This window comes from Boleophthalmus pectinirostris, unplaced genomic scaffold (assembly GCF_026225935.1).
Source record: "Boleophthalmus pectinirostris isolate CB_2022bp ecotype Guang Dong unplaced genomic scaffold, ASM2622593v1 HiC_scaffold_17, whole genome shotgun sequence".
In the NCBI taxonomy this organism is placed as follows: domain Eukaryota; kingdom Metazoa; phylum Chordata; class Actinopteri; order Gobiiformes; family Gobiidae; genus Boleophthalmus; species Boleophthalmus pectinirostris.
Window position 1 is genome coordinate 20,379,188 of NW_026571115.1, and position 140,828 is coordinate 20,520,015.

At 39.3% G+C, this 140,828-nt stretch overlaps 12 protein-coding genes and 1 non-coding gene across 17 annotated transcripts; 10 read left to right on the forward strand and 3 right to left on the reverse strand.

The window, feature by feature from the left end:
* The first annotated feature begins 15,616 nt into the window (after positions 1 to 15,616).
* baiap2l1b (BAR/IMD domain containing adaptor protein 2 like 1b) lies at positions 15,617 to 31,341 on the forward strand. The gene is made up of 14 exons (XM_020937468.2): positions 15,617 to 15,904; positions 17,710 to 17,785; positions 18,161 to 18,247; positions 22,235 to 22,296; positions 22,991 to 23,062; positions 23,974 to 24,108; positions 25,104 to 25,256; positions 25,336 to 25,491; positions 25,560 to 25,644; positions 25,718 to 25,940; positions 26,893 to 26,955; positions 28,133 to 28,361; positions 30,760 to 30,809; positions 30,885 to 31,341. The coding sequence occupies exons 1-14, from the start codon at positions 15,851 to 15,853 to the stop codon at positions 30,955 to 30,957; spliced, it is 1,518 nt and encodes a 505-aa protein (XP_020793127.1). The 5' UTR covers positions 15,617 to 15,850; the 3' UTR covers positions 30,958 to 31,341.
* A 2,386-nt stretch (positions 31,342 to 33,727) lies between these two features.
* bri3 (brain protein I3) lies at positions 33,728 to 37,666 on the reverse strand. Its single transcript, XM_020937487.2, has 3 exons — positions 37,138 to 37,666; positions 36,318 to 36,426; positions 33,728 to 34,777 (listed from the first exon to the last, which is right to left on the reverse strand). Exons 1-3 carry the CDS (start codon positions 37,286 to 37,288, stop codon positions 34,645 to 34,647), a joined length of 393 nt encoding a protein of 130 aa, XP_020793146.2. The 5' UTR covers positions 37,289 to 37,666; the 3' UTR covers positions 33,728 to 34,644.
* Positions 37,667 to 37,768: 102 nt separating this feature from the next.
* Positions 37,769 to 48,520, forward strand: tecpr1b (tectonin beta-propeller repeat containing 1b). Its single transcript, XM_020937686.2, has 26 exons — positions 37,769 to 38,618; positions 38,767 to 38,871; positions 39,469 to 39,701; positions 39,775 to 39,957; positions 40,042 to 40,164; positions 40,240 to 40,362; positions 40,578 to 40,752; positions 40,901 to 41,001; positions 41,078 to 41,179; positions 41,894 to 42,021; positions 42,917 to 43,473; positions 43,979 to 44,085; positions 44,160 to 44,315; positions 44,415 to 44,564; positions 44,644 to 44,801; positions 45,157 to 45,263; positions 45,702 to 45,795; positions 45,872 to 45,968; positions 46,047 to 46,126; positions 46,193 to 46,249; positions 46,320 to 46,494; positions 46,584 to 46,719; positions 46,801 to 46,893; positions 46,965 to 47,071; positions 47,151 to 47,270; positions 47,695 to 48,520. The coding sequence occupies exons 3-26, from the start codon at positions 39,477 to 39,479 to the stop codon at positions 47,830 to 47,832; spliced, it is 3,492 nt and encodes a 1,163-aa protein (XP_020793345.2). The 5' UTR covers positions 37,769 to 38,618; positions 38,767 to 38,871; positions 39,469 to 39,476; the 3' UTR covers positions 47,833 to 48,520.
* A 505-nt stretch (positions 48,521 to 49,025) lies between these two features.
* lmtk2 (lemur tyrosine kinase 2) lies at positions 49,026 to 65,229 on the reverse strand. 2 transcript variants are annotated; one of them, XM_020937902.2, is made up of 13 exons: positions 64,718 to 65,229; positions 62,200 to 62,333; positions 61,697 to 61,850; positions 61,437 to 61,513; positions 61,236 to 61,354; positions 60,818 to 60,905; positions 57,838 to 57,968; positions 56,456 to 56,540; positions 56,226 to 56,347; positions 55,662 to 55,811; positions 52,274 to 55,145; positions 50,956 to 51,284; positions 49,026 to 50,668 (listed from the first exon to the last, which is right to left on the reverse strand). In XM_020937902.2, exons 1-13 carry the CDS (start codon positions 64,809 to 64,811, stop codon positions 50,644 to 50,646), a joined length of 4,380 nt encoding a protein of 1,459 aa, XP_020793561.2. In that variant the 5' UTR covers positions 64,812 to 65,229; the 3' UTR covers positions 49,026 to 50,643. The 2 variants fall into 2 exon arrangements, with proteins under 2 accessions (XP_020793561.2, XP_055008885.1); XM_055152910.1 differs by having other exon boundaries at positions 49,026 to 50,672; positions 50,960 to 51,284; positions 64,718 to 65,228.
* Positions 65,230 to 65,980: 751 nt separating this feature from the next.
* On the forward strand, positions 65,981 to 67,703 carry pvalb5 (parvalbumin 5). 2 transcript variants are annotated; one of them, XM_055152872.1, is made up of 5 exons: positions 65,981 to 66,177; positions 66,432 to 66,508; positions 67,068 to 67,200; positions 67,403 to 67,512; positions 67,589 to 67,703. In XM_055152872.1, the coding sequence occupies exons 2-5, from the start codon at positions 66,448 to 66,450 to the stop codon at positions 67,609 to 67,611; spliced, it is 327 nt and encodes a 108-aa protein (XP_055008847.1). In that variant the 5' UTR covers positions 65,981 to 66,177; positions 66,432 to 66,447; the 3' UTR covers positions 67,612 to 67,703. The 2 variants fall into 2 exon arrangements, with proteins under 2 accessions (XP_055008847.1, XP_020794383.1); XM_020938724.2 differs by having other exon boundaries at positions 66,436 to 66,508.
* Positions 67,704 to 69,207: 1,504 nt separating this feature from the next.
* On the forward strand, positions 69,208 to 71,123 carry LOC110172775 (parvalbumin beta). The gene is made up of 5 exons (XM_020938713.2): positions 69,208 to 69,364; positions 69,966 to 70,034; positions 70,286 to 70,418; positions 70,593 to 70,702; positions 70,986 to 71,123. The coding sequence occupies exons 2-5, from the start codon at positions 69,974 to 69,976 to the stop codon at positions 71,009 to 71,011; spliced, it is 330 nt and encodes a 109-aa protein (XP_020794372.1). The 5' UTR covers positions 69,208 to 69,364; positions 69,966 to 69,973; the 3' UTR covers positions 71,012 to 71,123.
* A 1,375-nt stretch (positions 71,124 to 72,498) lies between these two features.
* LOC110172871 (parvalbumin beta-like) lies at positions 72,499 to 74,068 on the forward strand. Its single transcript, XM_020938826.2, has 5 exons — positions 72,499 to 72,584; positions 72,917 to 72,983; positions 73,114 to 73,246; positions 73,602 to 73,711; positions 73,796 to 74,068. Exons 2-5 carry the CDS (start codon positions 72,923 to 72,925, stop codon positions 73,819 to 73,821), a joined length of 330 nt encoding a protein of 109 aa, XP_020794485.1. The 5' UTR covers positions 72,499 to 72,584; positions 72,917 to 72,922; the 3' UTR covers positions 73,822 to 74,068.
* A 1,712-nt stretch (positions 74,069 to 75,780) lies between these two features.
* Positions 75,781 to 75,852, forward strand: trnaq-cug (transfer RNA glutamine (anticodon CUG)). Its single transcript has one exon. It is a non-coding gene; the product is annotated as a tRNA-Gln (tRNA).
* An 836-nt stretch (positions 75,853 to 76,688) lies between these two features.
* On the forward strand, positions 76,689 to 78,611 carry pvalb8 (parvalbumin 8). Its single transcript, XM_020936627.1, has 5 exons — positions 76,689 to 77,014; positions 77,389 to 77,453; positions 77,754 to 77,886; positions 78,148 to 78,257; positions 78,398 to 78,611. Exons 2-5 carry the CDS (start codon positions 77,393 to 77,395, stop codon positions 78,421 to 78,423), a joined length of 330 nt encoding a protein of 109 aa, XP_020792286.1. The 5' UTR covers positions 76,689 to 77,014; positions 77,389 to 77,392; the 3' UTR covers positions 78,424 to 78,611.
* Positions 78,612 to 89,587: 10,976 nt separating this feature from the next.
* aimp2 (aminoacyl tRNA synthetase complex interacting multifunctional protein 2) lies at positions 89,588 to 92,795 on the forward strand. 3 transcript variants are annotated; one of them, XM_055153009.1, is made up of 5 exons: positions 89,588 to 89,718; positions 89,797 to 89,832; positions 91,063 to 91,281; positions 91,449 to 91,683; positions 92,026 to 92,795. In XM_055153009.1, the coding sequence occupies exons 1-5, from the start codon at positions 89,704 to 89,706 to the stop codon at positions 92,409 to 92,411; spliced, it is 891 nt and encodes a 296-aa protein (XP_055008984.1). In that variant the 5' UTR covers positions 89,588 to 89,703; the 3' UTR covers positions 92,412 to 92,795. The 3 variants fall into 3 exon arrangements, with proteins under 3 accessions (XP_055008984.1, XP_055008985.1, XP_020793689.2); XM_055153010.1 differs by lacking the exon at positions 89,797 to 89,832 and having other exon boundaries at positions 89,594 to 89,718; XM_020938030.2 differs by having other exon boundaries at positions 89,595 to 89,832.
* Positions 92,796 to 93,026: 231 nt separating this feature from the next.
* Positions 93,027 to 95,653, reverse strand: LOC110172457 (uncharacterized). The gene is made up of 2 exons (XM_020938332.2): positions 95,320 to 95,653; positions 93,027 to 95,059 (listed from the first exon to the last, which is right to left on the reverse strand). The coding sequence occupies exons 1-2, from the start codon at positions 95,509 to 95,511 to the stop codon at positions 93,368 to 93,370; spliced, it is 1,884 nt and encodes a 627-aa protein (XP_020793991.1). The 5' UTR covers positions 95,512 to 95,653; the 3' UTR covers positions 93,027 to 93,367.
* Positions 95,654 to 97,143: 1,490 nt separating this feature from the next.
* Positions 97,144 to 107,497, forward strand: cacng4b (calcium channel, voltage-dependent, gamma subunit 4b). Its single transcript, XM_020938586.2, has 4 exons — positions 97,144 to 97,621; positions 105,047 to 105,130; positions 105,709 to 105,849; positions 106,603 to 107,497. Exons 1-4 carry the CDS (start codon positions 97,399 to 97,401, stop codon positions 107,127 to 107,129), a joined length of 975 nt encoding a protein of 324 aa, XP_020794245.2. The 5' UTR covers positions 97,144 to 97,398; the 3' UTR covers positions 107,130 to 107,497.
* A 4,757-nt stretch (positions 107,498 to 112,254) lies between these two features.
* Positions 112,255 to 127,665, forward strand: cacng1b (calcium channel, voltage-dependent, gamma subunit 1b). The gene is made up of 4 exons (XM_020938813.2): positions 112,255 to 112,495; positions 123,655 to 123,729; positions 125,600 to 125,737; positions 126,397 to 127,665. Exons 1-4 carry the CDS (start codon positions 112,255 to 112,257, stop codon positions 126,627 to 126,629), a joined length of 687 nt encoding a protein of 228 aa, XP_020794472.1. The 3' UTR covers positions 126,630 to 127,665.
* Positions 127,666 to 140,828: the final 13,163 nt, after the last annotated feature.

The window sequence follows — 140,828 nt, forward strand, 5'->3', positions numbered from 1 at the left end:
AGGGATTAACAAATGGGCAAAGAAGATGATTAAAATGGAAAAAAAAAAAACAGGGATAGTTAATGTTGGTTTGATATTTTTGCCTTACTTTACTATAACTATTTGTCAGCAGGAAGAGACATGATTTTACATATAAACTGAAAAAAGTGATTTTGTAATGTACCAAGTGAAAACTTTAATAAAAACTTGAATTATAAGAAAAAGATTACGTTGAATCTCTAAGAAATGCATGTGCTCATTACCTAAAACTTATGTTCTTCACTTAAATTTCACACTGCTTTTTTCAAACCTGAAAACAAAAACAATGATTATTCTCTTACTGTTGCATTAGTAAATTCATCAACTATAATATCTGAACATCTGTAATTTGTAGAAACATTTCAAGATCACATTTTTACAGTCTAAATTTGCCACAGGAAAAGCTTTTTACTGTCGCCAGTCTAATTACCAGAGAATAAATATGATGGTGTTTTAAGTTGAATTTCTAGGGGCAAAACAAACAAACAAACAAAAAAAAAACAATAAGCAGAAGGTAGCAGGTGCCACTGTGTTGTTTTTTTTATGAGAGAAATTGGCACTGTGGATAAATGCTTGTGAAAGACTGTTAAAACAATACAACTGCTATGAATGAATTTCGACTGTAGAGAATAGAAGGTGGGTGGATAACTTTGGCTTGTCATTGTCGTTATGTGAAAATACAACCTGTCACTTCCATCACTCCAGTGAAATCATTTTGACGTTTTAATGTTTATTTATGTGCAGGTACCAATATTTAAAGTTTCTATATTATGCAAATTTAAGTTTTGTGAATTTTAAGACATTTTAGATCCCATCAATAACTTACCTGGCGTTGTGTTTTCTTTCATTCACACATATTTATTACTAGGCTGTCTAAGTAAGTTTTTAGTTATATAGCATTTTTCACAGATATATGTCACAAAGATGCTTTACAGAGCATTATCCATTCACTCCATACCCAGTGGTGGTAAGCTACTATTGTAGCCACAGCTGCCCTGGGGCAGACTTACGGAAGCAAGGCTACCAACCTGCACTATCGGCCCCTCTAACCACACCATCACCCACCACGCACCACTTTCACAGCCTGAAGACACAACAACCGTTTTTTGATTTTACAGCGGCCTCCCATCCAAGTACTCACCAGGCCCGGCTTTGCTTAGCTTCAGAGGTCTGACAGCATCAGACTTTGACAAGCTGCTATGGCCACACACTACATCTTTTGTCTACATCTCCAACTAACTCACCTTTTGGTGGAACACAAGGTGGAACCTAAATATACAGGATTTGTCTGTTAAACATATGTGAATGTAAAACAAAACACCAGTTCAAGTATGTTTGTGACGAGGAAGCAACATTATAACATAAATCAGAAGAAAAAACATAATATGACCCCTTTAATATTTACTTCCTGGCACTCAAGTGACAGATAGTGGGCCATAGAAACCACAGTCTTAAAGGGATAGTTCGGATTTTTTGACATCAATCTGTATGGCATCCCCGTCATCAGTGTTGTGCATCCACACCAACTTACTCCCCGAAAGCGTCCGGTGAGCCGAGATACTGGCCGGTTTTGGTGCTGAGGAAAGTAGTTCGGCAAGTTGTGTGGGGACTGTATACTAAAGCGTTTTTCTTCTCAAAGCAATATGTGTTCAAAAGAGTGATACATTTGCATCACAAAACCATCGTCCTCTAAAAAGTCAGCCCTCATAATCACTTGGCGCTATTTTCTCTTCGTACGTACCACTGCGCGCGGCCGCCAGGTGACAGTCGCCACGGATCCATCTGTTTCTTCAGTTGTTGTAAGTTAGTATTTCCACAACAAGAATGTCAAAATACTGCTGGTTGTATTTAAGAAAGCGCACTCTGAATCCAAACTACCATGTCTTTGTTGAGAGACCCGACCTGCAGGGTGACGAGGAGGACAGCAGAGCATGAATGAGCAGCGTGATTGGTCCTACACCCGTCCACTACAGGACGGAGCTTTGTCTCTGATCCGCTGACTCCGAAGACCCCAAAGATCACCCACGGCAACAAGAAGCTGTAGCGGACAAATAACCAGGCCTGTGCGCGGAAACAGTGTCTTGAATGCTTATGAAACGATAAGAGATCAGCAGATTCACAGCCAAGGTCAGCACTGTAGCCATATGCTCCCCCCGTGCACTCCCCATGTGCCCAAGTGCATGCTGGGTAAGGCTGAACCAGATGCAAATGCGGTCTTGGCATGAGCTTAACTATTCAAAAGTGGACCTCTTACCATGGAAATGTAAGGGCAGCTGACTGGGCTCATGCAAATCCCACTTCTTTTGGACTGGAAAAAATATCTGGTTAGAAATAAGGCGTAGGAGTTGTATTTTACTGTGGCATTCAAGGTAACAAAAAATAAATTATTAAAGTTGTCACAGTCCAATCATATAATGTATAATAAGTCTCCCTCTAAAAACATTTCTGGTATATGTCCAGGAAGCTTCTTTGTGTTTCTAAAGCCCATACAGTTGTACTTCATTTCAGTGCTCATACTAGTATTGCATTCACTAAGCAGATGAAATGTTTATTATTGTTTTTGGCTTCATACAAACTACAGAGCAGAGAAAGTCCCAGGGGCCTCTGCGGGTGTTTTGCATAGACAGCTGCCATGACAATTTACAAAATTACAAAAACAAAAAAGAAATGTCGATGCTATTTAAATGTCACTTTTATCTATCTAATTATTTTTACGTTGATCCAAAGAAGAAAAAAAATCTATTCAAAACCTATACATTAATTTAACATTAAATAGCTCAGTGCAGGTGGAAGATGTGGCAATATATTTTAATAGGATTGACATTTCATTTGTTGAGTGTAGGTTTTGAGGCATTACCAAGACACAAAGATTATTTCAATTATTGTTCCACAGAAAATACCAAGACATGTGTTCAGTGTTGTTGTTGTCAAAAGGGCTTAAAGGTGCGCAGCGCAACTTTTCTGGTGGAGGGTCCTCTACCTGCTTGTCTCTATGGAGATATTATAGTTTTCCCTGCAATGTTCCATGGTGTGACTTTAAACATTTCCAGCCAACATTTATTCATTATGGGTGTGTCTATTGCTCAAAAATACAATAATTTCTTGTGTGAACAGGGGCAACTTAGCCTGATTCATCAGCCGGTCTCATTTCGTGAAAACCATCTGATCTCGCAGCATTAGAATTTGTTCACACGATGTTGGGCCGGTACTTTTTTTATTTAACCAGTCGCTGCTATTTGGTTGTGACGTATGTAATGCACAGGAACACTCAGTGGTGTCTAAGTAATTGCCGACTTCACAGCAAGCAAAGCAGAGAGTGAGCATGTCTGTCAATGATCATTGTCATTTCTGCAAGAGGAACTTACAAATTAAAGGGACAATAAAAAATGTTAAGTTTAATTTGACAAAGGAAGTCCAAAAGAGGATAGCGTATGCAGTCTGCTATCTCAACTCGGGTTTGTTCAGCTCTTCGATGATTGGCCGATGTGTGGTCTACAACTTCCAGGGTTCTTGAAAACCATCTAGGGCAGGGGTGTCAAACTCATATTTACAGAGGGACAAAATACAAAAATGGGACTAAATTATGGCCAAACTAAATATTTACTGACAGATTTCACCAACATGTGCATTTTTCCTCTACTTTTAAGATATGTAATATTAAACCTTTTTTTTATTCAAGTAAATGTTTAATAACAATTTTGCTTAAACAGTGAATCAACAAAATTTTAAATAAATAATGTCTCTATAGCCTCAGCTGTAGCCGGCGGGCCAGCTCTAATATATATTTAATATGATCTCGCAGGCCAAATGCAATTATTATTATTACCCCAGGCTTGAGTTTGACATGTCTGGTCTAGTGTATTCTGATTCCTGAACTAGTCGCTGGAGAGAAATTAAATTGAGTGGAGGCACTAGGTGGCACCAGCCTGGCTAGGTACGACTCTCCACAGATCTGAATTGTAATGCGTAGTGCCGTAATGTGCTTGTCATCTCCCACGTGATGTGGGAACATTCTAAACAAAGCAATGACATTTCCACAAGCAAATTTATTTATAAAGCACATTTAAAATTGGTTGACCAAAGTACAGTACAGGTAATAAAGTAAAGAAAATACAAACATTTAAATCACAGCATTACAACGTGGTAAAAGAAAACAAAAGAAACTCTAAACTGTGTTAAAAGCCAAAGCAAATAAATGGGTTTTTAACTTAACTTTAAACTGGTTCACAATGTTATGCAGTGCACCATAACATAAATAAGGCCCTTTAACACTGAGTTTTCTAGGTGCTTTAAAACGCTGTGGTATATCAGCAGTGTTTTGTTCCGAGTGGGGATGGTGATGTTCTATTGATATGCACAGTCAGGAGAATAGAGCTTTTCTTGGTGCAGGCTCGTTCGGTGCCAAGAGCCTGGTGCCACCTGAGCTACAGTGGCCATGATTGATCGCGAAAAGGAGAGGAGGCAGGCTCATGATGCCAAAGTCCCCCATAAGTTTCAAGGTCGACCGCATTAAGCACAATAAATTTAGCATAAGTGAAAACAGGCTTCGCAAGACAAGCAATTTCTCACCGCGCAAGGTGCATCGCCGCTGTGAAGAAAAGTGGAGTGGACAGGTGTGGATGATGTACACAAAAAAGGCCCTGCAATTGTGTTATTTGGTTTCTTTGCAGGGTAATAAAACAACTTTTGTAAAATGTATTTCTAAAATGTGTCACTATCCAATCTAGTGTTCATTTAAAGGGGATGTAACTGATTAAAGTAAGATTTCTTTTGGCCCAGTATTGTACAAGCAGTTCTTGGGTCAAAACGAGACCAATCTGTGCTTTTATCACTTGCAAACCAGAAAAAAATAACATAACACCAGCTATATTTTTATGAGGAACCAAATTATAACGTGGCACATAGATGAAAAAAAAAAAAGCATATTATGAATTTACAGGTGAGTCGAAAATGGCATTGATGATTTTATGTGTTTTTCTTTCACTACCCAGTTGATCACAGAGGATTTGTTGCCATGGTTATGGATGATTCAATAGCACACAACCATTGTACTTGTGATAGCAGCACAAGGCCATTGCATTGTTTTACCACCGTTAAAGAGATATATTTTCAAGACTGTCTGAACATGTTTTAAAAAGTGTAGCCTACTGACTCACACATAAGGTTAGATAATTAACAACCATCTGTCTCTCATATAACACATATGCAGACCTTGGGAGAGGGAATAGAAAATGAATGCAGCTTTAAACAGGTCTCAGGTGGAGGGGACATTAAGGGCCACTACTTCGACCTGTCTCATTATGATCGAGCCTAAAGAGATGGAATGGACCACAATGCAACAATCTGGCTCCTGAACACAGCCCATGTTTGCAAAGATCTTACTGCAGTCAATTAATTTTACAATGTCAGTTATGTTTTCTTACCTGGTCAGCAACATGACTTTTGGAGATATTTGTTCACTAACTCCCAAGAATCAATCTCAGGAGAAAAATGGTCTCCCTCTGTTGTGATTACCAGGTTAACAAGAACACATTGTTTTGACCAGCAGGGGGAGGCCAGAGAACCCAGACAGGATAGTGTATTTATCACAGGTTCAAATAAACTATTGTAAGGGTGAACAGAGTGGCCGATAATGATAAAATTATGGATAAAATAAAACAGAAGCGGGAGCTAAAATGGTGTAACCAGTAAAAAACAAAAATATAGTTAAAATGATATAAATGTATTACAATAAAAAATAATAAAATAAAACATTAAAACAACCTCTTACGAAATAAAAACTATATTAAAACTGAAAAAAAGTTAAACTTAAATTGACAGACATAAAAAGCAGGCTAAAACTGGTGCTGAAGCCAAGTGTAGAGAGGACAGCAGTAACTTTGTCAGGGCAACCTATAAGATACAAAGCAGAAGCCAGCAACAATGGACTTAAAGGTGGACTGAGTAACTTTCTGGTTGAGGTTACACCATTGTTTCCCAAAGACTGGGTCGCAACTCTCAGGTGGGTCACAAGAGATTTTTTGGGGAGGTCGGCGATTTGCATGTAGGTCTGCAAAATACAGTTCAGACTAGGGCTGGGTATCATTAAGAAAACATACCACAATACATAGGCCACGATATGATACATATCATGATACAGTGCAGTTTCAATTCAATACGATATATTTCAAATCAATTCAATACCGTTCAATAAAAATAAATTCTAAATCATGGCTCTGACACTAAAACTCTTTGTTAAATGTGCAAAGTTAATGTTAAAGTTAATGTGCAAAGTTAATATGAAACACACACATTTTAATCATTCAAAAAAAAAAAAAAAAAAAATGAACAATGAACAAGCAACAACTGATGCACTGTAACAAAATAATTGAGTAAAATATACCAAAAATATTCTTGGCCTTTATATCAATACAGCAGCTCATGATATCAATACTGTATCATCACATTAAGCGATACAATATATATATATATTTCATTATTTTTGGACACCCCTAGTTCTGACACATGTTGAAATGTTAACACATGTTTTGTATAAATTCTAATGTTTTTGTAATTATTTTATTGACTATTTTGTTCCAGTATTGCTGGTTCAATTGAATGTTGAAAAGAAAAAGAAATGGGCTACATTTAATGTCCAAATAGACTTTTTATGGAACCCTTTTATTGTTGGTTCAAGTACTGTTTTTCATTGTTTAAAACCTGAGTAAATGCTAATTATTCAGAGAGATACAATCACTCAGTCAGCAATAAAATATCCTCATTAATGTTCAATAATGGTCAAATCCACCTTTATTTTGTTATTTACATAATAATGTCTTGGGTCGCAAAGGTTTGTGAAGTTTAAAATATGGGTCCCCAGAATAAGTTTGAGAAACACTAGGTAACAATACTGCATGTTTTTACTGTGCCTGGGTTAGGGCATTAAACTTTTCTATCAAATATTTATTTAATTACATGTGTTTTTATTGCTCAAAATACACTGAAAAAGGGCAGGCTGGTCTTTTCACAGATCTGACTCATCTTGGACTGGTGGCATTCTTGTTTCCATGGAGATATAAAAGTTGAATGCTGTGGAACATTCAGACAAAGCAATGAAATACTTATTATGAAGACACACATACAATACACCTTTAAACGTTAAGATTTTGCACCATGGACTGGTGCGCTACTTACCTGCCAGCAGGAATTGGCTACAAAAAGTCAACTGGATCCTCCTAACAGCAGTGGACGAGCTTCACGTTCATTCATTCATAAATAAAAGTCAACGCATGCAGAGATTAAAAACACACAAACGCAAATATGAAAATTAAAACTGTTTAAAACTCCATCCCTCCACCAAATGACATCTGGTTTGCCCAAAGCTATCCATCAAACAAAGAGAATAATTGTGTTATATGAAAGTGGCAATTCAGGGATCAGGGCTAAGTACCACAGCACCAGTCTCCTACTAAACAAACTAAGATGGATTTTGCAAGTTTTAATAAACTATTGCAAAAATATACAAACTAAAGAATTTATGAAAGGAATCATGATGACAAAGAATGCAATTAGTGCATGTGTGAGTGTAACTGTTTGAGAGAAGCATCAGACACTCGACTCCCTGAGCACGGAGCTTTGTGGAAGACAATGACACCTCTTCAAGACAACAAGCGTGGGCGAGCTCTCTAAACGCTGCATATGAGCTTTTACACATTCTCAAATGTTTGGTGTGATCAAAAACGTCTGGAATCCACGAGAAGCGGGTGTCAACATGATGACTGTGAGATCAGGTTTGGAGTTAGTGCTGCCATCAGGTATCGCCGTGTGTCTTTAAATAGGAAATGTTTACTGATTAGCCTGCATGCTGCTCCGGGCTAAAACAGTGTACACGCTGTATGAACATTTTGTTTTAAATTAACTTTGATAAATGAGATGGGTCTTTTGTTCTCTTTTGTAAAACATTTACAGTCTGCAGTGGCCACTGTCTCATAAAAGTATTTCAAGGAAGAAGCAGTGTGTTCTTAATATTGCAATAGAGAGTTGTAAAGAGAGGCTGGAGGCTCTGGATGTCTACTGCAAGAGAAATATATTTACCAAAGGCACGGGACCTGGAAATATGAACAACACATTGTGATAGTATTGTCCAGTCCAATCTGGACATGCTTCCATTGGAGAGAGAATTACAATGGGCGGAAGTAGATCAGTTGGTAAGAGCTTTTGTCCACTGATCTGAAGGTTGGTGGTTTGAATCCTGTTCTCAACATAAACATCATTGGTGAGCGGTCTGATCCACTGACACACAGGTTGGCTGGTACGATTCCAGCTCCCATAATGCTGTTGTTGTGTCCTTAGGCAACCCACCTCGCCCTCATTGTCTGCGTACACTGGTGTGTGAATGTGTGTTGTAAAGTGCTTTGAGTGCCTTGAAGTTGCAAAAGCGATTTATATAAAATGTGACCATTTAATAGCATATTTCAGAACAAAATGTCAACAAGGTTAGCCAAGACCAAGCACTTTTACATTACTTTACAAACACTGGGAATGAAAGTCTACCCAATTTCAGGATGTTATTGACAGGCAGATTAATTAATCAACAAGCGGAGCACTAAACCCTGTAAATCTGAGGTCAAAGGAGTAATAGATTTTATTTAGAATGAGTCGAGAATATTCGACAGGTGATGTCTTACGCATTTGAAAGACACATGCTTTAAATTCACAAGCAATTAGTTTGAAGAGAAAGTAGGATGGTCTGACTCGGAACCAAGCTTCAGGTACAGCAATTTCCCCATCAATCCAGTTTTATAGTCTCTAATCTAAACCAGTTTGACATACACTGTTTTAAAGAGCCCATATTAGGATATTTTACGATCCCTGTTATAATGTTGTTGCCTCATCACAAACATACCTGGAGCTGACTTTTGTTTAATGCACACATGTTTAACACATAAACCTTGCATATTTAGACTGAGTTGTTCTCTCAGACCACCTTGTGATGTCATGTGGTAATAAATGAAGTGCTCCACTGTGTTTTTAAAGTCTATACACCTTCACTACGGTCATTTTGGATCTTTTCAGCACAGGGATCTCCCACCTCTACTGAACTAAAGTAGTTAACCTGAAGACTACAGCTTGATGGCATCGTAAGGTTGAACAGCGCATTTTGAGCTTTGGGTTACTCAAGCGTGTATGAATAAAACAAAACCCAACTGCAGGTATGTTTTTGATGAGGAAACAATGCTCACAAGAATTGATTTTTGTGTAATATAGGAAGCTTCAACACCACAGGGGACACACATTTTACAGACATACAATATACAACTTCCCAATAATATTACTCCAGGATTTGACTCCCAGGGTCCAGAAGCACAGTGGAGCACGTTGACTGGCTCCCTGCAGTGGGATTATGACTGCTCTGCCTTCTGTTGGTAAATGTTTGCGTTTCCAGTGAGGCATGCTGGGCCTTTACATGGCAGGGACCTGTTTTTACCCCCCACAACGCCAATGCTCCACTGATCCAGGGAGAGGTGCCACTTGACATCCAGAGTGTTATTAAATTTTCACACACTGCTGACCACAATATCAACAGGAGCACGCATCCAAGTGGAGCACCCTCAGGCACGTGTGTGGAGAGTCTGAATAATTCTGTTTGGGAAATGCAGTCATCACCACGCAAGAGATGATAGGAAAAAGAGAGGCAACGTTTATCTTTCTATTCATACTCCACTGGAAATATTTGGGATTTTTGTGTAGTTCTGCCTTTTGCAATTTAATGTTGTGAGTGAAGTTGTGGTTTTATTTTAGTTCTTTATTGTAAGGTATATATTAGTACATCTCAAAAAATTAGAATATCATGAAAAAGTTCAATATTTTTTGCTACTTATTTCAGAAAGTCAAACCCATATATTATATTTTTTGAAATATACTACAAGACCTTGTGTGGTGTTAGTGTAGTATGTGTAGTATGAATTTTTGCTTGTTTAGTCCATGAAATATGTTATTTTAGATCTGAAAATTATTAGTTGCTGTGAAATAAATGTTAACCCTGTGTCAGTCTCTATTTAATACGTCAATCTCACTGTTTCTCCTCACTGATCTCTTGAATGCAGCTGAGATACATTTCTAATCCTATAATTCTATAAATTATTTTCATTTGTGTGTATACATTTATATAATTATGCCTTATGACAACAGTCTCTTGCTATTTTTCCTACTTAGTTTGAATTCATTATTACCATTTACATTTTTGCTCTTTGATGTTATAATAAATATATTTCGATGTGTGAGGTACTGTGTCCAAATAATTTCCCTTGTGGTTCAATAAAGTTTGTCTAAATCCTGTTCATTTTAACTATAATTACAGAAATCATTGATACACATTTGCTTTTTCTGACAGAATATTGCTAACTCTTGCTGTATTGAACTTTCTGCATGCTCCCAATAATGAATGAGCATATGAAAAAATGGATTTGCAACATCTGACAGTTTTATCTCTAAATCCATAACATAAACTGAGATTAAATAAAAGCGAATGTGGTTATTGATTTGGGTTTGATGTGTCATGTTTATTGGCTTATAACACAATAGGCTTTTCAATGCTTTACTACTATCCCCTCACACCCAGAGAAGCTTTATACAACACCATCACACGGCGTAATAGCTGCAGAATCAATAGAAGTGATTCAACATCAGTGGAAAACAGAATGTGGAGTGTAATGTGGCTATATAAGAACTCATTACTCTACCAAGCATGCTATACATCATATTAGGCTGTCTTTCTGGGCTTAATGCTGTGGGCGTGAACAGGTGACTCAGCACTTTTAACAATGAGCCAGCACATTCTTCTCTACGCAAAAATTACTAGATTTGTGTGAGGTAAAGGTTGGCAGACTGTCAGTTATGATTTACGTTTAATTTGGATTTTAATGGTTTGATATCAGCTGGGAGACACTCCAGATGTGTCAGTGTAAAATGTAAGATGAAGACATTCTTAAAATTTTATCAAAATATAGGCGAGTAACTTTTCTGGTGGTGGGTATACCCTGCCTGATTCATTAGTCAGTTTCAGCATTCGAAACCGTCTGACCTCCCAGCATTAGGATTCGTTCGCTCGATGGTAGGTAGGTACTTTTTTTATTTAACCATTTGCTGCTATTTTGTTGTGACGTATGTAATGCTCCAAATCCCGTAGAGAGAAGGGCAACAACGTCTTGTTTCAAATGGTTGACAAGTATATTAGCCAGTCAAGGGCATGCATGGTCTGTCCATGTTGGAAAAATAAAGGAAAAAAAATATCACAGGGGACTGAAAAACATGGTAGATTTCTGCCAGAAATAGATTTTATTTGTAAATGATATGTGCTCTTCATTTCACATGCGTCATTGAAAAAAAAAAAAAAAAGTCTGATTGCGATCACGTCTGACTGGACTTGAGATTCGGCAGAGGATGTGAGGACCAGACTGATATTGATCAGTATTTTTTAAAAATACAGAGAGATGTCATTCTGGGTTTCCAGGCAAGCTGCAGGCAAGATGTTATTGCTAATGTTTCACAGTAGAGCAGAGAGAATAAACTTATCTATCCAGCATTCATTCAGCTATGGGGTTTTAATGACTCAAAAATACCTTAAAACCATGTATTACTATGAGTGAGCCTTCCTCTCTGCAGCTCTGAAGTGAGTTACCCTCGTGAAATATATTTCATGCCCTTCTGTGGAACATTCTGTACGGGAGGTGGATGCTCAATCAGCAATGTTACAAAGTGCATCTTTAAAAACTAAAAACAATGGCATGTCTAATTCCATAAAATTATGTATGTTCTATTTAGCTCAGCACTGCTGACAGATACTTTTAATTCATATTTGAACAAGTCAGCTACTTTGAGCCAGGCTGTTCTTTCAAAACATGCATTTGCTTTTCAGCTTAAGGTCTTCAAAATCACCAGCCAAATGTGTTATTCATGTTTAGTTGGAAAATAATGAGCAGCATCCCGGGCGTCAGAAACAGCACAGTGCTAATGGCAAAAATGAATTGAGAATGACTTGTAGATTTGTTGCATCCTTGGTGTGTTATTATGGCAGTGATGGAAAACAATGACGGAAGCACAGCCTTACCTGTTTAACCATCGTTTTGACTTATCAGACTTGCAAAACGATCTAGTCTGCTGTGTATGCGCACGGCTAGAAATCTGTCTGAAAGGGAGATGGCCTTGCTGGAGTATCTTAAGGAGGCTCTACTGAATACGTCAGCAGCAGCCCACAGAGCTGTTCACAGGCTGTCCTTGGAGAGTTTGTACATCAGAAACAATGAATGAGAGGTCACGTGGAGACATGCCAGCTCTGGCATCGTCACAATATACGCAGCTATACAGAAATAAGAATGCAATATTTTGTCTTGCAATTTTACCAGTAATGAACGCTCAAGGATATGTTTTATTATTTGTTTGATTAGCAGACTGATAAAAGGTCAGATTAAATTACTGCTGATGGAACTATCACCAGAACAACTCAGAATAATACACTGGATACACAGGGGTACAAAATGTGCGGGACTAGACTGATAGTGAACGTTTTCAATGCAACATATTTTCACTCACTTGGTTCAAATAGTGTTATCAGTAAAAAATAAATATAATGTAAAGCAGTGTTATGGAACAAATTGTCCACGGGTATGCCCACCATCACAGACTTTGGCCTGTTTAAATCCAGGCTCATAACTTAGCTATTCAAAGTGGTTTTTAACAGTCACAGCAATGCAGTGACACTTGGCATGTTTTTATTTTTTCATTGTTTAATGTTTTTGCATGTTTTATATTGTGTTGATTTTAATGGAAAGCACTTTGGTCAACTGAGTAGCCTAATTCATCAGCCGGTTTCACTTCGTGGAAACCATCTGATCATGCAGCGTTAGAATTCTTTCGCTCGACGGTAGGCGGGTACTTTTTTTATTTAACCAATCGCTGCTATTTGGTAGTGATATATGTAACGCACCACTCACGGGGCTAACCAGTATATTAAGCTTTTCCCAAATACTGTAGGAAGAAGGGCAATAATGTCTTTGACCTTGATAAAATTCAGCAAACATTCTCTTTGTTCCGGCTTTAAATCCTTGATCTTGGGAATAGTTGCCAACACAGAATGTATGGCTTTTCGCTAATTGGCTGGTGCGAGAACTTGCACTTCCGGGGTTTCTTGGAATCGTCTAGTGTATTCCGATTCCTGACCTAGTTGCTAGAGAGAAATGAAACTGAGCAGAGGCACTAGGTGATGCCAGCCTGGCTAGTTGTATAGGGCTTTATAAATTTAAAAGATTGATTGATTGATGGTGTCCACTAAGATGCACACTGCTTTCAATGTATATTGTTTAACAAGAAACTAAATGCTAATACTTAAGATCATGAAAACAACTCAAAATACTGTCATGTATTGCAACACTGTTTTGATTTTTCTTTCATTTTTTTCTTTTTTGAGAGGGCATTATTTTAACTGAATGCCCTGTGGGTCACTAGGCAGGAGGTTGTCATGAATGCCAAGACAGAAAGATAAAACTATCACAAAGACTTGGATTTCACAGTAATTAGATTGTATGTGCCATTCTATAATACTCTGCCATTTCACAGCCCAAGGCCAACATCACATTTTATATCAAGCTTCCTTTGTTGACTGCAGGGAGCTATCCACCAGTTCGCCATCCAATGACATTACAAAGGACATATTTGGCCTAACACATTGACAGTCGTTAAAGGCGTAAAAGAAGATATTTTATACTTTTTTGAATTAAACTATGACATATATAGATCATTATTTTACATTTTGTCCAATTATTATCTGAAACTGGTGTGGCTGTTTGATTTACTTGTTGAAAATTGTGACATTTTTATCCTCTTTATGACCCAGACACTTTTTTTTTTTTTAATAATCACAAGTGCAGAGAAGTGGGTGAACATGGGGGGGTAGTTGAAAACTGAAATTTTGTGAGCACTCAATCCTCAAATGCATGACAATACAGGATTAACATCAAACATGCATGAGTTAACTGAAATACCTTATCTTATCTTGAAGCTTTTGGTGCCAGTCAAGTCACATATGTAACGAAGACCCTTATGGGGAGACCGTTACGTAATGAATAACCCTATGTCCTGTCAATAATTATATCATTGTTACACTGTCTTCCTATGACTTCTTGTATAAAGCTGTGATTTTATATTTTATTACTTATCTTTCTATTTTATTTTGACTTGTACATAGACATTTTATAATTATGTCTTATTTGACACCTGTCTCTTGCTATTGTTTTTGCTACTTTAATTTAATTTGCTATCACCATTTGTATTTTATCTCTTTGTTATTATAGTATATTTTGATGTGTGAGCTACTGTCTCCAAATAATTTCCCTTGTGGATCAATAAAGTTTGTCTGAGTCTAAGTCTAAGTCTAATAAGGTCATCACAATTGGATTCCAGTCCTCTATTGTCTGGAAAGAAAGTGAGTTCAGTTTCTATAACATTTTCTTTGTATGTTGATGGGTTGTTGCCCCTTCACACAAACCCCAACCCTGAGGATCAGGATCTGACCTTCATCTGCCCCCCCCACCCCCCACCCCCACCCAGCCCAAACACACAAGAACATCCACCACTACAAGGTGTCAAATCATAGATGACTGTGAGTACACAATTGAAGAGGAACCTTGAATAAAACCTTGAAAGCTCATAAAAGTTTATTTTCCACAATACTTCCCCTTTAAAACTATATGCACCACCTGGACTACAGCCTACTTTAAAGGAGAGAGAGATATGTCTCCTAAAGGGGAGAAAGATATGTCTCCTTTAAAGTACTGCATACTAAACACCAAGTGATTAGTGAAGAACAAAATCTGAACAGTCCTAGTTTATTTATTTGTTTGTTTGTTTTCCCACTGACTATTAACATAACATAAGCCACCACTTGACAGCTAAATTTGTTTTGCTAAGAAAGGGCGTATTTATTGCTTAAACGAGGGGGACATCTAGTGGTCAATCATATATTACTCACTTACTTATTGTATACTTTTATTTGAGGATATTGAGAAAACAAATAACAGAGCTAAAAACAAAATAAAACGTGCTATAAAAGATTCAGTGAAAAAATATTTTTTTTAATCGACTAAATAAAAAGAAACTGGCAGCTTCTTTAAACGTTGTGGCAAAAGTTAGATTTTGTGTTTCCAACGTAAACACTAATGTAAACTACCAAAGCACAGTGTACATGAGTGCACCGTGTTGGCCTCCAGGGCGCGCCAGTCTCAATGTTCAGTCCGTGCGTCCACCTTTTTACCTGGCGCACGCGTTTATGAGTCAAGCACACATTACCAGAACCGAGCCCCCATATTTCAGTCTAAAATAACTTCATACTAATCTTTTCACATCACTCCCTATCGGCTAGCGTCATCCTTTGTGTGTATTATGATTAACCCGTAATTGAACTGAGTTGGTTTTGTGCGCCGAGTCCGATTATTTACACAGGGGCGTAGCGCGAAACCTTTACCGGAAACACGTACCTTTATACTGGGTGCAACTTGACGCACCCATCTTTCGCTACCTCCACAGGTCCCTCCTCCCCCGACGAGTTTGACAGCTTCGGAGCTCATTTGCCAGGACTGCGGCAACAGGCTGACGCACTCTCACTCACTTTTAGTCACCTGTTATTTACTGGATACATGCTGGTTTTGCGTCTTCTCCTGGCTATGGGGAACTGTCGGAATCCACTATTGTAATCTCTTTCCTGCTGGTTGAAAATTGGAGTTTCTAGTTTTGTTTGTTTCTTTTTTTTTTTTTTTTTGTACAACTTTTACCAGTGGAAGTCGCGGATAAAAGCGTCAAGATGTCAAAAAGCGCCACGGAGGAGGTGAACAAGCTCACAGAAAGTACATACAAGGTGAGCACATTGTAACCTGTGGGATATAAGGATAGAACATGGGATCCACCTGAAATTGGACGTGCCCCGTGAGAGCGCACACCTTTAGCACGAGTTCACGGCTGTTTTGAGTTACGATATGGGAATTGCTAATTGGGCTACTTTTACCCAGAAACAGGCCTTCCCCAAATCAGCTAATTTAACTAAAAACTCTGAGGAATGGGCCTTTTGGGAAACTTTTTACAATAACTTGTTTTGTTTTAGAAAAAAATCTCCAAATATTCCTAAAGCCTATCTTGAGGTTTCCTTAGAGATTGCCCCTGTAATGGAATGGCAGTTGCCGTGCTGAATCACTGGTTTGAGGAGGATAGCCCCACCCTAGGAGTGCCCTGTGCATTATTTTGAGTTACCAACCTGCCTGACCGCCCTGTGTTACACTGCGGGGTGATGGCATGTGTCTCTTTGACTTGGAGGTAAAGCCTCATTGAGATGGAAACCTCTGTGCATTGTGGCCTAGTGTTGCACATATTGTATGATTCCAATGCAGCACAAGTATAAGTTTAAGTTGCTTTTTTTTTTTTTTTTTTTTTCTTTGCTTTTTCTTAATGTTTAATCTCTGGAAAGAATAGTCTGTGCTCCTAACGCAGTCAATGAGGAAGCAAAGATAAAATGATCAAAAATATTCCAAAGCTATTTGCCTATTGTTTGTGAAGTACGTCAAGTCATAGTTTTAATTACTTACTGATTTTATTGATGGAAATAAGTTATTGGTTAATAAAAGTAAATCCACCCTGCGGTCAGACTTGTCTTCTCTGCTGTTCATAACTTTGCTTTAAGATGACTTCTCTGCGTAATACCTGGCCCGTTTATGTTGAATGTTTGTGCCAGTCAATTCTTTTCATTTATTTTCTACTGAAAGGGGTAAACTGGCACCATGTACCTGTTTTAATTACATCTGCACCTCCACCTGCTTGTCTCCATGGTGATGTTATATCTTTGCCTAAAATGTTCCACAGTATTGCATAAAATGTGTAATTAACTGATCCTTATCTCAATGGAGACAAGAGGGTGATACAGTCAGACCAATATCAGTACAAGTAGCAAGATCTGCGGAGAGGCAAGCCCACTCGGAGTACTGTACAGTAACTTATATATCCCACTTGTAAGTCTAGTGTATTTTGTTTTGCAATAAAACATGTTTTAACTAAAATGCTGCATCAATAACTATAATGCCATACTGTGGAACATTTCAGGCACAGCAGTAACCTTTCCATGGAAGTGAACAGGTGATCAGCCTTCCACCAGAAAAGTTCCATTGTGCACCTTTTAACTGGTTGTGTGTTTTGGGTCATTCATTGTTCAAATCCTGTACATGATTCATTTGGCAGTAAATGTGTACTACTAACCAACAGGAGTAGCTTAGCCTTCACGGCACACCTAGCCAGTATAAATGTAGAACTATTTCTGTCTTCTTAGCAGTCCTGTGTGAGATGGTGACAGCTCCTTGGTATGATGAAAAGCAGCTAAAAGACTTGAGGATTAATAATTCAGTTGCTTGTGTGTGTTGTGGGGTAAGATTATACAGCAAGCTTTCGGTGGCCATCACAAGCCTTTATGATGCACTGCCTTATGAGTGGTCTGTGAGTCACTCACTGCTCAGAACCCAAGGAAGATCTATGTTGTGATCTGGGATGGTCTGGGATCCTTTCCTCAAAGAATCCTCTACATTTATCCAGGCTTTGCAATGTCCCAAAGACTGGACACTTCAACAACAAAACCTTATTGAAGTAAAAGTAACTTTTGTGGCATTATGTTTCCATCAACAGAATGTCATGGAACAGTTCAACCCAGGGCTGAGGAATCTGATCAACCTGGGCAAAAACTATGAAAAAGCTGTGGCTGGTAAGAGGTTCATTTTTCTATTGGTGATTTGGATGGTGGCCAGTAGATCTGAGAAATATAATAGAAGTTGCATTAGCATTGCAATTGCAATATTTAAATACACTTTGTCTCTACATAGTAGTATGAAGTATTTTACAAATATTTTCTTTATAGAAAATCAGAATTCAATGATGATGAAGGCATGATGCGTCAGCTACAATAAAAAAGTTGCATTCTCCAACTCTATTAAAAAACATAATGGGTAGACTTAAATGTAATGGTCAGAATCCTATGAATCCAATAATGCCCAAGGTCACAATGTCGTATAGAATCTTTAACAAAAACTCAAATATATTTTAGTCATTGTTACTATAACCAAAGTACATTTCTTTTCAGCCATGATTCTGGCAGGGAAGTTGTATTTTGATGCCGTGTCAAAGATTGGAGAGAATGCTGCAACATCCCCAGTCTCCAGAGAACTGGGTAAGTTTTCATGTTGTTTACTGCACACTTAAACATAAGATGATGAAAAGCAATTTGTATGATGGGAAACGGTTATTGAGAGATTAATAGGACTCATTCCTTTCGAAGTTACAAAGTATTACAACTGTTGGACCAATAGTATACACACTATTTGTTTCAGATTTACAGAAAAATTTACTTATTAATCATGTTTGCTGTTACCAGGTTGATTTGTGTTTTATTTTCCAAATAAAACACAGGGAGACGTAGCAGTACACAGTATAAAAAAAAAAAAGAAGGAATCAAATGAATTCTAAAATATATTTTCTCTGGGGCCTGTGGCAGTGGCTGGGGGACCAAATCTCAGTTTTTTTTAGATTACTTCTGTGGCTCTCTAGTTTTTCATGATGTGTGCACCATAATGAGTTAAGTGAAGCATTGAGGTGTGCAGACTTTCATTTCTCTTCTCATTCCCCTATGTGGTGGAACATTACAGCATTTCTGGTGTGTTATATTTCCAATTTTGAGTTTTTTACAAATATGTTTGAGCTCTTAATCAGTGCTGTACAATGACTGCATGTCTGTGTGACATTCATTTAGTTACTATCTAAAACAAAAGAGAAACAAGTCTCCTTAGGGACCATTACAGGTTACTGTTTAGGATACACATAACCAGCAAATGGTTAGAGATATCTTTATGCAGCAGTCCTGTTTGGCATGTTTAGTCACTGCCACCAGAGTCCTGTTTGATGTAACCATAGTTTGTTTGTTGATTGACAAAAACTGTTAATTAATTTTAGCATCAGTGGGACGTGCCACCTGGCACTGCGGTGTCTGTGTCCTGGCTGTGCAGTTCAGAGGAGGGCATGTTTGTTTCTCAAGACAGTTATGTGGGTAGAATAAACTCATTGCTTTCGAAGCAATGAGTTTCTCCTTTGCCATAGAACAAATGCATTAACCATGTACAGTGGGGGAAATAAGTATTTGATCCCTTGCTGATTTTGTAGGTTTGCCCACTGACAAAGAAATGAACAGTCTGTCATTTTAATAGTAGGTTTTTGCATTGAGAGATGGAATATCAAAAAGAAAATCCACAAAATCACATTACAGAAAATATATAAATTTCATTTCATTGAGTGAAATAAGTACCAACCATTAAGAGTTCTGGCTCAAACAGACCAGGTAGACACTCCTAAGCAACTCTTCACCTGAATTAGACCCCTGTCCACTGAATCAGTCAATTAATCAGACTCCAAACTCTCCAACATAGAAAAAACCAAAGAGCTGTCAAAGGATGTCAGGGGAAAGATTGTAGACCTGCACAAGGCTGGAATGTGCTACAAAATCATAAGCAAGAAGCTGGGTGTTAAGGAGACAACTGTTGCTGCAATTGTTCAAAAATTTTAAAAATACAAAATCACCATCAGTCGACCTCAGACTGGGGCTCCACACAAGATCTCACCTCATGGGATTTCAATGATCATGAGAACATTGAGAAATCAGCCTTGATCTGTACAGGAGGAGCTAATCAATGATCTCAACTCAAGAAAGCTGGGACCACAGTCACCAAGAAAACTATTGGTAACACTTTACGCCGGAATGGATTAAAATCCTGCAGGGCTCGCAAGGTCCCCCTGCTTAAGAAGGCACATGTGCAGGCCACCTGATGTTTACCAATGAACACCTGAATGATTTAGAGAGTGATTGGGAGAAGGTGCAGTGGTCAGATGAGACCAAAATGGAACTCTTTGGCATCAGCTCAACTCACCGTGTTTTGACGAAGAGAAATGGCGCCTATGACCCCAAGAACACCATCCCCACTGTCAACTTAGAGGTGGAAACATTATGCTTTGGGGGTGTTTTTCTGCCAAGGGCACAGGACAACTTCACCATGTCAACTGGAGGATGGACAGAGGCCATGTACTGTTAAAATCTTGAGTGACAATCTCCTTCCCTTCGCCAGGAAACTGAAAATGGGTCAATAGGTCTTCCAACACGATAATGACCCAAAACATACAGCCGAGGCAACGAAGGAGTGGCTCAAGAAGAGGCACATTAAGGTCATGGAGTGGTCCAGCCAGTCTTAGAACTTAACCTACGGAGGGAGATGAAGCTCCAAGTTGCCAAGTGACAGTCACAAAACCTTAATGATTTAGAGATGATCTGCAAAGAAGAGTGAACCAAAATTCCTTCTGATGTGTGCACAAACCTGGTCATCAACTATAAGAAATGTCTGACCTCTGTGCCACCAAACAAGGGTTTTGCCACCAAGCATTCAATCTTTTTCGACCAGAGGGTTCAAAAACTTACTCCAGTGAAATGGAAATCACTTTATATACTTTCTTTTTGATCTTCTGTCTCTTAATGTCAAAATAAACCTACCATTAAAATTATAGACCGTTCATTTCTTTGTCAGTGGACAAACCTACAAAATCAGCAAGGGATTAAATACTTATTTCCTCCACTGTATTCCTAAATAAAGATCTATAATAAACCTATTATTCTATAGTGTCAAGACAAATCATCTGGTCACTCAGGTCACACACACTGATGATGAATGCAAAGTAAATATAAAAGCACGTTGACTCTATAGCAGTGCAGTGTGTGGATTAGGACATAAATGGTGTAGTTTAAGTCTGTAGCTGAATGAATGTGACTTGGGTTGATGACTGAGACAGCTTCTGGATGTAGTGAGGCAGATCTGGTGAAACCTGAGCTGCGCTGACGCGTAGCCAGCTCGAAACCAGACCCTCAGAGTCAGTGGAGGATGGTGCTCTTCTCCTCCTTTTCCTCTGCCTCCCCCTGCTCTTGTGTCTCAGTTCAGATGTCAGCAGGGTTTTCATTCTGCGCCTCGGAATCATGACACTCTCATACAGTGAGCAGCAAAAACGCTGATGAATCAGGATTTAACCCAGTCAGAGAACAGTCAATGGAGCAGTTTTCAAAAAGACTTGGTTGTAGAATGTGTTGGTCATATGGAGCTTAAGTGTTAGCAGAGCCCTTTTACATAATTCACGTGCATGTTTGCATGCTGTGAGGTGTGCGTGTGTCCCAGACCACAGGGACTGTGGGCCCACAGAGACACACCTTTTATGCAGGGAGGAAAACCACAGTTTTATTCTAGATGTGTGTAATCATTTCTCTGAAACCAAAAGAGCAGTTCTGTTACATTTTCAATAGTTGTCCAGTTGTTTTCTATGATAAAATACAGCCGTTATGCTCCGTGATCTCTCAGTCTTTACTGAAGTGTTTTCAGGTATGATCTCAGCAGGGTGAGCCTGGTCAAACAAACCTGTGGCCAACCTGCCACTTTTATCAAGGTTCACTTTGTTGAATATTGGCAGTGGCTTCTGAGGTTGTCCACAGTGTGACACACTCTCGCGCCTCCACATTACCTGACCTAGTACAACTGTTGCTCGGCAACTGCCATCACAATAAACATAATGGAATAAGATTATCAGATTATAAGATTCAACTCAGTTGGTTTTGGTGTTACAGGTTGTATTCAGTATGACTCAGATACAGTTCACTAAAGTACGTGAACTTTCCAAAGTTTTGGTGTCATCTTTTATAATGATCCATTTTTACAGGAATGTGGTCTGGAGAGATTATCAAGATTATTATGAATCATATTTTGAAACAAAGTTCTTGCTCCTGTTTCTCTGTTAGTTATAAATACAGCTATGACAAAGGACATGTCAAATTTTTGAGATCTTCCAGATCATGACATTTGCTTATATGTATGAAAATGCAAAGAAAATGAACACATCAACATTAGGCTTTACTAAAACAAGCTGTGCTGGTCTCTGAGCGACCAAACCAGAAACAGAACATGATAAGCAGACAGTCAGCTGGGAGGCCATGTGGTCTGCATGGACTGTGTCCACAAGAATCAGTCATGACATTTATGTTTATCCAAGTACAGTAGCAGTTCTGACACAAAATGAAAGCACTTTGTTTTAGTTCTTCTCTCTCATCTGATCTAATCTCTCTTGTTTTATGTGGTAGGTGTGGTTTTGATGGAAATCTCAGAGGTTCATCGTAAAGTTCATTATGAGCTGGAGGAAAATGTAAGTTCAGTTCTCTTTATGCAGCATCCCTCTCCCTCCACTGGATACAGTGCACCAGACACACCTGCTGCTTTATTTCCACTGTGTGGACAGGCCTGAACATGCCTCAGAGCACAGCTGGGGCTCAGACACTATGCACAGCTCACTGCTAAACAATGTAGAGAAATGTCTGTGTTTCTATTGTTCTGCTTTTATATTAGGAAGTTTCTGTGTATGAGAGACAAAAATGTCACAGGATAAAGGCAACATTCCCAGTAAAAGTTTGTGGCTTCTTGGTTAATTATAGCACAAATTCAAAGTATAATATAAACACTTAGATGATGATGATGTTTGTAGAGAGAAAGCATGTCCGTGCTCCACGTGGGTCTAATGTACGGCACACGTCTCTGGTGATGGAGTCTCACCACACTCACACTCACTTTCACACTGACACTTATAACAGTAGCACAAGGCTGTGGGCTTTCCCACGCTCCAGCACTGACTCATGCAGACATTCACCTTGGACTTAGCTCTCACCCCCACACACACATACTCCATACTTTTTCAATATCACCCTCCTTCTCACTGTTAAAGTGTTTTTTTTTCTTTCTGTGAGCTTCTGGAGACAGAACAGCTGACAAACGGTGGCCCATCCTCTCTATTGTTTTGTGCTCACCTCTGTGTCTTTGTGTCTTTGTTTCTTTCTCACCTGAAGTTTAAAAGGTTTCACCGGGAGATAGTCGCTGAGCTGGAGAAAAAAACAGACATGGATGTCAAATACATGACAGTGAGTAGACCTGTTCTTCCTGAGTCAGCACTTTGCTCTCCCCACTGCCTACACAATCCTCTATCATAAAGTTTGTATTGTATATTGGTTATTGTATAATGTATATACAAGACATATGTATGGTATACTGTGTAGTGAACTGTGTTTGGAAGAATACATTGAAAATGTATTTAGAATACTACATACCTAAATTAAAATGTATTTTGTGACATATTGCATTCTGTTAAATGGTTCTAATACCAATACTGTCACATTTAATTTAGAGACCGATATGGGGTTTTTCATGGCCAATATGTGGGGCCCATTTAGATTGTTTCCCAAAAATTATGTCATTTAAATTTAATATGAACTTCTCTCAAGCCCTATTTTATTGCAAACATTTAAGAGAGCAGTGTAGTCAGGTTTTGTGCAGTTATATCCTTGAAATAGCCGATAGACTAGCCGATACACTAATATCGGGCCAATATTTGCACTTTATCAGCCTATCTCTACTTTAGTTGCATTATAAAACATGACATGACATAGGATTGAAAACAGCTCTGTTTGTTTCAGCATTTGTTGTGCTCTTATCGCTAATTAGAGAAGGAAAAAAAACACATGCACTCACCACAAGAGCTCAATTTTTCTCTCCAATACTGTGCAGTTTGAAGCCTACATTGCGTTATCAAGTACTGCAATGTATTCCTTTGATTTTTGTAAACAAACTGTATTCTGAAAAACAGCCAATGAGAGAGTAACTAACCAGCATACGATTACTCTGCTAAAATGACTATTCTGAACTCATATTTTGGTCCGTGTATTTAGTTAGTTCCCAACACTGGTAGTATATAAGCAATACAAAATATTATGGGTCAATTTTATGACTGACAGAATCCAACCCAGTGCACTGATATTACAACTGATTTTTCCAGGCCACCTACAAGAGGTATCAAATGGAGCACAAGATGAAGCAGGATTCTGTGGAGAAGTCACAGTCAGACTTGAAGAAACTAAGAAGAAAAAGCCAAGGCAAGAATGCCAACAAGTACGAAAACAAAGAGAGTGAGGTGAGGCGAAAGCATATGTTTATACACTATTCAGAGATCTCATACTTCAATGACATTTGATAGATTAGCAGTTTATAGATTTGCATAATATGGGTGCAGGCTAATCCAGAGAGTAGGCCGTGTTGTGTTGACTGAAATGGCATCTCAATCACACATCATCTCTGTCTTTATTGTATGTTAATTATACAGTTAAAACTCACTCCTGTCAACAGCAAGGCCTTTTGGGTGTGCCAGAAAGTCTGTCATAATGCTGACAAGGAATGAGTTTTGAAACTGAAGGAAGAAGGAACTGGTTTTAAATTGTTTTTGCTTTGAGATGTCTTTATTAGAACAGCTGAAAAAGTGTACTGTGTTTGGAGTAAAGTAGACACATGCCTTAAATATGTTTTTTGCAGTAAACAATTATTTTCTATTGAGTTGTTACTGAAACATTGTAAGGTACTGTACTGTGTTGAAGTAAGGGTAAAGGATTCAAATTGTGTTCTATCACTGTGAAGTATGCATCGAGACAATTACTTTAGGATGCAGAAATGAATAAGGAAACTGGAGATGCATTTAGATCTATTTCAGATAAAATACATATTTTGCTGATATTTGTATGAATCAATCTGTAAAAAATCTTGTTCAGTAACTGCACTCTGTATGAATTGCTGCTTATCTTTTTACTCTTTGTGTACCTCACAGTTCTAAAAGTATCTGCTATGTAAATTATCCTGACACAACCTGTCCGAGCTGATAAGGCAGTCTCCCTTTGCTTTAGTGCTAACCTATATTTTATAATGGCTGCCCATTGGTGATTAAGCCTTTTAGAGGGAATTCATCACCTTTGTTGCTCTTCATGCTTTGTGTAGCTTTTGTATTGTCAACAAAGGAACGCACACTGATGCTAACCATGTGGCTAACAAGATAAGCAAAGTTGATTTAATGAATCAGGTTTAATCATTGCATGTGATATTATTTAAATATTAACTTGGTTCTCTCCCTTGTACATACAGGTCCTGGAGACCTTGACGACACGTCAGATGGACATGCAGTTGTTCATTGCTGATGGCTGCAAAGAGGCCTTACTGGAGGAGAAAAGGCGCTTTTGTTTTCTAGTGGACAAACACTGCATGCTCTCCTACCAAACTGCTGCTTTTCATGACAAGGTGGATACAACCCTCCAATACACTTCAGAGTTTTTACCTATGTGTGCTAAATCTTCGTGTTTTCTAATGTTGTCAAAAGGCCAAGGATATTCTCAAATCAAAGATCAGCTCCTGGCAGGATCAGTGCAATGATGCGACGGACGTGCCAGACAGTGTGCTGACCATGATCGAATCTCTGCGTGCTCCAGTGTCCATCACGCCAATGCCCTCGCCCTCCCCCTCCCGCCACAGTGTGGTATGTCTCACTTTTCACATTCAAACCTACATGAGGGACATCTCTAAACATTCATTTTACTCTGTCAGAACATATCGGATCCACCTGCTCCCATGAAAAAGGCTCACACTAGTCCACTTGCAAATCTGTTTGAACAAGGAAGTCAGGAACCAGGTACATTTTCAGTTTTATTTTTTCACGTTCACTTGTTTAGTAATTTCAAAGAATGTGTTCCATTTGTTGTTAGTTTCAGATTATGGTAACGGTGATGATGCAGGCCTCTCCAGGTCTGTGTCTGTAGCCACCGGTCTGAACAATGTGGTGAAACGGCCTCGAGTCCGGACCATCTTCCCACACAGTGCCGGCAACAACAGCACCCTGATCAGCTTTGACGAGGGAGACGTTATAGTTCTGCTGATCCCTGAAGAGAGAGACGGATGGATGTACGGAGAGCTGGAGAAAAATGGAAAGTTAGTCAGACACGATCACACACCTGATCTTTAGCTTGTTGTTTGAGTTACAGGTCTTTTCACCACTTCAAACCTGCTGTCTGCTTAGGAACTCCTCTATAGGTCACTAGGTGATTTCTGTGGTTGGAACGGCATTGTCCTGGGAGCCAAATGGTCTCTAGTCTGATTGTTATGCAAGCCTTGTACATAAAGCATACAGCTATACTGATAAGGAAATCAAAGGAAAGTGCCTGAGGCTGCAGTGCAGGTTTCTGGAGTGAGGCACAGAGCACCACCTGCTCCACACTGCTCAGATTTGACTCTTTATTATCTTACTCATTATTATGGTGCAACACACTGCGCTCTCTGAAATATCTCCATTGTGGGACAAATAAACACTCTTATCTTATTTTGCTTTTAAGTTATTACTCTTGGTGCCAGTATAGTATGTTTAGGCATCTCAGGTGTTGTACATGAAAACATGTTTTAGTTTACAGAGTCTCATCCCAAAATATAAGGGCTTTTTCAGTTGTGTGAAAGTTGTGTTGTTAACCCTCGTTTTACATTTCATCTTTTTGTGACATTTAATTTATATTTTTGGGCATTTATGAAAATAGAAGACACACCACATAATAATAAAGACAAGACAAAAAAAATATTTTGATCACACCATTATGTCATTATTATGTCAAGTGTATTTTTGAACATGTGTAGGCAGAAACAAATGGCTCTATATTTCCCTTTAGACAAATCACATGTTGTAGAGCGTAGGTGCTTTGGAGACTTGAAACACATAACCCTAATCAGAATAGCCATTCTCTACAAAATCTAAAATAAAATTGTCGAATAGATTGATTGCAGATATGAGCAATAATCATTTAGTGAACTGCTTTACATCACCTGTGAATCTGTGTGTTTAGTCTGTGTAACTCTTTTGACTTCACTGGTCCGTGTATGTTCTGTGTTTCCTCAGGAGGGGCTGGTTCCCTTCGTCCTACTGCCGAGCACTCACAGAGCCTCTGGTGAACAACAACAGGTAAAGAAACGTGTCCAGTGTCCGGGGCTCACGTTTCACCCGACTGTATTGTTGGCAGGACTTCCTCCAGTTACTCCCGTTAGACTGATAACCTTTGTAATCCAGGGCAGGACTCTCCTCATCCCAAACCGCAGATTCCTATTGCCAGGTTTCGGATGACATCACAACACTCTATAGGCCAATAAAATTTAATGCCGATGGGGGCAGATATATTTAAAGGGGTTCCCAGCACCCCCCTGTTTCTATGGAGATGTCATTGCTCTACCTGGAATGTTCCACAGTATGACATTAAATAGCTTTACCTTACATTTATTCAGTTGCAGGTGGTGTTATAGCTCAAAAATACATAGAAAAACAGGCATTCTGACTGTGAGCGGGGTTGCCTCTCTGCAGATTTGACCTGTAACTTTGTCTGGTTTGGTCTTCATGAGAAAGAAAAGTTTACTACTACTATTAAAAACTCCAGACAAAGCAATAACATTCTCATGGAAAAAAGTATTTAACGGACCCTCCACCAGAAAAGTCACACAGTGCAATTTTTAATTCTGTTAAAATGCCGATTTTGTTGTAGGGTCTAGTCCAGGGGTTGGCAAACTACAGCTCGGGGGCCCTTTTAATCTTTTTAATTCAGCCTGCCGAATTTGAATAATGATAATAATAATGATAATTTCCAGTGTTTTAAAAGTAATTTCAAGAAATGGTAAATACCGTGGGACTTGAAAGACAGATATTTTGTTGTAATACTTTGTAATGATTTTCAATGATGGGATATTTCAATAACATGAGATATGTTTTCTACATATCCCAGGCTATTTTTTTCTCTTATGAGGTGGATTACCAAAACACTCAATCTGCTCCTGGACCGGCCCTTCTGTCAAATTTTAGAACCCTTTGTGACCTATGAGTCTAAAAGTTTGCCCACCTCTGGTCTGATCACTAATGGAAATGATCAAGTTTAACATTTCTAAAGTGACCTTTTCAGATGTTTTTATGATAATACAATGTAAATCAATAGGGAAAACTGGGAAAACTCTCTTGCTCCGCCCGTCTGGTAGTCTGACATCACCATGTCCTAATTAATGAAACAGTAATGTGTAATATTATGCCGGTGTTATATAAAATGTAAGGTGTTCAGACTGATGAGGGAGGTAATCACTTATGTCTTTCTTCTCTGTAGTGTCTCAGCAGCCCCATACCGAAGCAGAAGTGTTGTCAACCTTCATCATCAAGACACAGAGACAGATGAGGCGACCATGGTGCTGCCCCCAGCCGACTATTCTGCTGTGTCGTATCAAAACCTGGTCAAAAGTAGTATGACGTCATCTGTCTACACAGTCTCTAATGATCACCACCAGCCCTCACCCACGCCCTCTGCCGCCTCATCCTCCTCATCTGACCCCAATACGGTTAGTCCTTTACCTCATTTTGGTTTTGAGGGATTTTCAGTTTGATAGAATTTTAATCTGAAAGCAACTAGAAACAACTGAACTAAAGTACGTTATGGGTGCATTAACACTAGTCTGTTAGTCCTTTGATTGGTCCTGCTCGTAGTCCTTGTTTAGCTCTGGTCTTCTTAAGGCTTCGTTCTGGGTTTAGTCCCTGTGTGTGCGTGTGTGCGTGGGGGTGTGTTCCTGTCTTTTGCCAGTGTGGTGTGTATTCAGTGTGATCATGTTTGTCCTTCCTGGTCATTTGTCATGTGACTTCAGGGACAGGGCAGAGATGTGTCCCTGGGCTCCTGCTGTTAGTGAAGGCACTTGAGTGTAGATTGGCGGGTTGTATAAGTTTCAATGTCTTGGAAACTTGAGCCCTCTGTGATACAGTCTTGTGTCACCCCGACAAACCCAGTCATGGTACGTGTTTGAAAAATGACAGTTTTTTTGTTTACTCCGCACCTAGAACTTATTATGAGTTGATGAGTCATTCTTAAAGAGAACAGATTTTTTTAAAATTAAATAAAAAATTATTTCTGTGGATGGATATTTTGTCTAAGATACTGCCATTGGAATTACTGTAACTATGAGGCGTTATTTACATCATATGCAAAGAAGCAGCAAAACCTGTGGTTTTATATTTCAGATGTTTTAAATAAATGTAAATACTGAAAAACACTTTTTATGTTTGCTCCATCAGCGGTGCAGAAAACACTGGCTTCATTTTTATAGAAGTGGTGGGTTGTTGCTGGTATTTCTGTTTCTCTGCCACTGTGGGCTGTTTGTGTAATAACAGCCTTTATGTTTATGCATGGACCCATTAATGTAGGCATTAAAAGTGCAGTATGAATCACACCGATGTATGCTTTTGTTCTGTGCTTTAGCTCTATACACTAAATGTGGACTGACTTTTGATGATAACCTTAGGCCTGTATCTTTGGTGCTTCAGCACATTGTCATATTATAATCCACTGATGACAGACTTCAGCCATGTTAATACTGTGCTTTTAAAACTCTCTCAAATGGGGTTAAGGGTGGACTAGTACAGGAGTTTCAACATTTTACCACATTAGGGGTTAATGACAAGTACATTTTCTTTTAATGTATCCAAATATGCACAATACCAAATATATGGAAATGGCTTGGCAGGAAATGTCATTGACTCATACAAACTGAAGTTTGCAAGTTTGCCAGAAATTCCCAAGTAGAGTTCTATTTTAAGACTTGAGTTGGTTCCTCTTAAAAACTCAACATAATAATCACTTTTCCACATTCTCTTTATTTGATCACATATCTCCACATCACCACACCTCTTCATGCATACCTTTCATTTTCACCACACATTTCTGTATCAAGACCAAAGGTTGTTTCCACTTGATCTTAGCTTCCACTTTGTTTGCGATGACTCAAGAGTTTGTGTAGAAAAGCAAACAAATCTCAGAATAGAGCTGCCTGTGAGAAAAGGGCTGCTGGGCTTCCTTACTCTGGCTCGTGTTCAGCACAGTGGACAGCAGAGGGGGCGTGTGCCTGTGGATTTCTTTGGTAGTTGGCAACTTAAATCTGCATATTTATTTTCCAAAATTGTTTGAGTGTATGTAACTTTGGATAGATTTTACTCTGTGTACAAAGTGCACTGAAAAGAGAGACTGAACAGAGTTGCATTTCATTTTACTTTTGAGGAAGTGTGGCATTATTAAATAATGTGTGTGTGAAGCCATTTTCCGCCCCAGCAGGTTGGTCCAGAGAGCGAAAGGTGAGAGGTGGCAGATTGGGGAGGTGGGGTTACCCAGGAATGCACTGTTACTACAAGGAAAAAATGCTCCCTCTCTGGTTTGGCCTTTTGTGCTGAAGAAGAGGAAGAAGAGTGTTTCAGGGATGGGTTAAAGATATGAGTGTGGCTTAAGACACAACACCATCTTGTTTGACACTTTTGGCAAGCCACAAGCCTATTATATAGCAAATTACATAGCCGACTGATGACTTCATGGGGAAATACCAAACAGGAAGTGTAATAAATGAAGACTGTATCAATAAATAAATGTAACTAAGCTTCCCTGCCCTGATTTAACTACCACATGACAATTTTACAAAAATAAAGAAAGCACGTTCTCCTCTGGGACATAATGGTCAACAGAGACATTTTGGTGCATGCATTTCCATCTGCACTCACAGTTGCTATCAGTTATCGACATCTAGTGGTAGCTATCATAAATTACAGGTTGAAAAGCAAAGCTTGCCACTGCATGAATAGAAAAAAAAAACTTGACATCATGTCAAACATTGGGGTCTTTGTAACAAATGGAATCTGGATTTATAATAATTTTTAGATTTTTATTTTTTTTTAATGCCATATTCTATGTTGTGTTTTTTACAGCCAGCACAGCCAAATGGCACCTCCAGACCTGCACCTGCTCCTTATCTAGCGTAAGTTATCAGTGATTTTTTTCTAAGTACCCTTTTCCTGTCCATTTGTCCATTTATTGTGATTTGTATTTTCAGAGGAGGAAACCCTTTTGCCACAGTCCGGCTACGTCCCACTGTCACCAATGACCGCTCTGCACCAGTTATTTGATGAGGCTCCACTTTTGTGTCTCCCACTCGCTTGTTAATCCAAACTGCTGGAATCAGGCTTTGTGGTTCAGAAACATTTGGTCTGGATTAAACTGAACTTTTCCAGCACTGACTTGAAAAATGCCATTGGATTATAGGATATCCTTGTGACTGCAAACTCTCAAAACCATTTTATTATGATACCCTTATATTTAAGCTGTATTTTATATCTATGTTCAGTCTTTTGTTTGTGGTGGTGATGACGACATGGAAGTGACCACATTTGTACCTGCACTTGACAAGTTTAATAAATATGGTCATAAAATATTTGTGTTGCATTGCATAGAGAATGTTACAGATTGTTATTGTTGCCATAGGACAGTAGATTAATGTACTGTTGAACACTATATTTAGGCCCGAGCCCCGACAGGGCGTAGGGCCTATTGCTTCCGCTCAGCGGAGCGAATGGGGAGCGACGTGCGCATGTCCGAATGCGACAAGACGACATGCAACTATGTCCACGGTCGCCCCCGGCACGAACAGCAGTATCCCAGTAACCCACGCCCAAGGCCTGGCTCATATTTACTACTGCTAAAATGAATGGAAGTCAATGGAAGGCGATGGGTGACCTCGACGAGATGGCGAATGACGAGCGCCTCAGTGCCCGTCACTCACCAATGACCCCACGGTGACGTGGGGAAGGTCGAGAGCTTTCAAAAAACGTATAATATGTTGTTCTAAAGTTTTCGGATATATTGTTTTTGCTCGAATTATTATTATTATTATTATTTTATTATTATTATTCTTCTGCTCTTTGAGCTCTAATTTGACCCTCTAAACACGTTCAAAAACTCACCAAACTTGGCACACTATTCAGAAGTGGCGAAAAATTCGATAAAATATAGGTTTCGTGCACGGGCATAAAAAAATGGCGACACAGCGCCACCTGGAAAACTCAAAATTTTGGCGTCTATGGGAGATGTCCCGGTCAACTTTGTCGTAGAGCCACGAAATTCGGTACACACATTCATCATGTCAAGACAAACAAAAAATATTATTATGGCCACGCCCCCTGACACACCAGAAGGCGGCCATCTTGGATTGAAATTTGAGTCCGCGTTTTCGCTGACGTTGCGTTTGAACGAACTCCTCTGAAGACGCTTCACCCACAGGGCTGAAAATCACCGTACATCATCTAGACAAGTGGAACATCTAAAGTTAGCTGATTTTTTTTGATAACTGTCACGGTTTACGTGCGACGAAGCCGCAAATTTCGGTAAAAATTTTGCCGAATTTCAAGGTGACATTATTTGTTCCTGTTCGCACAGACTTAGTCCGATCGTGTTGAAATTTGAATCACTAATGTGTGATCTCAGTCTGAATATAATACACTATAAAACATATGAAAAGTGAACACTATAGCGCCCCCTACCATAGACATGAAACGTCAACATAGTCAGATCTGCACCAAATTTGGGAATTAAATTCTATGCATGATTATGAGCAAAAAATTATATTATGGACATGATACCATTTTCACTGTTGGCCAGCAGGGGCGCAAAGACTCAAAAATTTCCCTCCTATGGGATACGTCCCGGTCAACTTTGTCATAGAGCCATGAAATTCGCTACATACATTTGTCATGTCAAGACAAACAAAAAATTTAATTATGGCCACGCCCCCTGACAAACCAGAAGGCGGCCATCTTGGATTGAAGATTCAGTCCGCATTTTCGTTCACATTGCGTTTGAACGAACTCCTCTGAAGGCGCTTCACCCACAGGGCTGAAAATCACCGTACATCATCTAGACAAGTGGAACATCTAAAGTTAGCTGATTTTTTTTGATAACTGTCACGGTTTACGTGCGGCGAAGCTGCAAAATTTGGTCAAAGTTTTGGCGAATTTCAAGGTGACATTATTTGCTCCTGTTCGCACAGACTTAGTCCGATCGTGTTGAAATTTGAATCACTAATGTGTGATCTCAGTCTGAATATAATACACTATAAAACATATGAAAAAACACTATAGCGCCCCCTACCATAGACATGAAACATCAACATTGTCGGATTTGCACCAAATTTGGGAATTAAATTCTATTAATGACTAGAAGAAAAAATATATATTGCTGACATGGGAATTTGTTCAAGGTTGGCCAGTAGGGGGTGCAAAGAACATCTAAAGGTGCACTATGTCATTTTGCCATTTGCAGGCACAGAGTTTGCGGACACGGCGTTTACGGTATGGTGTTGGCGGGGCACACTATTTGCGGGCACGGCGTTCGCAGGCGCGGCGTTCGCGGGCGCGGCAGGCGAGGGCCGTTCGACGCCGCTTGCGGCTTTAATTTATATTTAAGTCCCTTGATTATGTCATAACCGTCTACTGCACAATGAACTGCATTTTATTCAATGTGATGCACAGAGGCACAGAGGGTGATCTCCATCCCTAAGTGTCTTATACTTGTATGACAAAAGCTTGGTTTTTGCCATCAAAGATTTTTTTGGAGATTGTTATCACTTTGCCTTAAAAACAGTCAACTCCTAAATATTTCCTGTATATTTAAATATGATTGTGGACAAATATAGTGCAATTACTTTAACTTTAATTATTACACATTGTGTTTTATTACCAGGACATGCACCTTTCGGGTCCAAGCCCAATATTGCATATAAAAATAAAGATTTATTTCTGCATTGTCTCCTCCACTTTGTATATATGTATGAAATTATGATGTAACTGGTGGAAATTCACTTTCACACAACTACTGTTTTATTCTAAAATAGGACCAACATAATTTGAGCAGCAATCTTTAATTACAGTGAGTTGTATATAAAAGAATTTTGAACAGCATGTGCAGTGCTCTAAGTTACAATTCTTGCCCTCATTTCTAGACAGCTTCATAATATTTAATAATGATGGAAGACATTAACTACAGAAAAAAAATGCAAACACAGGGACAGACTCAGTTGATTGTCTGATCAGAAAAAAGTTCACATAATTCACGTGCAGTGATTCTCCTCCACGCCTCAGATGAGGAGGCTGCTTTTAGAAATGAAGTTCTTCAGAAAAAGTCCAACAGTGATTGGCTGTAGAAGTTGAGAGCTTGTCAGATTGTATGTTCCTGAGGTCTGCATTGGCCCTGGAAAAGCACAATCTAGCAGATTATTTGTCAAATGATCAGTGCAAATATGGCCCCCTAGAACAATAAAAATATACAAATATTTACACATAAATGGTATTCCTGTAAATCCTATCATTTAGGAAAGTTCCTATACAAAGATAATCTTCTGCTATATGACTAATATTTGTGTTAGCCTTCTGAAAATAATCCAATGGCAAAATGTATGCAATTAAGACAAAACTCCATACAATAAAGACAGCACAAACGGAAATCAACATTTACCAAAATATTAGGTATATGATATACAACAAGTGCAATCTGTTCATCCTAAACTCAACTAAACCTACAAACCAACTGGCAACAAGTGGAATTTCTGATAATCTGCATGATATGAAGGCACTAACATTGGCTATTGCTAGATATAATCTCTAGCAAATGATGATACCATAACATGCTCAAAAATTTTATAATTCAATATAGTATGTTGTAAATAACAATGGCAGCTAAGTACAGAGATTACAAAATGAAGACACGTATAACTGTGTGGATTGAAACATGAGCAAAAGCGTGTTAGAAATTATTTGGTCCTTCTAACCAAAAGTGGCCCCACAGTTGGGGCACCTTCTCTGGCGCAGTGCAAAACAGAACAGGATGCCCAGGGGAAAGAAGAAGATGGCGCACAGGATGCCCAGGCATGTGAAGTCATCTTCCAGTACGCCCACTCTGCAACAAACATGGACAGGTCATCAGCACTATTACACTCACTGCAATCAGACTCTCTAAAAGCTAAACTCTTCCTAGTCAAAGGGGGAAAATATATATACACATGTAAAAAGAATTTACATGAGGCCTAAGACTCAGTTTGAGGCTATTACAGCAGCTTTAATTCTTACTGTGAATAAGCACAAAACATGGTCCCATGACTACAACAAGCTACAAAATCAGCTGGAGGCATTTGGAAGTGTGTCCCTTTGTAACCAATTGTAACTTGAGGACTGAAGAGTGTGGAAAACCATTGGTTTCACTGTTTAGAAATAAGATTACAAATTATCAGGGCTGATAGGCAAGTATTGTAGTATTAGACACACACAAAGAAGTAATGTATGTATGTATGTATGTATGTAACAGGTTTGGGATATAAATGGTTTAACTGTTGTTTATAGAATCCTAAAAAGGCAAATAACTTCCTCCTGAAAGAGTGTGAATAATGCAGTAATATGTTAGCATTTGATGACTCCTGACTCTTTGCATACTAGTGACTTATACAACCTTCTTTGTACTCTAGGCTAAAGACTCTCCCTTATGTTTTTTAGTGATCAAGTTTATCATGTAACTTTTTAGAAAAAAAAAATTGTAAAGAAAATCTCTTTCATTTTGAATGTTTTCAAAGTACTAAAAACATGTGTCCTTACTCTGAGCAGGCTTGCATCTCCACAAACCTGAATTGGTCTTAATGGGCCTACACCTGCTTGAAATGCTGTTCCTTTAGCTATAATACAACACAGCATGGCATAAAACGTAAATATCTTCATGGAGAAAATATGTTTTTAACTTTCTATTTCCATGGTATCAAGTAGGTGACGTGCCACCTCCAAAAAGGTATGCGGTGTTACTAAGATCTCTGGATGTCCATATTTAGAATGCCATCATACTGGTATGGCTTCTTTTGAAACAAAAACTTGGACTATATTTTCTCTCATACAAAGATGAAAACTATAATTTTGTTAAACCAGTTTAAATTCTTCTAAGATAACATATACAAATAATTCTATACAGCTTACATTTTGCCTAAATAAGAACAAAGTCAACAACATCAACTTTATGACCTATTGCTACCCTCTCGTCACATGTCTACAGATAACATCAGCTGACAGAAAGTTGACTCAACTTTTTAATACTGTGAAAGTCCATTTTAAACAAAATTGTACTTTAAATCACAGTAGCCCATTTTTTCCTTGGTGAACCAAAATGAACATACAAAGGGCCAAACACAATTATATAGCAATGAGATTGTCTGATAAATATAACTGAAATTTATTTAAAAAGTTAACTGAACTTTAAGATGTTTGGTATAACTGTAGGTAAACACTATTTAGTGCTCTATTGTATCAAAGTGGAGACTAGGGGTCATGTTAAAGTGAACATAAGTCAAATTGTAGCGCTAGTTTTAAGTCAACCCTATCTCTGAAAAACAGTAACAACAGTAACAGTATCATATGACAAAATGACACAACCTAATATGAAGGTGTGTGTGTGTGTTCACCTGCAGGCCGGACAGCCGCCTACCACCACCACAGAGGGCTGAATAATGGCGTACGTTCCGGTGTAGGGCTGCTGAGACACAGCAGGGGCCGCCTGGGCCGAGGGGTATCCTGAAATAATTTTTTAAAAAAGTAATTAGAATACATTTTATTTAAGCTACTTCTCACGTATATAGCCTATATCATATGTCTATAACCCTTAATTCCTCAAAAAAAATAAATAAATAAATAAATAAATAATAATAAAATAATAATAATAATGAATATACTTTTTTCATCATGGTGAAAGGCCACCTATAGGCCTAAAAACCTTCAGAAAAGAATATGCTGTTCAAATACAAGCTGTAATTCTAAAACTTAAAAATATTTAATTGTGGATCATGTGACTGTGAACCTTGAACCCTTTATCTGTAAATGTTTGGCCATGACACATGTACTGATAAACAATAAGGGACATAGTTCTCACATGATGTTGGCTACAGAAAGTGTAAACTAACTGCAGTCCACATAGGGCAGACCACATTTACAGGAAAACCCGCAGAACTTCCGTGATACAAACATGTGTATCTCTAAGGAGTGACAAGACAACAAACCAAAACAGCCAAAGACTGCCAAAGGTCACTACCCCATGTCACATAAAGTAGCCAGTGGCCTACACAATCTGACAATAGACTACATTTTGGTCACGGACACGTGGGCACGTTTAAAGATGGACTGGAAACACGGTAGTTTGTCTAAACGAAAGTGAGATCTGTCTGAACTTGTACCGCAGACTCAGCAGACGGTACAAGCAGATCACGAGAGCTCCAGTAGGTCACTTGCCTTGGCTCCCCTCGGGGTACTGGTACGGTGGAGGGATGGCGGCAGGAATGGCCCCGTAGCTCTGCTGTGGCGGTGGGCCATACTCGTAGACCCCTGGGACAGCGTTATAGGCGGGGGGTCTGTCCTGGAGCAGAGGTTTACTGTCCACCATCTCAGCTGCGCGATGTAATGCCTCAAGTTGTCCCTTAATCCAAACAGCACTTAACTAGAGATATTAACGAACTGACTAGAACACGATGTGAAATTTGGTCTTTGATGCAACAAGTAACACAGAGACGACAGGAACAAACAACAAACGCAACGAAAATGGAAAACTTCGTCTCTTTCCATGCGCCAACTTTGTCTGTTGCTGCGACGGAAAGAAAAGAACAATCTTCTTCAAATGTTCACTTTCAAGGCCGGAATGCAGTTAGTGAGTATGGTAATAGTTAACTTAGCTCCATTTCGCTCCCCACAGTTGGTCCTTTGGCATTAGAAACACAATTTAGATGCATCACGACGCCCAGAAACTACGCTGAACTCTGGCTTTTCCTTTCTGTCTGGCTTGTCACAAGAGAAGAATCATGTGACGCTCTGCTGTTGCGCCTCTGCGCAACTAAATGCCTCTTAAAGCGACAGTCCACGGGAACAGAGCTGTGCAGCTGCTCTATGCAGCACAGGTTACTGCAGACACGTGGATGTAGCGTAAAGAATACAACATACCGTGTGTGGAGCGAATGTAGGAGCATAGGCTGTACACGCAGAAACAGTAGAGAGGCTGGATTAGTTTCACACAGACCTATTGAAGGGCCTTGTGTGTGCCAGTGCTCCACTTATTTATAGCTTACATAAGCCTTCTCGTTTCATAATAACAGTTCTGGTCTACATTATTCCCTGATAATTAAACTTAAGAACAGTCGAATATTTTAATCTTTCTGAATTAGGCAATTGCCCTATTATTTTAGGTCGCCTACACATGGAAACTTTATTATTTCTCTTTATGTCTTGTGGTAATAGTAGTAGTAGGCTGGTGGCAGTAGTATTAGGGGTGGTGGGCCTACGCCTCCTGCAAACTGTCAGTAAAAAGAGGTGTTGCGCAGGTAAAGCGCGTGCACTATCCAGGGTGCTGAATGCCGTATGAATCGTTGTTGTAGACAACCTGCTGATTGAAAAGCCCAAACTGTAACTGAACAGGTGAAGACAATCTTGCATTTCAATAATTCATCTGATACTGAATAAATTATTGAAATATGCGCGTCAATCAGCGGAGTCGAACGGAAAATTATTCCGGGTGTCCAGGGTTGGACCAATGGGATCAGTGCGTCCCACGCTCCTTGTTGCATTTGGACCAATCAGAGAGACACTTCCACCATTTCCTGTTGTGGAGTCGGAGTTAAACCGAGCATTCCTCTGCTTCAGAGTTAACATCATTGTGGCAATGTCTCAATTCTGCACTTTTTTCCCTAGAGGATTATATTCTCGTAAGTGAGAAGGAATCTCATGTAAGTCATTTATTATGCTGCTCTGTTTCTCTTCAATAGTCATTTCTCTAGTGATGTAAACAGCTTAAAGCTGTCTGTATTTATGCTAGCTCAAGTCAGTCAATACACGTTTTGATGGGTTGTCTGTGTGTTTGTGTGTTTTTAATAGGATGTCTTGGCATGGTTCTCAAAGGTAATGCACGTAGCTGCTGCACCTGTATCATGTCGCGTCTGCTTCTCCCTTGACAACCGCGGCTCGGATATCCTCAGCCAGGTACACCGCATTTTACTTTAACCTGCTCTGTTTATCAGCGCTTAGGCTTCTTCAGCTGTGTATTACAGCAAAGATAAAGTCGGACAAAATTAAAATTGCTTACGGGTGTGAACAAAACCTAGCTACTACAACCCAGGCCTACTGCTTTACTTGGTTTGGCCACAGTCATTTTTCAGGTCAAAAAAAGACTGTGGTCTTGAGATCAATAGTGAAGCTTCTTTGGGACTGTAGAGGATTAGTACAGTATCAGTATCAGGTGCCTAGTGGAAATCTAACAACAGGACGGAATACTACTTCCGGTCAATTTCAAGTTAAAAGCAGCAGAGGCTCATCGTGCAGGATACGAAGCTCTTGTGACACTGCTGTTAATGTATTTGATACTGGAGCACACGTGGTAGGTCTAAATTAACTGTTAGAGGTTTTAATGCAGCAAATGCACTTTTGATCCAATTGCAATATTTTTTTTCAAACCAAATCAAAGGACAACATGGTAATGTTTGCACCTGCATGAGTGTATTATCTATGTTGATTGAATAATATACAATGAAATAGTCAAATAGTGGTGAATAGGTTATGAGAAAAGTTTTTTTTATCCAGGGGTCACCATGCCTATCACTCTGCTCTGGGCGGTGGATGTGTACGGCAGGGTGTACAGCCTGTCCACAGCCAGTGAGCGCTGGGAGCGAGCTGATGACATGCTGCTGGAGCTGAAGAGAGTGTCTGCAGGAAAAGGCCGATGTTGGGGCATAGGATGTGACCACCATGTTTACCTCAATATAATGCCCAGCGAAACTCCCATTCGCTACAGAGAGGAGACATACGAAAACCAGGTTTAGAAAATCACCATCACGCACGCATAAACTGTGTATTAATATCAAAACGCCTGATACCCCTGTCTTTTAGAGGTGGAACCCTGTGGATGGCTTCACTGATGTGCTGTTGCCAACTGACCGCTGGCCTTGGAGTGATGTAACAGGCTTGAACCAGCAACCTCTTCACAGCTTCCAGCTTCCGTCCCGTAGCTGGGAATGGGAGGGGGACTGGTATGTGGATCAGAGCTGCAGTGGAGAACCCAGTGAAACAGGGGTAAGAACAATACAGTAATATGCATTTAATTGCAAAGTATATTCCTAACACATCAATAACATAATCACACATCGTTCCATGTAGGGATGGGAGTATGCTGTGGACTTTCCAGCCAACTTTTCCCCTGATAAGAAATGGAATTCGTGTGTCCGCCGTAGGCGCTGGATACGTTACAGAAGATACATTGCACCAGGGAGCTGGGCAAAGGTTTGTCTGTTCTTGCAATGGCACTTCGTCATAAAGCAACAATATGACAATAAATGAAAACTATATGTTTTGTAGATTCCTTTGGAAAACCCTAGAAAAAACCCACTGCCACTGTGTGACATCAGCTGTGGCGGCTGGGAGATGAGTGACCAGTCTGGGAGATACCCATACCTCTGGGGAGTGTCACAGCAGGGCCAGGTCAGTCCTAATACTAAAATCAGACTGTGTCCTGTTTATAATTGCAAAATAATCAATAATATAATTGCTCAATCACCAGTACTGTTTCACCACACGGGGGTGCTATTGCTCCATGTAAAATCTCTAAACAACCTTGGTGGACTTTTTGTAAACAGTTTGCATGACAAAATAAGAATACCTGTTATATGAATCTTTTTTTTCAATCCACTGCTCAGGTGTGGTTCAGGGAGGGCATTCACCCTCGGGTCCCAGAGGGCACCAGCTGGGAGGAGGTGGAGGTCCCAAAGGAGGTGGCTCAGTTATCCGCTGGCCCTGGAGACCTGCTCTGGGCTGTGCTCTGGGATGGGAACCTCTTGGTCCGGATTGGCCTCAGCCTGGATAGTCCAACTGGTTTGTTTATCTATTAACTGTATTATTTTCTTTACTGACAATATTTTCATCTTTGTCCCTTTTATATGTGTATAAGAAAGATCACAACATTTGCTACTGGTAATTATGAAGATAATGGTTGTGAACTGTTATGTAAAAATATTTGCAGGCATATCATGGACTGAAGTTGAATCACCAGTAAAAGAAGTAGAGGTCTTGCATGTTTCTGTGGGAGTCAGTGTGGTGTGGGTGGTCACCAAAGACTATAAGGTAAACTGGTAGTGATTGCTTGGTTACTGCTGTGTTTTGATAGCCAAAGTAATGATACTTTTCTGTTCATGTGCAGGTGTGGTTCAGACGAGGGGTGAACTCCCACAATCCTTGTGGTTCGGGCTGGATCAGTATTGGAGGAGAAATGATGATGGTTGATGTTGGTCTCAATGACCAGGTATAGTTTTTCTGCCATACTTTTTACTTTTTACCATTATGTTTATGAACATGTTTATAGTGAATGTCTATTTACCTGTCAGCCACTATGTAAACTGTAAACTACAAAAATCAACAATATAATCACAATTGTATTGGTCAAAACCATCTAAGCATTTCTCTTTTATTAGATGCTTGTTTAAACCTTGGCTTATGCAGTCTTCTCTCCGTGTGTAATTTCAAGTTGAGCTTGAAGCCAGGGTCAATGGGACTCTCTGTATCTCTCTCTCTCACTGCCTTGGACTTTGCTAGCACTGCACTGGCTCAGCTGACACCTCCTCCTGTGCACCTCACCCTCTTCAGTCCCTCCTGCCCCAGAGCCCTGTAACCTGACCACTACTGCGTTCCAGCCAATGTCCCGGCAGTCGCATCTCGGACCCCAGCCTTATATATCCCAGAGTGTATTCCTACTGGCCTGACATATGGGACACTCCCTAATTAGAAGCTGGCCAAGCCATCATCTTCATGTCCCATATTTCATATTTCAGGGCCTGTGGTTATGGAAAGGGCTTGTGGGAAGTGGCAGGTGTCACTGTTACAGTATATGACCTTATAAAGTAACAGTTGCTTCTGTCCTGCTGCTATGGGGATAGTGATCAGAAACATGTTCATTGTATAAGATAATGGTGAACATGCTGATCTGAAGTTTTATTTCCCTTTTTTAATCTTTTGGCAGGTGTGGGCTGTGGGTGAGGACAGAGGTCTGTATTTTAGGATGGGTGTGACTCCATTTGAACCTAGTGGAAATGGCTGGATCCCAATTTCAGCCCAATGGGGAAGTAAAAAAGAAGCTGGTCCACAAAGGTTGGTGCTCATTGATTTTTTTTTTTGTTTGTTCCCAGAATACAGAGCCCATAAAAGCATCACCATAAAATTCCCTGAAATATTGTCTTACATCTGACCTGCTCCTACAGCTGGAGTAGTGACCAGAGCATCACACTCACTGCCATTTAAATCTGCATTCCTGCTTTCAAGGTTTTTACAGAAATAGCATGACTTTGCCTGACAACTGAGAATGCAACTTGTTAACAGATTCTAATATAGTTTTACAGCTGCACACCATATGCATTCCCCTGTCTTTAAGACTGAAATGATTACGCTTGCGGCCAGTAATAAGTTGCTGGCTACACAAATATACAGATACACTGTTAAGCTTTACAATTTAAACCCTTTCTGGTTAAAAATATCTAGCATATTTAAGTGTTAATCAAAAAAGTACTATGTAGTAGTATTCAGTAGTAGTAGTAGTAGTAACAGTAGTAGTAGTAATAGTAGTAGGGACTCCTCAAGTTTTAGTGCTACTATAATTGTGAGAAAAAACACCACATATTTATGGTTATTGACATTACTGACACCATGAACAAACAACTGTGAAATCCTTTGCTTTCATTAACATTGTCTAATAGATGACCTGTATGTGACCGGCTTTATAAAACAAATTTTCTGAATGATTAAGTAAATGTGACATAAACAACCAGGAAAAAAGTATTATGCAGTTACTTTTCAGTTAAAATTAATTATTTTTGCTTCTAAAATTCTCACAATATATATATATAATTTTTTAGTTTTTTATGATTATACTGTGACCTAAATTATCATGATTATCAATTCACCAAACAAACATTTTTAAGTTGCTGGCAAGCTACAGTTTGTTCAGTGGAAAATAAAGTTTGTAATAATTTTTCTGTTTTTACAATAGAGATGATCAGCTGACCGAGGCGTCCCAGGGCTCTGTTTTGAGTTGCACAGACTCGGACTCAGAGCTGGGTCCAGTAGAAGCACAGAGCAGCACTGTTGACACACCGGTCCTGGAGCCAGCTGCCCCCTCTGTAGTGCCTTTGGGAGGGGAGTCCACAACTGAAGATGTCCCTCAAAATGCCCCTAGACCCTTTATCCCTGCCAGTGACAGCTTTATCAACAGCCTAGTCTCTGATCGTGACAAAACCTCTGCATCTCAACCCTCTATTTTAGAAGTTCCTCAAGAGGACAGTGCTGACCCCTCCCCTGCCCCTATACTCCTCACTCCAGATGATGTGTCGCGTGACCTGCCCTGGAGCAATGTGGACCTGGAGGGGGCAGAAGCCGCACGTAGTGCCCAGGCCGCAGGTACCGCTTTGGTGGACAGTAGCACAGGTGTTCTGGCCTTGGAGAATCCCCAAAGAGTAGGAGAAGAAGATGGACCAGTGTGGGCTTGGATCTCCGGTGGGGGCTGTGAAGTGGAGGCAGAGTCTAAAGTCAGCTGGCTGAGTCCAACAGGTAAACATCAGGGACAAGCTAAATGTACGGTATGACAAAATACAGGTTTCTTACAGAATAAGGAGGAATAAACAGATATGCATCAATGAACATAATACCCAAAGCCCTTACCACACTACATGTGTGTAGCAATTTTGCAAAGGTAAATTTCTCACTGACTGATCCACAAAATATTTGTATTCCACTTGAAGTAATCAGTAAGTTTGGAAATTGTTAGTGTTAGTGTTATTGTTAGTGTGTAGATGCTGTTTAGTAGAATCGTTTCACACATTGGGAACAAAAACTGAAGATAAGTAGGTGACACCAGCTGGCTGAGTTACAGGCCAGATGTTTTTCAGGGTATTTGAATACCAGAAACACCTGTACTTGGCCAAATGCACAATGGATTGATTGCCATACTGTGTTATGTACCAGGCAGAACAAGCCTGTGACAAGCCAGTGGCAAGGTCTGCACCAGAAAAGTTACATAGTATCCCTTTAATATTCTTGTTGTAATTTCCCACAGGTGTCCTCACAAGCTCCATGTCACTCACTCCTGTGCAGTCCGCTGCCTGGAGCGCAGAGCACGAACACAGAGACACCACCAGCAGAAAGCCCCTGGAGAGAAGCAATGTAAGATTCACACAAGATGTCCTTGGATCTACTGTGGCAACTATCATTTACTATTGTCACTGTCTCCACATCAGTCCATATGGGTGCGTAAAGGTACTCTGCGTTGGTGGAGGGACTGGAAGCCTCAGCGCTGGGTGGACGTGAGTGTCGCTTTGGAGCAATCCACCAAGTCTGATGGAAAAAAAGACAGTATTTTCTTTGTCTACTACACACAGTATGATGAGAAGAAGGTTGGTACTGCTGAATATAACCAAAACTATTTTAATGTACCAAAAACTATTTGAAATATCTTACATGCATTCTTTTGTGTATGTTTATCTGTGTTTTAGTACCTTCAAGTCTTCATAAATGAAATCACAGCATTGGTACCGGTCATCAGAGACTGCTACTATGCCTTTGCGGTGTACACTGCCCAAAGAACCAAGCAGAGGTGGCCCTTGGTTCTCGCTGCACAAACTGAAAAGGACCTGAATGACTGGGTAATATAAGAATGACTTGACATGAGCTCATTACACTGTCTCGTACAGAATATACATTAATTCACTTTTGTAAATTTAGTTGACCCTGTTGTCTGACTGTTGTTGTGAATGTCGAGGGATCAGTGGTCCACCATCCAGACATGCCCTTTGGTCCACCACCTCAAAAGGAGACATTATGGTTCATGAGCCTTCATTCACACTAGAATCCCCTGCAACTGCACTCTCCTGTGATCTCATGTAAGATTTATTGGTAACAATTAATTATAACTACACCTACGTGGCCTTAATAAAGCACAAAGAAAGACTTAAGGTGACTTAATTTATACCCTAATTCCTAACCCCGTTATTAAGTCTCAATCATCCAAACTATTAGCAAACTATTTGTTCATGATTAATTAGGTCTATCTCTGTGCTTTATTAAGACTAATTAAAGTGTAGTTGTTATAAAGTGTAACCAACTTCTTTCTTCTGAGTGGATTTTTCTTCTTGCATAAACTAACCAAAGCTAACATGCTAACACAACTAATACCAGTGACTACACATGTGATGATGCGAATGCTGCTTGTCTTTTGCTTGTCCTGTGGTGCTGCAGGTTCTGGCAACAGGTCCCAGGACACCTGCGCTGTGTAGAGTCTAACAGTCTGGGGCTGGTGTGGGGCATCGGGTGGGACGGCACGGCCTGGGTCTACAGTTTGCAGGGTAAACTCAAGCATCAGTATGTTTCCCATGGGACCCCATTCAGCTCGCTGCTATAACACCGCCAATGTGCAATGAACTAATCAACAGATATTAACTTTGGGGTGGGATGTTTACAGGTTGGGCTTAGCGTTAAATGATTAAGGGATAGCAGATGCTAGTTCTGTTCCTGCCAGAAAATGTTACATTGTGCACCTTTAGGTGGAGAGTCTGCCATCTGCTTGTCTCCATGGAGATGTTATTAATTGAGTGGAAATATTCTGCAGTATGCCAATAACCTTGCCTAGTAAGACGCAATAAAAAAACACCTGTAGTTGAAAAGTTTAATACCATCTCTCTGGAGACCAGACAAGCAGCTGACGGACTCCACAACATAAAAGTTACATAATGCACCATTAAACTCACAAATGTACACAATCTTTATGACCTCTATGCTTTTAGGAGATTCAGCTGAGATGCATCAGCAAACCGATGTCAGAAATGTGTATGTGTACGAAAATCAAAGATGGAACCCCATGACAGGATACACAGACAAGTACATGTCTATATTTACATTTTACATTTCTTTTACTATGTGAGTTATAATAACAGCTCATATTGTTCTTTTTTAGGGGACTTCCTACAGATCGCCCGATGTGGAGCGATGAGAGTGGCCTTAAGGAATGTACCAAAAGCACAACACATCCTCCATCGCCTCAGTGGTCCTGGGTAAGAACAACAAAATGTGTGCATCAAAAAATACCTCCTCTTGTATTAAAAGTAAATCTCTTTTCACTCTGTTATTAGGTTTCAGAATGGGCTGTGGACTACAATATCCCTGGTGGAACAGACAAAGAAGGGTGGCAATATGCAGCAGACTTCCCCGTGTATGTCCCTAAATTAGCACTTTAGAAAAGTAATGAATACACAACTTATCATTTTATTTATTATAGGACATTCCACGGGCACAAAACTATTAAAGACTTTGTCAGGAGACGACGATGGATAAGGTACCTACTGCTCTCCTCAGATTGTATTTACATATTCTGGACTTGCCTGTTTGAGATGCTTTGATTACAGAAAGTGTAAGATCACCCTGCGGGCGCCATGGAAACAGGTCCCACCCATCCCTCTGAGTGACATGTCCCTGATGCCCTGTCTAGCTCAGAGCAGGATGGAGCATGTGCCGGTGTGGGCCATCAGTGAGAAGGGGGATGTCCTGTGTCGACTGGGAGTGAGCCCTCAAAATCCTGCTGTAAAAACACTGTTTATTTGTTTGAGAACCACTAAACTAGCCGAACAAATGTGTTAGGATACTGTAAACATTTTGTCTCTTCTCCACAGGGAAGTTCTTGGCTGCATGTGGGCACAGATCAGCCATTTAAGTCTGTTTCTATTGGTGGAGCCAATCAGGTGTGGGCTATAGCCAAGGATGGGTCTGTTTTTTACAGAGGATCAGTATCACCTCAGAACCCTGCTGGTCAGATTACAATTATAAATTGCGTCTTTGTTAAGTGTCTTTGTAACCACTCACTCAACAATATCGCTGCACCCCCTACAGGAGAATGTTGGTATCACATCCCATCCCCTCCTCGACAAACTCTTAAACAACTTTCAGTGGGGCGCACATCAGTGTTTGCTGTGGATGAAAACAGTAAGGAGTTACTCATTCAGTGAAATTTCCAACACATGACACTTAAAATGTAATTTTTTTATTTTACATAGGTAACCTGTGGTACAGACAGGGCCTGACCCCAAGTTACCCTCAGGGTTCAGCCTGGGAGCTCATCTCCAGCAATGTCACTAAAGTCTCTGTGGGCCCTCTGGACCAGGTCAGTCAGAGTTTAGTTTAGATGATGGTGTCCAGCAGGGGCTTTATTCACATTACAGCTGTTGAATGTTTTCCCTCAGGTGTGGACCATAGCAGAGGGGGTGCCAGGATTTCCTATGGAGTCCCCTGGGGCCATATGCCACAGAGTCGGAGTAGGACCAATGCAGCCAAAAGGACATTCTTGGGACTTTGGTATTGGGGTATGTCACACCCTCTGTTTTTAGTTCTAGCTTCTCTGAGAGGGCGGTCAAAGCCTGGATAGTGGAAATAGACCTAACGTTAACCCTTTAATGCAAAGTGTCACAAATATGCAACAAACACAAGATATAAGCCGAGATAGCAGCTGCATTGCCCCAATGCTGGTTAGTGCATGTGCAGAACCTTCCTAGGAACCTTTGGTAAACACTTGTTTCTAGTTGTCACAAATTTGCAACATACCCAAATTTCTATTTATAAATTTTTTTGCTATAGTAAAATAATATAATCATCTCAACTTGATTTACCATCTACTTAAAGGCAAAAACACACACAACTTTCTTTTTTTTTTGATATACTTGTAAATAAATTGAGGCGTTAAGGGGCTTTAAGATAGTGTTGATTACATCTGAGTGTGTTTTCCTTCAGGGTGGATGGGAGCACATCACTGTACGGGGAAATTCAGCAGAAGCCCCTCGGACACACCCCCCTCCCTCTGGCCCTCCACGAAGCCCTGTTCCACAGCGCCTCCCAAGTCTGGAGAATGGCAGTGCTGTGGGCGTGTAAGCACCTGTATCGTCCCCCCCAGGTTTTATGAAGGGAATGGACCAAGATTAAACTGAGACTGTTGGATTTAGCTCTGTCGATGAATGAATGTTGAAACTGTTTCCAAAGGCAGAAATGAAGCAAATGTGCAGCACAAAAGTGGACAGAGTGGAATGCATGTGCTCGCTCTCAAGGCCTCAGCTATAGGCTCTATTCACGCTCACATGACAAACCAGGAAAACGTCTGGAAAGATGCAATTACAACTTCCAGCAGGCTCTGTTCACTGTTAGAAGAGATGAGGGTGCAAAATTAAAGATTATTCCAAACACCACATACGTATGCAGTCTTCATTTTATTGGTAACTACACTGGAAGTTATAATCCCATCTTTCCAAACATCTCCTTGGTTTGTGACTTAATTGTGAATAGAGACTTTTGGGTGTTATTGGATTTAGCAATATTTTAGATTTCTTTATTTAAAATTCTGTGAACAGTGTAAAAAGGGCTAAGGCTTTGGAATCACAAAAACCCAGTTAAACATGTTCATCTTGCACTATAGTTTTTGGTGTTGTGTTATTTGCCTGTTTAATTGCATGTGACCAGTGTATTTCAGCATTATTTATTTTATTTATGTACATGTATTTGTTTGGGTTTGTTCCTCCTTGTGTCTTGCCTGTCTCTATTATAAATAAAATAAATCTTCTTGTGAGGCAATTTGTAACAAACTTTCAATATAACAAAATTAAATTTGTCAAAAATATCACAAAGATTACCTTAAGCAATAAGAAAAGCTCCTATGAATAAATTGTGTTTTCTGCAAAGACTGTTGATCCTCTACAGCCAGCCTGTCACTGCTACTGACATTCATTTTACAAGGGCATTGAAATGCAAAATAAAGATTAACAAACTAACACACTTGTTTGGGTATTTTGGGGGGGGTTGTATGAATGAATGCATTACATCTTAAACTGAAAATACAAATCTGAAGTCTAATTAGTGAAAAAGTGACTTTTCTGTGCCTTTGGGTTAATCAGGACTACCTCAGCCACAGTTTGGCCATAGTATAGACCTGATAAAGTCCAGGTTTAGTGGTTTTATGTGTGAAAAATTTGAGAATCACAAATCCAGGATACTCTAGTGCCCCAGATTGGTAGCACTGAAGGATAAGTTAAATAGTCAAAAGATTACAAAGTACACTGAAGAATATCTTAATCTTGAGTACAATTTTTACTTTATTTTCATATTAAATGTGTAATTATAAACACTTCATTTAATTACACTAAGCATGAACAATATGAAGTAAAAATATTACAGTTTTAAAATCTATTTTGAGGACAATTCACATCTGCATTATGTCTTGATTCTGTTTTCAGTCTGTGACCGATATGTTTGAATGAAATCAGTTTAAATTACAAAATGAAACCTTATACCTTAAATCAAATACACTGTTCCCATTTACAAACAGAAAATCAACATTTATATACATCAGTACAGTTCAACATTAAGTTACATTTGTCAAATGTGCAAGATTAAGCAAAAATGTATACTGTGATCAAAGAAACAAGATTTCCTTAAATAATCTTCAAGTTTAACTGAAACACAAGCGGCTGGTTCAACAGAGGTTTGTCAAAGTAGGTACAGTGCCTTCTGTTTGAGGAGAAAGGGCCAAAGTCAAACTGTAGGAGCTACAGTTTGAAGAGAAGATCCCAGCGTGTGTTCATCATGCAAAATATTTAACACTTGAATTTTCTACCAATTCATACGTATTATAGAGGAATAAAACCGAAGCCCCAACAGTGAAATGAAGGCAGTCTGTTGTTGAAGCAGGATAAAGCAGCACTGAGTTTTGTTCTTAGTGTCTCTTCCATGATGCCTGAGTTCTTGCACCAAAGAAATGCTTTGCACAAACCAGCTCCATTTCTGGACAAATACAACAATGACAAAACTGATAATCAAGAAGTCCAATGCACAACTGTACACAAACAGCTCAATACATGTCTTATTATGTTATTAAAAAAATAAAACAATTGAACTAGTTTTCTGTATTGATGTGCAGCCATCTTAAGAGTACTCAGGCACTGCAATAAAACCAGTGATAAACAGCATAAAGCAACACAGACATTTTCCTCTTGAATCTCTTCTTGAAGAGTTAACCAAACTAACATTCGCAGAAATCTCAAAAAGTCTTAAACTGCACTTTTCACACACGAGAAGTGCTAAGATAAGGTAGTGATTATTCCTAAATGTGGATTTTAACCCATGTAATGCTACAGAGTCTCTCCAAATAATATGATATGAAACAATAATTTACTCTTTCAAAAGGCAACCACTGAAATCATGACACAATATGAAAGACTGATATGAACAATGAAGAAAACAGCTTATTTCCATACTCAAATGAAAAAGCTTAATCCTATGAAGCTGCATTAGATGTCCATGAAAAGTTTTTTAGTGTAATCAAGTAGAGAAGTGCACATGGAGACAAAAGCCCATAGACCTGGAATGTGCTTGATGAATCCATAAAGAAAACACTGTGCCTATTTTAGTGTTTTTTTAATCCATGAGAAACTGCATGAAAATGTAATCAGACAAACGCACACAAGGAGAGAAAAGGTGGCACAGATTGCTACTGGGCCTCGTCTGTCCTGTTGAGTTCATTGCAGCCATTTGATTCATGGTCTTGTCAGTGTAAAGTACAATTCTGCCTGAGAAAAACACCACCTTTGAATCCCCAAACACACCTGTCCTTTTTTCAGTCAAAGATTTAGTCGACAAAAGTGCAACTTTCATGTGTCAGTTATGTGAAGATGAATGCTTCCAACTTCTTTCTCATCAGTCCTTCTCTCCATCTTCCCCACTTCCTAAAAGGAGGACAAGATTTAAATATATATATTAAACATAAATGCAGTTTTCGAGGCATTTTGATAGACATGTATTGTATAAAATATTAAATCTATAAACCCGCTAACTTGCAAAAAAAGCTGAATAAAAATTAAAATGGAAAATAATAAGGGTACAATGTGTCACTTAAGGGGTAATTCTACTGTCATTTTACTTTTATTTGTCTGATACTTATATACAGTAAGATAAAAGATGGGAAAATAATACACTATAATATAATAATAAACTGCCGCCATGCCACACTTGCCTCCTTGTTCGATGTCTGAGTCGGTGAGGTGCGTCAGGGAGAAGCTGGCGATGCTGGCGGGGGAGATGGAGAAGCGTGAGTAGCTGGAGGTGGTGGTCCAATGGGGCTCTCGGGCCAGGCTTGTTGCCGCAGAGGGTGACAAAGCTTTGGGCCCCGGGGAGGAGAAGTCATCGTCCCACTCAAAACCACCTCCCTCTTCATCTGTGGAGCTCTCAGAGTTGGTGAAGCGGTTCAGATAGCTGGCAGTGGGACCCGAGCCACCGAACTCTGGGACATGACTGTTTGAGCTTCCAGAGTGGTCACCGAGTTCTTTGGTGGGTGTTTCCTTTAAAATAAAAAAAAAGAAATCAAATTATTTGCATTCTCACATAGATAAAAAAAAAAAAACTTGTTCTCAATATCAATATGTCACAATATCAATTTTTTGTATTATTGTAAGAAAAAAAAAAAATCTAACAAACAACAGTCAAATCTATGACGGTCTGAACACAAGACGCAAAAGTGACGTTGGGTCTTCACTTTTGAGTTTGGGTTTAGATGAGCGTTTTCGGGAGGAAATATGCAAAGTGTGTGGAATTCAATTGGGTATACATTATAGGCAGTTAAGTGGTTAAATATGTGATGTAAACACATACGCGAGGTGAGCAGATCTGACCAGAGTTTTGCGTCTTGGGAAGTGTAGACGGAAACGATGTGGCAGAGTGTATTCAACTTTTCCACTCTGGAGGGCGGTTTCAGATTTTTGCGTTTTTAAGCCCCAAAAACGCCATCACCATTTAAACAAAAGGCACTAAAATATTTTGTCATTCTTAATCGCAAGTTTTCTCATGTAAACAGTCCCTATGATATCTAATTTTCTTTCATTCCTCAAATATGTCACCAGCCTTTTGAAATGATGTCAGTAAACAGCAAGAGAAAACAATCATTTCAGTTTTTTTAGAGTACAGGTTAAATTAAAATTACTTACTTTGTTTCCCTACAATTACATTAAATTATTTTTTGTTAAGATTCTATGAGACTTGAATAATTATGCTTACTTACATCCTAGTTCAGTCTTTTCTTCTCATGTCAATCACCTGTTGTAATATGTCATCAGTTATTAACTGACCAACATTTGCAAGGATAGCATACTGGGATCAGTTCACAAGAGCGACAGTTTTAGAGATTCTCATACAACTATTGCCTATGGTTGGCTTATTTTTTTTTTTTTAATCCTATTGTATTCAAAGTAGTAGTCTAAACACTAATATTATAATATATGTCTGGTCACATATGTTATGCCTCTGTACAAACTATAATCCTATGAAACTTTACCTGGTCAAATAGGTACACGGTGACGTCATCAAAGAAGGACACGGCTCTCCTGGAGTTGTCTGCATTACCCGTCGTAGCCAAGCCAGGGGGAGAAGCGGCATTAATATTGAGCGAGGTGGGCTTCAGTAGACTTCTCAAGTTCTTGGCGCTTGTGTCGTCCGATATAATGAGCGGGACAGGATGCGTGGTCTCGTCCTCGCTGTCGGAGCTGGAGCTGTGAAGCCTGTACGCGCGCATGTCATCATCAGAATCCTCGCTGTTCTCGTCCTCCTCGTCCGCTTCCATGCCGTCCTCGTGACCGTCCAGTCTGCCCAGGTAACGCCCCTCCACATCCGGCTCTTTGATCTTGTTACCTTCGCTGGCGTGCAGTCGGGTTAGGCTGCTGTGACCAGTGTTGTCAGACACAGGTGAAAGATCGTCAGCGGTTGGTTCGTATTCTGATCGTTCAGTGGTGGTCAGATTGTTAGAAAACTCTGCATTTTCAGCTGGACTGTTGAGGTCATCTATAGATTGGATGGGCTCTTCTTCATTGCTAACTGGAATATCACGTTCCAAATTTACTAAATTGTCAAGTTGTGAATCGGATGAAACTTCAACTTCAAGTGTCAGGTCACTAGAATTTTCAGAAACATCTGCATTTGTACTTGCGTTTTCCTCATCAGCTTGCACCTCATCACTGATATGTCTATCTGTACTGCTCAACCACGTGGCCTCAACTGAACCTCCAGCCACAATCTCCTCTGATTTCTTGTCCGGTTCGGATTCGTTGTCTGAGAAGTAGGCGGAGTCTCTATAATGGCTGCTCATGATAGGCTGAGGTGGAATGACATTTTCTGGCTGTTCTGGAGGTTCATCTGAGCTGGCATCGTCGAGCCTCTCCGCGTCCGATATGACTATTTCAGGTGGGGTTAAACTTTGCACGGGAGCCTCTAGTTCCGCTTCACTCTCACCGATGATGCCATTTTGAACCGGATCTTTTACTCCAGGTTGAGAATTCCACTCGGGAGATTCCATGTTTTCCGTTTCATAGCCGCTGTCAGATATTTTATACGGGGGTTGGAGTTTGCTTGGAGCTGCCTGAGTTGTCACATCATCTTGCTTCTCTTCGATTCTGTGGATATCATAGGAGTCTAGAGAGTCGGGTGTTTCTGCTGTAGTTTCCATTGTTGGTAAAGTTGTAGATATGCTGTCTTCAAGTAAACTATCCTGACTGATTTGGTCTAAAGACGGACCAGAGACCAATAAATTTGATCGGCCTAGTTGTTCAGGGTTATTGTCTAAAAAAGCTTCTTCATGATCAGATAACGTAGTTTCCAGTTCAATGTCTGCATCCTCAATTAATTCACTAAAAAGATCATTACTAGTCAAATCTTCACTATGTCCAATATTTTCAGGTATGTTATGGTCAATGGGCTGGACGCCACTGTCTGAGGCAAAGAGTTCATCTTCAGAGTTGGGCGCTTTGGCATCTATGCACAAATAGTCTATAGTGGCACTGACAGAAATAGTTTGATCCGCTTCACTTGCCAACACCTCATATCTATCCGAGGTAGAATCAACGCCAGAATCTAACCCTCTGGCAGCAGACTGTGGGGGACTCAAGTCTTCAGAGCTGCTTTGAACAGTGGCTGAGTTGTCCTCTGTTACCACGGTGATAGAAGGCACCAGAGTTTCGTTTCCTAGAAAGGACTGAGCAAACTCCTCTTCCTTCTGCCCTGTGCTACTTAAGGTTGGCTTCAAACATGAATCTGCGAAGCTCAAGCTGCCCAAATTGTCAAAGTTATCCCATGAAGTCATTTTGAATCTTTCCTCCGGTTCATGGGCTACTCCTGGTGATAAAAAATTCTGCTGTGGACTTGAGAACCCTTTCAAGAGACTGTGGTCATTTAAAAACATAAAATTGTCTTTCAAGTGTTCAGTGTTGAGAAACCTTGCAGAATCTTCTTTATCTACTTGTTCCAAATCTGCCGTGTGATTGGCCTCTGAGCTATGTCCTAAAAAAGAAATCTCATGGTTTTTATCAGAGTCAACCTGTGGAGCCATGTCTTCATGAAAAGGGTTTCTACTGCGTTCTGGAAGCTCCATAAAATTCTGTCTCCAGGAAGGGGAGTCATCATGCTTAGATTCTTCTTCTGTGAAAATATTAGGATGATAAGGGCTGTCGTTTTCTAACGATGACCAAATGTGACTATCGGGTAAATAAGAGTCCTTTGAGTCAATACTTTGGTGAAAAAAGTCTGCATCAGTGCTCGACTCATCCAGGCGGACATCCTGAAGAACAATAAAGTCCTGTCTATTGTCCATACTGTGTCTTCCGGAGACATTGTCTCCACTGTCCCCCTGTTCTTCTAGTCGGATATAATACTCATTCCCATTGGACGGCTTCTGAGCATCAAACACTGAGAGGATACCAGGTATTCCTGATGGAGTGCTGCTGCTGTCTGCTGCTCTGTTTGCTGCTACAGGGAAATGTGCCTGGATATCCTCTGAGGACACGGGGAAGAAGGTGCTGTGGTAGTTTAAAGTGGTGTCCATGCCTGCATGCCCATGGGTACCCTCATAGTGGTCGTGCTTAGCGGCCTCCCACACATATTCAAAGCTCAAACCTTTACTGGTTTCTGTAACAGTGAGCACTTCATCTATCTCTTGCCGAAGTGCGTCATCAGCAAACTGGTCCAGAATGGGGAAAGATGAGTGGCTGATAGTGGTCTGCCGCATGCTGGGGTTTGGCTTGAGAGCATCCCAGCGTTGCTCAAAATCTTCCTCCATGTCCTTCTGGCCCTGCATGCGAAGGTAGATGAGCAGGCGGTGCACCTCCTCAGCAGTCGCACGCTTATCTGAGGATAGCCAACAGAACTGCAGGACCTCATACCTGAAAATACATACAGCATGTCAACATTTTAAATGTCTACACTAACAGTTATGAGAAGTTATTTGATATTAATTCTGCAATATCTTTTAATCTCCCCCATAGTCTTTGTTGCTCATTGTATTATCATAAACTTATAAAGGAAACTACACTGGTCAGAAAGAACTGCTTAAAGATGAAACATCAGACCGTATATCCTCAAATCTATACCATAATCTCAACCAAATCTATGGGAAACAGTGCAATCAATTATCATTAAAAAAAAAAAGTATGATCTATTTTAAGATGTATTATGGAGCTACAAAAACTAATCAATATAATTGCCACTTATTATCTATGATTATCCTAGATAATAATCATATTAAAAATATTGTCAGCACAAGACAAAATAAAAAAAAAAAAAAAAAAAAAAAATAGTCGCCATCTAGTGGAGTACTAAAATCATCATCAGTGACAGTTCTAGTGCAGGTATTGTAATAAGATGTGTAGTATCGCCAGGTTGCAGACACATTTACTCACCATCTGTCCGAGTACGGCAGATCCAGCTGAGGCTTAAATAGTTTGACTTGTTGTTCCTTGATCACATGATTGAGAACCTCGCGGTCTGACAGATGTGGGTACGGCTGGTTGGCATTCTCAAAAAGCTCCCACAAAGTCACCCCCAAGGCCCTGCACAGAGTAGGGCAGAACTGATATCTCCATGTGGGCATGACAGGACTTCATATGCTCTGCTAACAGCTCTATCATTTCATTAGTTTATTTAGATTGTTCCCCTTTCAACATACAGATTTTTTAATTGCAACATATGCTTCTTTATTGAGATATGTGACTCTTGTAACTGGATCTTCTTATGTAACCATGCAATTTATGACCGGAAAGCATTTGGGCAATGAGTGGTGAAGTCAAAGGGGGGCTGAAAAGACTTTACAGTGAGATGCTTGAGGCTGGCGTGTCAGTGTCTTTCTTTTTTTGGACCAAAGCCAACCTTTACAGTAAGAAGAAACAGGCTGCAACCATCCTCCAGGTTGATTAGAGCATACACACATCTAAATTTGTCTGAGTGTAGATCAGATTAGAACTTACCACACATTGCTGGCCTTGGTCTGCTCCAGTGTAATGACACCACCATGGCGCTCACACACAAGCTCCGGAGCCAACCAGCGAAGAGGGGCAAACAAATCATCCTCTGTGATGATGTAATCCTCCTATTAAAAACAAAAGTTACAGTGTAGTTGTTGATATTGATATCATCATATAGTCCCACATTTTTAGGGCCTATTGCTGCACTTTTCAACAGATGTATTTATACATACCTTATATCTGTAAGGACCAATGCCATAGTCTCCCACTTTTACTGTAAGGTCAGCAGTTAGGTAGCAGTTTCTTAGTGCCAGATCACTATAAGACAGATTCATTTTATTGTTATCAATATTAATTGTAGAAAAGACAGTAAAAAATATGATATTATAAAACATCGTGGCCTATTCTGTGCATGCACCATCCTGAGATAGAGGCCAGGTAAGTTTGTGTTTGCCATAAAGACAGACAGCTCTGGTCACTGGACAAGCCATAGTGACTGAGAGACTGATACTGTCTACAGACTCTGAGAGGGGCTTTGGTTTCCCCTCGGCCCAAAGGCATTCCCTGCACAAGTTCCAAGAGGCTGTTCCCCAGCTAACGACAAGCAGCGCTGACACGAGTGGGCCAGTCATGCCCATCATGAAACCTCGAGAGATCCATGGACAATTTTTAACTCTTCTGTCTCCCTCTGACTTTTACCATCAACTGCTGGTCAGGTCAGACACAGCAATGTGACTTTAATTTAGTCACATTTAAAACATTCCCCAATGTACTTTTCTGCCAGTTATTGCCACCACCTATCACAAAAACACTACATTCAAATAATGAAGTGTTTCTAAAAACCAAAAGAAAATTGTTTAATTATTATACAGTGTTATTATTATCCCTACATCGCATACATGATGAGATGATTTAAGTATAAGCACACTCCACACCTGTTGAGTTATGTTTTGTGTCTGCATCTGCCACCTCGTTTCCTTATCCTGACTTAATCAAATTGCACGCATACCATTTTCTACGTCAATACTAGTATTTATTCAATCTCACTATTGAAGAGAAAGTCTTTATAACCCTGTTGAGTTGTAACACATGGTATAAAACAACCTCAAATATGAGGCTATCCTTTTACACTTAAAGAGCAGAATCATCATATCCCTCTGGCAGCGGACAGCTGACACTGGGGCAGTGCATGGGAGCTGTGTAATCGGAGCTGCCACAGCTTATTCTGAGCATGCAAAATAGAGCTGATGAGTTGAGCATCGTATGTTACCCTCAATCCACGCACTCCTCACACCCCCTGTAGCTGCGGGCTGCTAGCACTCAGACATCCCATACATGCAGGGGTAAAAATGAAAATGAAATGCAGCCTCTCTGCAGCACACCCCTTTTTTGGAGAACACTAGTCCCCCTCTCAGACTGGAGCAGAATGCACCATGACCAACTCCTTACAATATCACAAATGAAAAATGACAAGATTATGTTTAAAATGTAATAAAGCTGTAAATCATAGCTGTTCCTCCTGGCTAAGGTGCTATCTAGTGTATTGTTGAATGTGTGTAGTCCTTGAGGCTTAAGAGATAATGGGCTAAATTAGGTGGAGTCTGTGAAATGCTACCTGTGCAGGAAGTTGTGTTTGTGGAGGTGAGTGACTCCAGCAGCAATTTCACAGGCCATCCTCTGCAGCTGCAACACCTCAGCACTTCGGTACATCCAGTCCTGGTGAGACAGGTAACCTCGCAAATCACCCTGAAAAAAAAAAATAGTCCAGTCAACCACATACAGTAATTGTATGGAGAGGAGTAAGTAATTGGAGCTAATAAAATAAAATTAGATAAACTGCACTGTGAGGAGCTGCCACACAGGGGCAGTAGACACTCCTATAGCGGTTGAGGAAGAGCACCAAATAAGGACAACCCGTTTAGAGGAGACTGATGTAGTGTCACAGGGATTTATAAATAAGAGACCAGCTCGTCTTGGTAAAATGCACTCTGTGTTCAGCCTATGTCCAGTATAGATCACTCATAAGAAACAAAAAACAACCTCAGGTGAGTGGAGGTATTCATCTGAAAGTGAAATTCAGTGTATTCAGTTCAAAAAGTATTTTGCAGAGACTGCTTCACATTGTAAATGAGAGCATGAGGCTCAGCTCTGAGCTACACAGAGAAGAGCTGCTCAGGAATCTGAGCAGACACCTGTGCTTTTCATTCAGCTGGGGTCACTGTAAAAATACAGTATGCTTTAGACATTCAAACACATGACACAAACAGGAGAAATGTACAGTTTGAAATGGTCTAACTGAACAATCTAGTGTGATAAATGTTTGTGTCTTAGGCATCACGCCTAAGAGACCAACTTAGATTAGAGTGCAGAAGCATATGTATTAAAGTGGCCATAATCATGGATGTTACACCTCCAATGCACTAAACTTATTCTCCTGAAAGTGTTTACAAAGATTCTTTGCAAGAGTTATCCCACTACAGGCAGCTTATTAGAAAGACTTGTGTAATCACTGGAGGTTGGCTCGGCCCTTGCATTATGCACATAGAAAACAAAACAAACAAACAAACAGTGTCAGAGGAGCACAGCTCTCAGAAGACCTCTTCAGAGAAGAGCTATATTAAATGTATGGTAACTGATACTGGGACTTTACTGATACTTCAGTGGTGAGGACTCAGCAGCAGGTGATTAGGTCATGTTCCAGAAAGTGGCGCAAAAGTGCATTATGAAACAATATTAGGACAAAACAATCAAACCCTTTGTGTGGTCATTAATTAGCACAGGTTGGTGCACTTTTAATTCAGATAAAAGTCTGGTTCACATGTGTTAAAATGCAACACATGTGATAAAATGTGTGTTACATAAAAATCCCATTTCAGTTATTTTAAGCTTGTCAATACTAAGATATACTATAGTGTAGCAATTTCACACATGCCAATTTTAATGTGCAGGAGTCAGATGAACGCAACTCATTTGGTCAAAGGCGGAGCGTAACTGAGAACGTCATGAGAAAAAACATTAGGCTGCAGGGACAGACTTTAATGACCACAATAATTGAGGAAGTCAGAGAGTTTTTCTGAGCCAAACATTTGTTGGTCCTGCACCAAGACTATGAATCTGAGAAGGGTCTGACTAATGTCTTGGCTCACGTCCAAGCAGGAGAGCCACGCATTAGATGCTGTCACTCACATTAGGGTATGTGACATTCTGTGGCCTCTGCACCAGTTGCCTGATGTATTTTGAAGTCTAAAATGCTTTGCGTCAGGGTTACCTGGCACGGGTGATATGGGACAGAAAAAACACCATCAATCAACAGCCTGTCAGGGGGAACGTTACAGTATATTAGCATTTTGGGATTCACCTTGTCCACTACGCAGCTGTGGTGTCACTTTTCATGTTTCGACATCAAGGGGATGATTGACACGGCTCCAAGAAGTGTGAAGCCGCAGACAAATGCTTATGTACATCCAAGTAAGGAGTAGTAGTTGAAGTAGAAGCACAAATTATTTATGTTTACATAAAATACCGAATTAAAAAAAGAAAAGGATTGCCAGCTGGTCTAAGGTCTAAAAAGTCTTGATCCCACACTAAATAACAAGCATAGGCATCAGTCAGTTGTGCTTTCCCTCGCACATTAGCACCTTGGACATACAGTTCCTCATCACGCCGCCTTTTCTAATAGCTCCCACACACGTGTGATAAGTCATTCACCTTGACTCATTTCCATGGGCTGTCATTACGGGGGGCACAAAGTGGAGCTGGCCCGGGCGCAGCACACAGTACAATGCCAGCAGAGCTGCCAGGCCTGGGCAGCTGACAATAGTCTGAGCCCAAAAACCAAGTGCAATGACTGGCTCGGCACACTTAACAAGATGGGCTGGATGTGTTACTATGTTGTGCAAATGGCAAGACAAGGTGTTAGTGCAGAGATGAGAGAGTTATTAATACGATTCATTATTTTTATTTTTTTTAATTCAACATGTCGATTTCTCAAAGCTTGAACATTTCTACCAGTGTCCAACATAGACAAGGTGCTACCTATAAAAATGCACAAACTGAGCAGCTGCTGGAGCTGACACCAGAGGAGTGTAAATGAAGCCAGTTACTTTACTGGGCGAGGTGGGAATGTGAGAAGTCCCAAGCTTAGACTAGCACTGGGCTTTAGGCAGGAGGAGGAGGCAGACATGAGGAGACAAGAGGGAGCTTCCTCCTGTCACGATGACGGCAAGAAGCCCCGAGAATAGAAAAAAAGAGGAAGAGTGAATAAATCAAATGCCACAACGCAGTCCAAGTCGTATGCTGTGGTACTGAAACATCAAAATACAACAGGCTAAATTAAGAGTGAGAAAGAAAGTACAGGAAAGTTCAGATGCACATGTGGGCTGGACAGCTGCTGGTCAGCTCTTTAGAAAGAGTCTTGCCCTATGTATGTGTGGGCTTAACGGGGTGACAGAGGGTAATTGTCAAATATCTCAACTAATGGCCTCAACAGTATAACCAACTGTAAATAACCAGACCTCCTTAGAGCACATTCGCACATCCTCCAAAACAAAATGACCCAACTGTAAAAACATACAACAGCACAAAACAGGCCTTACCATCTCACAGTACTCAAACACAAGCAGGAAGGGAATCGCCTCAACACACTGGCCCAGGCACTGCAGGATGTTGGGGTGCTGCAGCACTCTGGAAACATAGATTTACTGACTTTTAACACAGACTGAAAAGAAGGTAAATGGTAAGGTGTTATATGCAATTAACGTGTCTTTTTATTATTAAAATACATGCATTACAAGGAAATATCAAATAGGTTATTTTAGAATGTTCTCTATGTAATAAGAATTGGTATTAATAAATCATTTTTTAAGATGTGTGATCACACACAAATCCTCAAGAGAAAGGGGTATTCAGAAGTTTTCACAAGGGGATGTGATGTATGTAAATAGTTTTGGAACCACCGAAATAGTGAATAATATTCAGTCATAGATGGATTGACCAATATCAAACATGTTTTACCTGTATGGGTCTCCCAGCTGCAGAAACTCATTCTGCTCCTTAGAGCCAGCATTAGCTTTTAACTCTTTCACCACCACTCTGGTGCCCCCAGGGTCAGTGTAGATTTCACTAAGAAGGACCTAATCAGACACAAAACAAAAATAGTTTTGTTTTAGAAAAAAGAGGCAAAGCAGCCGATCTGTACATTTAGTTGGCACAAACCTGTCCAAACCAGCCATTGCCAATTTCTTGGATGTAACTCAGGCTATGTCGAGCAATTTGAGCTCCGGTCGGTGCTTCTGCAAACCAAAGGTACAATTTCAACACTCAACACATTTTCTTGTTAGTTCACGGATACAAACAGATCATACCAGTATCTTATATAATTTATTACTTTGCTAAAGAAAATGAAGAGATGTTTGCATTCACTACAAACTGAGGACAAACTGAGTTTTTTTGTTTTGTTTTGCTTTTGGCCTGACCTGTTATGTGAGAGGGGGGCTGAAGATGTGGGGGTCCTGGCAGAGCCACTGGGGACACTGCCAGTGTGTACACCTCAGCTGGAGACTGCACAGAGGGGGTATCCTCTGCCGGAGGGGTGAAGTCAATTTCATCGTCAAAATGGTCCTCAAACTCCTAAGACAGCAAAAGACAAGAGAGGAAGTTATAAATAGAGCTATGCCAATCATCAAATTCAAAATGAACTGGGATCACATTGCCTGCAGATCGCAATTATTAGCTTTATGGTATGTCTACAGCCAAGTGTGAGAGTAACAGCAAATTGTTTGGAGAGATGTCAGCCAGGACTTGAGGAAACTTTTGTGGTAACTAAAAATAAACATGACTCATTTGATTGAGGTCTTCTCCAAGTTTATTACACTTAATAGTCATATTTACATGTTATGAGAAGTAATATAAAGCAAAAATTGAATATGTAGAAGGGATAATATTGTCCAGCTCTAATTATAATGTAATCATGTCTCACCTTAAAGTTGATCTCATTTTCCTTGCAGCATGTGACACAATTCACCAACACCACAGCCAAGGCAATGAGCACCGTCAGGGACACCACCAGAGACAGGCAGAGGGACACGGGCAGAGAGTCAGCCGGGGCACCACCTATCAAACAGCACAGTCACTGGATTTAAGAGGGGATTGTTGATTTATGTTTGTTTTTACAAATCAGGCATACTGAGTGAGTGAAGAATGAGTTAGAAGCATCAAGAATAGTGATTATAAAAATACCATATTTTTGTTTAACATGTCAGTGGAGTTGAAACTCATCTGTCTTGTCTCTGACAGACTGAGGGTAAGCACATTAGGTACAGTTGTGCCCTGCAGAACTACCATCAGAGCTGTCAGCTATTACTGCAGCAATAGCAATCTTTACTTACACAACTAATATGCAAAGGCACAGGTGCATGAATGAATTAAACTTAATCTGTCTAATCTGTCTTCCCTTCATTTGAGAAATCAGCTCTGTATTCTGCTCTGGCACATGTTTCTCCTGCTGTGCTCTGTCAGTCTCCCACTGCTCCTAGTCTCAGGTACATTATACTACTGCAACAAATTCTGTCAAAATGCCAACTCAAATACAAAGATCATCAAATGCAGTCAGTTTCTCATTCAAGAGAAATCAACAACAATGACAACAATGGGACAATAAAGGACGGGATGCACATACTTTGTCCAGGAAATTGGATTAATGTATTTGGTGGTAAATTAATACATAAAATGCCTCTTTTTGGTTATTTCAAGTTTGTATTAATTACTACTGTTGAATTAGAAGCGATTCCATTTGATTTGAATTCTGACTTAACAGTTTTGAAAGGTAAACATTTTTTATTTACCATATTGGCTTGGCAAGCTAAAAGCACAACATTTCTGTACCTGCCATGAATTTGGTGACCAACGCAGTCTGATGGTCTATATGTTTGTTTAGTCTGACTAATCACTCAAGTCTAGACACACTTCTTTGAAAGATTTTTTGTTTGTTTGTGTTTTTTCAATATAGCTGAAAACTGACAGGTCTTATTTTGGATCTACTGCATATTGTAGGAACCATTCCAGCATTCCAACCAGGAGGTGACACATTTTTTTTATAGATTTTACTCTCCAAAAACCGACATGGTCCGCAGTCTGTGGACTCTTACTGAAAAAATACTTTGCATAAGGAGGAAGAAGGAACATTAAAAGCACACACAAACCATAATGTTCTTATACTTAGCCTTGTTGCAATAACAGTTCAGTTATTTGTACGACTCACAAACATATTTTTATGTTAATTTACCGTATTTATTGGAAGTTGCAAGTCCTGTTATTTACAGTAAGGAAAGTTTTCCAGAAATGATTATGCCATAGGATCATAAACTTTTCAAGATATTTTCACAGATGTACTTACACTGCATCAAATAATGAAAGAAATTACTCTCTAATACTAATGGTGCGTGAGAGCATAAAGCCATGAATTGATTGGAAACAGGTTTCACTGTACCAGTGACCAAGTAAATCCAGGGCTGAAGGTCAAAGTAACAGTTACTATTGTTAATAAGGTGTTGCTACCATGGTTAAATCATTTACATTTTCTGTTTTTAATTGGTCTGTATTGTAAAACTGTTTGTTACATTATTTTAAACTTTCACTGCTGACACAACTGAAAAATTAAGGAGAAAATGGGACAAATAAAAAGGTTGCCATGGCATAAAAGCATATTGCTAAAACTGCTTTGTAAAACGTTATGATAAAGTAAACAGCACAGTGGCTAATCATTGACTGGTGTTGATAAGATTGGTATGTCTCACAGTTACACATTGCTGATTTGCAAAACACATTTGGTTCACTTCTTCCATTCATTAAACATAGTGACATTTGCTTTCCAGAAAAAATACACCAATTAATCAAACAAAGCAATATCAAGATATACCAGTGCTGATAATAATACACATACAACATACTAGGTGAATGTTGGGGACTTAAAGCAGAAGATCTGGTGTCTTCAACCATTACGAATGCATCTGAAATTATGACTATATGTCAAATATGTATAGGAACAGAAGATGTTTTCCATGCGGGAAGGACAACATGCCTTATTATGCTATAAACTTTGAGGAGTGCCAATGACAGGAACAAGCCTGCGCCTGAATGTTAAACCTTATGGAATAGGCTTATTTGTGTACAGTATTATGGTTAATATTTCTCACACAATGCACATATTGATTTAAAGAATCATCATCAACGTTGGAATACACAACAAACACCGTGGCATCACACACGGAAAATCAGAACATGTCCATAAATAGATCAGAGCTACCCACAGCCAACACACAGCTAACGCTAGGTAATAAATCGTGTTATCTTTAGCTTGTTAGCAACAGCGCTGAGCACAAACCACTACTAAACAACAGTGACTTAGCAAACCAATCCCAGCAGTCAATCACACAAACTAACATTATATAATAGAGCTAAGTACCTGTAGCTAGGTATACAGTTAGCAGTCAACATACCTGATTTGTGGTGATAGTGAAGAGGTGCCCCATTGGACACAGTGAGGAAAATCCCGAAGACCAGCAACAGAGCAAATCCAGTACGGACCCCCATCCTTTTAGCCAGGCTAACTGAATGTTAGCTACAAAACAAACGCGTCCAGAACCGATGGCGGATGGTTGGAGACTAAATACCGTGTTTTATTCATTTGATCTTCGTATTATATCCGCGTATCATACAAGACAAGCATCTCTTTAGCGTTTAGCTTATGGCTACAAACGAGCTAACGACCTAGCTCTCAATGCTAACAGTTTTAGCTGACGACAGCAGTCACCGATGTCAGGTGTAGTGTTACGTCGTCCATAGAGATCGACCGTAAATCATCACTTCGTCACCTATCATTGTGAAGGTGGATACGTGCATTTAATTGATGATATCTTACAAAAATATCCAGTATCAAGACTTTCATGAAACGCCTCTCATCCTCAGCGCCATGTTCCCAGACAACGTCACATCAGGAATGAGGCGTACGTCTGTGAAAGATTGACACATCACTGAACCAATCCAAGCAGCTCGAGCACTCACGGTTTATCATCAGGCATATAAATCATATCCTTTAATCATTACAGAAAGTCACCTGTCACCCATGTGAGGTCGGTCATGCTGGAGTGATGTAGCCTTTTAATATATGCGTGTAACAGACGGACAGTGGGCTATAGGCTTTTTATTACAGGTGAATTATACTGTGACAGGCAGAATGTCATCCAGGGACAGTGTGCTGTATAGGCTACACAACATATATAGAATTATCCGTATATAACATACATATTCTGTTTAGAGTTTGTCACAGCTAGGTTTAGGCTAGTCCAAACCATTTTTTTTACAGATCAAGCAATTTCATTAAATAAGCATATAATTTAGAGCAGTCTAAGTCAATATGCAATTAAATAATACATTATCTAATTGTGGCTTAAAGTAGTAGTCTCATAGCCCCTTCTAAGAGTTTACTATTAAATTGCATGTTTAAATGTAATAATGCATGAATCATTTATTATTATATGTATATTATCAAATCAATTATGGAAAAAAAAACTATCGACATAGTAAAAATTATAAGATATAATTACAATTAGGTCTATTTGTGTATTAGGATAGATTTTTCACAGGTAAATATTAAAAAATTTGTTTTAGCCTATCTTTTCACAAAATTAGTAGCCTATATCTTTTTTTTTTTTTTTTTTTTACTCTTTAAGTAACCTCATTTAAAATATGGGCCAGTGAGCATAATATTGCCTTGATTAAGTGATGAGGGAGGAGCGGGCTTTTGTAGCGGCGGAAATCTCTCTGGGTTTGAGGACAGATACGTCAGGTTGCTTCTTGCTCTGTGGATCACAAAGTAGCAGACGAGTGTTGGTGGCAAACCAAAACGGGCAAAGGATACACAGGTTTTGAAGAGCTTAAACGTCAACATAGAAGAACGGTGAGAATCAGACTTGTTCTTTCCATCTCAGTTTATTTCCTTATGTTTCCATTTACTGTGCATTCTCATTTGTTATAGTTTACTGTGTGTTTTTTTATACTGTCACATGAATATTGTCTTAATTTCCCCCTGGAAATAGAATACATTTTTGTTGCTAACATTTTATGAACCTTATTTTTTGCCTTGGAGCTGACCATTTATTGAATTTGTTACTTTGTATTGCTGCATTATTTGTTTACTTGGGCATCTCTCAGGCAGCCACAGAGAATCATGGCATTTGCAGGGACGCTAAGCCAAGAGGACATCAAAGCTGCAGTTCAGGCTTGTCAAGGTAAATCAACAGACCCCTCACACAAATGAACATCCAAAAGGAGCTATAGGTGATTTTACATGCAAAAGTCATTCATAAAGCCAGAGAGAGCCTATTAATTCCACTGTCATACCCATAGGGAAAACTTGCATGGTATGTTGTCCACTGTGGGAACATGGTGCCCATTGGTAACCAAGCAGCCATCTGGCAAGAGAGCAGTTACCTCCCAGAAACCAGTGTTTATAATGAGCTATCAAACTAAAACCTTCTTTTAGTCCAAAAACACTTAATAATTTATATGTACCAGTTACATCTGCACTCGACTCCAACCCCACAGAGTGTTTTGGCTGCTTTACAGGCATAATGACACGGGTTATAATGGCAAAAGACAGGGATGTGCTACAGGGGGCATATCAGCAAATGTCATTGCCTGATGAATGAAAGTCATCTGAGCGAAAGAGTACATGTGACAACTCTTTTCATACCCCTTTGCTATTCTGGTTTACGCACTGACCCGCTCACTATACACCCGCATCTGTCTGCCTCTTCTCTTTTCTATCCTATCTATGTGTCTTTATAGCTCCAGGCACCTTCAACTACAAGACATTCTTTGAGCAAATAGGCCTGACTGGCTCAGACCACGCTGCTGGCCAGAAAGTGTTCACAGTCTTAGACCAAGACAAGAGTGGATACATAGAAGAAGAGGAGCTGAAGTAAGTTACTGCTTTGAAGATAATGTGTGTGCGGTTTTAGCGCCTGGGGTAGAGGTCACTGTGTGAATGGGGGTGACATTTCACTGTCAATGACAGAAAATGTAAGTATAGGGTGAATGCCTGTTACTGACATATTAAAAAGCTCAGAAAATGAAATATGTTTAAAGATAAAGTCATAACTGTTGTTTGAATTTCTCACCAGACTGTTGCTGCAGAATTTCTCTCCAGAGGCACGGGAGCTGACTGTGACCGAGACCCGGACGCTGATGGAAGCCGGAGATAAGGACGGTGATGGGAAGATTGGCATGGAAGGTGAATACAAAAATCTCGACTGTTGGTGGATGATCCAAGTTCTTGTATAAACACAGGTCGTAACTTTTCTCTGCAGAGTTCTGTGACCTCCTGAAATAACAAGACCACATCATTCCCATTTTCAACTTTCCAGATGATTAAGCAATAAGACAAAAGACCATGAAAGAGTTGTACCTACCTTTCCACTTACCCTATAAATGTGATACAATAAAAATATGTGACACTGTTTAATTATGGACAGCTAGTCCAGGACCATTTGTCATTGTAAGTTTCCCAAATATTTTCCCTAATATGGAAAAAAATAAATGTATGAGGAAAAAACAAAAAATGTTGTAATCTTTTTTTTGATCAGATGTGTCCAAAACATATGTTTTAGAGGTAAAAATACATCCATGTTTCATATTGCATCAGAGCCAGAGACTGTAAATATAGACGTAGTAGACTATATTAACAGGTATTAACACCATTATAGAGCAAGTGATGAGTATCAGAGGCAGATTGTCTAACAGGAAGAAGAGCATGTATTGAACTCATGAAAGATTACTAACACATAAAAAAATAGTGAATAGGTGATTAAAAATATACTCATATACATTATGAGTAATACAAATATTTATAGAAAGTTATATATTTATTGAACTTCAAGGGAACACAACTAAAACTGTTATTTAACATGAACTATTATGACTGTAGATGGGGTAACCTTATTTAGGTTGGAATTCAATACAATGCAAAGACTGTAGCTGCAGATGAGGATACCCCTCTCAAGGGCCACAAGAGTGATATAACTGCTGTGACAGGGTTTCTGATGACTCATTATGATTTAAAGGAAGTCATAAAGTGTGAGACCAAAACTCAATGAAGAGATCATATACACGCCTGCCATTACTGCCATATACATAAGTCAGAAAAGACAGCCAGAGATATCCTTCCAAAATGGCTCGTGGAAAAAATTCAACCCTCAAAGTGCCTATGTTGCAAAGACTATGTCCATCTGTCCAGCCTTGCAAATAAGCAAATTCATGTTTGCATTACCTCTTAAGGACAAACTATAAGGCCCTAGCTCCACTTGAAACTTGAGACACTGTCCTATGTGTACCCATAAGGAGAAATATTCTGTAGCCATGCTTTAGGTAGAGACTAGTTAACGTCACAGGACAGCAGGCAGGAGAGGCAGCACATGTCTATCATCTGTGACCATCTCAGGGTTCCACTGCAGCTCAAACCCTGCCTTTATACAAAAATAGAAACTCAGAGGTCTGACCCCACATTTCAAAGAGAATCAGCAAGAAAATCCCAGCACATTGTCAGCAAAAATAAACTTTAACAGTAACTACTACACGTTTTAATACAGAAAGTGTTTCTCAAATTTGTATGTATGTATGTATTTAGGCTAAATATTAATTTGATTTACACAGACACGTGACAGACTTAATGAAAAACGCAGGTTTATCATGCAATCTTGCAATGTGGGTCAATGTCCCGCGTGCGCATTGCTGTTTTCATTTCTACATTATACAGTGACAAATTTGCCACTCAAATCGAGCATCTTAAATGTTGGTCATAAATCACATTTGTGCCAGTGAAGTCAGTTAGCAGAGGGCCTGCTCGGGTTTCCACACGTCTAGCTATAGGCCTCCGCACACATGGTAGCATCCTCATTTGTTCACCTAAAAATAGGCCTAGACTACTAGACACATTTTTTCGAAACCCATGCATCTTGGTACCCGATACTGAGACTCAAAGCTCTGTAAATGGTGTTGCTCAAGGATATATAAGCGAGAGGGTTAAGGACTCCTGGCATTCACTCAAGTCCGCCTTGGTTTTCACTCGCCTCAACGCAGTGCAAAAGGTGAGTGGGACTGGAGGCCACACTTCTACCCTGCCTCAAGGAAAGGGATTGAGGCGCAAGAAACAAGCTTTGGACGGCAGAGAGAAACATAGGGAACATCTACAAGGAGCACACGACTGAAAACTCAAGAGTTCAGAGGAGCAGCGACTTTGGATCATAAGCGATCTTTTACTGTAGATAGGTTCGGCAGTGGATGATACAGATGGACGCATGTGCATCACTGCGTTACTGAGCTGCTTTTTCGAGGCTCTTCAGAGGAACTACCGTCTGTTTAGATCTGAAGCTGAATCAACAGTTGGGATTAAATTAATACCTCTAAATTCATCACTAGCTGAAATGCATCCTAACTAAATCATTGCCTGGGATGTTTTGATTTTCATACAGCAAGTGGTTCAAGTTTTTTTGTTTTTTTTGTGTTTTTTTTTTTTTGCTACTAAAAGAAAGTTAATTCGTTTAATATTGTAGGCTATTGGTATGGTTTCACTCACCATTTTTAGTTACGGTTATAGTATTTTTGACAAATGCATATACATTACACAATTTAATTGTATGTTATTTTCTGATCTAACTTGCACTAACTTTTGATGTTGTTTTTTGACAGAATAAAAAATGGCCTTCGCTGGTGTCCTCAACGATGCTGAAGTCAAAGCCGCCCTTGATGGCTGCGCAGGTAAGCACACTTTCTGTTCCTTAACACCGCATGAGATCACAACACTGATATCATAAGCATTTCCTAACAGTTTATTTCTATCAGTTGATATTAATTAGCTGCATCCACAGAGGCTCAAATTCTCACTTTGGGAATGTGTTTCACAAACTGACAGACTCACTTCTCACATTACATCAACACTGTAGTGCAGTGTGAAACTTGTCCAGTCGCCCATGTTTGAACTAAGTCATAAAACAAATGTTGTATTGCAGCTGCTGACTCCTTCGACTACAAGAAGTTCTTCAAGGCATGCGGCCTGGCGGGCAAGTCCGCTGATGAGGTCAAGAAGGCTTTCGCCATCATTGACCAGGACAACAGTGGCTTCATTGAGGAGGAGGAACTGAAGTAAGTACAGAAAATACACTAATCCTAAGGCTAGAAAAGCCCCATAATGCAAATATTACTGAAATTAGCCATAAAATGAAATATTTCCCTTAACTTTACATTTGTTAGAATGGCCTTGAAATTCTTAAAATTTTTGTATACAGCTGTGAGTAACAGAATTTGTTTTGTTTCTAGGCTGTTCCTGCAGAACTTCTCTGCTGGTGCCAGAGCACTCACCGACAAGGAGACCAAGGCTTTCCTGAGCGCCGGTGACAGCGATGGTGATGGCAAGATCGGAGTTGATGGTAAGTTTACTTTAAGGATCATCACACGATTGGATCAACATACTAACTGGCCAGACCAAAACCTTCAATTATATATAATTTCTAATGGAATCAAAATCTTTAGATAGTAGTTAAAAAGTAAATATTTAAATGCAGATAATTCTGATTTTGAATTTCACACTTTTATTGATCAAATTCACAGCTTCTTGGTCAAAGAATGGCTTCAATAAGGGCATCTTAATGACTTTACATTCCAATTGAGCTTTGTCCCCCACTAATAAACATTTTATTCTACTTTTTACAGAGTTTGCCGCCCTTGTAAAGGCATAAATTTCCATTGACCAAGAACTACTTCTTTTCATGGAACTGCGAACTCCTTGCAAGACTCAGTATCATCAGCTGAAAGAATATTTTTTATACCTTATTTATGAGTTGCCTGCGGACTGTTTCTCAACATTCAAACACATATTTACTGCCTATGTAAATATTACTGTGTTAATGTTTTGAAAATGATTTGTGCAAATTGTACACCAAATGCACTTTTGAGGAAGAGTGAATAACCAGGAATAAATACTCTTTTGGTGTAAAGTGAGTTGGATCTAGGCAGTCATTTATGCATGAACAATGTTCACTGTTTAGCTTTATAGTGATGGCAATGCAGCTGGTGGGGGAAAAGGCCAACAGCTCCCTTATCTCATTGCTCTTGTGAATCAGTGAAAAGCACTGAAAGATTGATTTAATAATTGGTTAATGGGGCAGGGGAGTGGCCACTGGACTAAAGCCAGGATACCACTCACCACATGGAGGGGGCAATGCTCACTAACTCACTCACTCAGCCCACGAACAAGCTTTTCACCTGATAGCTGTCACACATCCTGCAATGAGCTGCTCTGGTCCAAGGGCTTTTTCCTCCTACCAACTGCTGTGTAGTCAATTAGGTGATGTGCTGTGGCAACAGGAGGGCTATTCACAGTCACTGTTGCATCAGCAAGTCCTCTCAGCAGCAGCACGAATCTGGTGCAGAGTTGCAGATCTTTAGCGAACTCAGGACTTCTTAAATCATCTATTTGATTGCTTCTATCTCCACTTTTGAGCTGGAGACATTCACAAAACTCCATGTGAATGAAGGCAGCTTGTCCTTCATACCAGAATTCAGATGGGGGATGAGAGTTCAGCTATATCACAATTTTAAAGATGATCAAATGACATGGTGGTCTTGTTACTGTAAACTAGAGGGCAAAACAAGTGTCTCCTACTTAACTTATGTAGCAATGCTGCCACCTTCTGGCTTAAACTGTTTTTCCTCAGTCTGAAATCAAGCAGAAAGTCAATGATAAGTCTTGAAGAAAAGAATGTACACTTTTATTTTATTTTGGAGTTTGGAAATACAATAGTTAGAATAGAAAGAATTTGTTTCACTTTTCTTTTTATTTTCCCCAACCAAAATTGCATTACTATACAGGTAGGGCGAATACTTCAAATGACCTGGCAAATAAAAGGGAACCTAACCATTGAACTAAACAATACTAGTCAATACAAAATAGACAGAACAACCAATAAATGCCACTTACACAGAGATCAGTGTCCACCCTCTAGAACATGGTGTGTGCATTTCCAATTCACCCTCCTCAGCAGTGGCCAGGCCTATTCTTAGCGCAGGGCAGAGGGGGGATATCACAGACTTCTTCAAACGCACCTTTTAAGCGTCTTCATTTGTGAAACTTAAAATAGAGCTGGTCTTTTTTCGCCAACCCCCTTCTTCTTCACGCGGTGTCAGTTGTCTTGTGCCCGGTGTTCGGATGGAGAGGAAACTATAAAAGGTCATCAGGAGCAGCGGCTAAATCACTGCAGCCGACTTGAGTCTTGTCCGTGTCATCCGTACCCTACAAACAGAAGACAGGAGGTGAGTGAAAGACAAGAAAGGAAAAGAAAAAAGAGGAAAAGAGTGGGATATGCATTTGCCATCCGCTGCATCATTTTTGAGGAAACATTTGAACTAAAGGATTTATGGGGGATGCGTGGAGATAAGGATTACGCTACTACAAGAGCTACTGATGTTTCATAGTAGCCGATGGAAGTTATCTTAAAATTTGAGTTACTACTTTTGGATTTTGAATCCTGTTTAATTCAAGACAAGTTTTCAAAATGCATTGCTGATTCTATTTAGTTTAAATGTTTACTTTTTTAAAACTCTTGCTCATGCTCATGCTTATATTATTATTGTTTGTCTTTTAGATCACAATGGCCTTCGCAGGTGTACTGAATGATGCTGACGTTGCTGCAGCCCTGGATGGGTGCAAAGGTGGGACAAATTATTACTTATTATTACTGTCTATTATTACTAGTGTACTTTATTACTGTAAATGTATATTGGTGTGAATATAAGCGTGTGTTTGTGTAAAGTATTTTACTTTACACCATGTGCTATGTAGACGCTGACACATTCGACCACAAGAAGTTCTTCAAGACTTGCGGTCTGGCTGGCAAGTCCGCAGATGATGTCAAGAAGGCCTTCGCCATCATTGACCAGGACAAGAGTGGCTTCATTGAGGAGGATGAGTTGAAGTAAGACAGTCAAACATATACACACCTGGAACAACCAGTCCCTCAAGTCATAACAAAAAGTATATTTTAGTTAGTTTGCCCAATAGCCACTTGTATTTATACATTAAATCCAGAGCACACAGTCTAGTGTTGCAATATAAAACCGTGAAGTTCGAGCTGTGTCTTAAAGAAACCAAAGAATGTGTAGTTTGCATGCCTTATGGGCCAAGGTCACTTATTCATAGCAAGCCATTCAGGTGCCTGACAGAAGATTCATGCTCCTCCATTTGAAAACAATGCTCACATAACTGTTGTCTTTACATGTGCACATAAACATATTATGACTAACGACTGTTTTGTGTTGTGTGTGTCTCAGACTGTTCCTGCAGAACTTCAAGTCAGGTGCACGCGCCCTGACCGACGGTGAGACCAAGACTTTCCTCACAGCCGGTGACACCGACGGAGATGGCAAGATCGGCGCTGATGGTGTGCATCCTGTAAAACACATTCCCCACATGATTGTCACAAAATAGATTGACCAACTGTGCTGTCTGTCTGTGTCTTTTGCAGAGTTCGCCGCCCTGGTTAAGGCATAGAGTGGCAACCGACCAACATCTGCTCTAATGGAACCACCTCCCCTTTTCATCTGATTATATAAATAATTTTTATACATTTGCTTGAGAGACAATTCCTCCTATGCAACACACTGTCCAAAAATGATTGTGAATGTCGTTCGGTTGTGTTCATGTCTTAAATATGAATTTTGCTTATTGTAAAATTTATGATGCACTTTCCAGGAAAGAACAGTAAAAAGAATAAATATTCTTTTGCTACGGTCCAGAATCTTTTTTCATTTACATTAAAAATTTCCATGAAAATGTATAATACAATATACAGCAATAATGCATAATAATAACTATATTTGTTCAATTTATTATCTTTTTATGAGACTCATTGTTTGTGTTTACAAAGATTATTTCTAAAAAAATATTTAGGGAATACTATGAACAAAACAGCCTTGAGCTCAGACTCCCGATACACATATATAAATATTTGCAATTGTTTAAGTTTCAGTTTTTATTTTTCTCAATTGTCAATAGAATGTAATACAATAATATATCCATACACTGTCTATACAGCACTTTTAACTTGTTCTGACAAAAAAGTTCAGGGTAAAAAAAAAAAAAAAACTAAAAAAAACACTGAAGTAAACTTACCCGATAAATTCAAGTTAGGACGCGAGGAGAAGAACGACAACAGAGATCTGCCACTAGATGGTGCCATATCAACTCTGCGTAAGACAGATACAGACAATACAGGTTCATTAGGTTCAATCAGTTATTGACAGCAGCTTTCCACATAACACCACGCGGAGAAGGTAGATTTTTAAATAACCTACAATATGTTAAATGGATATGTGTCCAGAATATTACTGTTAAATGTACATAGTATATTTTAACAATATGCATACATTTTGGATAAACAACAACTGATTTCATTGTTTTGAGTTATAATTAATAGTTCTTGCAGTAATGATAGTAATAACTGTAGAGGATAGTTAAAGTAGAAACAGAAACTGCAGTTATTAGTAGACTTTAAAATTTCTCTTGTTTAGTTTTACTTAAATAAAATAAAATTCTCCCATTCAAAAATGCAGATGATACTAGTCAGATGGTTTAAGTTTCCCCATGCTTTTCAGCAGGCCTTGTCAACTGTGTAACATCACCTTTACTTAAATGAAGTTACAACACCACGCAGAATGGTTGTCTTCCGGTCTATACATCCAGGCTGGAACTCACAGGACATTAGCAAATGTAAATGAATAAATGATCACTCAGTAACACTATAGGTGTGCAAGGTGTCAGGACACATGCAGGAGAACTGTAAGGATGGGCTTCTGCTCAATGGTCAGTGACTTTGTTTTACCCAAACCCACAACTGAAAAAATGTCATGAGACTATTTCACACTTTAAACTCTCACCTCTACCAGCATACAAATGCAAGTTATCAAAAAGTAAATAAAAAGACATTACCCAAATAGACAGTTTAGAGTACAGCAATACTGTGTAAGAAAATTATTGTTTCCTTTGCAATATAATGTAATATCACAATAGTGTTACAGAGACAATACAATATTATTTGTAAAACACTAACTGTGCTATGGATATGTTTGCTGCTAATGTATAAAGTGTCCTTATGAATCACAAATGAATCACATGCTCAAATGTTTTCTGGTCAAAAATGTGTTTCTTATCAAACCAAACAATTTCATTAATAGTGTCTCTAAATAACCTGGGACTGGTTTTGATTTTATGTTATTATTATATTGTTTCTAACTTCTGTTGTTGCAAAAATTTTATATTATTCCAAAAACATTACTTTATTTTAAATTTCCCTACATGTGTTTACATGTGACAAGACAATATTGCCTTTAAAAAAGGTGGTCCGTCTATGTTCCTGTCCCTCCTGTGGACGTAGTCTAGGATATCCCCCAGATCAACTTTCAGGACCTACTTTGGTGACAACTGAAGGCGATACATAGAGGAATGATATGTGGTTCCATGGTGTAATGGTTAGCACTCTGGACTCTGAATCCAGCGATCCGAGTTCAAATCTCGGTGGGACCTGGTTTTCCTCTTGTAAACAACATTAAAGAGTTTAATATAATTAATGTATACTTCATAATGACTGCAATGACCTATCCATTTACATCGCTGCATTTACAAACCTTCAACTCACCTTATATCCACAACCTTCTGTTTCTGCAGCGTCCACTCTCACAGGACTGTGTTTAATGACCCCTCTGTTTTGCTGGTGCGTCTGAGCTGCTGGGGGCTACACATGTCCTCCACTCTGGCTCATTGTGCAACTGGAAAAAACATGCAGTTATCCCCATTATCCATACAGTTTATTCATATAATTTAGATATTATTAAAGCCAAAAGTACATGTTATGCACCATCATTGCTTTCAGTGACAAAACAGTTGACAAGCAGTTTAGTGAGGCAAACACCAGGAAGTATCTGACATCATCTTTTAAATGTGTACTATGTACCTTTTCTGGTGGAAGGTCTGCCATCTTCTTGTCCCCATGGAATTTTCCACACTATTGGATTAAAATAAGTGCTTTATTAAAAGTCATTGGAGGCTTGCATTTTACTCTTTGAAAAGCAATGGCCAAATGTATTTAATTCAGTCAAAATAAGACTCCATCCCTTCTTGAAAAAATCAACTAGAACTTATTTTTATTTATAATATTTCAATAATATGGTACGAAAAAGAAAAAAAAATACTTGTTTTTTACATTTTTCAAAATAGAGATATCCATTTTACAATCTTCAGTTATACAACAGGGGATGTAAAAAAAATGAGAGATAGAGAGAGATGAAGACTGCAGTGGAACTTCCTGCATTTAGGCTACTTCATGATGTTGGAGGTGGTAGTAGGAGGGGAGCAGAGTTGACAGAAGGGAGCGTGGAAGAAGAATAAGGAGGCAGAGGACTATGCGTTTTTTTACTTAATTTGTTAGTTACCAGGGCTTTACAGATGTCCAGGGTGTGTGTGAGTTCCTAGGATCGTTATAAATAGTAAAGGTTAATTAGTTAGCAGAGAAATTGGATCAGGGGCGGGCTTTTTAGAATTTGATCCACAGACAGGTAACTCAAGCGATCTCCATTGTCACTGTAATCAGACCTATATAAATCCCACGTTGACGGACAGCAGTCACCACATAGCCTTACCACTCTCTGCTGCATCACTTCTCCAGCCGGACGAGAACACTCTCCACACGGTAAGTGGCGGGCGGCGGCGTGGACCGAGGTGCAGGGATGCGTGGAACTCTTGATGTTTCTAGTGATTTTTGGCGCATTTTTGTAGAAGTTTTTGAGCCACCGTGAAGTTAAAATCAACCAAAAACCGTGCTTAAAAGTGGTGAAAGCTTATTAAGAAGATATTCTGCACCTTTTGGAAGATCTTCTAACACGATGAATTTAAATCATTTTGAAGCAACTTGGTCTTGGAGTGCGGTGCATCAATTTAATCGCTAAAACTTCTTAAAGGGCCAGTGCCCCTTTTACGCATGTCGATTTTCCTCATCGAGGCTGTAGTTTGCTGCTGTATTTTCTATGTATACACTGATGCACTGCCTTTGATGCTTTTTTACAGGAAAATGTCTCTCACATCTGTCCTCTCTGCTGATGCCATTGACAGTGCTATCAAGGACTGCCAAGGTATCAACTTCCACAAATAGAACACACACTAAGTTCTTATTGCACACTCTAACATAAACTGACATTTCTTTATACTTCTACTCATTGTTATGCATAGTACACCAATGAGGTTGTGATCCTGAATGATGCTGTAGTGTCATATTCTTGTTAAGAATATGAACAAGCTTATAGTACAATTATTGTCAGTGTTTAATCCAGCATTTACCCTCATTTTATGTATACATTTTGGTGACAAACATGATCCCCACTTGAACATTTAGGCATTCACACACCAACAATCATTTCTTCATGTTTTTCTAGCACCAGACTCCTTCTGCCCCAAGAAGTTCTTCCAGCTGTGTGGCCTCTCCAAGAAGAGTGCAGCTGAGGTGAAGAAAGTCTTCGCCATCATCGACAATGACAACAGTGGCTTTATTGAGGAGGATGAGCTCAAGTGAGTTTTTCTGAACTCTGGACTTTGCTACCCTGTATTATAAGACTTAATGTGCTTTTCATCAACATTCAGGTTGACTAGAAAAATTAAACAAACCTTTACTGGTAATATCTTTCTTGAAACATACGGCGGTGTGAATTTGGAGTCTAGTTGATTAAGCTGAATCCTAAAAGAGACTGTTGCTTACGCTGTTGTTCAGTGATAACCACTATTGCCCTGGTGTCTATCACTAACCTGTAATTGTGTGTTGTTTGTGTCCAGGTTCTTTCTGCAGCGGTTCTGCCCCGGTGCTCGCGCCCTCACAGACTCAGAGACTAGAGCCTTCCTCTGCGCTGCTGATGATGACAGTGATGGACGAATTGGAGCAGATGGTGAAGAAATTAAATATTATATAGCAGATGTGTAATATTTGCCTATACTGCTTGAATAATGTGTGACATCATTATTTTATTAAGAGATGCATATATCTGGATGTTTGCTGTGCTAACTATACATTCTCCCTTTTCCACAGAGTTCCAGGCCATGGTCTTGTCATAAACCATTCAGAATCTCTCCCATCCGCTGCTCTAAGGGCTTTGTAGGTGTAGTGAATCATATTCCATCTGACTAGAAACAATATTCTTCTTATTCCCCGTCATGTAATGTAAGTCTCTCAGGTCCTCAAACATCAACAATGTCATCGCCTTTCCCTTTTCATTTATGTAGACTGATAACTATATATGCACGCCCCAAATGACAAATTACCAAATAAAATAAAAAAATAAAATCCAGTTTTTGTGGCTTTGTGTGTTTACTGATATTGAAAGTGCCTTGCTGTGTAGTTTGTAGAAATATTTATTGGATGGATTTATGTTAGAATTGAGGCCATATGCAAATCATGCTATTCTTTACAGCAGTAGCAGCAGTCTTTAGTGATTAAGACAGGAGTAATTAAGAGAGACTGCTCGTGTCAGGTGTATAGGCAGTGACATGGGTCTGCAAACAGAGCAGGAGTGGATCTTTTTCCCTGAGACAATCCAGAGAGGCAGGGCCAGAAGTGCAGGGCCTGACCTTGAAGAGCACCTGAGTGACATTACGGCAGGATCGAGTGACGCCTGACCTCAGCTTTGTAAATCAACCCACATGAACCAGGGGAGTGCTGAACCACAGCTATGAAGGCAGATCAAAATGAGACTAGTATTATGAAAACATAAAAAATCAAACCAGCTGTAAATGATCACCATAAACACTGAAGCAATTAAAACTATAAACAACAGTCAGCCATACCACCTTGAGGTCTCATCTGATCTCTGAAGCTGAAGAGGTTGGGCCTGGTTAGTACAGGATTGGTGACCACTGGGAATACCAGGTGTGAGGCAGCAGTGGCTCTAGTGCAGGGTCTCCAACCTTTTTTCTCCGGTGAGCTACTTTTACAAAATGAAAACACCAGAGAGCCACTCATTTTACCAGCCGCAAGAAAATGATATAAGAAGGGGGGGAAGCCTTAGTTGGGGTACAGTTAAATGCCTATTAAACATAAACCATTATCCATTTATTAGTGCACAGATTTATGAACCAGTGGTAATAGTCATGTAAGTTGCTGATACAATACATACCTCGATACATAGGCCGCGATACAGTACATATTTCGATACAGTGCACTTTCGGTTTGATAGGATATATTTCAAATTGATTTGATACAGTTTAATAAAAAATAATGGCTAAATCATGGCTGTGATACTAAAAGTCTTTGTTAAACCACATCTTGTACAAAGTTAATAAGAAACACAAACATTTTAATCCTCAAAGCAAAAAGTGAAAATGTCAGATGTGTTGCATAAATGAGTTACCTTCATCTAAACAAGCAACAAAACTTTAGCTCTGTAATAAAATAATTGAGTAAAATAGACCAAAAAATACTCTTGAGATATATCGATACAGCAGTCCCCAATATCGATCAATATATCAATATTTTTGGACACCCCTATTGGCGAGCTACTTGGAAAGGGGTGGAGAGCTATGGGTAGCTCCCGAACTACAGGTTGGAGACCCCTGCTCTAGTACATATTAAGCAAGACACTTCACTCTCCTTGCTTCCAGTGTGTATGAATGAGAGCGCATTAGTTACAGCAAATATATGGAAACTAGCTCATGGCTACAATCCACAGCATGTTATAATCTATGTACACTATAATTTACATTGTCCTGACCAAGTAAACTATAATAATAATTAGGCTTTTGTTTATCTGTTTATTTAAGGATACTCATTGATCTCTGAAAATGCAATAACTACTCTTCCTGGGGTCCACTCTCAAAAAAAAAACAAATAAAAGTATTACACAGTTGATAGAGGAATAAGACACGTAAGAAAAACACCCACACAGGTGCTTTGTTAACTCTAAAGATTTAGCATTATTTCATTTTCAAAAACAAATAGCTTTTTCTGTTATATTTTTAATTCAAGGCAATGTCTTGTTAGAGGAGATCACATACATATGCAAAAACAATGCACTAAGAGCTCAAAATATTCACTTCTCTGGCTTGTATTAACTCCAGAAAGTCTTTGCTGTGTAAATATGTGTAATAACCACTATGATCTTTATGACTGCATGGCTGAGAGCAGAAGGTAACTACAACTAAGTGTGCATGAAACCAACAGTGCCGCTGTCAGTCTTCCTTACTGCAGAGGGAGCATTTCAGTTCTGCGTAGCCACTTTTTCTCATCTACTCCATTTATCTTGTGCGTGACTCTAAGCAGCTTGTGAGTTAATTTCTTTGGGATTTTTGTTTTACCATGATATATTGAGTTGAATGGAAAATTTTAGAGATGTCAAACAGACACACATGAACTGAGTATTTCCCTTTAAATAGCATGTAGCTCCATTCTCTACACTTACCGGATTAAAATTAACCACCACCTCACTGTCAAACCGCCCACTAGATGCACCAAAATACAGTGTAGAGCAACCCATCTTTCACAGAAAAGGCCTTCACATAAGGTCTATGTGTTCATGATTATATGTAGAAGCTGACAATTAACAGTCTCCTCATCCTCACCACTACAATTCAACCTGGGTATTACCTGAAGTCACTGGCACACATAGCAGATGCAGTCAGAGATGGAGCCTTGATTTGGAGTGTGCACCATGACTTTTGTTTCTTTTGCACCCACACGAGCAGTTACATAAAAATGTAAAAGTCAGAGCGAGAGGGTAGCCTTTACACAAGAGACATGCTGAGCAACAGAAGTAGGAATAAGAAAACTGCACATGCATCTTAAAAGAATGTAAAGGCAACTTGGAATTTCCTTTCTTGCACTTTCTTGCTTCTAAATTGTCTGGGATCACTGTTGAGAACTTTTTCATCATACAAGTTAAAAAAGGCAGCCACTTGATTCTTCATAGTGAATGATGCTGAACTGTACAGGTGGGAGAAGCCTGCAGGTAACAGGCGCCACCTGCACACCAGTGTTGTGCATGAACGAGTTCAAAAGAACGCGTTCATTGAACACGTTCATTTTTAAGTGAACTTTGAACTGAACGCAACACTTTTGTAAATCAAGAACTTGAACGTGAATTTGTTCAAATTATGTGTGATGAACGACGTACGTCACTGTTGGGGTTCAGTTAAACGTCGGAATTTGACGAGTGACGATCTGCTCGCACTTCACCTCGTGAAACCACAGCCGCGTGTCAACGCGCGAAGGCGACTCCACCGGCAGCTTTAGCGGAACATACGGGCTCTTGTGTCTCTCAATGGGAAGTCAATCAAACTTGACTGGGCGCGTTTAGCTGCTTGTATTTACCTTCTGTACAGGCTGACCACGGCAAACGCAAGGATTTCAAAAGTAAATTTCAAAGCACTAATTAACAGTCTGTGTGGATCTGGGCTCTTTCACATGATACACAACTGCCCAGGGAGCACAATGTGCTGATGGTAAATGCACAAATACAACAATAGATACATGCTCTCTGTGTATTTTGACGGGGATACGCGCCTACGCTCGTGTAGAGCGTCAAAAAATAGGATGGATCCTATTTTCTGAAATCTACACGCACAGGACGTGCTGCTCCGCGCGCGTATTATGTTACTTGGTACATATGTCAGTAACGCGCGTCACAATGCTTTTTTTAACCTGGATTGAAATGGTGGGTTTTTCGTTTTTCTTCATACAAATTTGCTAAAATCACCGTGATATCAGCAGCGGTGAAACGCCGGAGGTTCGCCCGCGTAGACCGTGATCCTGAGCGAAAGGACCGACGCAGAAGTCCGCGCTCCACCGAGATAAACGCAGCTGACGCCCGATCGCACTCGGGGTTCTCTCAGGGGCGGTCCTAGATTCCAAGTTCTAGTCCAGGATTAGTCCTGGTTTGGTCCTGGTTTAGTCCTGGTTTAGTCTTGGTTTAGTCCTGGTTTAGTCCTGGTTCAGTTCTGGTTTAGTCCTGGTTCAGTCTTGGTTCAGTCCTGGTTTATTCCTGGTTTATTCCTGGTTTATACCTGGTTCAGTTCTGATTTAGTCCTGGTTCTTTCTGGTTGCTTTCCTGGTTTAGACCTGGTTTAGTCCTGGTTTGGACCTGGTTCAGTCTGGTTTAGACCTGGTTCAGTTCTGGTTTAGACTGGTTTAGACCTGGTTTAGTCCTGGTTTAGTCTGGTTCAGTCCTGGTTCAGTCCATATACGGCGCAAAAGTTCAGCATCTTAACAGTTCTTTTGGTGAGAGTAAATTAAAAGTGCTGCAATAGTCGTGTAATGTTTTACATTTTAAATACAGTAATATTGTAATGTAACAAATGACTTTGAAATGACAGTAACAAGTCATAAATAACACATTACAGTTTTAAAATCACTTGTTCAACAGTGTATCTTGTAAAGTTGTTGTAAACTAGAAGTCAGTTTGAAAAATAAATGCAGCCTTTCATTTACAGATCTCATCTAAATATAAAATGAACTGAACTTTGAACTAGTTCAAAATTAAAATTGTGAACTATGAACGTGAACTGTTCACTGAACAAATGTGAACTGAACTTTGAACTAGTTCATGAAAAGTGTGAACGCACAACACTGCTGCACACAATGGTGCCGTGACCCCGGTAGGTCAGGAGTTGTTAACAGGAAGGAAATGTGAGCTCTTGACACTAACTGCTGGATGGGCTGTAGTGGAGGTACAGCTATACCACATAATGTGATGAGTATATACTGGACCAAAGGCCACAGGTGAGACAGCAGAGTGACATGGCCAAGATTCAAACAGAGATACTGTCTGCTCCTGCTCTTTCCACTAGATAATGTACAACTCCACATGCGCTGGCTCACCTCCTGCAGTTATAATGCATCGTCCCACCACCTGAGTCACTCGCTTATTTCTATCCACTGTAACTATGATGATAAAATAGTATTAAAATGAACATAACTGCTACAATTTTAGTGGTAGTGTTTGTGATTTTTTTGTAAGTATTTTAATGTTAATGCACGTGAAGAAGCTTAGAGGAAGCAGGACGAAGGCCTTCCCATGCAAAGTTTAAAGTGTTTCCATGGGAACAGCATAAGAGTGTGGGCCTACAGTATATACAGAGGCGGAAAGGACGAAAAAGAGGCCCAGGGATCAGAATCATGTGGTTTTCTTATCTAACTTTATAAATATTCCCCATAAAATTTATATCTTGCTTTACTATTACCATATGTTTCCTATGTTTATTTTAATATATTGTGAGGTGAGCTGTACTGTGTCCAAGTAATTTTCCTTGTGGATTTGTCTAAATCTAAGTTTGTCTCATGTGATTTTAATCCAGTACATTTTAAAGGCCAACATTTCAGGTAAAAAACAGATAAAAGTATGTTTATCATTATTATATATAGCATCATTAGTTAGCATCAGTTGATGTTAGTTAGTCATTTTTGCACCTTTCTGAAAGTGAGGTTACCAGTTAAAATAAAAAGACTAAAACAAAATAAAAAATCTCTGTATCTTTCAGAAAAAAATTAAGATGTTTGAGAACCAACCAACCACAAATGAACAAAGTAAGTAAACCAACTAAAATGATTTGAACATCATTATGTTTATATCAATATATTATATTTATATTAAAATATACTTCCTAGTGAACATCATGTGTTTGTGATGTGGCAGTAGAAGGACTGTGTACCAGATGCTCTACCTATCCCTTTATTCCTCAGCACATGGTGAGTATTGTTCCTGCATGTACACGCATGTATATGTATGTTCACATGATTCTGTTCTGGTCCATTATTGTATTAGAGAGTAATAAGTACTTTTAAAGTATATTTAAACATGTACAACACAGAGTAGATCATTATAATCATGTGTTATTCCTGTGTCCACAGGTAGAGAACAGAGTATCTTTACTGGAATAAGTCCCCACACTGTCCAGCTCCAAACTGTGTGTCTCTGTACTTGTGCTCTCTGTGCACTGAAAAAATGGTCTGAGAGGGGTTGCTCCAATTGCAAAAACTAATTTGACAACATTAACATGACTTTTTTACGTTTCTCTGTCCAGCATGTTTAAATCTTACAAAGGTCGCTTTATTGTGGTCGATGTGAGACCTGCATGTTTTAATCAGGTTGAGGAAAGCATGACTTTATTATAATCTCTGGTGAGGCTCCTTCCTCTGGAATTATCCTCCCCAAAACTTTTGGAGGGAAAATTCAAATGTAACAGGACACAGGAGAGTTCCAGGAGCAGAGGACACACAGTGTGGAGCAGGAGGATTATGAGAGCTGATCTGGAGGTAAGACTTTTCAAAGATGTTATGTGCTTCGCTGGACTAGAATGATGTCATTGTTAAAATATGTTTGTGGTGTTTTATTTGAAATTAGAGTTAATGTAAGGACTCCTTGAAACAAATTGTCTTTGACTGTCCATCTACAAGAGGGTGACAGTTGTACTAAGATTTGAATGTGTTTGTTCCAGAGTCGTCTACAAACAAAGAGTGACGTCCAGAGCTCTGCTGGAGCTGTGGGGAAGTTCATGAATGTTACAGCTGATGTTTCAGAAAAAAAGGAAGATGTTTGAGAACCAACAAAACACAGACCACAGATGAACAAAGTAAGTAACTCAACTAAAATGATTTTAAACGAATTTTTCAAAATGAACTTCCTATCGAAACAGTTTTCCTGTTTCTACAGGGTGATGTGGCACTAGGAGGACTTTATACCAGATGCCCTACCTGTTACTGCATTTAGAGGAAGAAAAGCAGCACACGGTGAGTTTTGTTTCTGCAGATACAGTTCTAATGTTCTTGTGATTCTGTTCTGGTCCATTATAGGTACTTTAAATGTATTTAAACATGTACAACAGAGTAGATCATCAGAATGTGATCATGTGTTATTCCTGTGTCCACAGGCAGAGACCAGAGCGTCTTCACTGGAATAAATCTTCACACTGTCCAGCTCCAAACTGTGTGTCTCTGTACTTGTGCTCTCTGTGCGTTTGATTCTGTTTAAGACAATACAGAACTGTGGAAAACTAAAGACTGTTTTTGTATTATTTTACAGAATTAGATCAATTAAATTCAATTATACATACTTATACATTTCACGATAAGGTAACATAAGATAAATATGCATATTCAGCATGATTTGATCAAATTTCATCAACATGAAAAAGTGATGTTCATGTTCTGAGAGGGGAGCGAAATAAGTTTCAAAGCCTAAACATAATTTTATTGCATGCAACCGCTTTCCATAACTTTTTTATGCAAATCCAGTGACCTTTTTTTTTTTTTTTTCAGTGTGTGTTGGATTCTGTTCAAGACAATACAGAACTGTAGAAAACTAAAGATTGATTCTGCATTCTTTTACTTTAAAACCCTTGAAGGACTTTTGATGTTGCATGTCAGAATAATTGTGTAGACAGTATTAAATTAAACATAAAAATAAAACTTTAAAAATGCAAATTTTCATGATAAAGTAATATAAGATAAATATGCGTATTCAGCACGATTTTAACAAATTTCATCAACATCAAAAAGTGACGTTCATGTTCTGAGAAAATATAGAGGAGATCAAAATAAGGTTCAAAGCCCAAAAATAATTTTATTGCGTGCAGACGCTTTCCATAACTGTCTGTAACATTGCCAGTAACTTGTGGCCCTTGTGAGACAAGGGACAAATTGGGCGGAGATGTTCTTCACTTATGGACAAAACAGCACCTTTAAATGACATTAAATGACTGGGTCTCATGGGCCCCAAACCCCAGAGTAGCTGTTCCATCCCTGCTGCAGAGTGCATAAACAGGCTTGTCTCTGCATTATGCCACACACCTCCACAAAATATGCAAAGACATAAGAAATGTGACACGCCTTACTGTCAACCTTCTGTGAAATTTGGACCCTCTTACTTGTTTGTTTGTTTCCCTTTTCATTGTGTAACACATGCCATTACGCAGCACGCTTTCCCATTGTATTGCATGTTACATTGTGCTAGATGCAGCTTTGCTTTGTAGTCCATTGTATGGGATGGACAGAGACCCAGCCTACCTGTCTGCTTGTCTACTTCAATAATTGATGCCTCAGCTTCATTGTCACAAAAACTCATATCAAGAAAGGAGTGTCTGTCTCACCTTACTGATTAAGTCTATGTGAAACTTTAATGTGCACGTAGGGTGTTCAGAAAAACGTGTGATCCTCGTGTGAGCACAGGTTACTAGTTACTGTACTTCCGATGGGACCCAAAGGTGATCACTTTTGGACCAGGTCATAGCATTTGGGATGCTGTGGCTACTGGAGATGTGGCTATCTGATAGTCTGAACGCTGAGGAACATCGTGAAAGATTTAACTAGCGTGTTAGGATGACTGAATGGGCTGAATGAGCTCTGTGGAGGAACTCTATCCATAATGCAGGGGATGACAACACTGGTTCTGTTCACCAACAAGCTTTAGTCCTGAGACTCTACTTATGATGGAGGTGCACACAGGTTCTCTTCATTAATGAATGATAAATGGCCCATGCACATATCAGTAGCAATTCCATATTGATTGAGGGAAAGCACAGTGCAGGCTATTTCCATGTAAGCTGTTGCATATTGGTGACACTTCTACTTAGTTGAAGTTTTCAAAGGTCTGTCAGATTCAAATAGAGTAAGCCACACCAGGTTGGACAGGTAGTGCATGAGAGAGAGAGGAAGAGAGTGAGAGAGGATAGAGAAAGAGATAGCGAGAGCGGAGCAAGAGAGAGAGAGAGAGAGAGGATGGAGGAGGCTCTTTAGGCACTCTTTACAGACTCATCCAAATAAGGAGCTACAATCAGATAAGATTTTGGCTAGAGGAATGGGACTGATTGGCAGTCTGTGTAATGTTACACAATTGTCAGTGTGGATAATTGCACCACAATCTATTTCACAAGCATGACTTTGCAAAATGTATGACTTAAATATCTGTCTATTTTTTGTGCTTTGTCACAGCGGTCACCATTGTACCAGTACCGGTCATGGTATGGGCCCCTGTGTCGGTTTTTAATTCAGTGAATTTTACTTTTACCCTATTTGAACCCAGGCCATAGCATAGTATGGGTCTGAAGAAGGGAGTGTAATTTCTGTTATCCATAACAGTGGGCTCACTGTTTTTCTGTGATTTACCACAGATACAAAAATTCAATGCGGCTTTTTCCTTACGCATGTTGAAACACTTTTTCTAAATCGTCTCATAAAAGAATAAAAGAAAATATTTATATTTTTAATAAAACTTCTTCAGTCATTACTTAATGCAATTTGCATGGAGGTCCCAACCAGCTGGTTGTCAAACCAAATTTACCATAAAGGGAATTTCAGTTATTGGTAAACATTCCACTATATCTGACTGATTGCATTGTCAGTGTATGGGCCATGGGCTCAAGGCAATGACACTTCACCTCACATTGACCTTTGCTCTGCCAGGCCTGGTTTCCCACAGGCCTTTACCTCATAGACACACACCCCTGTGTCATTTGGGCTTTTGTTTCTAATCTGATTTCAAAGAACATTAAATAATTCAGAGTAACAAGACAAACTCATTTGCACTTTTTCATTAGGCCTTTGCAACAAGGTTAAGATTTGAGAATGTGGAGAAGTGTTAAAGGCCAGGTGACAGCATAATGTCTGCATTACAATCCGCAGTGTGAGAGTACGCAACAGTGTACTCAAGTAAGAGTAATATAAAAAATAATATTACTAGTACAAGTACAAGAAGTGCATGATATTATAAAAGCACAAAGTAAAAGTACAACAAATATTTGGGGAAAATATTACTACTTGAGAAAGAGTAACTGTCTAGACAATACATAAAAATATTTACATTTACAACTTGAAGTTGATTTATTTGTAAAGACAAAAAATATATGTAATGTAGTAATAAAGGAGTGAAGGAGTGGTGCAAGTTACAAAAAATATATAATAATATTGTCAACATAACTTACTGACAGTGTGAAGATTAACCAAAGTTTTTTTGTACTGTTACTTTAAACAAAGTAATCCTCATGCAGGAGTAAAATATACAAAAAGTTCCTGGAATAGGCTAAACTGAGTAAATGTAACTAGCCACCTCTGATAATGATACGTCAAACCTGAGAAAGAGATCAAGCCAAGTTACAGCCTCTTAGGTTGCTTCCTAGTAGTAGAGGATTGTTTTGCCTTGTGTAATTGAGTCAAACAATCACTTGCTACAGCATGTTACGCAATTAAGTTTATCGACCAGATGATTAAGTGTGATTTTTACTGTTTCTGATGGTTGGCATTATTGTCCAATGTTATCACCAATGTCATCACAATTTTAACATGCTTTTATAACATGCTTTATGTCTAATTTTTACAGGTCTAAATATTTCATAATTTATTTTACTCTACTTTTTAAACACTAAAATATCTTTAAGTTCTGTGTTTTAGTGAGCACAATCTTACAAATTCTGCAATTTTACCGTGGCATGGATTATTTCATTTTACTAAGAATTATTTCTGAGGAGCATAGGACTATCAGGAATGTCGGGATACATGCATTTCTACTAGAGTTGTTCTACTTGAGTTGTTTCTACTTGAGTTGTACTTGAATCAAATAACCTGTTCAGTCTTCTTCCATTCAGATTTATTTATTTATTTATTTATTTATTTTTATTTTATTTTTTTGTATTTATAGAATGTGAACTACACCACTAGCCCTGCATATATGTCATCCACCTGTAGTAACCATGAGCACTACTGTAACATAATCTAAATCACCACCCATGCAATACACTGCCTTTTTACCTGCTACTTATGCTTGTCCATATGCAGCATGGTCATAGCCACTTACATAATAGTTTTGTAGCCTTATAGCTTCTCTCTACTTCTACTCTACTTGTACAAGACTGAAGTTTATTATTTTTTAAGTCCTATTCTGGATCTTTACTCACTAAAGCATGTTGTGATATCTAAATTTTACACTTGCACTTTTACCCTCTTGCTGTTCTTGTACCCTGTGTTGCAACACATAAATTTCCCCAGTGTGGCACAAATAAATGGTTTTCATTTCTGATCTTATGTTATACAGGCGCCATCTAGTGTAGATAAGTGATAGCTACATGTAATATATGCCTGTAGAGGTGGAGTAGAAGTAGAAACGGAGTGATAAAAAATATTAAAATGAAGAAAAATAGTTTTGCACATAACATTCACATGCTTACTAAGTGAATTGTTGATTTGAAAAAAGTCTTGACGTTTTATTTCTTGTAGCGGATGTGACGTAACGCGGCCTGCTTTGTACTTCCGCTACGGGCTGCACTGTTGCTGCTGCCTGTCAACATCAGCCGCTGAGGGCATCTGTGGCCAGGACCTAGTTAGAAATTAAAGGGTCGTGCCAGGGTCCAATCGTCACCATGCCCATGTATCAGGTAAAGCCAGTGTGTGGCGGTCACATAGAAGTTGATTTACCCACGTGCATGTACAAATTACCAAATATCCACACGCAGGACGGGAACAGCTCCGTCTCCGACCACGCGCTCCAGGTAACTGCTAACTCCTTTGAGTAAAGACAGCACATTTGAGTCTGCATGCCTTTCACCATAAAATGTGTAAATATATAGTTTTGCACCATTCCCTTATATGAATATTTAATTCGCAATGAAGTGTCACATGTCTTCATGATCATGCAATGTTGCCTCATACAGAATGATCAAGCTGGGGACAAAAAGCGTGAATGGATCCAGCAAATCCGTCTTCCGGCTCCTTTGCTTCTTTTTTTTTTTTTTTTTTTTTTTTTTTTTTTTTTTGGAGCTTAGCCTATAAACTTGGCTCTCTCCTTCTTTCTTTTATTGTGATTGTAAGCGATAAGAGTGGTCCTTAATCAGTGTTGGGGAGTAACAGATTACATGTACCAGAGTTACTCAATCAGAGTACAAACTATGAGTAACTGTATTCAGTTACAGTTACTGTTTAAGTGAGTGCTAATTAGATTACAGTTACTTTGTTAAAATAAATGGATTACACAGAGGTATTTTCCTGTTTTCACATTTTGGGCTATATCCCTTTTTTTTTTTTTTTTTTCAGTAATTCCACTCATTGCCGGACACTACACCTGGTCTAAACCCGGTCTAAAACCAGGTCTAAACAAGGTCTAAACTAGGACTAAACCAAGACTAAACCAGGACTAAACCAGATCTAAACTAGGACTAAAACCAGATCTAAAACCAGATCTAAAACCAGATCTAAACCAGATCTAAACCAGATCTAAACCAGGACTAAACCAGGACTAAACCCAGGTCTAAACTATGTCTCAAACAGGATTTAACAGGACTAAACCATGCTGCGCGGACCGTGTCTCCTCTTTTATCAATAATATTTTTAATTTGGTTAAGTAAAGTCTGGGCTTTTTATTTTCTTTTATCAGACAAAACTTCTTATGTGAAGATTTCCTAGTCTTTGCTTCTCTACAGCAAATCAAGTAATCCAAAGTATTCAGATTACATTACTCACTTTAAGTAATTTAATGGATTACGTTACAAACTACATTTTAGGGTATGTAATCTGTAATCTGTAGGGGAATACATTTTAAAAGTAACCTTCCCAACACTGTCCTTCGTGAACAGATGATGAACAAGTTTGATTCTGCTTCCCGCGTGTCTTTTTTTGCATTTATTTTAAAATATTTGTGTGGTTTCAGTATGGTTGAACACTTTCTCTGTACCTGTTTTCACTGCACAGTCTTTTAAAGTGTGTGTTGTTGTGCTGTTTGACAGAATGGTGAACTGGACCCCGCTGTTAAAGCCCTGGAGGCTCGTCAAGATGAGATTATGCGTAAACTGTATGAGCTGAAAGCGGCAGTAGAGGGACTGGCCAAGACTGTGACCACTCCAGACGCAGATCTGGACTTGACAGTCAGCAGCAGCTTATCTTCCCAGAGCCCCACAGACACGACCTTCCAAAGCCCGGCTGACCTGGAATTGCTACTGGGCAAGGTAAATTCCATTCATTCTACCTCAGCTCAGGCATCATGTTGTGGACACACCCAATTAAATGTTACTTTCTCACAAAGTCACAACATTGTATCAAGTAGTTTCAGTTCAGCTTTTGTTTTGAGATGCATGTTGTTGAGTATATTGTCTATTTGCTCTTATGTTACCAGGACCTTGGTGCCCTTCGTGATATTGTAATCAATGCCAACCCTGCTGAACCACCTCTGACTCTGTTTGTGCTCCATGGCCTGCTGTGCCAACGTTACCGAGTTCTGTCATCTGTCCATGTGCACTCCTCCGTATCCAGTGTTCCGCCACAGCTCCTGTCCTGCCTCGGACCACGCCATGCAGACAGCTATGCTCGGCAACTATTCCAACTTGGCTTCACGCTTATATGGAAAAATGGTAAACAGTAATTTATTAAGAAAGTTTGCAGAATTGTTCTAATCATGGGTATTCTGGACCTTAAGCAGACCTATTATGCAAAAAATATGCCAAATATTGCAATTTAAAATGTGCAAATTATAACATGTTAATGATCTACGGATGTGAGATTATAGCTATGTAGCAGACTCAAATACACTAGGTCTTCTTTAAAGCTGTGTCATCCTATCTGTAGGTACTAGGTGTCCAAATCATAATTTGTATTTGTAAGAAAATACAAATTAACATTCATTTTGTAAGCAGCTAATATCCAATACTTTACTGTTTTACTAATTGCCTATTTTCTTTGTGCCCTTTCCACAGTTCCAAAGCTCCAGATGAAGTTCAGCATTCAAAATATGTGCCCTATTGAAGGGGAAGCCAACGTAGCCCGCTTCCTCTTCAAGCTGCTCAGCGTTTACCCCTCTGACCCTGTAATGGCAACACTGGTAGATAGTTGGGTGGACACCGCTTTCTTTCAGCTGGCAGAGGGTGGTCCTAAGGAGCGAGCTACTGTTCTGCGTGCTCTTAATTCTGCTCTGGGACGTAGCCCATGGGTGGCTGGGGTCGACTTCTCTCTGGCAGACATTGCTTGTTTCTGTTGTATGCAAAAAAGTGTCCCTGCCTCCTCTGCCCCTGCTAATGTCCAGCGTTGGCTTAAATCTTGTGAGAATCTAGGCCATTTTAGCCCTGCAAAACTCCTTCAGTGACATTAACTTTTCTTTACTTAGACAATATTGAAAAGTGGAAAAAGGGAATTGGGAATGAAACTTATTTCTGCTATGGGTTGCTACAAACATTACCTTTCTAAACCAGAAGCAAGATGACTAGTGTTTATAACATCTGAAATGTGAAGTGAGTACATAACTTACCATGCTCCCTTTTTAAAATCAAGTCAGATTTATGCATTAGTGGAACCATGGTAGTTTTTATAGATGGAGGCTGATTTAAGGGACAGCCCACACACTAAATTATACTGAACATCCACATTGTGCCTAATACAATAGTGTGTGTGTGTGCGTTAACATGAGAAGAAAACTTTGAAAAGTAATATTTGTATTCTGATGTTAATAAAATGTCTGATTTGGTTTTGAGTATTGAGTATGTGGATTTCTTCTAATCGTTTTGTCAGTTAAATTCCTGCCTTATGTCAGGGCTCCTGTTATTTTCTTACAGGATGTTTAGTGTTGGTCCATATTTTTATATTAAGTGAATGTGCAGTGGGCACTTCCAAAAGTAACATCCAAGTATTCCAGAAAAGCAAGAATTGATACATGTATCAAATATAAGAAGAAGAAGAATATTTATTAAAAACCCAAGACATGTGAGTGTTCAGTCATATTTTATACATAATAAAAAATATAAGTGAAGGTGCATTTGCATACAACAGCTGTAGAAAAAAAATCATCAGACACAATCACTTGAGTTAAACCCTGTGACTACCTCAAATCACAATGACAGAATAGTTGTCTTAATGTATGCCATTTTTTTCTTCCTTTTTTGCTTACGATTGTCACTTACATATTCTATATACAAGAAGGCAATTACTGAACTGAACATTTTGTAGTACTGAAACAAGACAGTTTGTAGGGTTTACTTTGGTGATATGTCCATGACACATTTGATCCTGCAAATGAAAAACAGTTATCATGAATAATAAAGTGATTTACTTGGTGGTGGCTGTGTACAGATGACCATTGTATTTCAAGAGCTGAATACGTTCAAAATAGCCATCAGTGAGAACGTTTCTCTGACAATTAACGAGATTGCCCTTCTGACTGAAGAGGCGCTGCACTGGTGCTGTGGAGGGCAGCATTGTGTTGTACTTGAGAAATAGCTGCTTGACTCTGGGAAAGTCCTGTAGACACTCCAGGGTCTTTCCTGTTCCTTCAACATATTTCTTAATCTCCTCTGTCACAGTCCGTGACTGCACTTGCACTGGCGGCTTCACAGGCCCATAGTTAAAGAAGTCATCCTCCGACTGAATGGTAGGCAGGGTTTCAGTACTTGCACCATCTGTAACCACACTTAGATCTACTTGAGATGCCATTGAAGCGAGCATAGAGCACATCTCTTCTCTCTCAGATGCTGCCATCCACCAAAGTCGAAACTGCGGAGTTGTTGCAGTTGCAATCTTTGCCTCTGTGCTAGAAAACAACTCTTGGAAGCGCATATCAATGGCCACAACAATAGCATTTATAACATCACCAAGGTAGTTTGCTGCATCTTTATGCTCATTCAGCTTTGTCTTAAGGCTGAGGACAGTTGGAATGACTAGACCAAAATAGCATTTCTGTTCCGCTTGAAAAAGTTCAAGCGCAAAAGCAAGTGGGTGGAATACGGTCACATATTCTTTGAGGAAGGCCATCTCCTCTGGCTGCAATCGCTGGACCTCAAGACGTGCACACAGCTCTGTTAGCTCACGCTCACTGAGTGAGACAATCTTCTGAATAGCACAATACTCCACATTCCAGCGGATGACATTGGGAACAACTAGTGCCATCCTGCCGATCTCCTCTGCACAGCCCATGCCCACTTGTATGTGATGACATTTATTCCATATGCTGTACAGCTTGGACATGGCACTGTAATGTAGCTGACACATGGGGCCCTGTGATATAGCCCGCCAAAAGTCCTCTGTGACAATGTGCTCCAGAGTATGAGAGGCGCAGCGTTGGACAGGAGGCAGGAACAGCAGCATGTCCTGCTCTGGCTCACCATCAAGAACAGCACTTACATTCTCAAAGTGTCCAATGTCATCCTTCTCTTGGTTATTTAGACCAAACTCCTTGAAAACACTGATAAAAGGGCTGCCATTGTCAGTAAATGTTGTCTGTACTTTGCCTTCAATATTGTATGCAAGGTGGATGTCATGTATTCGTCCAGCAATGGTCTCATAAGTTACTCTGCCCTGAAGCCTGGCAAAACCCAGTGCTGCAGACTTCCTCTCCAGGGAATTGGGGTCAATCCAGTGGCAGGTCATTCCCAGAAAGCTCTCACTATTAGCTGTCCAGATGTCTGCAGTGGTGCAAACATACTGGATGTTGGTGAGTTTTGACATCACCTCCTCACGCATTTTGGAGAAAGCCAGGTCAACCTTTGTGAATAAAGTAACTCTGTCTGTAACCTTAAGCCCCTCACTTAAGCCTGCAATTAGTTTTTTGAAGCCAGGTTGTTCCAGAAGATAAAAGGACTGACAGTCCTCTACAACAAAGTCAAAGATAAGATCATCAATCCGTGTTTGAGTCAAACATTTAGAGAGGATTTCTGCTTTTATTTTTTTGAGTTGGCAGTGGGAGCTTTCGTCTCTCCTTGCTCTCTTGGCATCAGGCCTGGCATCACAGCCCAAATGTGTTCTCTGAAAAAAAGAAAAAAGAAAGAATGAAAGCGTTTTAAGTTTTTATTTGTTGTAGAAACCAACTTCAGAGCAACAAACTTGCACCGACAACACTACATGTGCCAACCAACGGAACAGTAAAATAAAGCGCACACGGCAGACATCTTGCAGCGCCACGAATAAGTAATAGACAAGCAGACGTGTAACGTAACTGGGGTTTTCGGTGTTTTTACGCATTAACCTACAGGTTTTCTCTGATTAGAGAATACTATATGACTTACGTCTAAGTGCTTCTTTAGATTTGAAGTGGATGTCTTCGATGTGGATAAGAGGTTAACCTTCGGAAGGCATAGATTACATTGAACGATGATATTTTTTCCTTGGTCTGCCTTGTACGTGAAATGGTGGCGGTAACGCCAAGAATTTATTGCCGTTTTGGTTTCGGTGGTGGCCTCATTTTGAACCACTTCCATTTCGGACACTGTGCCGTTGAAAACAGAGGTTTCGATATTTGATAAAAGTAGCGTAATCCTATTTAGTAATGATTACAGGTAAAGTAACGATGGCGGCGGAGAGATCCTCCTGAAAAGGGGCAGGTCTTTGTTAAATGTGGGCGAGAACATACACCATGGCCAATGAAGTGCCGAGCGTGCACGCCGAAAGACACACATGAGGAGCACACTCAATCTCTGTTCCTCTGCCTCCTCAAAGCTTCAACTCCGTTATTCCTCCGCTTTAAGCCCCGCCCACAGATGAGAGAGAGCCATACAGGAGAGAGGCACACTGTTACTATTGGTTCTCTCTCACCAAAGGGTTGGATCTACAGCTGAGGAATCGAGGAGTCGAGGCTTTGAGGAGGTAAGTGAACAGAGATGGGACGCACCCGAAGCCACAGCGCGCACACAGCAAAGCTTCAAGCTACGCATGCGCAGAAAGGTTTAACGGCAACCAGAGACTTTGTTCCTTTTTAGTATCTTGGCGCCATCATCTGGCGTATAAAAGTAACTCGCTTCATTTAATATAGAGACGGAAAGCAGCCACAGATCATGGTCCGGGGACGCCTGGGGACCATGAGTTTAGTCTCCCCAAAATATGTAACAATATTGATCATAGCCTAGTTACAGACCAAGGCTATGTTTTCTGATTATATAGGCCACAATCCCAAATATACAATGTGTTGACGGAAAGAACGACCCTACACCAATAAATTAAGAACTATGACAAATTAAGCTTTCATGTAAATCAGTTTTATGGCCTACATGGGGCGAACGTGTGGATTTTATTGTGATATATCATCGTTAGGAGGTCCTTAGAATATTTTCATTTTTTCATATTTTTCTCTGTGCTAAAAAACTTTGAGAAGCCACCTTGTAGGCAACCAAGAGGAAGCCCAAATTGTGCCAGACAAAATAAGAATAATTTCAACTCTAAGCTGCTGTGGACATCCAGGCTAAACATAGAAGCTTCAGACCACAGTTCCTACTACATTGGTGAATAAAATGTTGTATGAAAGGTTATATTTCAACATTAAAGTAGCCATAGGCCTATATTGTTAATGTGGATTAAAATGAGCAACATTCAATTCCGTGTGTACGAATCAACGATCCGCGAGTCTAGAAATGTAAAAAAAATAAATAGGCTAAATTCGTAAGTGGACATTTCTTCGTTTGATACAGCGACAAGTGACAAATGTGGCATGCAGAATGGTTGACAGCTAATTCTCCTGTTCTCCAGTAGGATAACCTTTCATGTCCTTTGTCCTTAACTGGTTGTAAGCCTTCTGAGAACTGATGCGTTGACCGGATTTTTTTCAGAATCTTTTTTAAAAAAAATTTTTTTTGTTAAACTGCTGATATTTACACATGGAAATCTGACTAGCATAGCCACGAAAGCATTCTTTACTAGGACTACCTTTCTGAAAGCAAAATAAATACTATTCGGCCATTAGCCTATAAATTAAGCTACTTTTAAAGTTGAATTGATCGCTCTGTCTCCACAGTACTTAATTTCCATTGGTTAGATATGATGTGGGTGGGGTTTGACTTAAGAGCCTTGACGTCGCAAATATCGGCAATGGGTTTTATCTGAGTGGCATCATAGTCTGGAAAAACAGTCAAAAGTGCGCTGGATAAAGATGAAGTCAGTGGACTCAAAGAAGAAGTGCCGAGGGGGTTCTTGGTGCGTCCAAAAGACTCAGGGTGTTCTGCGCGCGCTGCCCTGTGCGCTTTGAACATCTGTGGAGCATGTGGAGTGGGAACAGGTGGGGTCTTTACGCGTCTCACACCGCCAGTCTGTGGTGAACATCGGGTTCTCTTCTGGTCACACTTTGATGCGAGGACAGTTGAAGGCTATGTGGCACTATGGCTTGGTGTGACCGCGGGGTTCAGACGTTGTTGGCCACAGTGGGAGCTTTTGCTGCGTTCAGTCTCATGACTATCGCCATCGGCACGGACTACTGGCTCTATTCGCGGGCATATATTTGTAACGGCACCAATTTAACTACAGATGAAAGTCAGCCTCAGCCCAAAAGCAAAAAGGGGGACCTGACCCATTCTGGGCTCTGGAGGATCTGCTGCATTGAAGGTAAGACTTTTTATGTTTTATGCACTTTGGCTTCACTTGCACAATTACGCACAGACAAGGTTATGTAATTTGCTTTGATAGATTAGTCTAGCCTACTTAAAACTATAGAAGAATACTGTCATTTTTATAGTTTACGTCATTTTCGGATTCTCAACATTCAAATGACCATATTGCAGTCCACTGCCTTGTAATATTTTGAGAAACCAGGACTTTACGCACGGGCATTTTTCGCTAGTAAAATATGCTAGGGCTTATAGTTTGTTTTTGTTTTTTTGTTTGTTTGTTTATTTTTATTTTTTTTTTTAGTTTTTTGGTTGTTTTAATAGGATATCTTTCTAGAACTGTATACTAATTGCATGGGCGCGTAAACAGCGGCTTACCCCAGTACAGTGTGGCGTGCACATATTGGTGCCAAGTGGCGCGTCTGAGCCCATTCAGTTGCGCCGGTCCCTGCCAGGAAATGTGCGCGCCGTCGACTATACTTTCATTCATATCTTCTTTGTATCCGATGCTGTTGCTTGGCAACTTCTCTGAAATTGCTATGGAAACATGCCCGGTGCTTTAAAAATAGATGACTCTAGGTTCACGTCCTGTCCAAAAGAAATTAGCAAATTTCTTAACAAACGGCCTGTGTAGTACAATACTTTCATTATTTAATTGTTTTCGTATAAAGCATGTCTTGTCGGAAAGGTGCGCTCGCGATGACGTCTTGTTTCAGTGGCAGACACTCAGTCATTGACCAGTTTTCCTTCCGGAAACCTCTTGACTCCACGCTTCAACTATCAATGAGTAAGTGATGTGGCTTGAATGGATTTGTTCCAAGAACTGTCGCTGTTATCAGATGATGCGAAAAAAGAATTATAGTCTTAAAATAATAATATATTAGGCTTTATATAAATACATTCCAAAGTTATGCGAAACAAATATATACAAATTTTGTCTTTGTCTGTCTGTTTTTCCCCCCAGAATGTATCAGTAAGACACAAAGTTAAAATGTATTTTTGTACTGCCCAAACAAATATTAACGTTATTTTCTAATTAGGCTGTCAATATAAATGGTCATATAACCTAACTATAATATCTGTTTAGAGTCTAGACTACAAATCAGGCTATAATTTTTATTTATTAACTTGGATGCAGATGAGCACATATCATGCACAAAAGTCAGTGATTTGTACATACAAAAATGTCATGTCTTATGATTTGCTGTGGTGTTCATAGTTTGTGTCTCTTCAAGCTGCTGGACAGTGGCTCTGTTGTCATGGAGACTCATAAGTATAGAGCAGGAAACAAGGCTCACCCCCCCCTCACACACACACACCCCTCCGGTCATAATGACAAATACAGCCTTATTATTGAGGGGGGCAGCTCTGCACAGACCATAACAGTAAGCACAGATTGCACTGACATGTTGAGCTTGATCAGCAGCTCACTTAATCAGATCTTACAGTACCTTACCTCAAAGTCTTAATCAGCCAGCCATTTGAACTGGGACCTTGTTGTGGTGAAGAAAGGGTTGACTTGGTGAAAGTGACCAAGGCTGGTTCACATGGGTCCAACAAACTGCATATGAGTAGAAAAAAAGCTGATTTAGGTACAGGCATAGACTGTATAAAGAAGTGGATTATGGGAGTGTGACGTCACACTTAGCATTCGGCTCCAGTCAAATGAAGCTTATGAGGCTAGCAGTTATAGGAGAGAATTTATAGCCAAGTTCCATATTAAGAACAGATTTTGTTTACAGACAAAATTGCAAAATAAAACACCAGGATCATATAGACCAGGTTAATACAAACATTTTAAGACCAAAATGACGAGACTCAGTGTGCAAAGAGAGGGGTGACAATTTCAAAGTCAACTGAAGCCAGAGTAGATGGACCCGGAAGCGCCCCAATGGTTACTTCCTATTTCAAATGTGGAGGCTTGCAAGTTACCTATATCCATTTATACAGTCAGTGGTATATACACCATCACTCAGTTACCTAGCTGAAAGCCACTCTCAAAATGTTGGAGTAATTCTGTAGCTTCTTGACAATCATTTTCACTGCCTACAAACCACCGCAACTTCATTGATTTGCATAGAAAGGTTGATGCATTAAAACGTATATATAATGACTCCATTAAAAGCCTCTAGGAACTCAATTAGCAGGTATGTATTTACAGTAAACATCTCAGCTGGTGGGAGATTGGTGTGAGCGGTAGGACATTGGTTTTGTTTACGTTGGACGCAGCGAGCATGAAAAGCAAGCTAATACAGAGAGGGCTGCAGGTGTGTTTGAGACAGAGCTGGGGACACTATGCCATTTGAATGTGCATTATGCAAGTGTAATTAAAGTCTTGCGGGATAAGGGACAATAATAAGCCCAAAGACCCCAGTCCACTTCTGTTATTGTATTTCCCTGCTTGTTTATCCTTTCCTCATATTCTGTATCAGGGCGTTTGCCTATTGTTAATAATTCCCACAACAGTATACATTTTGATCTGTTCTATAAGGGCTATAGGCTATAATATTGTAGTAAGCCTGAAAATGTGTGTTTGTTTTGGAATTGCCCAAATGTTTAATGAAGATTATTTTACAATTATAGTGATCTTGGGCAATCTTGTGATTTTATGGAACAAGAGACTTTAGATTAAAGTAAAGTACAAAACCAGGACATCACCTGTTTTGTCATTTAAAACAGTTTCCTCCCTGGTCATGACTCCCATGTAACCTTGTGAGTGTTTACTTGAATCATACCACACTTCACTGCAGATCACAGACTCCAACAGAGCAGATACATGAAAATCCTCAGCAGTGTTGTGTTTGACAAAATCGCAGCCTGGTGACAATTTAATTAACCGACTGTCAGCCATATCATCACTGAATCACTGATTTCTGCTACAAATTGCTTTTCTTTTATACTCTCTTGGACTGGAAAAATATTGGTTGATTTTACAATTACACGCCAATTCTCTCCTAGAGGACACACGGAGCCACATGTAAATGAATAAATGTTTACTAAAAGAATGATTTAATAGATACATAAAAATGATTTAGAAAACGCTTGTATTGAATATTGTAAATATGAATAAATACACCTTTATTCCTGCTCACATGGCTCTCAGGGTTCTCCAGACTCCTCACACAACAGTGAAAGTTTGTAGGTGCATTGCGTAATATTTCTAGTGGAGGGTCCACCACCTGCTTGTTTCCATGGAAATGGCATTGCTTTGTCTGGAATGTTCCACAGTACACATTAAAACTACTGTATCTTTCACAAGGGAGACATGCACTACACTACATTACAATTCAGCTCTGTGGAGAATCGCACCTCTTTACAGGAAGCAATTATTGTATTTTTAAGCAACAGAAACACCCATAATGAATAAAAGTCAGATCTATATGTTTAATGTCATACCATGAAACAGTCCAGGCAAAGCAATAACATCTCCATGAAGATATGTAGGTAGCAAACTCTCCATCAGAAAACTTCTATTTTGTGAGTGAGGATACAAAAACAAAGCCTTTACCTGGGGCTTATTTGGAGTCTACATTTGCCTAGAAGATGATCACTCTGTTGTCACTGAAGATACAGTAGACTGTAAATATTGAAAATTCCACACAATGAATTGGAAAAACTCACCCCTTACTTCCACCTGGGTGTGATATCCTAATATAAGACTTTTCAAGAGTTAGAAGTAAGTTTAAACTGCACCTCCTTCCTCTATTTAAAATCAGGAGACTTTATTATAGTGTAACTTTAAACAATGGTGTGGTTAATGTTAACTGTGCATGACATAACCATGACATTTAGATTTTGACAGTGTAATTCAATCTCAGCACAAGATTGTAATAGAGTTTGTTTGTCTTGTTTGGGGGTGATAAATTTGAAGGGAGGCTAGTGTGATCCAGCTCTTTCATCTCTAAGAGGAATACTACAAACATTGGAAATGGAAGGCTATGGGCTTATCCTGGTTGTGCTTGTCACGATAACAAATTTTGAAGTGAGATATGTTTTTGAAGTAAAGCTAGATGAAAAACGATCATATAAATACCAGAATGCAACACTTTAATATTTAGTTTGTATCTATAATGAGCCATAGAAGTTCATAATTCAACCTTCTACAGCTCAGATCTCATCATAACACAGAAAAATGACCCAAAAAGTACCAGTGATAAATACTGACCCCCAAAAATTATTCTCCCATCCAACATGCATCAAGTGAGAAGTTGATATAGTATTTACAGGCTTAATTGAAAGGTGAAAGGAAAAACAGCATCTTTAGTCAAATCATGTAGACTGAAGTGACATTCTTACATGTACAAGTTTCCTTTCAATGTAATATAAGGATTTCTATCGTCAGTATGGTCATGTCTTTTCCCACATTGTACAGCCATCCTGACCTTTATCTGCAAAACACATTTGCCCTTTTCTGCTGCTTCTGTCTTCGGAGTTTTCTTCTCTCCATTGACTCCTTTGACCTCCCTGTAACAACAGTGTAGACGAGTGTCTCCTTTTCACAAAACAAGCAAAGAGGTGCCATCTGCTCCAATATACTGAATTTAAAGCAACACTGTGCAACTTTGACTTGTCACCTGCCTGATTCCCTGGAAAGTTAAAACCATACCTTGGAACATTCCCCGCTGATAGATGCATTTTACACCATACTGTAGAATAATGTAGCCAAGAACAGCATTTCCTCTAAGACATGCAGGTGTCAGCCCTCCTCCAGGCTATGAGTCAAGTTTGTGGAGATGCAAGCCCACTCACAGTAAGGATACATGTTTTTCAGTGCAATAAAACATCCCAAATGAAGAAGACAATTTAATCTTTTGTGGCTACAAGGTTACGAGATGGGGCTTTAACAGTAGGAAAATTAAGTAAAGTAAAAATATTTTATAAGGATTAACACAAGTTAACTATTTTATGCAATGGGTGATTGTGCTGTGATGTGTGTTGTTTAAACTAAACTAATGGAAAACAAAATATTTTCTGATACGTACCAATATAGCTCAAACCAGACAGACTGCGTGTCTGTGTGCATCTCAACAATGTGGACTGTAAGCAGCTATCCCAACTATAATGTCTGTATGTCTCTCGTTGGGACAAAATGGTGAGATTAATTTTCTATTTACCTGTCAAATACTTGCACCCAATTCTAAAAATCTTCTCTCATGATATAGTATAGATTGATAACATAACCTCGTTGGCAAATGCAATATTTAAATTAAATTCAATACATTTTATCATCTTGACACATCGGACACCCCAGGGACTGGAGACTTATTAGGACCTCCCACCACTATGTGGCACTCTTGAGAACCATAAGTCTGTCAGTGCAGTTTAATTAAGAATGAACAACATAAAAAACTGTAGTATCAGATCATGTGGATATTCTTCACTCAGTAATAATAATAATAATAATGACTAGACAAATGTAGTTTCATTGTTTTAAGTAAAGCCTCATTGTAATAATAATAATAATACTAATAATAATAATAATAATAATAATAATAATAATAATTGGCCACAAACAGTTATGTTGCACAGCTCTAACATTAGCTCCAGGAGCATCAGAGCTTGTTCTGTTTTGGCTCCACCTGTCTCTGTGACGTCTCTGTTGTATTCTGTCATGAGAGTCATCCCTCCTGACCACTGCACATAGCACTAACCCACAGAGTAATGCTTGTCACATATAAATAAACTGACTTATAATCACATGGATCATTTCCTGCAGTATACACACTGGTTAAACACTTGGTTACCAAGGTAGGATGAAAAAGAAATATGTAAAGTAACATGTTTCATGAAAAGTATATTTTAAAAAAGTGCAAAAAATATCTTGATATATTAATTTTTTAAAAAGTGTGATTTGGTGTTTACACTGCATTTAACACAGCGATAAGGTGTTTGTATTTTTGTTACCTAGTCTGTTCTTGTTAGCCACATGTTCCTGAAGTGAAGTCTCACATCAAAGCTCAAAATAGTTTTCTTCCTGTAGCCCATCAGTGAGTAGACACAGAAACGCCTGCTCCATTTCAACTACACATTTGACGCTAATTAATTTGATGTCCTTTATTAAGCGGCAGACCCAGTTAATAGTGTGGCCTTTAAAGCTGTGTGGCAGACAGTCACGCTGGTGTGCATCGAGCTGGACACCTGGGAAATGTAGTTGACGGGTGTCCTGGGAGTGACGGCGATTCAACAACAGCTGTCTATTTACACAATAATGAAACACATATATATTTCTGCAGTGGAGGAGATGGGGAACTGTACTAAACATGTATAATTTAACTTTTCTGGTTAAGTAAGGCATAAAACTATCTTGTATTAATTCAAGGTTTTGGCTGCTAAAAATAGTTGATGACTCCAACTGCTTATCCCCGTAGACAGATACATTTTATGCCATACTATAATTGCATTGTATTGTATTGACATAACAGTTACATCCCTCTGTAGACAAGCAGATGGCGGGCCCTTTGAGTTACATCGTGAAGTTTTAATGCTAATGGCCGTATGTCACATCATGGCGTGTCGAATAATAACTTTGTAGAGTTTCTAAAACAGCATTTATCAAATGTAGAATTCTCACGCTTTCCAGGCTCAGACAGGTTAAATCTAAAAACTTTATCCTGCTCTGTGATTTCAGCTTAATCACTGATTGTTTATACCCACAACATATTCACTGAAACATCAATGTTAAAAATATAAAGGTGTTTTTGTCTGTATAATTTAAATAATATCTAAACAATATTTAATTTCACCCTGTAATGGTAATGGTAACATTTCCTGTGTGCTGCTGACGGACACATGGTGGGTTTCATGGTCCAAACGGTGAATTAGCTAACCGCACATCTTTGTGCACATCCATTAACCCGGCCCACCTCCCTCTCTCCACGAGCTGTTGTTTATTCTGCTCACTTACAGCCAGAGGCCCCTTTAACCTCCATCTCTCCCACCTACTGTATACTCTTCATATCTGTCTATAGGCACTATGGCCTGTGCTCAGGGCACTGCTGTTCAAACTGATTTGGTGCCTTTAAGCAAAGCCGATCTTTTGGTTTCCAGTTACTCAGAGGAAGAGACCATTTTAATGTATACGGTAAGGGTGAAAATGCTCACACTGTGCACTGTGAGCTGTGTTTCTAATTCTCCAGGCAGCTCTAATTTTAGTAAATAAAGAAAAGATGCAGGCATGAACATGGCATAACACTTTTCTTTTGTTCTGTAATGTAAATGCATTATGTTATATTCAATCACAGACCACATACAGTACATAAATGTGACTTGTTGGTTTGAGTGAAATAATATCTATGTTATTAGGCTAAAAATATGTTGTACATTTCCTGCTCCAAAGCCCCTATTAATTAGTGTTCTCCAGACAGTTGTGCAAGTGGGCTGTGATTCATTATCTGACCCCAAATGTCTTTTCTTTGTTTTGTAGGTATCAATCAAGGCAGCTGTTACAGAATCAACCACTTTCCTGATGACAATGACTATGACACAGACAGCTCTGAGTACCTACTGCGTGAGTTTTTATTTGAAGTTGGAACAGGAGGTTAATCTTAATTTAATACTCTGTTATTTCACGATAATGATTTTTTTAAATCCATCTTTGCTCAGTAATGAGGTCCCTTTAATTTCCCTGACAAACAATTAAAAATGACTCATGAAGGATTGTGATGAGTTTGGCTTTACCTCATATGAAGTCGCAGCCAATTCAGGATCTGCCTATTATGACAGAGAGAACAAAAAGTGTTATCAGTGCAGCCCATTAACCAGGCTGCGTAGAAGGCCAGCTTTACAGTTCAATAGACTCCACCATCTTTGGAAATGTGTCAAATAGCACAGCCTTTTTATTTCTGTGAACATCCCCCAGTAGATTCAAGTACATGTAGTAATTACATATAGTAACAATATATCTCCAAACTTTTTTATCTTCTAAACCCAAGAATTGGCCCAAAAATATTTATAGCAATATGTCATTAAAAATTAAGATAAGCTTATTAAAATTTATATAATGTTTTGAAATACACTGACATTTGTCTGAATTGCATTGTTTTTCCGATCATTGGCTCTATTAACGTGATGTCCGTGTGTGTGCAGGTATCGTGCGTGCCTCCAGCATGTTCCCCATCCTGAGCACTGTGTTGCTGATGCTCGGGGGGCTGTGTGTGGGGGTGGGTCGTCTCTATAATAGAACCAACACGGTCCTTCTGAGTGCGGGCATCCTGTTTGTAGCAGCAGGTGAGTGTTACACCAGGGCTCACAGTCAGGGCCAATCATTGGTGAGTTTTAGCCCAGAAAGAGGTGACTGCAGTTGGGCCACCTGTGGTCATACGTCCAGCATGATCAATGGAGCAATCATAAAGATGAACTCCACTGGACAATGTGGCTTCTGTCAGTGATTAGACCTGTGATTGTGTCGAGCAATCATCATTCCAGCCCTTTGTGTCAACAATAGAATGGAATGTAATGGCACTGTACAGCAGCAGGACAACCAAAACTAATGCTTGTTTCATTTATTAAACTGGCCTTTTGAAATTGGTGCCTTGTTACTGATTGTGACTGCACAGTTCTTACCTGACCAGCCTGACCACACTTTGATAAAATTTTACAAAGATGAGTGGATCTGGAGCTGTATCTTGTCTCCCCGATTTCAGAGGGCATGATTGGCAGGAGGATTAATCAGAGAGACACATGCTCTGTTCGCATCAAAAACAAACATGGCTTGTTACACATAAAAAAGGAGAAAAAACTATATAAAACACAGAGAAACAGCACAGACTTTTACAGAATCAACCAGTGAAGCACCAAACTGTTACTTATCTCAGGTATAAGACACGTGCTACAAATTAACAGCTGTGGTTGAATCGTCTCTAATTAGGACTGGCTGGTCAGGCAAGCATTGTTCAGCTATCTTAAATTGTACCCACTGGTATAATGTGCACTACCAAATATTATTAAAAGTTCACTGACTTGGTGTCTTTTTCTTTTTAGGCTTAAGCAACATCATTGGGATTATTGTGTACATCTCCAGCAATGCTGGTGACCCCAATGACAAACGAGACGATGACAAAAAATACACCTACTCCTACGGCTGGTCCTTCTACTTTGGCGCCCTCTCCTTCATTGTGGCAGAGACTGTGGCAGTGCTGGCCATTAACATTTACATTGAGAAAAACAAAGAGATTCGCTGGAAAGCACGGCGAGAGTTCATTCGCTCCCTTTCCTCCTCCTCTCCTTATTCCAGGATACCCAGTTTTCGTTATCGTCGGCGGACGTCCCACACAAGCTCTCACTCAACTGAAGCGTCACGTGAAAACTCTCCAGTAGTTGGCCTAAAGAGGGCACCGTCTTCCAGCGGACCTCTAGATGAACTGTCTATGTACGCACTAGCACGTGATAGTGTCACCGAAAACACCTACAGCCCAGAACACGAAGCGGCAGCTGAGTTCTTACAGGTCCATAACTGTTTTCCCAACGATTTAAAAGATGGGGGCAACCGCAGGACAACGCCAGTGTGAATAGCTTCACTTTAAAACAAAACCAACATGTCTGACCTGTCTTGCAATAGTCATGAACTGAAGAGGCTTTCTTGAAGAGAACATTTCAAACAGAGATCTGGACAGAGTCATTTAAACTATGTGTTTCTCTTTTCGTTGCTTAAGACTTTCAAAGCAGATTTCCCATTAAGTGTGCCATAGCCAAATCAGTGTTACCTTTCAGCTGTCGCAGGCTCGCTAAATGAGCAGTGTGCACTTAACAGCCTTCTTGACCTGAGCAGCTGTTGCTACACACCATGTCCAAGAGTGGCAGACTTGTAAATTACATAAGATGGTGCTAATGAAAAGTCGACTCCACATGTATCTGTAAGTTAAGTTTTGCCTTATGCTCTCCCCCTGTAGGCCTTTAGGAGCGAGTTTATCCTCCAGCATTTATCGCCGTGAACTAATGTCAGTTTTTGTCATGTGCGTATCTTCCGTATTTTTTGGACTGTCCTTCCACCTGGATGTAAACCTGTGTATGCCAGTCACAACTAAAGATCTGAGCCAGACACCAAATTGTGAACTCCACTGTGTCCAGTTGTTTGTCATTCTAACCATATATCTCCCTGGTATCCACCGTTTTACTTGTACTGTCTTTAGTTCTCTCAGGTATAGCCTATGAGATGATTATACATTTAGTACAATTGGAAAAAATGCCATTATGATCCTATGAATGAATGTTTGATCAGTGTGTCTTTACAGTCTTAGGGCTGTTTAGCTGGTTGTGGATTCTAACAAGCTCACAAACCTTAAATACAATATTGGATTCTTTTCAGTGTTTTTGGTATCGTACAAAGAAAGAAGGGACGAAACAAGCCTATGTAAAAGAAAGCCATCTGTACAATTTTCTAGTGTGAAAAAAATCTCTATGTGTTTGTACTGTAAAGTAGTCACCTCTTGTATATAAATGTATGAGAACATGTTAGGACATGTACAGGTGAACCTTTTGTAATCTGGAATCATTCTACAGTGAATCAGTTATATTCTGCTTACAGTGGCTTTCAGCCCCAAACTATTGTATTTTGAATATTTGTTTTGTAAAGTAAGGTGGCACATAAGAAAACATGAGCAAAGTACATTTTCTACTGTTGTGCAACAGCCGTATTTTGCTGAATGTGCTTATTATTGTTTTTGTGAAATGGGTACAATTTACTTGTCAGAAGCACAAATGGAACCGATGAATAGCTTAGCAAGAAAAAAAAAACAAAAAACAAACATTGAACAACATAAAATTTTGTCACGTGTTGCTTACCGTATAGCATTTGAGGAAGTTATAGGATTTTCATGAGGTGGATGCTCAGTCTTTTAGATAATAGATAACCAGTTAATTTTTCCATACCAAAGCCAGGATTCACAATTCAACGACTCATTTTGGGGATTGCCTTTACTTTGTTTTTAAAGGCCCTTTGGCAGGGCACCTTTTGCAGTTCTTGAACTTCAATAGCCTTAACCAGAATCCAAAAGTGTCTACTTTTGATGCATACTCATGCTTGATTGTCTGCTCAATGGCAAAGCCTGATGCATTTCAAAACTGGTAACATAAAGTGTGTAAATGCTTAATCAAATTCATACACCAATCAATTTTAATTAACAGATGACTTTACAACTCTCAAAGTGATTAAAGCACTGTCCAGTAGAATACATGTTAACCAGCTTGAGCACTGGGTCTGAGGGTCACTGCCCCAAACATGTTGGACCCACACTAAGTTCTACAGAACCTAAATATAACCCACATTATGGAGTCTTTTGAACATTCCTAGGTACCAAATACATAGTAAACAGGAATGAGAACCATTTATCTAAAGAGACCTTTAAGATGTACCTGATTGTTTTCATGTAGATAATAATCCTAGTGTTAGAGAATGAATGTTAGAGAATGAAGAGGAGACAAAACTCCCTGCCAAGTGTCATTTCTGAATAAACACTTTACTCCACACGTGACAGGTAATAATCACCGAAATCTGAAAAACAGCAACAGTCGAGCCTAGGACTGTGATTAAACAAGTCAATGTGCTGATGCGTTAATGGGATGTTTCTACTCAAGAAAAAAGGACCAGAACTATGTTTTCTGACATTGAATAGTAGTGCCTTTGTTACAGACTTCCTGTTTCATGTCTTGTTACTGTCCTTTTTATTGTATATTTAAAAATAAATTAAATCAGGGTTACATTGTTGTGTCTCTTTAAAAAAGGTTTTCCATGGAGGGCAGTTAGTTGTGGATGACCTTGAATCTTGATTGTTCACCTCTCAGCTGCTCAGAGCTGAGCTGCCAGACCACTCTAGTCTAAAGTTACATTGTTTTGAGGAAAGTCATTCAAACTGGCTCTTGAAACTTTAAGTGCAGTGTTCTATCCTTTCAGATGCCATCTAAACTATTCTTCATCACAATTTCTCGCTAGCAGCCAATCTATTTCTTTATGAGTACGCTGTTTACCCAGCAGGGAAAATTATATATTGGTTGTTATCCCATGTTTCTACAAAACAACTACATCAATGTTTTTGCAATTTCAGTCTAATTTTATTTATGTGCAATTTGTGTTCATTAGGTTCAATTCCACATATCATGTAGCTGAGTGTCCAGAGGCTCCCGAGCTGTAAGGTCAAATGGGACAGAGAAGCAGGCTAACACGCATGCTAACACGCTCTAACTGTTTCTGTTGTTTTCATAGTGATGGAATATTAACATGACCCTCATAGAAATGGCTTGTGGGCATGGCTAATCTAATTCTGTTTGAGTAATGTTGCCTGTCATTTGCAAATGAATACAGTTGGGTCTCCTCTGAAGGCCAGGCAATCTCTTCTGGTACGGGTAAATTTAGCCTCCAATTAAGCATGTTTTTTTCAGCCAGGAATAAAACCTGGGTAACCGTAATTGAAGCTAATCACTGTTGAGTTCACGTGTCAATCCTCATTTCAGTGATTTTTGGTTTGTGCTACATACCAAAACTGACTGTTGAACACCAATGACATGTGAATGCAAGACCTTTTTGGCCCTCAGTGTTTTCAGAGATTTCTTTTGTCATGATAACGGTGATCCCCCTGGTGTACGACACCCAGTGTGAGTGACGCACTGCCCAGCGCTCGTCCAGCGCTTGTTGCTTGGAGACGCAGCCGATGCAAGGTGTTTGTGTGTTTGTGTCCAATACTGTCTCTCACACAGTCACACGCACACACACGCACACACACACCCGCACACGCACGCACACACACACACACACTTGCATAGTCTACAACTCCCCTGAAGGGCCAAGAGTGAATGAGGGGGTCAGAAGGCCACCAGACAAGACGGCAAGACATGGAACCTCCTTTAATACACTATTATTACACACTTAAGGACAGATGTCCCGAGGGAAAAGGAAGACACAGGCCCAGAGAGAGAATGATGTTTCTTCAGTGTTGGTTTATAAAAGATGATTCATTTCCATTGTTTGTGTTTACAGAAAACATGGTGTGGTTTCTTTCAACTTAGAGCAGGTTTGATTTAGAAGAAAGGTTTGTATCACTTAAGAGTTTCAAGAGGAAACATAAGGCTTTTGGGGCAAGTATCAAAACAGGTAAAGATCATTATTTTACATTTTATTCTTTGTAAACAGTTATTGATCAAAAGTTCACTGACTTCCTGTTAAAAACTTTGGAACTCCATGGTCGTATTTTTGGCATCTGAATCTTTTAAATAGTCAAGGACAGAGGTAGGTGAAAATAGAAATCAATAGAAACACTCAAACCTCAAATGCAAAACTATACAGGATTAGAATCAGAATCTACTAAAATACAACTAAGGGAACATGTTTCATAACATTGTTAAAATGTTTATTTTATATAATATGTCCCCGTAAATATCTTTTTTATGTTTTTGCGTTTTGTGTTTAAAAATGTATCATCATTTGTACTGGCCTACAGAGGTTGCAGATATAATTTTGTCTCTCTCTTTTTTTTTTTTTTTTTTTTATTTGCCAGTGAATAGTCATTGTGTTCCTCTACCCAATTCTCCATTTTTCTGCCTAAATTGTTGCTTTGGCTACTCACAATTTTGCACCCTCAGCAATCACTATTTCTTTGAATAAAAAAAGGTAAAAGCAAAAATAGACCAGCTGAAATGATGGCTCAGACTCTTTTTCAATTCATGTATCTGGAAATATTCTGTCATTCAGTATTTTAAGAAGCTAGGGCATTGTGTGTGTAAGTGCTAAAATGGGCCACAGTCCTGTCTCCAGTGGGGCAGGGCAGTTTATAAAAAGCAGCTCCTTTCATTCTGACTTCTGCAGACTCATAATGACGTCCAAACATTTCAAAAACTGGTAAACACTCAAAAAAGTTTTATTTTTTTATTTACTAATTGCATAGGTAGGATTTTTCAATCTTGTTAAATCTGGATCATCTGCTGCATCAGGTGGGACCTGTTTCTCAGATCTCAGAAGCTGATTGGTTGAATAAGTAGACCGTCTCATTCTGAGGCGATCATCTAATAAAGGAAGTGTCCCTGAGGAGTCCGCTGGCACAGCAACTAATGAGCTGCCCGCACTTTACAGTCTATTGGAATTTGACACAGAATATTCTAGGATAAAAGACACTGGTTAGTAACAGCACAGGTTAACACTGATTGGAGAGTTAATTCAGTTTTCATAAGTACTACGTAGTTGCGATGCACAGACTTTGTACTTTTAACTATTTTGTAGCAACACAGTCAAATAACTGGTTTTAGATTAGTTGTATTTGGCCCAAACATGGGATAATGGAAAGAGTTTAAACATGATACATACCTGGCATGGTGAAAAAAATGTCTCTAAAAATACAAATCACCACACACTAAAACAAAGATTGTCACATGATGCCTCAGAAATCTGTAAAAGTCCAAGAACACACCTCAGTATATTCATTTAAGCGCAAAATGGCTCCAGCTCCACAAGGGCAACTCAGGAGGGAGAGGAGGAGAAAACTAGGCCAATGTTATCTGGCCCCTTTTTACGGAGCATAGGCACAAGGCAGAGAAGACGAAGGAGTGAGCGGTGGAGAGCTCACAGGGACACTGTGCTGTTGTGAAAACACCTCTCCTGAAGGACACCTCTGGAGTCCAGTGACCTCAGCCAACCTCACAAACACGGACATGTATGAGGAGCAGGCCACCAAGGTGAAGATCACGTCTGTGGTGATTGTGGTGGGCATGTTGTCCATGCTGGCAGCCGTGGTGACGGACCACTGGGCAGTACTCAGCCCCCGTGTGGAGAAGCTCAATGCCACCTGTGAAGCAGCACACTTTGGCCTCTGGAGGCTCTGTAAGAAGAGTATCTACATAGTACGAGAGGACCCTCAGGGCAAAGGCTGTGGCCCCATCAGCTTACCTGGAGGTAAGAAACGGCTTTCCACTCAAGGGCATTCATCACTTTAGTCTTCACTTCAGTGGGCTCTTATGGCTCTGATACAGAAGCTAATGCCAGGATTTGAGACATGGGAAAAAGAGATATTGGTCAGGAGAATCAAATTTCCAAAGTATATTTCAAAAGGCTCAAAATCATGCTTCCATCCTTCATCCTGCAATCTTTGAGAATTTGGTGCAGATCATTTTGTAATGAATTTAATATGGTAGAATGTGGACATTATTCAAACCGAATACAGATTTTTTATTTATTTATTTATTTTATTATTATTATTATTTATTTTTTTTTTTTCATAGAAATTCAAAAAAACAATATAGTCTGTTGTTCTGTTGTTTTGCTATGTGAAGACTTGGATGGATGGATGTGATGTGGAGGATTGTGTTCACTCATAAGATAAAACACATAACTCCAATGACTTTAATGTCATGGAGTAATCTCATATAAATGCTTGTATGTGATAATAATTCTCAAAGCATTACAAATGAGAAGAAAACAGTGAAATGGCCAAGCCAGAAGTGTCGTCTTGCCGCGACAACATTGGCCAGTCTCCTCTTCCCTCATCATCGCTGGTCCGTTGTCTCCATCTGTGCTGGTCTTCACACACAGAGGCACATGCCAGCACATATGTTGGCATGAGCCCACCCACACCACACAAACCCTGCACAAATGGACAAGTGTACCATCATTATCTTTACAAAGGAAACACACCACGACAATTAAACTGCCCCAGTCAAGCACTGCACTCCTCACCACTGTTATGCCTCATTTGTCGTGTTTGGCAAACGGAATGAAAAATCAGTACCCTAGAACGAGTGTTGCAACAGCTGTCAGTGTTTGTGCCTACTCTATAGTGAAAGTAGCTTGAATGGATTTCTTCACAGTGTCATGGTAAACTGACTTTGTCTTTGATCAAACAGCAAAGAAAAGAGATCACTCAAGAGAGAACTTTTGTACTTGAGATGAAACATGGCATGAAATATGTATGGTATCTGTTGCATATTACCTGTATTTAAGAAAGTGTAAATTAAAACTGTACATATGAAGAATAGTGCAAATTGACGTATTTTACAAAAGCTAACTAATTTTCCCTCTAAAACCTGAATAACATCACATGCCATTGTTATACAGACCAAACATTTCTGCCACAACTCTTATTAAAGATACAATGGCTCTGTTAAAACCATGTAAAATGCACCCATCTAAATGGTCCACTGTATTGATCACTTGTTTGTGGCCCTCCACTTTGAATATGTTGCAATTTGAGGCCATCATTAAAATGTCTGGACAGCAGTGGTTTAGGGTTATGCATCCATCACCCAGTCAAGTGTGCATAGTCCACCTAGAGGACAACAATATGTCTAGTGGGCTAGACTGTGTACAACTGTTTAGCTTTATTTGCATGCTCCACAAGAGGCTAGAGATGTTATCGTGCAGTATGGAGTTCTGCATGGAGACTCAACCAAACACAACCACCTTGCTATAATCCATACCATGCCAAAAACCTTGCCATTGTCCACTGCAATAATACTTCAAAACAAAAACCTTTGGAGACACTAATAATACCTGTGGAACTGTCATGCCATAGTAACACATGAAAAACAACATAGTCATTGTTGGATTAGTTTGTCAACTTCTCTTTCTACCACAAAGACCATTCAAAACTGTATTTCAGTCTACATACATTACATTTCAACTCTTCTGCTTGTGTAACTGCACAAATTACAACAAAAATGAAAAAAAAAAAAAAAAGTGTCTCTCTGAAATGGCCTTGTAGCTTTAATTACCTCCGGTCTGTGAACAGCGTCTGCCCGTAGCTCTCAGCCTCTCTGCCCTGTGGCTGTTGTGTGTGTGTGTGTGTGTGTGTGTGGGCGTGCCCGGCAGCCTAACTCTCCCATTTTGATTCTGACTCTATCATTGACTTGGCCTCGGGCGGCTCTGCTTCAGGATCAGTCCAAGCCTTAATGAAGTGTGGCTTCCTGCTCAAGCACAGGAGTTAGGAGTACACCTGGGAGACTCCACAGGGACAGAACAGAACGAGATGGAAAAAATGTTTCAGGTTCTGTGGCCCACGGATTTTCATAGTATTCTTATATCATGCATGTGGCTAAGGTGGTAGAGTTGGCATGCCTGATCAGTGTATTCTGATAGGTCTGCAGGCAGCAAGTGTAAATGTGGGTTAATCTGGGATGGTCAGTAGCCCCAGGGCAGCTGTGGCTACAGGACTATACCACCACTATCAAGCATGGAGACTGAAGAGTGAATGAATAATGTAACATACATGAAGCACTGAAAGGAGGCTCATACGATTTGAGCATGGTGGATTTGTTATTCTTCTACAGTGTAAAATAATCACGGGGTAAAAAAGTGTACGAATGATTACTGACTGACAGCTTTCATTCTCTTTGTAATGCACTAGTAAAATTGTACAGGTTTTTCATTAACATAAATTTACCCCTAAACTGCAACTGCAGGTCTCAATCAAGAAAAGCAATACCACCATTCACTTTATTACAATACCTCTCTAACAGTGCACAATGTACACTTTATAGCAATCGTCCCAGGTTCTACTCCTAGAAATTTGCTCCTCAAATATGAGAAGTTTGGACCTCAAACAAGCCCTTGTATGATGAGGGCAAATAAGTGTACACTACTGAGTGGTGACAGGACAGCTTTTATCCCCCTGCAGCAGTCATAATGCTTGTTAGTGTATAGCCTTCTTAGGGGCAGAAAAGACTAGAGGTTTGACATATCTTGTCAATGTAAGACGACAGTATTTCTGCAGACTAGTCCCCAGTGTAATGAATGTTGCAGCAGCAGACAGTTTGACAGGAGCAGTAAAATGCTGTCTTGTATCAGCCAAACTGTCTCTCTAATACGCCTTAACACATGGACCCAAGTGAAGAGAGATGACTTTCTTCCCACAAGTACTGCCAGAGGTGTTTAGATGAGTTCTCATGGCTCTATTGAGCCTTTAACTGTCAAGAAATATCTACTCCTTACTATCTATTGCCCCTATGGACAATTTTTTCTAAATAAAGTCAGTAAAGTATAATAACACATTAAAGCTGGAAGCTGCATGTAGGCCCTTGCCCTCTCTGAAGACAGCAAGGGGTAATACTCAGGATTCCTAAGTGATTTGTAATGGTAATTCTCAAGTAATTTGCAGGTAATAATTGTCAAGAAGTAATTTTCTGAGAATGACCAGGGAAGTGGAAGTTAGAATTATAATTTGTGGTTGCATGAGAGAGTAAATGCCTTTAACCTCCTGTGGCATTATATTTTATAAAGCTATTAATATTGTTATTTACTACTATCGTTATCGTCCAGTTGAAAGAGGCTGTTCTGTGAGGAGTGCAGCCAATGTTTGCCTAGTGGCTAACTGAACACAGATTTTAATGTGCACAGTCTTATTTTTGAAGGGCAAGCTTCAGCAATAATGATAATAAATCCATGTTCTGATAATGACTCATTATCAACACCTTATTAATAATTTATAATGACTCATTATCACAAAGAGCACATTGCAGATATATATGTTGTGATTATACTGTACCTAATGTATACATCCACTTATTACTGTAAATAATATAATCAAATGATCCAAATTGCTAAAATCTCTTTAGCAAGCAATACTGATTCCTACTCGCTTTAAGTTCTTATTCTAATAGTTACTCTTATCATCTCCATTTTAAAATTACAGAATGCATTACAATTCAGTAGCAGTGCTCTACAACTCTAAAAACAAATGAACTCAAAAATCCGAACACTGTTGAAACCTTTGTTTAGTGTCCACAACATGGTTCATATTGGAGAGCATCTTTATGTGTTCCCCTGGCGTTGGGCACCGTTGTACTCCCAGCTTAATCTGGGCCGTAGGTTGCATATTAAACACAGGAGCGCAGCACAGTGGAGTTTTAAAGCTCCCCGAGTTGCTTCACAGTGCGTTGTAGAGATTAGCTCCTTGATGAACATTATACCCAGGCAGGCAGCGGTGATTGGACTTAATAACACACATTTGCATTTTTTCTAAACAGAGGGGAGCTGAGTGCTACACACCTTGTTTCCATGCATGTGATTAGAGTGCGTTTGTGAAGGGCTCGTGAAATGATGGCAAAAATACATCGACTTTTGAAATGAGCCCTGACACATAACAGCTTGAGTGCTGTTAAAAGAATCACTACATGGTTTTATGGATTGCACTGAGCTGTCTGTGTAGGATAATAAACAACCAGAACTGTGCCTTTGAGTGCATATGTTGTTCTATTGTTTGCTCAGGCCTAACTGGACTCTTCACACTCAGAAATGAACATGATGTCTATTTTTCTACAAGAGCTGCTTAGTCTTTACATGTGTTTTGATTTCACAAAAAATCCTTGAAACTGTTAATGGGACAGCTTCTCTGCAGATTTGACATGTAAATCAGAGTATATAGATTTAATGCTATATTTAATCCCCAATATCCCCATGGACCCTCCATCAAAAGTTACAGGTGCACCAGAGATTACACTGCATAAATCATCACCTTTGTGTTTGTCCAGTCTAATGGTGTTGCTCCTTTGTCCTACTTTTTGTCCTATTATTCTTTCTGTGACCCACAACTTGGTCTGTGTATGCAAGGACAAAACAGGAAAAGCAGCCTGCTAAAAAACTATTATTTCTGAATTCTTTTGTTGTAAATGCTGGCAAGGTTGGTGAGCTTTCTTTGTGGGATCTTGTTGAAATTTCACAGGCACTAGATGAGGCAGTCTTGTGTGAAAAAGGAAAACAGATGTTTTTTCCGGCAACAATACTCCACTTTCTATTACATAACATGTCAACAATATCAAGCCAAGTTGTCTCGCACCTTTTGGCATTTTCATCTGCTACTGTGAATGTTATAAAATGTAGTGTTGTGTGTGAGTGAGAGGGTTTTGTTCAGATTTTTTGTGCAGCAAGTGATTTAATATTAAAGAAAACAAATCAGTGAAATTATCAAGCGGATACTTACTGGTGTTGCCTGACAAGCCGGTCCCTTCTACATTCTGTTTGAATTCAGAAAGAACCAGACAACAGAGGGTGAAAATCTTCAGTCCAGACCTAAGACATTTGTAGTACATCTCCTCTCAAAAATTCTTGTTCATATTATCATTCAGAACAAAATACACTGTATAACTTCTTTTACTTGAGATAAGGAAGAGTTTGGTGCTTCAGTTGTCAATTCAGCCAAAACTGAGCTGTTTCTCAGTACTTTATGTATGTCTCACCTTTTTTACCTGTAAGTAGCCATGTTTGTTTTTTGAGGCAAATGGACCATGCATCTCTCTGACTGGTTGACCCGCCTGTCAATCACGCCCTCTGAAATCAGGGAGACAGGATATGGCTCCAGACAGGGGAGTAGATGGAAGAGACAAAGGAGTCTGTTGTTCTGGGCTCCAGGGTTTTAAGGGCCCAGAACTGGACCTTCATCCTATTAATTTATATTGGAGGGGAGCCCATATGAGGCTCTTTGCCCCAGGCCCCCAGATTTCTGTCGATGGGCCTGGGCCTCCACTTGTCTTTGTAAAGTTTTGTCAACACCTGTGGTTCTGGCTGGTCAGGTAATTAAAGGTGCATGCCTGTAACTTTTTTGAAGGCTCCCTCAACTGCTTGCCTCCATGAAGATATTATTGCCTCAGGTGTATTGGCATTAAGCTGGGAGATAGCATTTATTCAATTACAGATCATTTTATTGCTCAAAAATATCTTTAAAAAACTGATCTGACCTAAAACTTGGCCCACTGGCCAGTATGGTATTAAAGATCTGACATGTAACTTGGCCCTGTGGTGTCATCTGCTATCTCAATAGAGATAAGTGTGTGTAATGCCATACTCTGGTAGCCAGGCTGGCGCCACCTAGTGCCTCCGCTCAATTTCATTTCTCTCCAGCGACCAGGTCAGGAATTGGAATACACTAAACGGTGTGCAAGAACCCCGGAAGTTGTAGATCGTGCTCCGGCCAATCAGCAAAGAGCTGTGAAGCCATGATGTCAAACTCAATTGCCTGTCTGGGTCCATTTTGTGGTACAGCACAACAGTAAACAAAGCGGTCGAGATGGGTGTAGACAAAGCCATACATTCTGTGTTGACAGCGGTTCCGGAGATCGAGGATTTAAAACCAGAGCATGAGAATGTTAGGTGAATTTTATCAAGGGGAAAGACATTATTGCCCTTCTTCCTACAGGATTTAGGAAAAGCTTAATACAGTGTTTTTCAACCTTTTTTGAGCCACGGCACGTTTTTTACATTGGAAAAATCTTACGGCACACCACTAACCAAAATGTTACAAAAATGACACTATACAGTATATTTAATTACAATATAATTTCTACATTAATTTTTACTTACTCAGTGTGAGACCTGCGCCTGTTTAGATGAACACAAAGCTGATATCCTGGCAGGAATAGAAGAAAGACACACACGAAGCTCTTCATCAACAGCTCTCAGTCTCTCTCTGTTTTTAGTTTTTATAGCAGTTAAGCTTGAAAAGCTCTTCTGGGTCAGAATCTTGTCCAGGGCCCATTTCGGAGTTTGCATTCGTCCGTTTTAAAAACTTTTCCATGACTGTCACCATGCACATGCGTTACTAATTCTTTTAAAGCAGGGGTGCTCACACTTTTTCAGCATATGAGCTACTTACAAAATGATCAAGTCATAAAGATCTACCTAATACAAAGCCAAACACTGAAACACTCTGTGCCCCTTTTTTGGACCCTCACCCACAGTTTGAGAACCCCTTCTTTAAGAGAACTTCCTCTGGCACTTTACACAAAACTGTGAAAAAAGTGAAGGAAGATTTTTAAACCTGTTTTTTAAAGTTCCAAACTGGAGTTTCATTCTTTTCTGGTTTTGCAGTGATATTTACCAGCCTCTGCATGTTTACCAAACCAAACGCACATCGTGACAAACACAGATGCATTTGTTAGACAAACTTCAGCCAATTGTGGCAGTAGGTCGGTTCTGTAGATCTGCTCTCTGCTGTAGACCTGCTTTGTGCCAACACTGTAACACAAATTTAGACTCGTTTTTGCTCCACGTTTCGTGTTGCTCTTCTAATCAGCCGCACTGTGGAAGGGGCTTGTGTTCGCTGTACGTAGGAAGGAGCGAGAGCGTGAAAAGGTGAGGGGCGGCGTGCTGACGTGAGGCAGATGGACAGGTAGGATGTTAAGTTTAACCTGCCCTGTGATGCACGCTGGTACACGAGGGCACACGCTGTTGCAGACGAGCCGTGCGTAGGGAGCGTGTGTGTTTGTGATGTGCCGTAGAGTCTCTGCGGGCTGCACTGAGACGCCCCACACGCTCTGGCACACCTGTACAAGTTTATTACCAACAGCAGCGGCCGTAATGAAATATGATCGCACTTGTTGAGTGTCAGACCTTGAGTGAGAGACAAGACCGAGTCCAAACGCGAGTCCGAGACGAGACACGGCGATTTACCCACACGACCTTGGCGATCGACTGGTAGATCGCGATCGACGTATTGAGCACCCCTGATTTAAAGGAACGAGGCAATTAGCTGCCTGTCGCCACCCGGACGAATATAAGATCACTCTGCCAGTCATTATATACTACACTGTACTACAGCACGGACACTCGACAATGACATAATATTTGCAGGTAATAATTAAAAAAAATTTATTTAAAAAAAAGTGATATTGGATAATTTCTCACGGCACACCTGACGATCTCTCACGGCACACTAGTGTGCCGCGGCACAGTGGTTGAGAATCACTAGCTTAATATACCAATTAGCCCCGTTAGCGGTGCATTACATATGTCACGACCAAATAGCAGCAGTTATTTAAATAAAAAAAGTACTCATCTACCATCGAGCAAACAAATTGTAATGCTAAGAGGTCAGACTGTTTCCACGAAGTGAAACTGGCTGATGAATCAGGCTAATACTGTGGAACATTTCAGGCAATATCACCATGGAGAGAAGTAAGTGATGGACCCTCCACTACAAAAGTTACACAGTGCACCTTTAAATATTAGAAACTATTTTAATACACAGTAAGCAAAAGATAAGGACATATGATCACAGTATGGCAATGTATGTATGGCAAATTTTTTCCTGAATTTGCGTTTGTCACAGTTCTGGTTTAAACTGTCAAAACTATTACATTCAGCACAAAACACTGTTATAGTACACAAGTTTTGACACAACTTTCCCGTGTGTCTGTACTATCCACATTTGCAGACCTTTGCAATTATGCATGCAGCCGCTATGTTATGTCTTTTCCATGGGTAAACACACAGGACCAGCCAGGACCTCCAGCAGCCTGTTGCTAGGTTACCTCTTTAGTGATTCCTTCTCATCCATCCTAACAAACAGCTTCTGTATGACTCTCCCTCCCTCCCTCTCTCTCTCCCTCTTTCTCTCCATCTCTGTCCCTCTCTTTCACACACAGACATACATTGGATTTCAATGTTTTGTTGGGACATTAACCCTGACCATACCATGACTTATATGAATTCCCTAGACCTATTATGCAAAATGTTTCCCTTCACCATTTATTCACGTTATTCAAGTTGTATTTGAGGTGATTTGTGGAGTGATGTTTGATTAATCTTTAATTACTTATTTTCAAGATGCCATATTGCCAATCAATCCCTGTTTTCACCAGTGTTGTGTTGTTATTTTGGTACAGATGAAGAAAAAAATCTGCTACATGAAGTGCAGCTACCCATCAGAGGTGTCAACTCTTCATTCATTGTGATGATGTTTACAGTAACATCAGCTCCTGTAAGGTCCAAACATTTGTGGAGCCATAATTGAAGCTTTGCCCACCTTGTTCCACCTTTTAAAATGTCTCAAAAGTGAAGGAATCTGCGGAAAGCGATCCAAGTGAAGTTAAAACTCTTTACTGAGTATTCACATAATTGGAACATACAAAACATACAAAAAGGGGAACTTTAACATACAGGAGGTTTGACTCCGCTCCACTCCCATGATGCACCTGCACTCACCTTAAATAAGGAGCCACAGACCACAAAATAATAAAAAAATAAACACTATTTATGTAAACTTATGATTAACATTAGCAACAATTAATTGGAAGTAAAATGTAAATAGATCAAATAATGTTTAAGCAAATACTCAATAAATAATCATGGTAACCATAAAGAATGACCCAAATTACGAAAAATCAGGCATTTAAAGTAAATATTACATCAGACAACATAAGAATAATTATCTCAGTAATGAAAAAAATATGAAACTGGGTTTAAGCTCCCACAGCTCCCATTGGGCACTGCAGTTTTCTAACACAGAAGTCAGTTGATTTGTTAACTTGAATTCATGATGTTGATCCAACTTTGAAGGATGCGCCTCACAGCAGCCTGATTTTTGGTCAGCAAAAGGCCACAAATGACTTTATACAGTCCCCACAATGTTATGACAAACACCCCCCACCCCCATATCAACACACTGACTGTTCCTATGTGCACACTGAGAGCACCTATCTACTTTATGGGTTTAATCTCAACCTGAACACGCTAGTGGAAAAGGATACTACGGCCTTTAATGTCATTTTCAACACTTAGCAGTTGAAACAAATATAGATGGATAGATAGATGCTCCAGAAATGACTGCAGCGGGCAGTGGTGCTCGACGGTGCTGCAGATTGTGGTCAAAGGAGTGACATTTGGGGACAGGAAAACAGGGAAACACAGCCAGGCTATTACTGCTGTAGCAGGAGGTGTGAAATGGTTTGGGGAAGTAAACACGCGAACGACAAACACAGAGCAGCTGATTCAGAAGTGTTCAAGTCCTATGAGTATAAAATCACGAGGGAATGGACTCAGATTATTCTGTTAGTGACTTATTCTTTTGGGGATTCAATGTTGCGAAATGTTGTGTTCTTTTAAAGGTACACTATGTAACTTTCTGGTGGAGGGTTCGTCACCTGCTTGTTTTCATAGAAATGTTACTGCTTTGTCTAGAACACTGTTTCCCAAAGGCTGGGTTGCAACCCTCAGGTGGGTCGCAAGAGATTTTTTTGGGTTGCCTGATATGCGTGTGGTGCTCTCCTCCTGCACCCCGGACTGGAACGCCTTATAAAAACGCAGACAGGCCCACCTATCTCACAAGAAATGTTGGAATGTTCAGACATGTTTTGTATAATTTGTAATCTTTTTGTAATTATTTTATTGACTATTTTGTTCCTATATTGCTGGTTCAATTGAAAGTTGAAAAGAAAAAGAAATGGGCTACATTTAATGTCCAAATAGGTGTTTATGTATCCTTTTATTGCTGGTTATTTTTTTTCATTGTTTAAAAACTTGAGTAAATACTAATTGTTCAGAGAGACACGATCACTCAGTCAACAATAAAATATCCTCATTAATGTTCAATAATGGTCAAATCCACCTTTATCTTGTGATTTACGAATAATGTCTATTGACTTGGGTCGTGAAGGTTTGTGACTTTTAAAATACGGATCCCCAGAAAAAAAGTTTGGGAAACACTGATGTAGAATGTCCCACAGTATGGCATTAGTTTCAGTGAGACAAGTCCACAATGCCTCCAGGTTACAGTTCAGATCTGTGGAGAGGTAAGCTCACTCATTGTGGGAATGCATGTTTCTTGAGCAGTGTAACTGAGTGTAACTGAGTAACATGTAATTGAATAAAGGCTGCATAGACGAGTTTAATGGCATACTGTGAAACCTTTCTGGAAAAGCAATAATATCTCCATGGAAACAATCTTGTGGCCCTACCAGAAAAGTTACACAGTGCACCTTTAACGTTGCAATGCATAACTTTGCTGGTATAGTGGGTCCAGTGTCTTTATGGAGCTGTAATTGCTTTGCCTAGATTAGATTAAGTATGATATTACATTGAGGTTTCTCCAGTGGCACTGAAGGAAGCATAAAGGATACTTAAAATATATTCAGTAGTTATCTGGCAATGTGTTATTTTAAAAGTACTCATCCCAAAAGAGGAGAACCAGTTACAGCCCTGATGAAACCTGCCAATCAACACCCACTTTATATTAGTCACTAAAATACAGGCTAACAGAGGGACCAGCAGAGACAACATCATTTCTGTGTAAAAAGGATTATCAAATACTAAACTCTCTCTGTGTCTCTCTCTCTTTGTCCAACTTTCAGCAAAAAACTGCTCTTATTTTAAACACTTCACATCGGGAGAAGAGGCTGAAGTTTTTGAAGTAAAGACACAAAAAGGTGAGCGCCATCTCACACTCTGTCTGATAAGGAAATAAAGGCAGCAATTTTAAAGAAAAGGGAACATAACAATACTTAAGAGCTTTGTATGAGGAATGTATTCATCTCAGTAATCCACAGAAAAAGCAATGGTGTATGTTCAGTTTGGTGATTGATGAAAAATGCTGAAATTTCATTTGAAACAATTAAATAATATAGAGAACTTGCAACACATTTCAAAAAGAGTATTTCCTAATAATATTTTAACAACAGAAAAATAACATGCTTTATCTTCAATCTTCTGCCCATACTGTAGTGGCAGTTTACCTCCAGAGTTTGCCACTATAGCTGTGAGGGCTGTGTGGCTTTAGATTGACTCATGTGTTTAAGATGAAAATGGAAAGATTCAATGTCCAAACTTACAAAATATTGGTTATGAGGTTTAATTAAAGATGTAGATTCCATAAATGAAGATTACACAACATATCTGGTTCACATGGTCACCCCCCAAGGCTCCACCCCAAACACCTTGAACCAAATGTAGGACAAAAATGGCCTTAACACATACTATTCTTTGTTTATAGCAAAGTCTATTTTTATCTTATTTAATGCATCTTATTTAATGTTTATATTATTATTCTTTGTTTAATGTTGCACCATAATATTGAAGCTAGATTCTAATTTGTGAAGTTTGTTCACTGACAAAACTTTCTGATTCTACTTTGATTTTACTTTGATGCATCTATGGTACTGGAGACAGAGATTACATCAACACTCTGAACTATTTACATGTTTGCATACAAGTAAATCAATAGATATTTAAAACTACTTAGAGTTAGAACACAAAATTATTGTAGATATTTTCACCAGCAGTAGTCAAGCAGTTAAAGTTAATTCATGGCTCATTCATTGTTTACGTTAAAGTCTAAGGTGTTGTTGCCATACCTCTAAAAATTGACATAAATACAGCATATTTAAAAGTATATTATTTCACTAGACTAACCAGTGTAATAGAATAACTATAGATAAAAAGATTTAACAGACAAATGATATTACTCAACAGAAAATAATGACAAAATAGCAAATATTTCATTGGTCATAAGGGGACCATGGCACCGCAGCATGTCTGAGAGTGCCGATTCTCCACCCAGAGTTATTCCTCCACCTCAGATGTGAAATGAAACAGAGCCCAGTCAGAGTCATTTCATTCACAGTGTGAGTGTTTGAATGCTACGGCAGATCAGATCCTCTTTATCTGCTCAGCTCTACAATATGGAGGTGGGCAGACTCAGGGAGATGATGTGAGCTGAGTCTGGATAAATGACTGTTGTTTTTTAAGTGAGGCTAATTAAAGGGCTAATTATCTGTGTCATAACTTGCCTGTGTGCAATTTGGAAACAATTATGTGTAAGCGGTAATGCCGGCCTCCGTATGCCGCGTCCCACTCACTGTTGTCACTTTGTCTTACTCTGTCTCTCTCAAAGTACTAGCTTTTTCAGCAGCCATTTTAGGCTCTTGCATGATTTTTATTTTGGATATCTTCTTAAATTTCACAATGAATGTATAATATTATAGAATGAACGCCTACATTTACCATACATTGATAGTTTAATTAGTGTTGAAAAATACAATATGGGCTCAAAAATAGAAAGATATTATTTTAAATTCACTCTATAAAAAGCTTTGACATAGACTTCAGGGAGCCAGAGTACCACTAGTTTAGTTGGAAATTAAATTTTTCCAGTTCCAATATTACAACGAATATCTTCCTAATGGGAAAATCACTGGCAAAGTGCCCCCAAGTCACCAAATCACTCTTAGTTTAGTTTAACTTAGTGACAACTGTACTTTTACAAAACATTTTACATCTCCTTTTCCTCTTTCCCCTCAGAGTACAATATCTCTGCTGCAGCCATCGCCATCTTCAGCCTGTTCTTCATGATCCTGGGCACACTCTGTGTGGTCTTCTCGTTTGGAAAGGGCCGTGACTACCTGCTGAGGCCTGCTGGGATGTTCTTTGCTTTCGCAGGTCAAACTCACGCGGCGCAGGGCATCTCTGGCCTCTCAGTGTAACTAATAGAGTGTCATGGTCATACACACACGGGATGGTACCTGTGCAGCTCATTTAAAACATGACAAAGATGATTTTTCACTCGTCATTTGAAGGTGACAAGGCCTGATAGAGGATTTCAGGATCAGTAAATGAGATGTGATGGCTATGACCTCTCAAGTTAGTTTTTTTTTTTTAATTTTGGAGAAAGTGTGCACAAAGTTTAGTTTGAAGACAACAAGACGGTAGAATATAAAAACAAGTTGGAAGAACAGTCATCAACAGCAAGAATTATGTTATGAGATGAATTGAGAATAATATGTTACTGAAAGTACGAAAAAGTTTGCAATGACAGGCTCTAAAATTGTTACTGTCACTGTTCCCATCACTAAACACTATAAACACCCAGAAATCGACTCAGACTACACTTACCTAATAATTAATGAAGTAAATGCAGGACCTGCCAGTCAACTCCCACATTTTATTAGTCACTCAAACACACCAATCACATACGGAAGTACCTTAGTCCAAGGCAATGTAAAAATACAACCCAGAGTTTTGACATTTCCATCATGGCGCTGTGTGTTTTGAAACAGTTGTCATGGCACCTCTCACCTCACAGCTGCTTTCCTTCACAGGCCTCTGCATCATCATTTCGGTGGAGGTGATGCGCCAGTCTGTCAAGAGAATGATTGCCAGTGACGAGACCATCTGGATTGAATACTACTACTCGTGGTCCTTCACCTGTGCCTGTGCCGCCTTCACCCTTCTCATTCTCAGTGGCGCCGCCCTGCTGGTCATCTCTATGCCGCACATGCCCCGCAACCCATGGGAGACCTGCATGGATGCTGAGCCAGAAGTGCTAGACTAAAGGATTACAACTGAAGAGAGAAATATGTGATACAGCCCTTTAATGTTTGAATTGCATACAGAATGTGCAGCTGCAAGTTAAAGTTTTTTTTTTCTTCATGTAATAGTAGTGTTTCTATCCCTTTAAGCGTGCTTTACAGTGCAATCAGAAATCATTTATTAGAGGCTTTCTTTTTAGTAAAACAAGAAAAAGAAATCTCGTATGTAAAAAAAAAAAAGTTATATATACTACTCCATGTACACAGTGTGAAAGAAAGTTAAATGAGAAATTATACAAAATTTACCTTTATGAGCTTATAACCACACTATAATGGTTTCCCTCATCATTAGATCACTCAGAGTTGTGTTTTGATTGATTCATACATGTTTGAGTAATCCTGCATTTAAAACTTGAGTGCTCAGAAAATGTCTGTTTTCACCTACCCCGTATCCCCGCTGTAGTGGACCAAACAGAAAGGCAAAGACAAGGTATAAAAATAAGTTTAAATTTAATAAAATAAAAATACAGATTTAACAAAGGCTCAGATTTGGTAACTCATTAACAAAAAAACAAAAAACCCGGGCTCAATTGAACAGAACAAAACTAACCCAACTTGACAAAGGAACATGTGAGTTTAAATACCAGAGGACCAACTAAAACTGAACACAAGAGGGGTGAATTACACTAAATAATGAACTAAAATTACTAACTTAATCAAAAAAACAAAAAGGCAAATAAGTATAACACAGAAAACAATAAGTGATAATAAAGTGACCTTAAACAAACTAGACAAACAAACTTAGCAAAACTAAAAATGGTGCTCCCCCCCTTTGTTCAGCTTTGATGGTCTCTGCCGAGGTTCCTCTGTCTGGCCACTCGAACAAAACAAAAAAGAACAAGTGTAAGTAAATAATTCTTATACTAAAATATGTGCACCCAAATTTGAATACAAGTCTAAATAAAGGAATTAAATAATGTGTGATGTAATTAACTTAATGTAAATGAAATTAAATGAAATAATACTGACACTGTGGAGTGATGGCAGAGGTCCACCACACCCGCCCACGTGTGATTATATCAACGATTAAGACTCTGAGTCATATACACACAAGTTAAAAAGGCTCAGCCATTTTCCAAAAATGAGAAACAAAAAAAATTCTGCTTTGGTGAGTCAAAGTTTTAAACAGGAAGTAAGCTGTCCCATTGCTATTATCAAGTCGTTTTAGATTTTATCACTGTTTGCATTGTACAAAATGTAAAATAATGATCTATTTTATTCAAAAAGTTCAAAACTAAATACCTGAAAAAGCACAATATGTCCCCTTTAAAGGCTGCATGGGTTAAGTGCTGTTGTGATCGAATTTCTGTGTTGTGACAGACATCATCCAGGAGAACGGTGTCAAACTGTTGAAAGGTCACTTATGGGAGAGCTCCAATCAGTTGAAAGAGTTTTATGTCCAAATCTGAGACACTGATTGACAGAAAGCTGATCAGCAAGGCGCACATGACTAGTCAAGATTTCAACATGTGTGTCAAATGATGCAGCGTGTTGATTTTCATTCACAAACTGCGGTTCTACACAGCTGAAATTGAGATGACATGATGGGCAAAACTATTTTACAACAGTTCATACATTAATTCAAACTTGAAAATGTGCATTGCAATAAATTAGCTGTTTATTGCTCATCTTAGTGTTTATAGAAAAGCACTGCCCATTGTGTCCCGTTTAGTGAAAGCTTTTCTGAGTAGTAAATGTAAGTATGTTTATTTAAGGTAATTTAAGGTTGTAAATGTAGGCAGTTACAACCCCCCTCTGCTAAAGCTGCCAGAGGAACACACAGCTCTATTAAGTCCTAAGTCTGCTCTGAGTGAAGATGTGAATCACTCTAATGCCACTGTCCTCCTCTCCCCCGGGACGCACCTGATCAATGAGGACATTGATCGTCTGGAGAGGCCCAACTAGTCCCGTACTCCCTGCTGGTCGGGATCTGCCATTGATTTTAGGTCAGTGTTCAACAGCCAGAGCCCCAGTCCATAATGTTATGCATAACGGCCATTGGACCCCTGGACTATACTTCATGCCAGTGTCAGTAAATGTTTAAGATAAGATTTACAAACTGTTATAGAGGGTTATATACACTAACCAATATGTAGAATAGTTCAATATTTGATTTAAATCCTATGCTTTTATATGGCAGCTTTACACCAATCAGGCAAAATATGGTGATAATTAACATAAATAAGAGTGTGAACTTTTGTCAACAGTCAATTTGAGTACAGATTTTATACAATTTTATACTGGAAATAGCAATAGCGGTATCAACAACAGGGTTTTGCAGACACACAAATATATTTTCATCATACATACAATTCAAGTAGTATAGCTTAGTTGTAGATTTGTACTTGAATAGTTTTAGCTATTATTTACCTATAATGATGAGGATATATGTATTGATGCTTTGACAAGCTGAATGCATAAAGTATTTTCACTGTTTCTTCTTGAAAATAAACAATCAAAACTCATTGTGCTGTGATTTTGCCCTCAGACATTCTGAAGGTATCACTGAAAGAAAATGGAAATTGAACTCCTGACTTGATCCCTGTGTCTTTGCTCACACAAAGTCACCCTGGTCTGAGATGCTCTCAAGCAGAAAATGTGGTTCAATTGAGAGACAAAGCTATTGGAAATGCTCTGGGGACCTGACACGAGGAGAGGGCCGGTGTTGTGTGCGGGGACGGGGGGGTGGGAGGGGTCAAAATGAGTGGAAGAGATGCATGAGGCCACACAAATTATTCATGACCAATGCACACACCTTTTTTCCAACTCTCATCAACCCGTTTGCTATTGTCATAAATAAATAAATAAACAAATAAATAGAGTAAATGTAAGTTCTTAGTTTAAATGATGACATCCTGACCTATTTTATATTAACTGCCCCTCTCCTGCCCTTTTCTGAGTTTAATGTGAATACAATCTTTGAATAGGTACGTCACCTGCATGTCACAATAGATATTACTGCTTTGCAATATCCCAAAATGTGGCATTATTAAACTCATCTATCACCATGGAGTCAAGCAGGTCAGATCTGTGGAGAACACCTGAATAAATGCAAGACAAGTTTACGTTGTCAGGGTTGAACATTCCACTCAAACATCTCCCAAGAGACAAGCAGGTAGAAGAGCACCAGCATGTTTTCTTTTTTTTTTTAGGGTATATTCTATATGTTCCATGAAAAATAAATAAACTAAAACCTTATGTAACACTTGCAAACATCAAGGGTTATATTCAAGACCATCTGCAGTGTACAACATACCATCTGTGCTGATCCCAAGTTTTGATAAAGTATGTGAGAGTGCATGATACAGTTTCTTGAGTACACTGAATATTTGGCCCATCAGGTCTAGCGTGGTTCAGTGGGCACACCCCCTCTCGGCCCTGCTTTCGGTGTCGGACTATCTCCGTGCTCCAGTGCTCTCTTGAGCAGCCACTCTGGCGTCTAATGACTTGGATGGCAGTGAGTGTCGAGAGGAGATAGAGCTGTAATAAAGCGTCCGGCTGTATCTCCCAGTAGGACCTCAAACCACTGCACTCCTCCTCAGTCGGAGAAAAGGCCATGCCCTGAGAGCGTGCACTAAACGCTGTCAAAAAACTTCAAGGGGAACTTTCACTGAACATTACAGGAACATTTACCAAGTACAAGATTTTACCATGTAGAGGTAAATCTTTTCACACGTCAGAAATTGTACTTGATGGAAAGATGGTCTATGAATCATATTTGATCTTAACCTGGATGACAGACATTATAGAGTGACACAGGGTTCTTGTAGCAGATGGTTAAATGCAGTGAGAATGATCAGCATATATCAGCATTCACTGTCTTAGATCTTAGATTTATGTTGTTATGATGATCAAAATACTTTTGGCACCCCATCCCTTTTTTGTTTGCTGACCTCAATGAAATAAAAAGCTGAGTACTATCTTAGGGTAGTAGGACACATTTTGCTGAAATGTAGAACAGTGTCTACAATTAAAAATACAAAAACGGTGCAAGCTCAACTACATGCTTACATGAGTGTCTCTTGGATTTAAGCCTTTCTTTAAGATGTGATCAATAGTGTTCCAATGTAGTTTCAACCAACAGACAAAGTGACCAGGTCAACAAGCCATGCAGCAAAATCATATCACAGGTTTGTTCGTCGACTGGACTACGGACACAGTTGTTTTGATTCTGACAAAAGAACAAAACACGTATTTTGGCAGGATTGCCAATGGCAAGAGCAAAACTCCTACTGTTTAGTGAATTATTAATCCAAGACTGTTTTCACAATCAATAGGAAGTAGAAGTGGGAGAAAAGGTCATGTAATAATTGCAGATACACACACACATAAGAAACTATTGTTGAACACTGGAGCATTACTCACAGCAGCACTTGTGGGGAGAGAGATTAGAAGAGTGCCATTATGTTTTTACAAGAGGTAACCACAGCAGGAAGTGTACAGAAATCATGAATGAACCTGGATGACAAAAGAGCACATGCAAAGGGGCAAATGTAATGTTACTGATTTTCTTTTATAAGAGGCTTCACCACTGGTCCAACTGAGTAAAAGAAGAGACGATTTTGATCTTAAAGTAACATCTGTGCGCACTTGTTTGTATCTGTTGTTTAGTTCTGTGAATAAGTCTGAATACATTTTGCAGAAATAATTAACATGTCCCAGAAAATAGAAGAGAGAGGTCCCACGCAGCTCATTGGCTGATTGTGCATTTGGATGACGCTGGCAGTTGAAGCTCTCCATCACACAGACCAGTGACTCATTCGTGGACCGTCGTGGGAGTGAAGTGCAACCAAAGTTTTTTGTTTTTTTTTTCAATTTTAATTTCAATTTGTTGCACTCAGTATACCGCTTCCTATTTAAGATTATTTCATAACCATGGCAACAGAGAAAATAAGTAGGAAGTTATGGCAATGCACATCATGATCTGAATGACTAAATTGTGATATAATGTAGTTGTCATTTTGTAACTAACAGGAACTGCAGGTGGAAACTTCTTGTTTTGCTAAAGCTTTCATACAATATATTGCTTTTGTATTAGTTTTCTTTGTGCATTTTTCTCATCAAATAAATAACTTCTGATTTCAAAACGCAACACAAATTACAAAAATAAATGAATCCAGAATTTTGTCTTAAAGATAAGGTACCCAGTGTTATTGTTGTATTTGAGTACATTTCATTTCTCCTCAATAAAGTATCTTAGTATAAGTATAACCCAGAGTAAACTGAGTAATGTAGCTTTAAGTGTAAATGTAGGCCATATTCATAGGTCTACATTTTATGGCTTTTTCTCAAGTTTCCACTGCTGGTTGTCCACCCACCTCTACTCCATTCTTCTATGACATTTTTATTTTTACCTTTCACATGAGTGCGTCAGTGAATCCTTCATGCTTCTTTTCTAATCTTTTATATCTGCCTTACAATTAGTCTTTTACTGTCTTCTATTGATTTGGTTGAAAGCAAGAAAATCCTTGGCATAACAGCAAAGTGACAAAGAAGACAGGCGTTTCATTCAACCATTTGCAATAAAACATTTCAGTGGGTAAAACATTGATTGATGTCATAACTCAGTTGAATGAAGAATACTGGGATTTGATACTTCTCATGTAATCGACTTGTATTAACAGTTGAATTTTCAGAGGTGTTGGTTGGGTTTGTCTGTTTTGTCCTGCACTTATCGGACCAAGAGAAAACAGAAAGACCACATCGTTGTCTTGCCAATCACATATCGCTCCACACCATCAGAAAGCCATTCTTGTAACTGTCCAGTGCAGTCCCCAGATAAAAGGTACAGTCACTCCTTTAGAGACTGTGAGCAGATAACAGCCAGGTGCTGTAATTACTGAGGAGCTAAATACATGGACATCTGGATTTCTGAAGCCACAAGATTGGTTGTGTGATCACTGTTAAAGATGGAGAAAGTGTAAATTGTAGGCCTGTATTATTAAAGTGGCACTGTGTAACTTTCCTAGCCTGATTCACCAGCCGGTTTCACTTTGTAGAAATCAACTGACATTGCAGCATTAGGATTCGTTCGCTCGACGGTAGGCAGGTACTTTTTTTATTTAACCAATCACTGCTATTTGGTTGTGACGTATGTAATGTGCCACTAACAGGGCTAACTGGTATATTAAACTTTTCCCAAATCCCGTAGGAAGAAGGGCAATAAAGTCACTGATTGACCGGAGCACGGTCTACACCTTCCGGGGTTCTTGCAAACCGTCTAGTGTATTCCAATTCCTGACCTAGTCGTTGGAGAGAAATGAAATTGAGTGGAGGCACTGGGTGGCGCCAGTCTGGCTATAACTTTTATAGTTGTCTCCTTGGAGAAGCTATTACTATGCCAAGCATTTCCACAGTATGATGTTAAACTGTCTCAACTGTCCTTTATTCAAGTTTTCTTTTTAATAGCTGAAACAATATTTGTGATCTTACTGTAGGCGGGTCTCTTCTCCCTAGACCTGGATATATACCAATTTAATGCCATATTGCGTAACATTTCATGCAAACCAGTAACATTGCATGGAGAGGAGAGGTCATTTTTGAGTCCAAGACAATGCAAGATTACTCAAATATGCTCAAATCAAAACTTGAAATTAATGATGAGAAAATCATTAAAATGTAGTTTAAATGTAATGTTAAAAGCTCAAATTTTCCTAAACATGTATCCTTTAAAGATGCACTGCATAATATTCCTAGTGGAAGGTCAGTCACTTGCTTATCCCATGGAAATGTTATTGCTTTGTCTAGAATGTTACACAGTATAGATTAATCCTGTCTATTACAAGGAAGACAAGCAGTCTTCACTACATTAATACACTACAGTACAATTCAGATCTGTGGAGAGTCACCTTTATTCACAGAAAGAATAACTGTATTTTTGAGCAATAGAAAGACTCGTAATGAACAAATCCTAGCTGGAAATATTTAATGCCATACCATGAAACATACCAGGCAAAGCAATAGCATCTTCATGGAGACAAGCAGATAGCAGAACCTCCACCAGAAAAGTTGCATAGGGCACCTTTAGTATAGCTTTAAACAGGCAACACTCCATGCAATTGTCAAATCCACACACATCAAATGCTACATTTTCACCTCTAATCCTCAGTGCAGTTCTCAGGGCAATAGAGAGAGAACACTTTTAATCCAGTGCCTGTGCAGGTGAGTGAGGAATAAATGTGGCACCAGCTCTGTCAACACTGCTGCATACACTCACGTCATTTACAAACTCATTTATAAAACAGTCAAGGATCAGCCATGCAGAGCGCTCAAAACAAAGCCGTGTTTGAAACCTGATTATAAGTGTATTCTCTGAGGGCACACATATAAATCATTTGCAAAGTTACACAAAATTAAAGGTGAGAGCTGTACAGTCTGGCATTGTAAATTCTGTATTAGATAGCAGTTGTTTAATTTGTTTTGTTTTTTCCAGCGAAACACGTCAAAAAAAAAAAAAAACATGGGCAGTGAGCTCATATTTCCACAGATCTGACTTGTAACCTGGCCTTGGCAACATTCTAGGCAAAGTAATAACATGTCTATAAGGTGGCGAACAAGAAAAGTTACATAGAGCTTCTTTAACAATACTGCTCTTCAAAGGGAGAGCGCTGTAACATCATGTTTGGTCAAAAATGAGTTCATCACAAAAGCAAAAAAATGCATAGCACAATCAGATGGTCAATGTCCAAAAGCTTTTTTTAATTTTTAAATAATGTTTCAGAAAAAAAAAAAAAAAGCCTTTGTCAGATATTTTTGTTGCTTTGGACCACAGTACACAAAATGGTTGCTAGGTGCTCCTGTACCCCTCCAGTGAATGTAAGGTCACCCAGTGAGTTCAGTCCATTCTATGACAAGAATGAGTTCATGTCATTTTGTTTGTATTTGAGACCTCCTTTATCATGTGAATAAATATTGTGAAAAATACTGAGCTCAAAACTGACCTTTCACCCTTATTTGGCAGTTATTTGGCAGTTCCTGTACTTGTATCATGAGCCAAAAATAAGGAGTTGTGCAAAGGCAAAAGGCAGTAACAGTGTATGTTTTGTTTGTGATTTAGTTAATAAATATATTTTATTTTAAAATCTAACTTCTTACCTCCTTCTTTTTGTTGTGGCCTTGGCACAGGGTCTTAAAGGCACAGTCTGGAATTTTGGACATAGGGCCTCATTTCCTAGTGAGCCAGAGTGTTGGAAACGTGTGGAGACACTTTTTTAAATATTCTATCCAGTCCTTGTATTTGCAGAGGTCGCTGGTGCTAGGCTAGCGCATGTCAATGGCCATAGTTAGTCTAACACTAAAAACAGTCTTACCCACTCCACAAAGCACCTGAAGCAAAACAGTTATTACAACAGACTGTTAATGTGAATGTCTGTGTTGACAGAATAATCTTAGAAGTAAAACCAACATTGCATTTGAAGGATTTATGTCTGAGCAGCAGCAACAAGTTGTACTTCTTGATAGAAAGCTTATCAGCAGCAGACTGATACCACCTAGTGCCTATCTTACAAGCAAAGTAAAATTCCGCTGCAGCTGAGGAAATAGTCCCTCAACATGCAACGATTCATATGATGCAAGGTTAATTTTATTTCAAACATTATTCTATGAACACAGACATTGACATCAACAGTCTGGCATAATAATAGATTTGATTTTGGGTGTTTTGTGGAGTGGGTTAGACTGTTTTTAGTGGCAGGCTAACTATGGCCGTTGACATGCACTAGTCTAGCACCAGCGACCTCTGCAAATACAAGAACTGGATAGAATATTTTAAAAAGTGTCTCCACATGACTCCAAAATTCCTGACTGTCCCTTTAACACATTAAATAAATACACCTTTGTATTCAATTATACTTAAATTATCTTTAATGTGAAAGTATTCATGTTTTTTTCATTCATACTGTTCATACTGTACATCCTATACTGCAACGTAACTTGCCTATCAAACTTGCAGCACGATCCTGATCAGCACTGAACAGGAAATCCAAAGGTCTTCTGTATCATTTCAAACAAACACCATTGTAAGACATGGAAGATAAATTACTTTAATTCTCTTACAACTATTTCTTATAAAAGTCTGGGGAAAATCAAGAAAATAATGATCATGTCAGTTACTGCCTTTTGCCTTTTCATGAGTCCTTATTTTTGGCACATGACACAGAGTACAGGAATTGACAAATAAGGGTCAAAGGTTCATTTTGAGCTCAGAATTTTTCACATACAAATATTTTTTTCATTATAGCAACTAGTTGTCACATTTTGGGAGCCCTACCCATTATACTTTTGACTGGACAAAATAGAAACTTTGAAGTCATTTTTCTGTTTCACACTCTGGCGAGTTAAGGTCTTTTGCCTTTGTGGGACAGAATCATACACCAGTTTCACGCCTGCATAAATGGCACCTCTGATTGGTTACATTATTACTGCTAGTAGTTTTGTGAGGTTCAAAGACTGGTCATGATTTTCACGTTAATCAGATGAACAGGAGGAAGTAACCACAAATTGCACAGCGTATCTTTGTTCCCACGGTGACGAAAGACCTTAAGATCTCACCTTCGCTCTCCAGAGACCAAATCATTAGCCACATCTAAAGTTTTGTTAATTTACCATTCCCTGCACTCCCCTCTCTAAGTCCTTCTGTCTGATGTGTGCCCCTGCTTTCCTTTCTGTGTCCTTTGTATCTCTATGCCTTTTCTTCAACAGGCTATATAAATATTTTTCCTTCAAATACAATACTGCTTGTTCAAACATTTTTCAACATAAAGAAAGTCAAGCCATACATATTTGTGGCCATTAAGGAGCCCGTTCATATTTATTAGTAATATTTGTTATAAGTGTATTTACATGTTTAGAATACATTATTTTGATTTTTTTTATACAAGTCATGTATATGTAAATGTAATGTAAATGCAAACATACCCTGGATAATAAGTCATCGTCAAGAAACACATAGGTCATGTCAGTTATAAAGTCTGAATAATTACAGATGCATAAAGTTTTAACTCGTCAAATATGGGACATATTTTTATACCAGTCAAATTTTATAACCTGTAAAGTAGATTAAAACTGACTGATTGATTCATTTTATTTCGAGTTTGTGCCAAAAGAGAAACAATAATCATATATACGACATTATACGACAACAGTAAAGCACATTTCTCGAAAAAGAGTGAGAAGAAGAAAAATGTATAATAACCCATCCCTTGATCACAGAACTTTACAAATATTTACATATAGCAAAATAAATTACATACTATGCATACAAAATATAATTCTAACCTAATACTAAACTATTTCTCAGTTTTGTCCCAAAGTAGCATCTTGCACGGGGGCTGCCCTAGACATTGTTTCACTGTCATTTTTTAATTTACATTCAGTCGAAACTTTCTTTAAATGTTGACTTAACTTTAGTCACACTCTGGTATTCTCCTTACACTAACGCCTTTTAACTTCTCCTGCTTGACCGTGATTGGCTGATGTATAGCAACCAGTGTCTCCATAGTGACATGCAGGCAGCCGCTCAGTAGTGAGAGGGGGGTAATCAGAGAGCCCAAAATGCACAGCAGCCACTGTGACAAAGCAGAAATATTACATTGACCAAAAGATGCTATTTTAGCTCCAATTGCTATGTACAAAAAGGTCTCATTTACAAACATATATTCATCTATGTATGAAAACAGTCTCGTCCCTGCAAACACTGCAAACTGAGAGTTGTGATATAGGGCTCTTGTCACAGAAAAGGAATCTGAGCCCCAAGATGAGAAAAAGACGCTTTAGCAATATCTCTCCCTTGGCAATAAGTTTAAATTTCATTATAAATTATGCAAAAGACAATTTCATCTCTAAATGAAATGTGTACCTTGATGGCAGTCATTCACATGGCAAATGGATGGTCTGAAATGACTAGAAATGCATATTATAGAGCTTCTTTTAATGTATATGTATATATATATATATATTTTTTTTTTTTTATTTAAGTACTGATGCACCAATAGCACCAAACTCTAGCTACATGTTTGGATTTGAGCTGGAGAATTGGATATGAGCGTAGCCATGGAAACAGCCCTGACATGGAAGCGTCAATCACTGCCTTAAAAGGTTGCATCTGCATGATTGATAAGCCTGGAGTGTGTACAAGGGAACAAAACAACGTCATTATTCAAAAAGTTTATCTGATCAAAATGAACCACTTTGGTGCTATTGTCCTTGTGTTTCGGTGTTGTGGCTAAATTTAATGTAGATTATTTTGTACTCTCAAACATGTTGGGTAATCGAGGACCACTTGCCGCCTTGTTTTCCTGAGATTCAGTTATTTTTTCTCTGTGGGTTGTAACTTGTTTATGTCATAACAACAGGACCTTTTTAGTCACAGTGCCAAAATTACCATATGTCTAAAAATAATCGTATTTGCCCATGAGTAATAAACGTACTGTAAAATGGATAAAAATGGCCCTTGTAAGGAAAGAGCAAAAGTAATGCAACAATGGCGAACATTTGTGCAAATACATTAACAAAATAATTAATTAAAAATTGTGTTTTGAGCTTCATATTGAACATTATAACATATATACATATTCAATATTATCACATATTATCTTTGAAATGTTGTTTTACTTAATAAAACAAATGCTCATATCTTATAAGTTGCTTTTATGTTATGTCATAAGTGGTAGTTTGTATTCTCTCTATGGAAGATTCACTATTTATGCAGTACGCAAGTTGAGCCTAATCATTATTTCTATGTTATTTCTGTTTCTATGTTGATCTTATGGCATAAAGTCTCTTCAAATTACAACACTGGTGCTTTTGCATAACTATTGACCTCTATATGAAAAAAATTAATCAATTCACCTTAATTATTTTGTGTTGACAGTGAAGACAAACAGTTATGTAATCTGTAAAAAGTACCTTTGGGTTTGTGAAGCAAGTTGGTCTTTATTATGGATGTTTTGTCCATCACCAAAACCCTGAAAAGCTGAAAATATATCACTTCATCTTTAAAAAAATAAAAATAAATCAAAAGTTTTTACTATTTGTGTTCATTTCTCAGATCTCCTCCATATTGTAGGTTCAGTATCATGGTACAAAAAGGAGCAGACATTTAGTGTATTTCTTAACCAATGGCCTAATGTATTTTCACAAGGATTCTGGGCTCTTGTCAGTGTCATATGCTGCTGAGAGGAAATATTAACTGTGTGAAAAACTGTGACAAAGCCCACACTATCAGAGCAGCACTCTAATCTTTTTTTTTTTTTCTCGATCCTAATGTGACATAATCACCTCACACTCTCCAGCCATCCCACTCCCATTACTTGGCGCTGATACCAAACAGTCTCCTATGGACATCTATTCAAAGCAATTATACATGACACTCTCAGGTTAACTGTTGTTACATATACTGTTCTTCTTTGTTCTGTTGTCATATATCTAAAGGTGCACTATAAAAAAAGTAAGTCGCCACCTGCTTCATGGAAATGTGATTGTTTTGCCTTAAATGTTCCAAAACATATCTCCATATAGACACCCAGGTGATGCAAACTGGTCAAGTTAATGGTTGGATCTGAAGAGGCGACATGTTTTTTTGGGGTTTTTTTTGCAGTTAAACAAATGCATTATAGAGAAGTAATAGTCCAATCAGGTTCATTTGGTCTTCCGATATTTTATGTTATTAGGTTCTTTGTTCAGACCAAGAGTTTGGTGCAAACATCATTGGGACAGGAAAACAAACACTGTCACTGGATTAAAGAGGCAATTGAAATACAGAAACGTGCCCACAGGACTATAAACTGGGACGAGGGGGCTTTTTTACTCTCATACACCTGGGATACTGTCCTGAGGAGGGCTGACTACAGATGGCGCTGTCGTCCTGCCTCCTCCGGTAGGAAGACAGTGCCAAAACCTGTTTAAATCAGCTGACCAAACACGTCACAGCAACATCACATGACCACTCTTAGGAAGACCACTAGTGAGCAGTCGACACTGTCAGATATGAAAACAAAGTCTTGGTCTGAAAAAAGAACCTAACAACATTATAGAGGAGTTTAATGCCATATACTTCAGAACATTCCCGGCAAACGAATAACATTTTCATGGAGAAAAGCAAGTAAAAACATAAAACTTTTCAATGCAGGGATTATTTTTGCAATTTTTTTTTTTTATCTCAAGACTGAGGAACCAGCAACATTCAACAACCATTTCACCCTATTAGGTTTCAGAGAGTAACTTCATTTGGACTATATTGATAAAGCAGAGCATTATCAGATATTTTATTTTTAAAATAATGCAACAGTGAACATTTTGGTACAGATTTGTCTATAAAATACTTACTTCAAGTCCTATTTAATTAGTCTTTTCATGTGTCTTTGTGTATGCTTTTGAGAAGAATATTGGGAGACAAAGCCAAACAGCCCACAGAGTGATACTTGGCAACGGAAATTGGTTTGAGTGGAGATAACCACAATTTTCAGTGTGCAAACTCAAGACAAGATTGAAACGGTTTTATTTGAAAAGAACTGTGCTCTCTGCTGAACCACCAAGAAATTCCACAGGGATACAAATGAGGCATATAAAGCACTCGCACCCCACCCCCCTCGCACTCCACCTGTTGTAATGTAATCATGAATCTATCCTGTGACGCCTGTGTAATACCACTTTCTCCCCTTCCCAGATATATGTCTCCAATAAACCTTTTATTAATTTTGTCTAGAGCACCACCCCCACCAAAGGAGAGGAAAAACACAGTGAGACTTTCTTCAGACTGGACCGGCTGTGAGCTAAGGTTAACTAAGTGACAGTAAAGGCCAAGTAATGATGCTGAGCCGAGAAAGCAGAGGAAGCCATGTTTCTTAGCAACAGTTTCTCCAACCGGCTACACTCAAACTCACTACACTATGCTCAAACTCATTTAAATAAATCAAATAAATTTGCTTAGTTTTTAAATGTGCAATAGCCCTATGTAACATTTTTTGTGTAGGGTCTGCCACCTGCTTGTGCCATACAGATGCTATTGCTTTGCCTAGGATGTTCCACACTATGGTTTTAAACTTGAAAATATGTATATCTTCAATTACAGCTATTTATTATTGCTATTACAGCTATTTAAGTACTTCTAAGTTAACTTGCCCTCTGTCCTGTCACCTGCTTGATGAGTTTCATGCCATGGACAC

What these genes read in the sequence shown, in the direction of transcription:
- baiap2l1b (XM_020937468.2), top strand. Translation starts at nt 15,851, where the DNA reads ATGTCAAAAAGCGCCACGGAGGAGGTGAACAAGCTCACAGAAAGTACA. An exon ending in TCACAGAAAGTACATACAAG is followed by an intron (nt 15,905 to 17,709) that starts GTGAGCACATTG and finishes TTCCATCAACAG; the next exon opens with AATGTCATGGAACAGTTCAA. An exon ending in CCCAGTCTCCAGAGAACTGG is followed by an intron (nt 18,248 to 22,234) that starts GTAAGTTTTCAT and finishes TTTATGTGGTAG; the next exon opens with GTGTGGTTTTGATGGAAATC.
- bri3 (XM_020937487.2), bottom strand. Translation starts at nt 37,288, where the DNA reads ATGGTGGACAGTAAACCTCTGCTCCAGGACAGACCCCCCGCCTATAAC. An exon ending in GTACCCCGAGGGGAGCCAAG is followed by an intron (nt 36,427 to 37,137) that starts GCAAGTGACCTA and finishes AAATTATTTCAG; the next exon opens with GATACCCCTCGGCCCAGGCG. An exon ending in GGCGGCTGTCCGGCCTGCAG is followed by an intron (nt 34,778 to 36,317) that starts GTGAACACACAC and finishes TGTTTGTTGCAG; the next exon opens with AGTGGGCGTACTGGAAGATG.
- tecpr1b (XM_020937686.2), top strand. Translation starts at nt 39,477, where the DNA reads ATGCCTATCACTCTGCTCTGGGCGGTGGATGTGTACGGCAGGGTGTAC. An exon ending in GTTTGCTGTGGATGAAAACA is followed by an intron (nt 46,894 to 46,964) that starts GTAAGGAGTTAC and finishes TATTTTACATAG; the next exon opens with GTAACCTGTGGTACAGACAG. An exon ending in CTGTGGGCCCTCTGGACCAG is followed by an intron (nt 47,072 to 47,150) that starts GTCAGTCAGAGT and finishes GTTTTCCCTCAG; the next exon opens with GTGTGGACCATAGCAGAGGG.
- lmtk2 (XM_020937902.2), bottom strand. Translation starts at nt 64,811, where the DNA reads ATGGGGGTCCGTACTGGATTTGCTCTGTTGCTGGTCTTCGGGATTTTC. An exon ending in TCACTATCACCACAAATCAG is followed by an intron (nt 62,334 to 64,717) that starts GTATGTTGACTG and finishes GCTGTTTGATAG; the next exon opens with GTGGTGCCCCGGCTGACTCT. An exon ending in AAACACAACTTCCTGCACAG is followed by an intron (nt 56,541 to 57,837) that starts GTAGCATTTCAC and finishes TCTGTCTTATAG; the next exon opens with TGATCTGGCACTAAGAAACT.
- pvalb5 (XM_055152872.1), top strand. Translation starts at nt 66,448, where the DNA reads ATGGCATTTGCAGGGACGCTAAGCCAAGAGGACATCAAAGCTGCAGTT. An exon ending in TGCAGTTCAGGCTTGTCAAG is followed by an intron (nt 66,509 to 67,067) that starts GTAAATCAACAG and finishes GTGTCTTTATAG; the next exon opens with CTCCAGGCACCTTCAACTAC. An exon ending in ATAGAAGAAGAGGAGCTGAA is followed by an intron (nt 67,201 to 67,402) that starts GTAAGTTACTGC and finishes ATTTCTCACCAG; the next exon opens with ACTGTTGCTGCAGAATTTCT.
- LOC110172775 (XM_020938713.2), top strand. Translation starts at nt 69,974, where the DNA reads ATGGCCTTCGCTGGTGTCCTCAACGATGCTGAAGTCAAAGCCGCCCTT. An exon ending in CGCCCTTGATGGCTGCGCAG is followed by an intron (nt 70,035 to 70,285) that starts GTAAGCACACTT and finishes GTTGTATTGCAG; the next exon opens with CTGCTGACTCCTTCGACTAC. An exon ending in ATTGAGGAGGAGGAACTGAA is followed by an intron (nt 70,419 to 70,592) that starts GTAAGTACAGAA and finishes TTTTGTTTCTAG; the next exon opens with GCTGTTCCTGCAGAACTTCT.
- LOC110172871 (XM_020938826.2), top strand. Translation starts at nt 72,923, where the DNA reads ATGGCCTTCGCAGGTGTACTGAATGATGCTGACGTTGCTGCAGCCCTG. An exon ending in ATTGAGGAGGATGAGTTGAA is followed by an intron (nt 73,247 to 73,601) that starts GTAAGACAGTCA and finishes TGTGTGTCTCAG; the next exon opens with ACTGTTCCTGCAGAACTTCA. An exon ending in TGGCAAGATCGGCGCTGATG is followed by an intron (nt 73,712 to 73,795) that starts GTGTGCATCCTG and finishes TGTCTTTTGCAG; the next exon opens with AGTTCGCCGCCCTGGTTAAG.
- pvalb8 (XM_020936627.1), top strand. Translation starts at nt 77,393, where the DNA reads ATGTCTCTCACATCTGTCCTCTCTGCTGATGCCATTGACAGTGCTATC. An exon ending in TGCTATCAAGGACTGCCAAG is followed by an intron (nt 77,454 to 77,753) that starts GTATCAACTTCC and finishes ATGTTTTTCTAG; the next exon opens with CACCAGACTCCTTCTGCCCC. An exon ending in ATTGAGGAGGATGAGCTCAA is followed by an intron (nt 77,887 to 78,147) that starts GTGAGTTTTTCT and finishes GTTTGTGTCCAG; the next exon opens with GTTCTTTCTGCAGCGGTTCT.
- aimp2 (XM_020938030.2), top strand. Translation starts at nt 89,704, where the DNA reads ATGCCCATGTATCAGGTAAAGCCAGTGTGTGGCGGTCACATAGAAGTT. An exon ending in TCTCCGACCACGCGCTCCAG is followed by an intron (nt 89,833 to 91,062) that starts GTAACTGCTAAC and finishes GCTGTTTGACAG; the next exon opens with AATGGTGAACTGGACCCCGC. An exon ending in CACGCTTATATGGAAAAATG is followed by an intron (nt 91,684 to 92,025) that starts GTAAACAGTAAT and finishes CCCTTTCCACAG; the next exon opens with TTCCAAAGCTCCAGATGAAG.
- LOC110172457 (XM_020938332.2), bottom strand. Translation starts at nt 95,511, where the DNA reads ATGGAAGTGGTTCAAAATGAGGCCACCACCGAAACCAAAACGGCAATA. An exon ending in ATCTAAAGAAGCACTTAGAC is followed by an intron (nt 95,060 to 95,319) that starts GTAAGTCATATA and finishes TCTTTTTTTCAG; the next exon opens with AGAACACATTTGGGCTGTGA.
- cacng4b (XM_020938586.2), top strand. Translation starts at nt 97,399, where the DNA reads ATGGCTTGGTGTGACCGCGGGGTTCAGACGTTGTTGGCCACAGTGGGA. An exon ending in CAGCTCTGAGTACCTACTGC is followed by an intron (nt 105,131 to 105,708) that starts GTGAGTTTTTAT and finishes GTGTGTGTGCAG; the next exon opens with GTATCGTGCGTGCCTCCAGC. An exon ending in CATCCTGTTTGTAGCAGCAG is followed by an intron (nt 105,850 to 106,602) that starts GTGAGTGTTACA and finishes TTTTCTTTTTAG; the next exon opens with GCTTAAGCAACATCATTGGG.
- cacng1b (XM_020938813.2), top strand. Translation starts at nt 112,255, where the DNA reads ATGTATGAGGAGCAGGCCACCAAGGTGAAGATCACGTCTGTGGTGATT. An exon ending in CCCCATCAGCTTACCTGGAG is followed by an intron (nt 112,496 to 123,654) that starts GTAAGAAACGGC and finishes TCCAACTTTCAG; the next exon opens with CAAAAAACTGCTCTTATTTT. An exon ending in TGAAGTAAAGACACAAAAAG is followed by an intron (nt 123,730 to 125,599) that starts GTGAGCGCCATC and finishes CTTTCCCCTCAG; the next exon opens with AGTACAATATCTCTGCTGCA.